The following is a 144,179-nucleotide window of genomic DNA, read 5'->3' as shown; positions in this document are numbered from 1 at the left end:
TATCCCCTGTGTATTCATGGAATGTTGATATTTACGGTTGCGGTACACATACTCTGTGGCTGATGGTGGACAGATTGCAACATGTGCCCCATCTATGGCACCTAGGACATGGGGGAACTGTGCTATCTGGTAGAAATCTATTTTTGTCTGCTGTATTTCCTGTGGGGTGTGGGGGAATCTGATGTACTGGTGTATTCTGCTCAGCATGGCGTTGATAAATACATTGAAAAATCTAGAGAGGGTACTCTGTGAGACCCCTCCAGCTGCTGCTATGACCCCTTGATAGCTCCCTGAGGCAAGTAGGTGGAGGGAGCATAATACCTGCACATGGGTGGGGATGCTATGAGTCCTATGTGTTGTGCGCTGCAGTATGGGTTGTAGCTCAGCTATCAGGTCGAGTATCATGGCAGAGCTCAACCTGTACCTCTCAAATATTTCCTCCTCTGTCTGGTCAAAAAGTGTAATGAACACTATGAAAATGCGCTCCTCTCTCCTCCTCCCTCTCCTCAAACCTGCCAAGATCCTCATCCTCCTCGCCATGACGTAGAGTGCAGCCATTGTGGAAAAGAGTCTGAGGCATTCTGGGCCTCTTTATATAGGTTGCACCTGGTTACCACCTGCTTTCACTTAGTGGTATTTTGCATGTGCAAAATGCCATTCTGCGAAAAATCACAATTTGCGATTTTTTGATGCATCAAATTGCGACTTGGTTTTGCGAGTCGCATTTTGCACCTCGCAATTTCCTACTCGGAATACCGAATCGCAAAACCAGGTCGCAACGCAAAAAATCGCAATTTTTGTGATTTCTTATTTTTGGTCTGCGAATGCCTTTCATGCATCGCAGACCACGTTTTTGCATTCGCAAACGGCCAAATTTTGCAATTCGCACCGTTTGCGAATGCAAAAACTTTTGATACATCTGGCCCAAAATTATTAAACAAACTACAACAGGGACTAAAACTAAAAAAGACAAGACACGACTTCACTCATACAAATGTACACAACAAGATTCAAAAGTCAAATAGACATGAATATATAATCAAGACTTCCTCAAAAATACAAAATAGCACACTTTCTACACAACAGACACTTAAATCTCCAAAAACACCTTAAACTCGCAATTGGACTAAAAAGAATGAAAAAGTAGCATGCCAAATTCTGAAGGAATGTGTTTTAACTATTGCGTGATTTCTGTCTGTCATGATGACATTTTGTGCATGTTAACCATGCCAGCCTTACTGCTCCATTTTTTAAATCTTGTTTTTATAGACCATAGGACTATGTGACCTTTATCACTGCTGACCAGTGCTAAAGTGTGTGTGCTCACCCCTTAAAAATTGAACATTAACTTATTGCCAATTGGCATGTTAAATTTACTTGTAAGTCATTTGTTGTGACTCCCACTTAAGAAACCTTGCAAACGTGTCTCAGAAGTCTGCCCTGCTGACCTGCTTTGCTGCCCAAGGACTGGTCTGCTTCCCAAGCACTGCTGTTGCTGCACCACAAGTTTTTTGCTCTGAGCTGCCCTGCCTGTGTCTCCCAGGACTCTAAGAACTCCAAGGGTCCTTCGGCTGACCTCCTGCTCTCAAGCCACAGGGATACAACAGGCTTATCTGTTTCACACATCCTTGATGCAGGACCAAGCATTGCCTTGACAGCTCTGCAAGCTTGATCATCTTGACACCAACAACCAACCCAGAGCCCCTCAGTTCTGATGTAGAATGTGGAATCTGTCAGCATAACCTGATGTGATGTTTCTCAACATGACAACCAGTGTAGCTCAATACAGCATGGCACATCGCAACGCAAGTCCTCATAAGCCCTGCCATCTTCACCAGCACTAGCCCAGTGTTACTCACCTTGAACTCATCACTGATGCATTGCTATGCAAATCTTCACAAGCCCCAGTGACTTCATTGACGATGTTGCAGGACCTCACATTGACAATGACTTAGCATCACTCCACAATCAGGATATGTGGTACTCTTGTTCAGCAGGCCTAACCGCATCCCTGTAGCCAGCCCACACTACAATGCAGATGGCCTGAAGTTGCGACTATGTCCAGGTACTGTGCAAACAGATAGCCATGGTTGGTTCTTTGCACTTTTTGGTGCTATTTTTAGTTAAATCTTTAAACTTGCATATCTCTGGTTATACTGATAGGATTTTTGTTGATTTGGTCTTGTTTTATTTATTAAACTTGCTCTATGTTTCTAATTTGATGCAGGATTCTTCTTGTATTGTGTTTTCATTTTAATACTGTTTGAAGTGCTGCATACATACTTTACACATTACCTCTAAGTTAAGCCTGACTGCTATGTGCCAAGCTACCAGGGAGTTGAGCACAGGTTAATTTGAGGTTGACTTGTTACTTTGCCCTGACAAGGATTGTGGTTGCTGCTTAAGTATGGTTTTACCACTCCTCAAACTGTAACTCAATTTCTAATAGCATAGTACGGTGTGATACTTCTTACAGAGTATAATGCAACCACTATACGCATCAGAGTATTTTGGAATAATAAAATACACATTTTCACACACATTATTAAAAAAAAATGCAAAGGTTTAAATACCATGACAAAATTTGTTTTGTACCAAAATTTATATTAGTAAATGTATAAAAGCATTATTTCAACTACTTTCACATCCAACATATTTGTTTATATAGTAACATTCTAATAATCACACAAATTACTTTAGCTATTCCTGTGAATCACGGAAAAATAATTATTTCAAATGATGTGACATGTATTGTAAGTGTAAACAAAATGCTGATAAAATCCATACAATGCTTAAGTAATAGCTAAAAAATACTTACAAATGTTTCTGTTGCTAGGTTTATTTAAAAAAATATTTTTTTTTCCTTACACTCCGAATATTTTACAAGTATATTGTGTATCACAAAGTATAGTTTTTAATAAAAATAAACAAATATATATTATTATATACCAACCTCGTCTGCGGCGTCCCCCAAAGCTCCTCACTAAGCCTAACGCTATTCAACGTCTACATGGCCCCCCTCGCACAACTGGCCCGCCAGCGCAACCTCAGCATCATCTCCTACGCCGACGACACCCAGCTCGTCCTCTCCCTGACCAATGATCCTCTCACCGCCAAAGCCAACCTTCACGAGGGACTGAAATCCATTGCCGAATGGATGAGCAACAGCCGCCTGAAACTTAACTCCGACAAGACGGAAGTCCTCATCCTCGGGCGCACCCCATCGGCCTGGAACGACTCGTGGTGGCCCACCGCCCTAGGCCCTCCACCCACGCACGAAATCTCGGCTTCATCCTCGACTCCGCCCTCACCATGTCCAAACAGGTCAACGCAGTCTCATCCTCCTGTTTTAACACCCTCCGTATGCTCCGCAGGATCTTCAAGTGGATTCCAACAGGAACCAGAAAGACGGTAACCCAAGCCCTCGTCAGTAGCAGACTCGACTACGGCAACGCACTCTACACAGGCATCCCAACAAAAGACATCAAGCGACTCCAACGCATCCAGAACGCATCCGCCTGCCTGATCCTCGACATACCCCGCCGATGTCACATCTCCCCTCACCTGAGGGACCTCCACTGGCTCCCCGTGGACAAGAGGATCACCTTTAAACTCCTCACCCACGCACACAAGGCTCTACACGACACCGAACCCACCTACCTGAACACCAGACTCAACTTCTACGTTCCCTCACGTCAACTACGCTCTGCCAACCTTGCCCTCGCCATCGTCCCCCGAATCCAGTGCAAGACCTCTGGCGGCAGATCCTTCTCCTACCTCCCCGCCAAGACCTGGAACGCACTCCCAACCTCACTACGCCAGACCCAGGACCTCCTCACCTTCAGAAGACTCCTCAAGACATGGCTCTTCGAACGATAGCAGCACCACCCCCCCCTAGCGCCTCGAAACCCTAACGGGTACATAGCGCGCTTTATAAATTATTGATTGATTGATTATATTCCTATAATATACGTTTGATATACCATACATGTGAATGGTAGAAATATCATTATGCAAATTTCCATTCATTGTAACTAGTTAACTTTGAAAGTATGAGTTAATTATAATTTTCCCTTACGTATTATTATCCATAATGAAAATCTGAGAAAAGTCCTGGAAAATGTAGCTTTTAGCAGACAAGGCGATAGGCTGTTCCTGAGAAGCAATCATTGTCACTGCAAAGCGCTAGACAAAGGGCCTGATTCTAACTTTGGAGGACGGTGTTAAACCGTCCCAAAAGTGGCGGATATACCACCTACCGTATTACGAGTCCATTATATCCTATGGAACTCGTAATACGGTAGGTGGTATATCCGCCACTTTTGGGACGGTTTAACACCGTCCTCCAAAGTTAGAATCAGGCCCAAAGTCTCAGTGAAGCTGCGACAATGGGAGAGAGTGAGATAAGCTGGATTTCTAGCGCAAGGAGGTTGTTGTCAACAATGTGGAGTGTTGGAAATGGCCTCCCTACTGGGTCACCCCCAAACTTTTTGCCTTCCTCCTCTTCTTTTTTTTACCTCATTTTTGCTGGCTTTACGACTCAGGACACTTTACCGCTGCCAACCAGTGCTAAAGTCAATGTGCTCTCTCCCTAAAAACGTGGTAACAGTGGCTCATACCCAATCGGCATATTTGATTTACTTGTAAGTCCCTAGTACCTTGCACTACATGTGCCCAGGACCTGTAAAGTGAATGCTACCAGTGGGTCTGCAGTACTGGTTGTGCCACCCACATAAGTAGCCCCTTAACCATGTCTCAGGCCTCCCATTGCAAGGCCTGTGTGTACAGTTCACTGTCACTTTGACTTGACATGTAAAAGTACTTGCACAAGCCCTACACTCCCCTTTTTCTACATATAAGTCACCCCTAAGATAGGCCCTTGATACCCCACAGGGCAGGGTGCCATGTAGTTAAAAGGCAAGACATGTACGTGTGTGGTTTATATATCCTGGTAGTGGAAAACTCCTAAATTGGTTTTCCACTACTGCAAGGCCTGCTCCTTTCATAGGATATCATTAGGGCTACCCTCATATACTGTTTGAGTGGTAGATTCTAATCTGAAAGGGGTAACCAGGTCATATTTAGTATGGTCAGAATGGTAATAGAAAATCCCCCTTAATGGTGAAGTTGGATTTAATATTACTATTCTAGAAATGCCACTTTTAGAAAGTGAGCATTTCTCTGCACTTAAAATCCATCTCTGCCTTACAGCCTGTCTCCAATCCACGCCTGGCTGGGCTGGTTGACAGCTCCCTTGTGCATGTCACCCAGCAAACCACAAACACAGGATACTCAGTCACACCTGCACTCATCTACATGCTGAATAGGTGTTCCTGGGCTGGGAGGGTGGAGGGGCCTGACACTTACATTTCAAAGGGTAGTTGCCTGCCCTCATGCAATGGACTGCCAAACCCCCTATTGGGACCCTGGCAGACAGGGTTGTACTGAAAAGGCACCATGTGCACTTCAAAACCACTCTTTGTAGTCTCCCCCAATTCAGAAGCATCTTTGGGTATATAAACTTGGTTTCTGACCCCACCAATTTAGACACTTCTGGACCTGAGTCTGTAACCTGTCAAGAGGAACTGCCTGGCTGCCCAAAGGACTCATCTGGACTGTTTTGCTGTGAAGGACTGCTTCCCTGCAGTTACCCTGCTTCCCTGCTGCCCTTCGGCTTTGCTGAGAGGTCCTCTCTAAGGGCTTGGGTTGAGCTTGTCTCCTGTTTTCTGAAGTCTCAAGACCAAAAAGACTTCATCTCTTCAAGAAACTCCTTGTGCGCCAAAAATCGATGCATAGCCTGTCGGAAACGATGCACAGCCCACCTTGTGATTAGAAAATCCCCCGTGCTCAGGATTTCCACGCTTCGTCCCTGGCCATCAATAGAATCCCGCATCACAGTGAGGACCCGAGACTGTGCGCCGAGAAAGGATGCAAAGCCCTCACAGCGTGGAAAGAAATGACGCATCATCTGTGCCGTGCCAGAAAATCCAACGCACACCTAATTTTTCAACACCTCTCCTCCTCTGCGGTCTCCGTGCATGTCAATCAATCAATCAACAACAAAACTTTATTCGGTCAACAGGCCATCAAAGCAACACAATAATAAATAATCATGATATATAAACATATGAAACATATACATTCCTAAGTTAAAACAATTAAATACCAAATCCACTTTAAGACACAATTGCCCAATTAGAACTCATAAATCAACCAGGTTGCTCCCTATTTGCAAAAACATGTTGCGTATATGCCATGCTGCTACTAAAAACTTACTAATGGTAATAATTAATGCGCTAGACCCATGACTTTTTAAAATCCTGAATGCTATCGCACATTTGTTCATCCCCATTTCCCGACAAATCTTACAAATCCATTTGGACCTTGGGATGAATAAGCAGGGCAAAAAAAAAAAAAAAATGTTCGACTGTTTCTGGGGCACCACCACACACAGGGCATATTTTGGAGGTAACAATTTGTCGCCAACCACTCGTCAGAGACTTCAGGGGCAAAGACCCAAACCGAAACCTAGCATATAATCCTTTGCCTAAAAGATCAGGTATCACATCTAGACAAGACTCAAACTGTAGGTATCATTTAAAATCAATAAAACAATTAGTTAATCGGCCAAGGGATTTACAGCAAATATAATCATTCCTCACATAAGTCCAATATACAGATTTCAGAACTTTTATATGGGATTTCTCTAAAATATGGGGATTCTCCCAGAAGTCTCTTAAGCCCAAAGTGCAGAACCAATTGGATACATGCTTTACCCAAGGGATAGAGGCCGAATTGGGCCTCCCTAGCAACTCAAGAAGTGAGGTCTTAAAAATATCTAGTTCTGGAACAATCCAAAGCCTTACCCAGTATAATAAGGGTCTTAGGACAATTATATCGGCTATTCGACTTAAACCCAGATCTAAAACTATTGGAATCAATGGAGTACTACGGGGGCACGTAACCAAAGCCCTCGCAAAGTTAATCTCACCCACAGTTAATCTATTACTTTTGGTGGGTCCCCATACCTCCGCACCATAGACAGCAGCACCCTGTGCCTTAGCCACATAAATCTTAAGCGCTGGGGATACAGTTTTAGAGGTCATACTCTTAAAAAAATGCAGAATAGAGGCCGCTCTATGTTGTAGAAGACCCACACTTTTATTAATCTGATCCTCCCAACACAATTTGCTGGATAACCTCACACCCAGATAATCAAATGTGCTGACCTTATTCAAAGGTACTCCATCCAGTATGATAGTACATTTCTTGCGTGGTCCAGGATGAAATACCATCAATTTGGTTTTATTAAAGTTCAACTCCAGACCATAATTCCGACAAAATAGATTAAATCTATCGACAAGGGTTTGAAGACCCATTGGGGTCTTTGATATAAGGAGTGAATCGTCAGCAAAGAGAAGAATGGGGATTTTCTGGGCATTTAGGGTGGGGGCATCATTCAGGCAGGAAAACATATCCTGTACCACCTCATTGATAAAAAGGGAAAACAAGAATGGGGCTTAGCGCAACCCTGGCGAACTCCCCTATGGATAGGGATTTTACCAGTCAGCTCACCTTGATTGCCCCATCTCACTTGTGCGTATGTGTCTTCGTGCAACCGTTTAAAAATTTGAATTATACTAACAGGGGTCCCTATTTTATACAACACTTCCCATAGTTTATCCCTAGGGACCAAATCAAAAGCAGATCTCAAATCAACGAAGACAACATACGAGGGTTGCTTTGCAAGAATTACATATTTCCATTTTAAAATGGCCAGCCTAAATACCTGATCCACTGTACTAATCTTGGGTCGAAACCCTGCCTGGAGGGGTGAAAGGATCTGATGATCAGTGGCAAGTTAGTCTTCCTAGAAGTTGATTTGCAATTTTTTTTTGTATAGTGTCAATTAGACTAAACGTCTATAATTAATTGGAAGGATAGCATTGCCCTTTTTATAAATAGGGATAATTTCTGCCCCCTTCCAAGTGGTCGGGATTAGGCCCCCTTTTACTATTTTGTTCAACAATAAATTTATGTACCAGGCCCAAAAACCAGGTTCAGATCTGTAAAGATCACCTGGTATCTTATCCGGTCTTGGAGCTTTACCTGGCTTAAGGGAATTGATTGCATCAAAAGTTTCCTCCAATAAAAAGTGGATATAATCCTCATGATCATGGAAACCCTCTTCTGAAGAATCAGAGGCAAGGTTCACATCTAATGTAGGCAAAAAGCCCTGTTTTGTATCATTAGTATTAGTTGCCAGCTGAGTGCCAGCCTCTTCATAAAGATGGGAAAAGTGGTCCACCCAACTTTCCGGATGAATATGGTTCTTGATTGTGTTCCTGCCCCCTCTTTGGCATCTGGACAACAATTCCCAAAATAATGTGTTATTGTTTGAATTTGAGACATCCACTATATCCTTCCAAATACAATCTTCCCAGGTTTTTTTCGCTCCTTGGGTAGTTTCCTTATAAACACGTCTAGCCTGTTGTACCTCCCCCAAAGATCCAGACAAGATAGCTTTTTTTAACCCAAACTTTGCCCTGGAACAAGCTTCATCAAACCATCCATTGCTTACCAGGTCAGCACCACGCTATCTAGCCCCAGTTTTTCTTATAAAAGAAGCTTTGCATTTTTGTAATCACAGTGTCATGCAGACCAAGAAGAGGGATATCATTTGGATTTGAATCTTCATAAACTGCCAGGTTATCAATAAACAGTTGGTAAATCCCACATAACAAATAGGGATTGGACATCACCTTTGGCCACCCTACCTTCTTAGAGCTACTGTTCAAATTAGGTGAAGGGACTATTGTGCATAAATTATTACAAATCCTCCTAAAAGCACCACCTAAGAAAGTAAGAAGCAAGGGAAAATGATCGCTTTCACATCACGAGTCCACCCTCATATCCCTCAAAAGGGGCCACAATCTCACATCCACCAGAAAATAGTTGATTACACTTGTCGACCTATCACGCTTAAATGTGTGGGCAGTATTCATGTCATAGGGCATACGACCATTACAGGCTCTGAGACCATACTTTAGACATAAAGACTGCACAGCCAATCGAGAAAGTGGACATGATCGATGACTAGTTATCTGGGGAATACCCCATATTTACTCCTCCTCGGCCGTTAACCCACTAAGCATATCAGAAGGTTCAAAGGTACAATTCAAATCACCCACTATAATCAGGGTAGACGAGGGTTGTAAGGTGTCTAAATAATCAGATAGTAATACTAAAATCTGAGACTCAGAACCTCGAGGAACTGATCTGGAATAAACATTAATAATAATAATATTAAAATTTTGTTGGAACGAGATTTGTATCCCCATTAAATCAAAACAGTCAATATCTAAAATCTTATAGTCACATTGCAGTTTCTTATTTAAAAGGATTAAAAGCCCTCCTTTTGCACGGCCTACCGCCTTCTCCGATAATTGAGCAGGAATATTAAATGTAAGGAAGCCATCGATATTAATAGGGTCCTCTGCCCATGTCTCCTGAAATAGGCAGATATCTTGAGTATTCATATATGCAATCCAATCTGGATCATCCAATTTCCTCACGAGGCCAGCTACATTCCAAGACATTAGTTATAAGCCAGAATTATCTGGCTCAAATCCATAAATCTGGGGGCTAACTTCAATCTTTGCGATCTCCTCCTTGATAATTCCAGTAGGTCCATCCATGTGAATAGCCGCGGAAAAGGCCCTATTTGATACTTCTTGTGCAGTGGTTAGTCATACATGATCAGGCCGCAAATTTCCCACTGCCACTGTGAGAGCCCTTCTTTGTCGATGGCCCATACATCCGTGGGTGGCAGATTGGAAGGCATCATTGGGTTTTAGTGCAAGAGTAATCCCTCCCCTATTCAGCCCCCTGGATTGGCGGGTAAGCAAATCAAAAGCTGTAAGTTGATCCACCAATACTTTGTCAAAAAACTGGATGGAAATTATATCGCAATTGGACCCCTGGGGACTGAATCTCTTTGCTTCGGAAATATCCGAGCGAATGACTGAAAGGCAATTCCGTTGAAAACATAACCATTAATGACCTTGTTAATCCAAGACTCCTGGTTTGCAACTAAACCTGATGACAACTTAGGAACATTGGTCATGAAGATAATATTATTGCCACCTAATTTTTTAATCAGAGGTGTTGGGCCACCTAAATCATTACCAAGGGGAGAGTTAATGATGGTAGTAGATTCTAATAGCCTATTTACAGAAGTATAAGTAGTGGAAGCATCAGCCCCCTTAACTACATGATCAACAATGGCTTTACACCCCCTTGCACTTTGCCTGTCCAGAGTGACATTAGACTGGATAGATTTACAGGCAGAACTCACCATAAGGTTCCTGTTAGATGTGGTATTAAGTCCCCATCTCTTATTTGTGGAAAAATTAGCAGGGTTTGTTTGATAATCCTCCGAACGAAACAGAGGCAAACCCACACTCTGGGAAAAATGTGCAGGTCCCCCAAGAATGGTATTAGTAGGAGTAGTTGACTTAATCATAACAGACTTGACGCCCCCTTTCCCACCACCTCATCCTGTAGGCTACTGCAGCCACACTGGTGTGCCATTTTACCCTTCACCAGTTTGGCTAATTGCAGTACCAGACACTTAACTTCATCGACCCTCTGTAAAATAAGGGCCAAATTTACTTCGCAAACAGGAGGAGGCTCTAAACCATTAGATAAGAGGGGACAATCCAGTATGGAATCATTAGACAAAATAGCATCTTCAGTAGCAGAATTGGTCGAAGGGTGTACCTGATCCATGGTAATATCACTGCCCTCAGCCAGGGGACCATACCGATTAGAACATATTATATTTGGAATCACCCTTATTTTGGGGCTAAGGGGTAGAGCTACAATTGTTACATCTTCTACATCTTCTGCAAGTATTACCCCCTGTCAGAGGGGGGAGTTGGGAGCACTATACAAGGTTCCTTGGTAGGGTAGTAGAATAATGGGGCTGGGATCACCATCACCCTTAATAACTGAGTCTACTTTTCTACCTCTCCTCTTCCTACAAAAAAACTCCGGTATCTTCCTTGCTTGGGTCGGGTCCCTCTTCGTAGGCAGACTTCCATTAGTATTTAGATCTGAATCGCCTTTCAAAAGGGCCTCGACTTCCTCGAGTAATATGTCAATCTCGTCTAATTCTTTAGGGTCACAATCCCTACCCATTGCTGGTATCCTGGGGCGAGTTTTCAGTTTTTTTTCATCATTCAATAGCACAGGTGGATCTGCAGCCTTTCTTTTCCCCATAATAAGAGGAAAAGTAATAATAGTTAACAGCCAAAATAGGAAGAGAAGAAAAGAAAATGCCACAGGCTCTTACTGGATGCTTGAACCTTCTTCCAAGAAAATAGCCCTGCCCGGCCTCGATCGGGAGATGACGGGCGAAGACGGGCCCGTCTTGGCCCGGTCTTTGCCCGGGCATGCGCCCGGGTGCGTTCCGCACATGTCCCGCGTCCCGCGAGGGAGCGCGTCAATTACAGTATCCAGCCGGGCCAGGGAAGCTGGGAAATAGAGTCCTCCTGGGCAGCAAGAGCAAGAGGTTTCCAGAGACGCTTCCCGCAAGGTAGCGCGTCAATTACAGTCTCCAGCCGGGCCCAGGGAAGCTGGGAAATGGAGTCCTCCCCGGGCAGCAAGAACAAGAGATTTCCAGAGACGCGTCCCGCGAGGGAGTGCGTCAATTACAGTCTCCAGCCGGGGCCAGGGAAGCCGGAAAATGGAGTCCTCCCCGGGCAGCAAGAGCAAGAGGTTTCCAGAGACGCGTCCCGCGGGGGAGCGTGTCAATTACAGTGTACAGCCAGGGCCAGGGAAGCCAGGAAATGGAGTCCTCCCCGGGCAGCAAGAGCAAGAGGTTTCCAGAGACGCGTCCCGCGAGGGAGCGCGTCAATTACAGTCTCCAGCCGGGGCCAGGGAAGCCGGGAAATTGGGTCCTCCACGCGTGTAATTTTTTACGCAAACCAGGTACTTTGTGAATCCAAGAAACAACTGTCGATTTCTAAGATTTAAGACACTTTTTGATCTTGCAAAAGTGATATTTCAAATTGTACTTATTGAATCTTTATCGTTTTGACCTTAATTTAACCAGATAAATATCTTGTATTTTTCTAATCCTGTGTGGTGTATTTTAGAGTGTTTTCACTCTGTTACTGTATGATTTATTGCACACATTCTTTACACATTACCTTTGAAGTTATGCCTGACTGCTCAGTGTCAAGCTACCAGAGGGTGGGCACAGGATCATTTGGATTGTGTGTGGCTTACCCTGACTAGGATTGCGGTACCTATTTGGACAAGGGTGTATACCTCTGCCATTTCTAACAGGGAGCCTGTCTCCATTGAGCCAGGTAAAAGTTATTACCTACAGACAGTCTACTTTTTGGAAGTTGGAATCCTCCAGCAGGACAAAGGTGCAAGCTATTGCTGAAGAGAGATCCATACGGCCAGATACCGTCGCTTGGAAGTCCTGCTGAACATTATTTAATGCTGTGGAAAAGAACGTAGCGGAAGCTAAGCCAAAGTCAAGCTGAACGGCAATGCATCTTGGGCAAATCGGCTACAGGTAGTTCTCGGTCTTCTGTGGGTTTGTCTGGCACTATTTTGTGTAAATAAATAGTAAATCCGGCACAACCGCGAAGCAAGAAAAAACGAAATGCAGCACAACCATTTTTCACATAATGCTATGCAGTGCAGCACTGCATGATAAATAGTAAATATACCCCTAAACCTCCTATGATGGTTGTTTTAGAATTTGGCAACCAAGACAGACCAATCACTTCAGCTATTACCTCATTAAAGGAAGCAATGATCCAGAGGGGAACTGCATGAAAGTATTTGTGCATGTATATATGCAAACAGCAAGGAACAAAATCATTGTGAAATGCAAGGGATTCAAAAGAGTGACAAAAGAGGTGTAGACAAAATAAATACAAAGTTAAATCTTTGAGGCAGAATAGTGTTTTATTTCTTTGATCCAAGAAGATGGTAGTACTTCAAAATAAAAAAGATTCCACTATGGAATTTGTGATTTTGGTAACATTTACAGTAACAAATGTGGTGAAAGAACACCATTTAAGAAAAAGCAGAAAGAGTAAACATTCTTGGAAATCAGCAGCAGTTTAACTTGATTTCAGCTTTAGCTGGCATAACTAATGGCGCTGAATGATTAAGGACAAATTGTGTGTCACTAGATATTTCAAAAGTTGAGACCATCCTCCTGAAAGACAATGGCTTGGCTCATGGCAGCAGAAAGGCATGAGTGAAGTTAACAGTGGCTACTTAGAAGGGATTGGCCACCTGGGATCATGAAAGGAAGAGTGGGCAACCAAAAGAACAACATTTGCAGCTTTTTACGAAGAGGAATTCCCAAACAGGGTTGTCAAGATTTGCAACCATTGATTCTTTTGATTTCTGTAACCCGGGTAATTTGCTGGAGTGAAATTATTGCACAATTATGCCAGATTACGTGGAATTAAATGAGGACTGTAACCCATTATCTAGTGTTATTTTCCTAGTCAATTTTGTGCTAAGAAAATATACCTGAATGTAACAGAATATGAACAGCAGCGTCCAGCAGTTTCTTGTGCTCACTATTGGCCAGATTTCGAAGTTGGGGATGAGTTACTTCATCACAACGGTGATGGATAAACCACCCGTCACAACCTAAATCCCATAGAATATAATAGGATTTAGATGTTGGCGGACGGGAAATCCGTCACCATTGTTATGGAGTAACCTGTCCCTCAAGTTCTAAATCAGTCCCCAAATTTGTTGTTCCTGTAGTGCTACACTAAGATTTATTTGCCAAATTACTCATAATATTCATGAAAACAGGTGTAATCACATACTTTGCAGTAATTTTGCATCAAAAGATTAACCTGAAAATACTCTGATTTCTCTGCATGATTCAAATTTCGCCTAGGTCTAGTTAGAACCAGTTCTAGAACTGGCAGATGGGAGAACGCCTCATTATCATAGGAGAATGGCTAGAAGATGGGACTTATTTCCAGCAGCTGGGAGAAGGCCATTTGGTAGAGGGATTCTGGGAAGGTTGCAGTGAACTGATAGCACAAGTGCCAAAAAAGGAGATTTTAATTCGGTAAGATGGTAGCCAGGTTTGACTGTCAAAAATTCTCCAATCACTGGCTAGTACACAAGACAAGATTGATTAACACCTCATCACACTTACTCAGAACAGTTCTGTCTCTGGGAAGAACAAAATCTTGAAGGAAGAAGATTCTGCCTGAATTCTATAAGAAAGAATACCCAAAGATTCCTGACTCTTGCTGGCACCTAGACCATGGGTTCAGTTTCCAAGGATGTCTAGGTCAGCCTTCTGTTACCTGGTACTAGAACATTAAAAACAGAGAGGCTCCTTACTTCCAGGACCTAGTTCACCACAGTGGACTTGTTTTATCTTGTGAGGGCCTGCAAGGTCCATGGCTGGATAGTGCCCTGGAGCTTACAAGTTTGTCCTGAGAAACTGAGGGTCCACGAGTGACCAGGGGGAACTTGCCCAGGAGCTTCTGAAATTTGGGACTGAATCATGTTTATACCTCCAGAGGACTGGAACAAGATACTGAGGTTTCTCCAGGAAGGGTGGACCCTCAAAGGCAAGAAATTCAGGTCTGTCATGCTGTGTTCTCCATGAGGCAATAAAAAAGGCCTCAGTTGAATCCTTTTAAGAAGGTATCTGGCTGCTGATACATTCTCAGAACCAAAAAAGGGTTTGAAGGTAAAACATTTTACCAAGTGAGCCTACACTAGTGATGAAGCTACATCTGCAGACACAGATTTCTGCTTTGGCCTCTTTGGAGCTTTTGGTAACAAAACTGATGATGCGTTAAACAGTCCTAGAGACCTTGGAATGTAAAGGAGTATCAGCATTGAGGTTTATTTCCAAAGCAGTGGGAAATAGAAATAAGATGATAATAGGCATTACAGATCACAGAAGTAATTGAGAGGCTCGGTCTAGCACCTTTGAGATAAAACTCCCCGAAATGTGACCTAAAAATATCACATTACACCCTGCAAGATCAGTATTTTTTAACAATGCTGGAAGCTGCAGAAATTCAATGTGGGTAGCTGCAGAACTTGGGCCCTTGCTTAGCCTCTACCCCGAAAATATTACCAAACCTATACATTTCTGAAAGGTAAACACCCAGGGGAGAGTAGCTGTTTCTTATGAAATGCATGTGTCAACTAGTTCACCAGTGACTCCATTGACCGTAACTAAAAAGGATTTTAACATTTGATTATCAGGATCAAAACTTAATTTTAGGGAGAACAAGAATTATACATAAACATTTAACTGTATCTGGCTTCTCAAAATTCAATTAATCATTTTTAAGCGTTTAAGTATGGAGGATGACCTGATGATGTCCTCTGCACTATCTTCATACTGCTGAGGATGTCAACGGGTTGTCCTCTGTACCTGAATAGAAAATTCATCTGGTGAAAATGCTGGAAGCATTTTCTTTAAAAAAATAAATTTCCAGACGTAGGAAACAAATACGCATAGTAATCTAATGTCACAACAAGAGTGAATGAAGACTGCACTAATGGAAAGGTCTACTTTCTCTATTGATCTGTGCCATGGGCCATACCTCTTCCCCCTAAGCATGGATCAACATGTGAGAATGTCCCATTTTCTATGATGTCTCTCTCTAGTGGATCTCTGCTTTGGTATCACCGTCTGAGGGCAATACCCAAGCAGGGATCCACCCCACTAGAAACAAGTGTCTAAATTTAAAGGGGAAGAACAGGCCTTTTGGCAAGGGCCAGTGCTCCCTCCACAGATGTCTTTCAGTCAGTCTTTCTGAGCCCCCAGAGGCAGAATGGGGGCTCACCCCAATCTGCCCCAATGTGTTAGAAAGCCCATGGACACCAGATAAATTGTTTTTGTGAAAAAAGAAAGAGGTGGAGGTGGCCCACCCTGACATAGGACCACACTCCTTTCCTGAAAGGGGGCACTACAACATTCTCTCCTGCTCAGTTGGCAGTATTCTAACACATGTCATGATCAAAATACTACCCCACTTGTGTGGCTGGGCCTAGAGCCCATGCCAGGAGTGTATCATGCTAGGGCCAATGAGAGATCTCACAGGGCTGCTATTGTCTGTGCTTTCATTTGTTAGGTAGGTTTGTCTGCGTGGTGTCCAAGCCCCGAACCCAAATACTGAAGCTACTGCAATTTTGATGGCTTCACTTAACATTTTGAGGCCTGTTGTGTGGCAGGCACAATGTGGAGGCACATAAGTGTGTGAGTGTTGTTTTATCAGTAGGATTGTGGTAATGCTGGATAGTAGGAAATGTGTGGATCCTCAAAGATTTTGGAACTTTGTCTCACTGAAATGTAAAGAAAATATGTGTTGGACCCAACATTTGAGGTTTGAAGGGCTGTTGGGGTAGTAAAATATTGTGGGATGCACACAAAACACACCACCCTAGACTCCATTGGCTCTCCCCAGGTTTGAGTTATTTAACTGGTTTTCCTGGGTGTTGGCCGAGCAAGTGTCTGAATAGTGCAGCCATTCAGCATGGCAAGTGAGAGGAAATTTAGATTTACCCCAACTCTGTCAGTATGTATATCAAAACTACACCCAAAAGAATCCACATTTCCTCTTGCTTTCCATGGCCATTGAGATGCTGTGCACCCTAGGCAGGCAGACAGATTGTTGGGGCTTAAAGGGTGAGAGATAGGCCCAATGTCAGGGCAACCTTAATGTCTTGTGGTCTTTTTGCCCTCTATATTGAAAAACTATGATAAACCCCCAGTAAACACCTGGTGGGGCAGATAGGTTTTTGGCCAGGGATGGGGGCACAGATCACTGTCTATACAAGCACCCTCTCACCCCTTCTTTTTTTGGACAATTTGTCCCCTGGTATCTAGTGAGCTTTCTACCCACAGAAAGACAGATTTGGGGCAAAACCCCAATCAGGACAAGCCTCCTATCTGCACATGGGTGACAGAAAGTTTCTATTGCTCCTTCTGGTTTGGAGGTACGACACATGCCAACGTGGGCTACCCTTGTCTGTTTTGGTTCCATTTTGAAATCCCTGATGTCTAGTAGTCTTTCTACCCCATTTGAGGGGCAAATCAGAGCAAACCCATTATTTTCCCCTGCAGGGATAGGGGCATGGCCTAATGCCAGGGCATGGCACCACAATTCCAGAAACGTCTATAACAGTAATGTGCCTAGTTTTCAGAAACGTCTGGATTTTGCAGGTTTTTCTGGGCCCTAATTCTGCTGCTACCCACATTGACTAACCAGATCAGTTATCTCACAGATTATTTGATATCTACACTTACTCTTTTGGGGTGCTTTGTGTTGTGGGTGCTTGGCCAAACCACACAGGTGGGATGCCATTTCTTTTTATTGGAAGAAGTGTGGGAGCGTTGAATGGTAAGCTTTTTATGGATCCTGCAGCTTCCAGATTTTTCTGTCACAGAAATGTGAGTAAACTGCATATGTTTCCCAACCTTTGAGGATTGCACGGCCACATTGGTAGGAAAACATAATGGAATCCACATGTCACACTACCCTGGACTCTTCTGGGTGTTTAGTTGACAGAAATATTCGGGGTTGGTGAAGGTTGACCTAGGGCACAAATTTCATAGCTGGCCAAAGTGTAAAAAACACATTGATTTTGCCAGTAGAAATGTGATAGTTTTAGGTTCATTTTGTCGTATTTTCTGTTATAGGAGCTGGACCCAGCCCCAAAAGTAGGGATATGGTTTTTATCTGGTGACTTGTGGGAATACAGAATAGCAGAATAGTTGTTATTATCATTTCTCTGTAATTTAGCTTTAAAATGTAAGCCAGTGGCTTGAAAGCACACATTTGTAAACATGCCCTATGAATCAAATTATAGTATGGATAACCCCAAATTCAATGGTGTACAAATAGCCATTGATCCTAAACTGATTCTCTTGCACACATTTCAGAAATACATAGGTTTTCTACATGCCCATTTTTATACACTACACTTTACCATATGAAGTGCTGTCTAGTAAGCACTCAAAGAAAAATCATTATAAACTACAGCTTAGTTGCTGGAGCTGGGTATCAAGTGTTTTTGGAAAAAACTAAAAATGCTATATATCTTTATGACCAAAAGGATCCGATGGACGTAACATTATATTGTTTTTGCAAACTGGCCATTGTGACCTAAAATCACAGATGACAACGTTTTCAGCAAGTGCAATTTTCTCTACTTATTTTCTTTATGTTTTATTTCAGCAATTAGGGGTCTATTTATGAGATAGTAGCTCATCACAGCACAGCAAGTCACCTTGCTGAAATGCACTACAGGTAAAGGGCAGGAATGCAGCGTATTTAAGGCAATACCTTAAATTCCTGCTGTTTTCCCAGTGATGGTGCACAATGGGCTGCATAGGGCCAATGCAGACACCCTTGCACCATGGTTGTTTTGTGCAGGAAGGGACACCTGAACAGAAAGAATTCTGACAGCCATATTTCTCTGTGTACTTGTGCTGCAGAGTGCAACACACACAGAAAGAAGAAGAAATAAAGATATTTCTCTTTGTTATGTAAATCAGCAAATACATCAAAAACCGTGAGAGTCATGTGGGAACACCCACGCAATGCTCCAGAAATGCCTCGTGTGGTTCAAGAGTGAAGCTAACCATAAAAAAGACCCGTAGTTTCTTTGTGAAAACATCCGGAGATCTAAATAAATGATCCCTTGCTAAATTCAAAAAATACTATTTTTTCCCATTTTTCCCGAAACACCCAAACAAGTTATATTTGTCTATTTTTCCAGTCGTCTCTAGGGAAAGACACACACCCTGGGTAGCTTTAGTATCCCCAGGAACTTTGCAAAAACTGGCTGCAAATATGGGCTTGATACGGTTTGTGGAAAAAAGGTTGTGCGGGCGACGCCTAGGGGTGGGGAATCGCATCAGCTAAGGGTTCAAAAATATGACCTAGTTAACGTATCAAGATAGCATGCATGCTATGTACTGTCTCGGGAACATTCACCAGTAGACCGAACATGTGTAGCACTTAAATGTTTTTCAGACCACGAATTGACAGCTATTGTAAGCGCTTTAATGATCTGCGTTTTTACCCAAAAAGAACACTGACAGATAACACTGCTAAGAACTGAATTTTGTAAGTAAGATATAAGTCTCACCTGTCTAGCAAGCAAAACTGAAATTCATGAAGCATGGCAATATTTCCTGAGCAATTGAAGTCGATTAGTTCCTTGGTTAACGGTCGTAAGAAAAATGTATGAGAACGTTTCCACAGAATTTATGGCAAATCCTTGTAGGAGAGTGTTAATACACCTTCTTTGCTCTTAGTTCTTTCGGAGAGAATCCATTTACCTGAGACAAAATCTATTGGGAGCCTAGCTATGTGAAGTTCAACACTAGTAGAGAGGTTGGAGCACACATCCCTTCTGCAGGCGGTTATCAGTACTTATTAGATGTGTTAATGAATCTGCCAATCCCTAATGGACGTTTGCCCAGATGTTAGAGTGAAGCGAGGTTGCCCGGCCCATTGGCAGGCCTGGTCGACTGAATCAAAGGCTTTGCACAACTTTACAAGTCTGACAAAGAGACTGCACTCTAAAGTGCACCTACCCGTGATATACCAGAGACCAACTACCTGGTGATCAAACCAGGGCAAAGCCCTGTCTGCTCCAGTAATATCGACTTTAATTCCTCAAAGGTCTCTTCAAGGCACCACAACAGGACACACATGTTCGCAGCTGAATCGAGCAGTTAAATAAAGGAACCGTGTTCGGGTTAGCTTTTTTGCACACATAATTCATTTTTAAATAAAGAGTAGAGGCCGGTTTATTTTAAAGTGAGTTTTTGCAAGGTTCTGTACACTAGCCTCCAATGACCAGTAAATGAATGAATTGATTAAATATGATGTATTAATTAACACATTCACAGCTGTGGTATTGTTAAATGAATCAAAGTTCTTAAACTGACGAAATGGGACATTTGTATGTGAAGCATTATTAATAATTGGACTCTTCACCTGCATCGATAAAAACGAATGGAAAGAGGATTGGCCAGAAAAGTATATATTCCATAAATGGGCACAGGTTTCGTTGGTACCTGTTTTTGGCAATTCATTCTGGAACTGTGACAGCTCTGTTATGTAAAACAATGGAAATCAAATGATGTATGAAAGGGACGATTTGCACAACCCTCAGGCTTTACAGTGATGCATCCTTACACCCAAACAAAGCAGTATAGCTAATGGAATTGTTAAAGTTCACTAATTTAATCATTTTTAGATCCTGTATTACCAGAATAATCAGATTCCTAAAATAAGCAGACGTCCCAAACGAAGGATAGTTAAGTATGATGGGAACATTTGACTTGTATGGAAGTAATTGCAACTGTTTATGGCTGCAAATTGTTTGTTGCTTTGTGTTCGGTTGTTTTAATTAATTTCATGTTTTTTGGAAAGCCTTCTTCCTACTCCTGGATAAATTCGTGAGATGTAAATAAGCTGTAGTAAGATATTTGATTAAAAACCTACTTGAACAGGAAAGATACGGTTTAGGTTTACGCCTAAATGTGGTCTAATTTTTGTTCCCTAAAAGTCCAAAGAAAACCATTTACAAGAGATTAGCTGCACCAAGTGAAAAGGAGCATTTCCTTATTTGGGTCATTTGATATTTGGGTATCTTAATGGCGTTTTCTCTACCAGTTAAAGTTGCCTCGTTCGTCTCTACATTCTGAGACTCTGTAACCATTAAATCGTTTTATGTCTGTGCCGTAGCAATGCTGCTCAATTCAAACAAGGAAATAGGCGCCTCTGGCCCTGTTTGGTAGTAAACGTAGGCATAATTGGGATGAAGTGGACCCTTTACATTCCTCGGCCCCTTGAGCGCTTGTAACTGTGGCATAACCGATGGGCATACCCCCGACTACGTCATCTATTGCACGCAACACTTTGCATTCTAAATAGCGATTCGAACTGGATGCGTTCCTCAACTGGGAGCCAGTGTAAGGCTATGGCTCGTTTGGCAGGTGAAAAATTATTATTCATTTTAAGCTGGACACACCAAAGCTATGTTTTGTGAATGTGGCAGCTTTTCAAGAAGATAGGTGTTCACCCAAAGACGAGCACTTTTTTGGTCTGGCTTGAGAGTGCAGCTGTCACTAGACATTATGGTCCTCATTTATTATTTGGCGGACGGAGGTTACTCAGTCAAGGCAATGGAGTAAATTACTCCGTTGCCCTAACGGAGTACCTGCTTGCCAAAATTAGAAATGACTGCCAAGCCCGCGGTAATTCCTGAAGCATTGGCAGGAACTGATGTCACGATGGTTTCAGTCAGTGCTTTTTTAAAGTTTGATTCATGACTCCGTCAACATGATGGAGTAGTCTATCAAACTTACATTTTTTTAATTAAAAAAACAACAACTTGAAGTGGGATTTTCTTTGTCAAAATAAAAAAAAATGACGTTCCTGGCCATGGAAGCTGTCTCACATGGGTAGAGGGCATTAGACTGATCTGTATGTCTGTCCATTTAAAATAGATTGGAGGAAATAAGGGTCAATGTCCGATGGCCTTTAGTCAGGCTGTCAATTGGGTGTAACCATGGCAGAGATGGAGCGGTCCCTCCAGTGTTTACAACTAAGGTCCACCAGCATTTAAATTGGGCAGTGGGCCATTATGTTAGCAGTAAGGATACTCTGCCGCCATTGTAATGGAGTATCCTTAAGGCCAACATAGGAATCATCTCCTATGTCATTCAACTAAAAATTATTTTAAGATGCGCTACCAGGGCAGGGGCTTTGGATTTCCCTATAAGTTTTCATTGGGTAGAAGTTAAAAAGGTGGATGCCCTCTACACAGCTGTGATCATTCTTTGGTTATTTAACAAGACACGGAGGGTAGCCTCAGTATGTCTGAAATTGACCTTTCAGAGACATGCCTTTGACATTGTAATGCTTTTTAAATTGTTAGATAAGTAGATAATTTACTGTGTTTATTGTAGTTGTTTTTCTGTGAAAGTAGCAAAGAAAACAGGAGCAAAGTAATTCACTATAGATTTCAGAGGGCAGCTTTGTACTCGAGAGCCTATGGCCACACTAATCTACATGGAGTTTAGGTATGTCTTGACAGTGCAACTGGTGCTTAACCTTATGTGATGAAAAGAAAAAAGCTTTTCCTCTAAGTACAGGATTTGATAGGGCCGAATTTGTGTGCTCCCACTAAGAACATTGCTTGTATTGTACTTTTTGGCTTGTGGCAAAGTTTATACGCAATACTGAAGGGGCGATTTGGTCATGATTGTAAGCCAATTATCATGGCTATTGACCTGATCTGTTTATTATAAAGTGTTATGACAAAGGCACTAAGCCTTATATATTTATTGTGAAAAGCATATTGTTAAAAATGAAGTCCCTAGATGGCAGAGATATGCCCTCTATCCAATTAGGGATCACAATCATAGTCAGGGTAAATCAGATACACATCCTAAATAAACATGTGCTCACCCTATTTTAGCTTGACAAAGATCAGTCAAGCTTAACTTAAAAGGCAATGTGTAAAGTATTTGTGCAACACTTACAGTAACACAATGAAAGACACCACACAAAGACTCCATATCACTTTAGAAAAATAGATAATATATCTGAGTAAAACAAAAACAAAATTACAAAAAAACAATATGTAGAAGTTGAGATATGAATGTTTAAAGATTAAAGGTGAAAACAGTGCTTAGAAGTCAATAGAGGTCAAAAGGTTACTTGAGGTCGCGGGGAACCAGTGCAATTAAAAAGTTCAGGCCAACCGCGATGGATGGTAAGTCAACTACACAACCCACTCACGGTCCGCTGAAACAGTACTGTTGATGGAGCAAAGTGTCAACGTTGAGGGAAAAATGCATTGGTTTTGCAGAAATCAGCTGCAGGACCCACTTCTGAGTCTGGAGTGGCACCTCAGGCAAGTGTAGGGCTCACAGGTGGCAGAGTCAAGCAGCACTAGGAGAGATGCAGGCAGTCTTTGATATCCCTGACCCTGCGAGGAACAGGGGGCAAGCCAACAAGCCTTTAGAGAATCTTGGGTTCAAGGATGTAGAAAACAGGTCCAGTCCTTCTCACTCCAGGCAAGAAGCAGCAGGCCAACACCTGTAAAGCAAGTAGCAAACTGGCAGTCCCTCTTATATCACAGCACACAGCAAGCAGTAGGCTAACACAGCAATGCAGGTGCAGAGTGGCAATCCCTCCTGGCAGCACAACAGTCCGTCCTTGGTTTCAATAGATTTCTGATATGGTGGGGTTTGTGATTCAGTACTTATACCCAAATGTGCCTTTGAAGTGGGGGGGACTTCAAAGAAGCGACTTGTAGTCAGAGACAGGCAGAGGCACAGAATAGTTAAAGTAAAATAAATCTAACTTTCTAAAAGTGGCATTTTCAGACTTACAATTTAAAATCCAACTTCACCATTAGTTGGGATTTTAAATTGTGAGTCCACAAATGCCAAGTTCCTTATTTCTATTGCTTCCTAATTGAAAGTTACACGTAAAGGATGCTTCAAGGTAACCCCAATTTTAATCTATGGGAGAAATAGGCCTTGGAGTAGTGAAAATGAATTTAGCAGTGTTTCACTACCAGGACATATCAAACATAAAAGTTAATGTCCAACTTTTAAAATATAGACTGCACCCTGCCCTTAGGCTAACTAGAGCCTACCTTAGGGGTGACATATATGTAATAAAAAGGAAGGGTTGGGCCTGGAAAATGGGTACCCTTGCCAGGTCAAACTGACATTTAAAAACTTCACATACAGGCTCTGCAGTGGCAGGCCTGAGAAATGTTTGAAGGTCTACTGTAGTGGGTGGCACAATCAGTGCTGCAGGCCCACTAGTAGCATTTATTATATAAGCCCTAGGCACATATAGTGCACTTTATTAGGGAATTACAAGTAAATTAAATATGCAATTTATGAAAAAGCCAATGTTAACATGTTTAGAGTACAGAGCATTGGCACTTTAGCGCTGGACAATAGTGGTAAAGTGCCCAGAGTCCAACAAAACAGGGTCAGAAAAAGAGGAGGAGGAAGGTAAGGTGTCTGGGGATGGCCCTGCAGAAAAGGCTATTTCCAACACATATCATAAAATCAATAGGGATTAAAGAGTGGAGTATTTTTAACCTACATTAAAGCCAACAAATAGGGTTTTGTTACATGGAATATAACAGATTACAATAGAAGGCAATGGATTTTGTGTTGGTTACCCAGTGTGACAAAACGTGGGTATAGAAGGTTTGTTTTGTGAGATTAGTTATTAGACTGCCTTAAGATGGATATTATTTTGCTTAGGCAACTGTAATTTTGTATGTGTCTGATGGTTGCCTTATGTAAAATGCTAACACTCAAAACTGTAGGCCTAAATTGGTTTTGGGGACAAACTATGTATCTGTTTGGTGAACTGGACACAGTATTACATGCCACAGGACTGGTCTGCTTATTATGAAACATTATGACTGACAGTTGGTCTAACTTAATCGTGAAAAGCATATGTTAAAGCCTTTAAATGTTGGTTGTTATCACATGTTGTTACAGACTATAAACAGGTATTTTGTTACATGTAAGCTTACAGACTACTGTGGTAGCCAAGAGTATTGGTGTTTACCCCACACTGATTATTTTTTAGGCCTTATTGAGAGGGGCTGTATATTATTTTGCAAGCTATGTTTTTTTACATATTTCAATTTTATAACTGTATGCGTGATGGCTGCCAGTTTATGGTACCTGGATAGGTTAGGTTTGGACAATGTCTAATGCCAATGTCAAAGGATATAGGCTTCATCAGTTCATTGGGAAAAGTCATGCCAGAGGTGTGATATGATTATTATGAAACGTAATGACATAGCCAGTATGCTTCACCTACTCATGGTGAAAATCATGTATTAAAAGCAGGAGTCTCCTACCAGTCAATCACGAGCTACCAGAAGCTTGAAGACACCTTCAGAGTAGCTCAAAGCCTTGAGTTTATTTTAAATAAGCACAAGCTCTCATTTTCCCTTTAAAGTTAAGGGAAGGCTGTGTTTAGGCTGCACATAGCACAGCCTGATATTGAGCAGTGCTCAGTCAGATTTCTGACTAAGGCTTGGGCACCGAGGTGACGATCTAAAGCACTGAGGTATTTAACTCTTAAACTAGAGTCTGAGAACAAAATTATGTTTCTGAATGCTTTCATACGGGAGAAATTAAAAATGAAAAGTTACCTTAATGATTAAGTTACCTCTTCATTTAATTTTCTCCCATTTCAAAGTGTTGCAGACAGCAGGCCTTTTGTTCCCAGTTGCCAGTAGACACTGTGCCATATTTATAACTGAAAAATCCAGTCTTTTATTTAAATTGGAGAAATTTAAAGTGAAGAAAATATTTCTATGAAACATTAAGGCTTAATGTTTTTCTCCACTTTCAGTTAAGCCAATTAAGACTTAGGGCCTCATTTAGATACTGAAGGAGAAGTTACTCTGTCACAACAGTGATGGATAACTCATCTGCAAGTATCTAAATCCCATAGGATATAATGAGATTTAGATATTGGCGGATGGGATATCCATCACCATTGCGACGGAGTAACTTGTCCAGCAATAGCTACATCAGGCACGTAATATGTTACTAAAAATGTTTCTCCACTTTAAATTCCTCACATTTAAACAAAAGGCTGCATTTTTCTATTAGAAACATTACATCATGTCTACAGGCCACTGAAGCAAGACACCTGCTGTTTGTAAATGTGACACTTGGAAAAGGGAGAAAATTGAAATTATGGCTTTTATGGAATTAATATAAACATAAAATGAACTTTTCAGTTTAATTTTTATTCTATTTCAAAGTGTTACTTTTATACATGGGGGCATCTTACTTCCATTAGTTGGTAGACATTGTGCCATATTAATAACTGAAAAATGCAAACATTATTTTAAATGGGAGAAATGTGAAGTGCTGAACAATGTTCCACAGTATGAACATTTTTGCAGAACATTTGTCTGCAATTTAAATGTCTTCCATTTAAGAAAATCGTTGTATGTTTGTGTTATACATGTATATAGTGAAAGGTTTGACCTGTGCCACAAGTATATTTCAACACAGGCTCTCAGACACCCATACACATATATCCCATTCATAAGCACAAATGTTCAAAGACCACAGTCTCACTTACACACATCGAAGCCCTACCATAGTGCCCCTAGTCATAGTATTCTGATCAAAGCATACAATCTGGATCTATGGAAATTATGCTCAAAGTCAATTAAGCTGGGTGTGGGAGTGTCTGGTAACAATAATCAAGTTGCCTAGCCTTTTGTATCTCATGATGATTTTCACTAGTCAGAAGTTGCTTTCAACACAGAAAAGGTTGGAGACCATTGTTAAAGACTAATAGCCTCATTACGATTTTGGTGGACGGTTTAAGCTGTCTGCTGGAATTTCGATGGACAGGTTGCCGCCAATGTGGCTACCTCCCCTCCTGGCCTATTATGAGTTTCCTACTAGCTCAGCAGGCGGAAACCTGCGTTTCCTCCTGCCGGCCTAGTGGGAAAAACCCTACAGCATTGTCTCCAGCTCGTAATCGAGCCGGGTGCAATGATACAGAGCGCAGGGTGCATCAGCACCCTTGCAATGTTCACTGTCTGCAAAGCATCCTTTGCAACGGTGCTGGCCATGTCTGCCAAGTGCATGGGCAGTGCAAGGGCCCCCTTGGGGCCCCCTGCACCCACTCTCTGCTAGCCGTTTCATGGCGGTGCTACCACGATGAAATCGCTGGTGGAGAGCGAAGTTGTAATCCCCAGAGCAGCCCTGCTTGCAGCCTTGCCCTGGAGGATTAAGACCGCCACAACTACCATACCACCGGGACGACTTACCCTAGCAGTGCTGGTGGTCCAACTGCAGCAGGGCTGCTGCCCTCATAATACGGCGATCAGACCACGGCATTGGTGATGGTCCGACTGCCATCTACGAACCTGGTAGTCATGAGACCGCCAGGTTCGTAATGAGGGCCAATATATAGGCTTTTAAAGAAGGATTGCAATTACACTGTGCTAATGCTAGAAGGCAGGCAATCTGTTTCATGAAATCTCACAGATTACAGTGGCAATAGGCTGGGTTTATTTGCAGTCTCTAACAGTAGATTGATATCACACCTTCATGATATAAGTCTTAGAAAGTTATTTGGTTACATGTGATTCTTAGATTTTCATTTAAGGCAAGGGTTTTGGTGTTGGTCACTCACTCTGACAAACCCTGGGAGAAGAATATCACTGTGATGAGACAGGTTGTATATTAGTTTGTCAACTGTAAATGAGCACATATTTGTAAGTTTATAAATGTACATAATGCATTCCAGCTTATACACACCTCAGTAGGCATTGGTTGTGTATATTGTTTTAAGTCATTGATTAAGACAAGAGCCCTTATTGATTCACAGGGAAAGGCTGTGTCAGATTCCTCAGAAATAATATGCTTATTGTTAGAAATGGAGACTCTAGTTGGCAGAGGTATACTCCCTTGTCCAAGTAGGGACCACAATCCTAGTCAGAGTATGTCACACACAGTCCAAATTGTCCAGTGCCCACCCTCTGGTAGCTTGGCACTGAGCAGTCAGGCTTAACTTAGAAGGCAATGTATAAAGTATTTGTGCAATAAATCATACAGTAACACAGTGAAAACACCACAAAAATACACCACACAGGATTACAAAGATAGATGATATTTATCTGAATAAAACAAGGCCAAAATGATAAAGGTTCAAAAAGCAGAAATTGAAATATCACTTTTGCAAGTTTAAAAAGTCTTAACTCTTAGAGATCAACAGTTGTCTCTTGATTACACAAAGTACCAGGCCTGTGTTAAAAATAACACACACAGAGACCGCAGAGGAAAAAGGTAAGGTGAAAGTAAGGTGTGTGGCAGATTTTCTGACGCGGCACAGAAGTTGCGCCGTTTCTTTCCACGTTACAAGGGACTTGCGTCATTTTTCAGTCTTTGTTTCTTACTTGACTGAACGTTTTTCAGTCTTGGTTCCTTACTGTGATGTGGGGATCTTTTTGATGCCCACGGACGATGCAGGGAAATCCTGGGCATGCTGGAAGAAGGCACAGGTGTTGCGTCAATCAGGTAGGGCGATGCATTGGTGTTGGAAAATGGGTTACTGGTAAGGGCAGGTAAGCACCTACACTTAGCAATAGGCCACTAACCTCCACTTAGGTCGGGTTAGGTCTCAGTAAATTAAACCTAGCTCAACCCTTGGTAGCTTGCCAATGAGCGTCAAGGCTTAACTTAGGAGACAAAGCGTAAAGCATTCAAATATCACAAAACAGTAATTGAATAAAACACAGGAAACAGTTTAAAAATCCAAAATCAATTTATAAAAATAGGAAATATTTTTAGCTTCAAAATGACACAAAAACAAATAAAATCGGATAAGGGGAACCGGAGATATGAAGTTTTAAAGAATTATTGCTTTGTAGCGCATAGAAACAAAAAGTGCCAATCTGGTCATCTGGTCGCACATTGACCGGGGCAAAGTCAAAGTTTGAGCTCGACCGCGATGGAGCCCGGCTCCACTACAGCCCGCGGGAGGCCTCGGTCAAAAGTTTACCTTCGGACGTAGTCATTTCTCTGAGGATTTTCTTCAGCAGGACGAACCTGCCAGTCCAATCTGATCTCCTAGAACTCTTCTTCAGATACGCATCGCGGGAACCCTTGGTGGAGATTTTTACCTTCGACTTAGTCGTTTTTTCGAGGTGAAAATCCTTAGACTGGGGCAAACCTGGATCTTGATCCGACGTCCTTGGAGCCCTCCTCGGATACGCTGGCTGGGAGGTTCCGGTCAACTTCCTACATTGGGACTTAGGGGGTCATTCTGACCCTGGCAGTCAAGGACCAGCCGGGGTCCTTGACCGCCGGGACAGCCAGCAAAAACAGTGTCTAAAAAGTGGAGGGAGGCAGGCAACACGTTGGGGGGTGACCATCCTAAGGCTGTCGGGTCTAACACTTAGAATGAAAAAGTATGATAGGCAGTACTTACTTATTGTGAAAAGCATGTGTTAAAGGCAACAAGCTTTTAAAGATGTTACACTGTGCTAAAGCCTTTAGACAGGCAATTTGTTAACACAGAATCTGAGATACTACTGTTATAAGCAAGGATTTTGGAGTTGGTAAACCACCTGAGCAAAACAAAGTTACCTATACTAATCATTACTAGACTCTGTTAGTAGGATTGTATGTTTTCTTGACTTTATTTTATACATATTTGTAATTTTATTATTGTATACCTCATGGTTGCTTTGTAGAAAGGCTTATGAACCAACATAGTAGAATATTTATTGTTTGTTATAGTGGCAAGCCAATTATATCTGTTATATGGCTGTCTGTTTATAAGTTACAATAAAGGCAGTAGGTCCTAGACATGGATAATGAAAGACATATGTTAAAGCCATTAAGAATTTATTGGTAGATTGTTATTTCTCTGTATTAAAGTCTTTAGATAGGTATTTAGTCACATGTAATTTCATAGATCACCAAAGTGACACAAAGAGCAGTTGGATTTAATGGAGGGTGAATATATGTGTTAAACTTGACAGTTTTAAATGAGTCCTATCTAATACTGGAGACCCATTGTATAATCAAGTTTCCAAAAACATATACAAAATAATCATCATTATTTACGGTATCCCAATATAACTTGTTCAGCTCAGGTTAGGAAATTGATCCATGAGTTAGCAGAATTTTGAAAGTGCTGTGAAACCCTTTTCTTGTGACAAAAGCCATTCCATCAAGCTTTTTCACACCAACACCGTGTTTTAGAAGAGTCATTCATATCAGTGAAAAATCTAATATTTTTAAATTGTTGGTTTGCAAACACTAATCTTAGTAACTTGAAAAGCATAATTTTGTGCATCAATTTTAGATGTATTAATACTTATTTATTACTTCAAATAAAAAATTTCACAGGTTTAATAAAATACAACCACCATATGCCATTAAAAAGATTAAGGTGGTTATTATGAACATGGCGGTAACTACCGCAACATGCTGGCCGTCCAGAACGCCAAATAATGAAGCCCATGAGAAACAAGTAGAGGTCCATCCACACACCGCCATCTTTGTAGTCCGGACGATGACGGAGGAGGCCGCTTACAGGCCAGCAGAAAGGTCCTTCCCGCCCACCAAATAATGAAACACAAGACCGCAATCAGTTCCGGGGCGGGAACCACCGCCAGGCAAAGCGTGGTAGAAACAAACAATATAAAAGGAAAGACTCACCGGAGGCACACACAACACGCCGATGCAGACATGGAGAGAGTTAAAAATAATGCCAGTGCTGCTCCTTGCAATATACTTCCACGACCGTGACCACCATCGAAGACGACAATGGTAAGTATACAACCTAGAACACATTGGAAGAAAGGGCACAGTTACACACCCACCCCACCCACACCACAACACACTCCCAACACCCCCCCAACATCCCAAGCCATACATACCATAACAAGATGTACATACCAGACACAACACAACAAAGACCTGCACCAAATTACACACATGTGCCCACCACACCCCACAGTGAAACGCTGAACAATGTAATTATATTGTGCCAAGAGCACTACTGGGCACTCAAATTTATTAATTAGAAAAAAAGTACCGTCCAAATAAGGCCATTGGCCAGTCCAATGTAAATACCCTGCCGGGCCCAAATAGGCTGAACTTGACTCCCACATGTGCAAAGGGTACTCCACTTGAAAGGGGCATCAATGGGGCAGACAGGCACCTCGGGGAACAGGGGCAGAGGGTGTCAGGGGTGTGGACTTATGTCTGGAAGGGGGGGCTTGGGCTTAGGTTTGGGAGGTGGAGGGGGTTTGGGCTTGCCCTTGGAAGGAGGGGGAGTGGGCTTGGACCGGGGGGGTGGCAGAGAGACCTGGGCCAACACGGGCTTCTTCCTCCCTGGGAAAGAGGCACGGGAATTGGAAGAGCGGACTGGGGCAGACTTGGATGTGGAAGGAGTGGACTGGGCAAGGAGATGGGCATGTTTAGGGACAATATGGGGTGGGCCAGTGGGTTCCAACAGGTCAATACGGGAGAGGAAAATCTTTTTAGGGGCAGTTGGAGGGGATTTAGAGGCAGCTCTGGGAGTGGAGGTTGAGGGAGTGCTTGTACCAGGTGTAGATGTGCCGGACATCGATGCAGGTGCCTGTAAAGTATGCTGATGTGTGGTGGATGTGTGTGGTGTGGATGTCTGTGAATGTTTGAGTGTTTTGGGAGGAGGGGGGTGGACACAGTAGGACATCAGGCTGCCAGTGTACATGGATGTTGTCTGGGTGTCTGCAGTTCTGATGACTGTGCTGCAAGTGTCTGTCAATGTAGTTGTGGTGAGTGCAGGTGTAGTGTCTGGGGTGCTTGTCTGGATGTCAGATGCTGTGGTGACAGCATGAATGGGGCAGCAGCAGTGACTGAGGGTGCAGTGCGTGTGGGTGTGCATGGTGAGGTGACTGACATGGTGGCGGGGGAGGATGGCACACTGGGGGAAGTGGATGTTGTTGTGTGTGTTTTGGTATGTTGGGTGTGTGCCTGCCTGTGGTGGGAAGTGTGGTGCTTGTGGTTCTCTGTGTGTTTCTTGTATGTTGATCTGTCGTGGCTGTCTGGACGTGTGCTTGGGATGGGTGAAGGAAGTGGGGTGCTGGAAGGGGTAGAGGTGGTGGGAGGGGGGGACGGAAAGACCAGGGACACTGGCTGCTGTCAAAGAAGAGGCCAGAGCCTAATAAGATCTCTGTAGGCCAGACATGGCACCTTGAATGCCTTCCAGGTATGCATTGCATTGCATCTGGGATTCTTGCCCCTGGATGGCATTCACAATGGTTGTCTGCCCTACAGAGATGGTTCTCAGGAGGTCAATAGCCTCCTCCGTGAGGGCAGGAGGGCTGATTGGGGCAAGGGATGAGGTACCTAGGGCGAAGGAGACGCCCACCCTCCTGGGTGAGTGGGCACGGGCAACTGGGTGGGGAGCGACGGGATGGGAGATCACGGCAACAGGGTGGGAGGGTGGTGATGGCATGGGGGTGGCTCAAGATTGTATAGAATGGGTGTGCCCAGTAGGGTCTGCCACTACCAGGGAGCGCCCATCGGAGGAGGTATCAGAGTCACTACCTCCAGTGGTAATTGCCTCCCCGTGGTACTCCCCTCTCCCTCCAAAGCACTGGCCACCTTGGCGTCCATCGACTCTGCCTTCTTGGGACCGTGGGCTGCTGCATCCTCACTCTCCGGTGCCACTGCTCCCTCATCGGATGATGCTGATGTACACAAATGACACAAGAGCACAGGGGTGGAGAGACAAAACATGGGAGAACTTTGTTAAAAACTGTATATGTGTAAATATCTGGCTCACACACCTTCCCATCCAGGTCACACACCGACACGCAGCACCTACTTAATATGTCATGACTGTGCCCCTGACTAGTGACAAGTCCATGAGGCCACAAAGCATATCAGATGACAGAAAGGGAACCCCCCCATGGGCCTATTGGGACTGCCCAAACTAGCCCTCACACCATTACAGGGACTTTAAGGGGGCAGAGCTGGAGGAACACACCTGTTTAGGTGCCTGGCACTAGAATTCATACATACTGCAGCACCAACATACATCCATCAAACCAGTATCAAAACAGTGTTGGTACTCACCCCCTTGTGGCTGTTGTGCTGCCTTCAAGCGCCCATCAAAATCCGGATTGGCCACTGCCAGAGTGCGGGCCAATAGGGGGGTCAGTGTCTGACGGGCACCCCTTCCTCGTTGGGAGGCCTTCCCCAGCTGGGCATCTCTGGTCTTCCTGGCCCAGCACCTCAGGTCCTCCCACAGCTTTCTGCAGTGGATGCTCTGCCAGTTGTAGACCCCCATGGTCCACACCTCCTTGGCGATGGCTTGCTACAGGCCTTTCTTTTGATGGGCACTGACCTGCATGAGACACACAGAGCAAAGAAACAGGTGTCAGTATGTGTGCACCGAATGCAGATGACATGTTGTTCCCTATTGAATGGCCATTGTTGAAAGCCAGGTTAGCAACTCACATACAGTACATGCCAGACAGTCTATGGCTGGGCAGTTACAAGTCGAACCCTCATGCATACAGGCATCCGCCACAATCACACACATCTAAGGATGACAGATGCCAACTCACCTGCTCCTCTGGTCACCCATACAACCTGGTATACAGGGTTAGGACCCCTTTCACCAGCTTCTCCAGCTCCTCTGCGGTGAAGGCCGGGGCCCGTTCCCCTGTGACCCGTGCCATCTCAGGGGCCAGAGTCAGGACACAGCAGCACATGCAGTGGAGTACTACCCTGCATGGAATCAGGAGTCAAGTGTCAAGGGTTTGACAAAATGGAGTAGGTACTGCGGCGGTGTGCTCCGTCACCGCTGGCGGTGATCATGATTGGCCCAGTTTCCCCATTGACAACAATGTTATCCAATGATCGGTGCAATGCGGTGAACACCGCCTTCCTCTATGATGACTAACGCCAACGGAATTAAGTCACTTCCACATACCTGGATGGGAGGAGGCTGTCATTTTGCTACCACCATGTCACCATACCCTGCCAGGGGCCTCATCCAGGGCCTCAAAATCTCGGACCATAGTCGCTTGCTGACATGAGTTTAGGATCCTGACATGCACCCATCTTTGGAATTGTGTCCACACTGGGATGCCATTATTACAGAGTTAACTCAGCACACATATGCCTGATGGTGTACTTCATTCTTTGCATCTGTGTGTGTTACCTACGTGTCACACTTACAAAGATAAAGTGACATCATGTGATGCAGGTGTATGTTTACACTCAATATGTGTTCTTTCCTCCCCCATAGGTACAGAGTCTTGTGGCGAGGGAGGGCCCCATCTGTTTACAGACCTCCGGTTGATTCGGAAACTAAGGAGGAACATCACATCATTGTCACCTACAGACTCCATGACCTCTGTGCATTAATGGATCCTGTACTGAAACCGGCTAATTGGAATCAGCATGCCATCCCTACAACTGTGCAAGTGCTATCTGTACTCCATTTTTTGGCTACAGGCTCATTTCAGGTGACCGTGGCATGGGTGCAGGGGTCTCACAGATAATGTTCAGCCTCATCCTGTCAAAGTTCCTGGATGCATTCGTCCAACACCTGCAAACATATGTCCATTTTCCCCAAAGGGCTGAACTTCCTGCCATCACATCTGGATTTTATGCCTTTGCTAACATCCCACATGTGATTGGTACCGTTGATGGAACCCACATAGCTCTCATATCCCCAAGAGTGAATGAACAGTTGTTCAGGAAACGGAAAAACTATCACTCCATGAATATGAAAATTGGTGTGTACTGCTGACCAGTACATTTCACATGTCAATGCCAGGTTCCCAGGCTCAGTCCATGATTCCTTTGTGCTGAGAAAGAGCGGTGTACCACACTCGATGGAACAACTACAAGGGGACAGAGGATGGCTCGTAGGTGAGTGTGTATGACACTGGATCTATACATCGCTGACAGACAGCCAATGTGCATGTAAAGTCAGTTTCTTAAGGTCCTGTTTCACCCACTTTTTCAGGTGATTCTGGCTACCCCAACTTGCAATGGCTCCTGACACCCATGAGGTATCCCAGAACAGATGCAGAGAGGAATTATAATGAGGCCATGGACGTATTAGGAGGGTAATTGAGCGCACTATAGGTCTCCTTCTGGCTAAATTGTGTTGCCTCCATCTCTTTGGGGCATCCCTGTGCTATGTCCCTGACAAGGTGTGTAAGATAGTGGTGGCCTGCTGCATGTTACACAACTTGGCTGTGAAGAAAGCTATCCCCCTTCTGGAAGAGGAGGGTGCTGTCCAACCAGCACAGCAACCTCAGAGAGGGAGATGTGATGAAAGAGGTGATGGTGAGAAAGAAGAGGGGGAAGATATCAACTCCAGGAACCAGCTCATCCGCCTACACTTCCAGTGACTAAGGTACTGTTCAATGATGCTGATGTCTTCACTGCATAGTTTCAGTCTGACTCTTGTAATTGGTAATATGGTGTCTATAGTCATTGACACTGTTGACTGATGACTGAAGTGGCATGTGCCAGGTAACTCAATATTAGGTACGGTGTGACATACTTCAGACACTACAGTGCGTTGTATCCCCTCCTGCAAGAAAAATATGATGATGAAATTGACTGGCTAATGCATACACACTCACAATTGATATCTCATATTGTCCAGCGACATTCAATTTGAGTGCATAGGTGTATTTAAAGAGTTACAAAATATACATAATTCGTGGGACAGTGATAGGGAGGGGGCACATGGTGCATATCCATACTCAGGTACATTTCCTCAGCTATTGGTAGCACTGGGTTTTGTTCTATGTGGCCATTGGTAGATGGCAAGTCAACAAGGGAGCACAGTGGCACACAAGGGAGACAGTTCAGGGCACAGTCACATCCTATAGGTGGGCTTGGTCTTGGCTGGTGTTTCAGTGGCATGTCTTTGTCTGAGGGCATGTTTGCGTGGCCAGAGCTGGGCTACAGGGGTAGGGGTGCTGGTTTCCTGGGTGTCCTCTGGCAGTGCCAGTAGATGCTGCAGATGTAGATGGCAGGGCTGTGTGCTGGCTAGTGGTAGGGGCTTGCAGGTGGGTGGAGGTCTCAGACTGGCTGTGGTCCTGATGCTGCAGCATCCCTGCAATGGTGGCCATGGTGGGATTGAGCTGTTTCCATTGCTCCATGACCTCCTGGTGGTGTGCTATCTGCAGCCTCTGATTCTGCTCCAAGGTGGCAGGTTCTGGCCCATCCTCTCCTGGGTCAGGTGGTATGCTCCCAGGACCTCAGATATCACCCCCTGGCTGCTGCATCCATCCTTTGGCTACACCCCGGGCCACTGATGTCCTCCCACTGACCCTACCCCCCCTGTGCCTGCGTCCCCTGGAGAGATCTGGCAGTCCCACTTGCACTGGGCCCTTCATCATCCTGCCTGATGGTGGGTGGAGACTGTGGCCTCTGTACATGTGGCTCGCCAGTCTGTGGCTGGGAGACACTGGTGTGGGGTCGCTTGGCCAGAGCTGATGATGGTGGCTGGGTGGTATGGCTGTCAGTGGTATCCTGGGTGGGGCTGCTGAAGGGTGACAGTCCAGGACTGTGTGAAGGGCCAGGGTATTCCTCAATTTCCATACATCCCTCTGCACTCTCCTGAGTGGGGCCTCTGTCTTTGTGTGGGGCACTGGCACTCCTTGGGGTTCCATCTGGGTGGCATAGGTGGTAGTGCTTGTGGGGGGAATGGACATGTGGGTGTCAGTTACTTTTTCAGCAATTGACGCACTGGTCTGCCCTATTATGTGCTTATATTCCCCTGTTGTGGCACGCAAGGTCCCTTCATGTACATATCTTTGCATTTTATGTGGGGGGTAGGGGTGCATTGTGGGTGCTGTAGTGCCACTGGGAATCCATGCAGGGGTAGGTGACTGTGCACAGGAGGCAGGATGGAGGTCTGTTTGTTGGATAGTGAACATGCAGGGTAGTTGGATGTGGGTGTTGTAGACTGGCTGGGGATGGTGTCTTGGTGGGAGTGAGAGGGGTGAGGTGATGCAGGTATTACAGGTAGGGTGACTGTTAAGGTATTGTAGTTGAATTACCTGAGTCCAGTCCTCCAGTGAGTCCGGTGTGGCCCTCTGGGTGCAGGATAGCCAGGACCTTCTCCTCCCAGTCGGGGTGTTCGGGGGGTGTAGGTGGGGGACCACCACCAGTCTTTTGTACGGCGATGTTGTGCCTGGATGCCATTGACCAAACCTTCCCGCGTAGGTCCTTCCATCTCTTCCGGATGTCATCCCTTGTGCGTGGATGGCTTCCTACTGCATTGACCTTGTTGACAATCATCTGCCATAGCTCCATCTACCTGGCCACTGGTGTCTGCTGCACCTATGCCCCGAATAGTTGTGGCTCGACCCTGAGTATTTCATCCACCATGGTCCTTAGCTCCCTATCTGTGAAGCAGGGGTACTTAGGGGGTGCCATGGTGTGTGTTGTGGGTGGTGTGTTGTGGGTGTATTGGTGAGGGTGCTGTTGTGTGGTTGTGTGTATGGCTTGTATAGGTGTTTGGGGTTTGTATGTGTTTTGGTGGTGTATCTGTACGTGTGACTTGTGTTATGTTGTGTTCAGTGTATGCATGTTGTGTTTTCAATCTCATTTGTGCTATTGGTGATGCAAAGGATTGTGGGATGTGTATGTGAGTGTTTTATAGTGTTGTGGATGTGTGTCAGGTGTGTGGGTTTCAAAGTTGCCAATGTGTGCACTTGATGGATCCCATTGCTGACCGTGGTGGTCCGAATCGCCAATGGTCATCCGGCATCCACTACGCTGATTTGTGCTTCATTATTTGGTGGGCAGAGGATTTGTCTGCATGGCGGTGGTGGGGTTTACTGCCTTTCCGCCGTTGTGGGCCCTGACGGTGGGTGGAGGTTGAAGGATTTTTAGAGGTTTGACTTTTTGGCATCATAATTCGGCCGTGTCCAGTCTTCCGCCATGGCGGTCTACTGTTCCCCATTGCCACGGTGGTCGGCGGTGATTGCTGCCAAGTTCCTAATGAGGGCCTAAGACTAGGCTGTAATATGACTAAGGGAAATTATTCATATCATTGTTATGATACTATTAGTGTGAGAAAATGGGTTGTTAGTTGAATCGGTGGTGATCCCTGTTCACACAAAATCAACAATCCCTGTCAGGATGAACAGAAGTCACTAAATTAACCTGTGCTTATCCCTGAGGTAGCTTGGCATAAAAGCAGTCAGGCTGTAGTTAGAGCCAATGTGTAAAGTAAACATCAGTAAAGTGAAAACACAACACATACAAAACACTCTGAAACACCAATTTAGAAACATATATTAAATTTTGATACATTATTTGACACAAAAACTACAAACTTCCATTCAGTAGAACCGGAGGTATGAATTTTGAAAGTTTAAAGTAAAAACTAGGGTTTAAAAGATCAAAGCACAGACATCTAGTCATGCAATACCATGTCAAAGTTTAAAAATATGGCGGACCATGAAAGAGCGTGAGTCAGATACAAGAAGTCTTTTGGGACCGGTCTGCACTTACCTTCAGACTTAGGAGAAATTTCACCAAAGATTTTCTGAGAAGGTAAGTGTTCAGCGGAGCAAGGCTACAGGCAGTGTCTGAGGAGGCACCAACGTCATTGGGAAGCCGTTGGATGAAGTTGATGTGCACATTTCTATGCTCGGGCTTAGTCTCTGTTTGAATGTCAAAAACATCAAGTGGGACAAGACAGGAGGCTGTAGACAATGAGAGTTCCATGAGGCAGAATACCCCTTTGGCAAAAGACTGCTGAACAGGATCTACTGCTACAGAGAAGAACATAACAGGAGCTACTGCGAAGTCAAGCTGACCCGCAATGCACCTCCGGTGGATAGATGCGCAGGTTGTTCCCGATCTTCCCTCAAAAGGCTACACCCAATCATGGACTAGCACAGCCTGTGGAGCATGAAAATTACAATTTTCTACAAGTGTCATTTTCACAATTGTAACTTTAAATCTGACTTTACCATTAAAAAGGATTTTTAATTACAAATTCTCAGGCACAAACATGAAATGTTTATCTGTTTCTGTTAGAAATGGGAATCCTGGTTGGCTTGGGTATGCACCAAAGTCAGGCAGAACCCACCCTCTCTAGTCAGGGTAAGGGAGTTACATGTCCAAGATAACCTCTGCTCACCCCCTTGGTAGCTTGGCACAAGCAGTTAAGCTTATCCCAGAGGCAATGTGTAAAGTGTTTGCACAACACACACAACACATGTGATGCACTATTCCCACCACAATGTAAATACAACACAAAGTTATATAAAAAATAAACTGTATTGTACACAACATTATTAGACCAAACACAGCATGTCAGTAATACCGTGCTACTCAAGCAGTTGTCAGAATGTTACACAATATGGTTACTCTGCAGAAATCAGCAGTAGTCACACAGAACACACAGGCTACTTATCATTCTGCAACATAAGCAGTAGTCAGGAACACATTACTATAAAAATGCACTTGTCATGAAAGTATCATAAATGCCCATACCAGGAACATTATAAAACATATGGCAAGTCATAAAAACGTATCAGCAATTCATGCGCATAAAGGCAACATCAGCACATATATGGCACATCATACAGAAAACAGGCTGCCTACAAGTCCCAGCATGCCCCTACTAGGTGTCAGGAATCCCCAAGGTGCCTCCTGCGTTATCTGTCAGCATCCCCAGGGATTACGGTTAAATCATATCTCTGTTCTTGGTTAAACCTTCATGTTTCTAGGTAAACATATTGTGCTGTGTTACACAATTGGTTTTATCAATGCTTATTTTACCAATGCTTGTTTGCTAATGTGAGCAGATGTAAACACGTGCTTCTAATTGGGTGTGGTGTAGACATGTGCTTCTTATTGGGTGTGGTGACTCATCCACATGTGGAAACTCAACTGCTTTCTTCATTGGCTATAAATAGCAGAGTGAAGCATGCCTCCCTGCTTGGCTTTGTTTTGCTTCCTGATCTCAGCATCTGATTTGGCAGTCCAGCCCCTGCTGTCATCCTCGTATTCAGCACTTTTGAGGCAATTCTTTTCTTCGTTCCTGTACCAGCTGACATCAGGCATTCCTCCAGCATTCTGGAAAAGACTGAAGCTAAGTGACTAGTATTCTCCAGGGAGTTTGTTCTTTGAGCACCACGGTTTCTTAGAACAGCTGGTATATTTCAGACCACGTATTTTGGCAGAGTGCTTATCTTGAAGAGACAAATGCATTTCTGAACATTCTACATTATTATTGTAGTTATTTGCCTAAATGTGCTTCAGGAAATCTTCTTGAGCTCAAGTACTACAAAAAGTGACAGTGCAATTTTAAAAGAGCATTTATGTGACTTTTCTTTCTCTAATAGCATAACTCTTGGATTTAAATTGTGTCATTCATGCCTGTGTTTCAGGTTTGAGGAATTTGCTTCTGAAGGGTTTTTCCCACATACAGTAAAACCAAACCAAACCCTGCCACCCTAACTGTTTAAACCCAGAGTGGACATTTGTATTTCTTGGATTGTTTTTGTTCCTTTTAGTTTAACCTATGCATGCAGGAAAGTTGTACGTGATATAATTAATGCTCTTGTTTGTCTTTGTTGTGCATGATATGTGCAACCACAGTTCTAATTGTAGTGTGCAACAGTGAATCTCTGTGAAGCCAGCCCTAGTGTTGCAGTAGTTATTGTTATGGTACTCAGTTTGGGTTTTTGCTAAAGCATTGTTAGTAATTGTGCCAACAGTTATTATTATCCAAGAAAACTGCGGGAGCATCCCAGTGTTCTTCTACCGCTCCCGTGCACATCTCAGAAAGAGAGATTCAGTTTCAAGGAAGCTGAGTGCGCTAACTCTACTATCACTCTGTCACTCTGTCAACAAGGACCTGCCCCCCCCAAAGATACAGGGTGCCTGGCTGGACCGGCAAGACGTGGCAGTGTTTTGTCTCTTTCTCTTCCACTCCAACTTTCCTTTTGGGACACCTGCTGGGCTTTCTGTGTCCACCAGAAAGTGCCGAGAGGTGTTCCAGGAGGTTGGGGGCATACCATCGCCCATGCAGACATCCTGCTTTTCAGGTGAGTGGCCCATCTCGACACTAGGAACATCTGAAAGTATTTTTCTATTGCCAGTACCTGTTATTATGATGAAAAGGCACCTCTAGTGCATTGACGTAAACAAAAGGGGCTCCGGCGATCCTCTGTGCCAAATGGGAGCCGCTCTGGTGGTTTGGGGGTAGGGAGGGCGGCACGCACCCCCTCCAGTTTTTCTATCGGGCCCCTCGTGTGACCTGTGAATACTCGGCACCCCGGACAACTATGGACCCTCAAAGAGGGGGGAGCAAAGCTCAAAAAATAACAAGGGGGCCCAGAGATGACTGGGGCCCCCTGTAGAGCTTCACGACCAGGAGGGAGGGGGAACACACCCTCACCTCCCCCGACATTCTGCTTGCTGTGCTGCCCTGTGGGTCCAGAGGGGCCTCCGATGAGGCTCCTCTCCCTCCTGGGACTGTCAGCTCCTCACTCGCCCGCACTCAAACTGGTGCGTAAGTGTACAGTCAGCTCCTGAGTTGCAGCTGAGATATGGGCCCAAGTGAGGGCCTTCTAGTGTCTTGTGGGAGCTCCTCGCAGTGTACCTCGCCCTGGGTGCACCGATAGGAGTGCGCTTGCTCTGCTCTCACTCTCTTCGTGCCCCTGGGGCACTGGAAGGAGCGCTCTTCAGACGCGCTCAGTAATCGGAAAATGCCCAGGTCACGGCTGTGTTTGCAGGGCTCACAAATGAAGCACTTTCAAGGGGCTTAGGAAATCAAAAAAGAAGCACTCTCAGGGGACTAGGGCATCAAGAAAAGCACTCTCCAGGTGCTACACCCATAAAAAGGAAAGCACTCCTCGTGCAATTTAAGAGTGGAATCCAAAAGGTTGCTGAAGACAGGGGCCACATCTCCCAGCCTCTGGGGACACACAAAGTGGAGAACAGGCGGCCGGGCCCAGCATAGGCCAGCACAAAGGCAGACAGTGACAGTTCCTCAAAGTGACCTAGCAGGTCACAGGTCAGCACAACAGCAGCAGTCCACGGCGGTTCCTGGTAAGTCCGTCCAGCCGCATTCTGTGTCCAGATTCAAGTCTGTTTAAGTCCAGAGTGTCTCCAAATTGTGGGGTAAAATCCCCTGTACTTGTACTCAGTTTTGCAGTTTGGTAACAAAGAAGGGGAGAGAAGTTTCCAACCAGTTACAACTGTTCTGGGAGTGTCCCCTCTCTTCTCCAGCACAGGCTCCAAACATCAGTTGGGGGTAAACAACACTTCTGAGTGAGTCCAGGTCACATCCTTTACAGCTGCATGTGTGCCCCACCTCCCCCTTCACTCAGACCAGGAAGACCATTCAAATTGCAGATGCACCTCTTTGACACCTCCACCCTACCTCTGTACAGGCTTTTTGAAAAGTATGCACACAGCCCAACACTCACTCTGCTCAGAGGTGGATTGGAGTCAAGCTGCAAAACACCAGAGGCATAAGCACAGAGAAATGCTCACTTTCCAGAAGTGGCATTTCTGTAACGATAATAAAAAATCAACCTACATCAGTAAGCAGCATTTGTCACTATCAGTACAACCATATCAAACATGCCTACGCTGCCCCTCATAAATCAGACAATACCTCCTAGACAAAAGGCAGGGCATTTCGAATGGAATCCTATGAGAAGGCAGCACTCAAAACAATGTGAAACCAAATAGGCTCTTTGTCCAACAGTTCCCAATCAAATGTTAGCACTTAATAAATGTAATAAGGCAACCACATTTTATCCTATGGTACAGGTAGGTCTCACAATATTGAAAAATGAATTTAGGAGTTTTGCACTACCAGGGCATGTAAAACCTAAATGTTTATGTCCCACCTTTTAATTACAATGCACCCTGTCCTTTGGCTACCTAGGGCCTGTCTTTGGGGTGAGCCATTTCTAAGAAAAGGGGACTTTTTAGCTTGGCAAGTCAAATTGGCTGTTTAAAATCATATTCAGGAAATAATGGCAGGCCAAGATATGTTTAAGAGACTACTTAAGTGGGTGGCACTATAAGTGTTGCAGGCCCACTAGTAGCATTTTTTTGTAGGCCCTGGGTATATGGTATACCACTTTATTAGGGATTTATATGTACAATTAATTATGCCAATCAGATTTAAGCCAACTTTGCAATGTTTAAATAATGAGCACAAGCACTTTAGCAAAAAGATGAGGGCAGGATCAGACTGGAACACAAGATAGTCCTGTGCACCAAAATAAATGTAGTCCCTATTATCAAAGCAGATAAATAAACAAAGTGGTGATAACAGTAAAAATCAGCCCACCTGGTTATTAAACCTGCTCACAGCTCCCGTTGGTTACTGCCTGATAGCCATGTAGGCCATTTTGACGCTAGTGGAGAGTGAAATCAAAATGTCTGGGGGAAGACCACTCTAAAGCTGACAGGTCTACCTATAAGAATTCAATAAATACTTGCTGTACACATTCATGGCCAAATCTACATATTTCTGAGTACCAGAATGGACCACATGTATGGGTAACTAGTTTTATCAGATCAGAAAAAATCAACTGATCTGATGGAAAATGGATACATACTGCCACTGAACATGTATTGTAACTATGTACAAGTAAATAGCTATTTATGCACTCTTGATATTAACAATGATTAGAGGTCACAAGATGACAATATGATTAGATATGGTAAAGCTGTAGCACTTGGATGCAATGACACAATATTTGAAACAATTGTCAAAATTAATAAATTGATCACATGCCACTTTTGATAATCTTTGGAAAAGGAGATGGGGCAAAACAGGACAAGCCCACCAAACTCAAGAGATCCATCAGACTGGCCAGTTGGTTCACTATAGAACTGAGAAACACCAAATGCAACTGCAAGTGATTAGAAAGGAAATGGCGCACCAGCAAGGAGCCCACAGACTGAGCCATCTTGAAGACATCCCTCAACCAATACCATTAACACCTGAAAAAGAAGGAACTGAGCTCCCTAACTAAACACATCTAAGCTATCATCAACCACAGCACAGAATTCTTCAACATAGTCTGAGAGTTCTCAAACCTTGCAGTCACCGAAAACATCATCACCCCTTCCCAGGAAATTTGTAACTCACTAGCGGACTTCTTCTACAACAAGATCTCCATCATCAAATATTTTGAACCACAACTCCTCTGCCTCTGAAACCATCAACCTCTTCGCTCACATGGAGGCTAAGTCTGACCACCTGCTCACCACCTCAGACCAGCTCACCACACAACACCTGACAGCCACCATGAACACCATTCACTCAAGAGAACCCACTGACCTCTGTCCCCACTACATTTTCAACCTCGGGTGCAAGATGATCAGCATCGAGCTCACCATCATCTTCAATGCTTCCATCATCACAGTTACCTTGCCCGAACAATAAAAACAAGGAGAAGTGAAAGCCCTTATTAAGAAGCCAGCTGCAGTGAACTCAAGAACTACCACCCCTTTCCTGTCAAAGTCCTCGAAAAGACCATCAACCACCAACTCACGAATCACCTGGATAAGAACAATCTGCTGGTCCCCTCTCAATCTGGATTCTGCACCTGCCACAGCACCGAAACTGCCCTGATCACTGCTACAGATGACATCAGAACGTTCCTGTGCAAGGGAGAAACAGCAGTCCTGATCCTGCTTGGCCTCTCAGCAGCTTACAACACCATTTACCATTACACCCTGATCAAGAGGCTTCATCACATTGGTATCCAAGGAAATGCCCTCAAATGGATTACCTTCTTCCTAACCGGAAGAACCCAGAGAGTCTGCCTACAACCCTTCACCTCAAATCCTAAAATACCATCGGCAGTGTTCTTCAAGGCTCCTCCCTCAGCTCTACACTGCTTAAAAACTGCATGCCCCCCCTGGCCAACATCATCAGAACCCATTAACTGAAAATCATGTCCTACACAGACAGTACCGAGCTCATTCTCTTGCTATCAGAAGACCGATCCACCAATATGGTCAACTTCCACAGGTGCTCGACAACCATTGCAGGCTGGATGAAGAACAACTTTCTAAAACTCAATACAGTAAATGTACAAGTACTGATCTCCAGGATCAACTCATCCTCATGGAACAACTCCTGGTGGCCTGCCGAACAATGGCTCTCAATTACTCCAATAGACCATGCCCACATTCACGGCATCATCATTGATAGCAAGCTCACCAAGATGAGCCTGATCAATGCAGTATCTTCTGCCTGCTTCCCCATCCTCTGTGTGCTCTGTAGGATCTTCAAGTGGCTCCCCTTCAACATCAAACAAATAGTCACCCAGGCCCTGGTCACCAGTCGGCTTGACTATAGTACTGCACTCGATGTAGGAATCACCACGCACCTCCTCAAGACACTACATGCTATACAAAATTCAGCAGCCACACTCATCCTCATCCTTCCCAAATGGAGGCGCATCACCCCCACCTCAAGAAGGTCCACTGGCTCCCCATCCAGAAAATATGTCAATTCAAGATGCTGACTCATACCAACAAGGCCCTGCACAATCAAGAACCTGCATACATAAACCACCCTGTACGATGTCAACTTCCACAAACCTTCCAGACACCTACGATCCACTCTAATTGCTCTCATGTATACCCTAGCATCTGCCATAACAACAGTGGAGGTCGCTTATTATTCTACATCACATCAAAGCCCTGGAACTACCTCCCCTTCACCTCAGGACCTTATCCTCTCGGCTTGATGTGGTGGCTGTGTCTGTGTGTTTTGGAGTGGTGTCTGGGGGTATGTGTCTGAGGTGTGTGGGTTGTGAGGTGTTGTCTGGGGTATGTGTCTGAGGTGTGTGGTTCTGTGGGTTGTGAGGTGTTGTCTAGGTGTATGATGGCTGTGGTGGATGTGTCACTGGGTGTTGTGGTGTCTGTGGGTATTGTGTTTGTTGTGTGTGGGTTGGTGGGAGTTTTGTGGTGTCTGTTGGAATGGTGATTGTTGTGCTGTTTGAGAGTGACTGTTGAGTGGTTGCATGCCAGTGTGACTTGTAGTGCTTGCGTTTATGTGTGCTGCTTGTGCATGTTGATGTGGGTGTGTCCGGATGTGTCTGTGTGCTTGTGACAGGTAGGGGAATAGGGAATTTGGATTGGGAAGAGGTAGGTGGTAGGGCAGGATTGTGCAGGAGGATATCTGCTGTCAGTTTGGAGGTCAGACCCTGAAAAGATCTCTGTAGGCCAGACATGGCACTATGAATGCCTTCCAGATACACAACTATCTGCTGGAGCTGGCTGCCCTGCTCCTGGATAGCATTCAGAATTTCAGTCTGACCAACAGAGATACTGCTCAGGAGGTAATAGCCCCCTCGTTCAGGGCAACAGGGGTAACAGGGGCAGGGGGTTTAGTGCCTGGGGTGAAGGAGACGTCAACCCTCTTGGGTGAGAGGGCACAGCCAACTGGGTGAGGAGGAACAGGAAGGGTGGCGATAGAACTGTGGGTGGCAAACAAGGATGGAAAAGGAGCAGGTCCTGATGGGTCAGCCACTACTAGGGGATTGCCACTGTAGGTAGAATCAGAAGATGACACGCTCGATCCTGTGTACCCTGTGGCACTCTTCTTACCATCTGGGCCACTGGGTCCCTCTGTGTAAATGACATAATGACTGGAGGTACCCTGTCCATATGCTTCCCCACTTGGTTCCACCCTGTTTTCTTCACTTGCCTGCGACGATGTGGAAATTACAAAGAGAAATAGGGTCACTTCATTTTCCTGATCCCAAATGAGCAACATCTATGAGTAGCAAACATCACCATGACGTACGTGAGCCCCCAGCAACAAGCTCCACCAAAGTGGCTCCTACATTTGCCACACTACATGAACTGTCAATAGTTGACCATAGGAAATTCAAAATCAAAGACATCTCCAATTGCATGGGTGAAGGTGTGCAATCACAGTACCCATTGACCAAGTAGTAGACCTTATCACCGTCAATGTTTTGCCTCATGCAGCATTCCTCAATTACATGTTGTCATACAATAGTAGGACAATGCCATGTTCATTTATACAGGTCCCACACAGGGTCATGCATCCAGCTAATCTCCACATACCCAATACCACATCATGAAGAAATGATGGCCAAAAATCCTACCATGTTGCTGACAGAAGTACAGTAGCCTGAAGAAGGTGACATGGAAATACCCATGTCGCACTGGAAACAAATCAACAGTGTTCACCTCACTATGTGGAAATTGTCCTAATGGAGACATGGAGTTTGTTCTAATCTTGCTCAGATAGATAACACATCTTGCATGGAAATATACACTGGAGACAAATTGTGCAAGACGTCAGGGAGGTAAGTCTACAAAATCCACATCACAATGAATCAGCTAGCCCCAATGATTACACCTCTCTCGATTAGTACCCTGATAGTAACACACTCTGATTGCATCAGTAGACCTTTGAGTTATGGAGAGGCCCAGGGATTTTCAGGTACTTGTAGAAGCCCTCAACTTGTGGCCTAACAGGAAGCCATATCACTTTCTCCATTTTTGTCATGCAAGCACAGATTCCCTTGGATGAATGGTTCTACACAACCAAGTATGATTCCCACATAACTACAAGTCACTACATGATGCTTCTCAACACTGAGGTAATGAACCTTCCGCATTTTCACATGTGCAAAGCACTTTGCTATGATTCCATATCAATGGCATTGAAATGCAAATTGTGTGTATAAACTGTAGTCCTACCTATCATGTCCTTCAATGCTACTGCAGTGATGGGTGAGGGTATGTGTCAGCCGCCAATCAATGGTGAAACACTCTTGTGTGTGGCACCACATGAAATGTAGTCCAATGACAAATTTATAATTTCATACACATGTCGGCATGCACACATATGTGAGGAAATACAGACATCATTCATTGAAATCGGGTAGGCCATGCATGAAGCAGTAGTGAAAGGAATTTGGCAAAAGTGAAAGGAACACATGCCAACATTCTCATTAAAGTTCTCATTATATCCTAATGAAGCTACTGGATTTGGGTGGCAGAACGGCATAGATTGTTGTGTACTAAGTACAGTTCCACACCATGAGATGCCTGTCAGCCTAATCCAGGTTTTCTGGCTAACTAACAGCACCTCATCCCAACCCAAGAGCACGGATGATTGCGGATGATTGTGGCAACCGGGCAGTGGACAAGAAAGACTCCTCAGGCGAATCGAGATCAATCAGATCTCATCTCTTTCTCTCAGTTACATTAATCTCACAAGGCAAAGACATAGAGAGGCAGAATAGAGTTCAGTAAGGGTTTATTGAGGTAACTGCATCTTAGATAAAATGGCATGTATTGCAATAGCTAGGATGATGAAACACAATAAAAGCAAACTTGTGACAAGGAGAGTGAAACACAAAAACAGTCCCACCATACTGTCACTAGGAGTTATATATAGTTCTCCTACCTAAACTATGTTAGAGCACAGCATAATAATCCTAATCCGCCCTTCACGTTTCCCCCTGGGAAAACATCATCCTTTATACCTGAGTAAGAAAGCCTGTAGTCTAGAGAGACACCGTCCCCATGTAGGCCATGGGTTTGGGTGTCTAAGGAAGCAGAAGCAGCTGTAGTGAGGCAATCAGCAATCAGCATGCAGTCGTGGTCATCTGGCTGGAATCTCCCTCTAACGTGTTTGAGACAAAGGAGTGTTTTTATACTAAAACAGTTGACATTCGAAGAAATAGTCCCCATGTTGGAATATGAGCGTTTCTGTGAATGTTGGAGACACAGCGTACCACTTTTGCTGGCGACCCTATCTGACTGCAGCCTTGAAGAAAGCACAAACTGAAATGAATGCCCTACTGAGAACATAATGCTTTCTTAGGTGAAAGAACAATTAGATAGAGAAAAATAAAACAACAACGCAATTGTGGCTATTGCTAGAATGCTGAATAAAATATAACTGGGGTAAAGTGCACAATGGCAGGCCTAGTTTGCTAAAATAACACATCTAAAATATGGCTAAAATAGCTATACAACAACATGTAGGCACAAGGAATAATAGCAACAGTGACATCATCGAAATCATGACAGTGGACATTCCCAACTTGCCAATGGAATGTATAGCTCTGTGACTGCACTGAAAGAGCAATGTATGCTCTATCACATGCATAATGGTCACCTTCACATGAGAGACAGTAGAGAGGCACCAGCACTAGTGACACACTGAAGAAACGTGGCCTCGGGAGGAACAGATGCCAATATACTCACTTGAGCAGACCCATGGCTGAGGGCAGTGATCTATTATTTTATGTTGTTTGGGCTGTCACACTAAAGAGTAGTGGACTGTTATATTTAAATTACACCCAAAACAACAAACAACATGAACTGATTGATCACTGTACTTAGCCATGAGTTGGTCTTGGAGAGTAATTTGGTTGTGGACTGTATCAGTTGTGTCCTATGTCACTGGGCTAATAGGTAGGCACCAACTTCAATATCTACACAAACTTTTACTCATCTTGTGTGTCATACATGTCCTTCCCCCGATCTTCAGGGGGAAATGGCCGAACCCAACAAATCAACTTGGCAATGGTACAAGCAGGAATATGCCCAGGACTCACCCCCTTGTAGCTGCTGTGCTCCCCTCAAATCCCCATCAAGCTCTGGGTAAGTCACTACCAGGATGCTAGCCATTAGGGGGGTCAGGCTCCAATGTTTGCTCCGCCCAGATTGGAAGGACAGTCCCAGCTGGACCTCAGTGATCTTCCTGGCTCAGCATCTCAGTTCCTCCCACCTCTTCTGACAGTGAGCGCTCCATCAGCTACAGAACCCCAGGTTCCGCACCTTCTGGTTGATGACTTTCCAAATCCCCTTTTTCTGATGGGCATTGACCTGTGTGGATGGAAAAGACAAATAAAAAGGTTACAAGCACAAGTTTTTGTCCAAATGGTTGTCTAACACACATGTCACAAATACCAAGCACAAAATGTTTAACTTCTCAACTTACCACAAGTGTAAACCACACTTGCTGATAAGTACAGGAAATTGCTACACACTTAGTCCCTACAAGCAACTACCATAGTACAAACTTCACCTGAAGACTTGAGTGACACTGAAGGGCATGCCTTGGTGGGCACGGAAAGTCTCTACCCTGTGCATGTGTGGACATGTAGCCTACACAATGTAGACTCATGACACTTCAGGGGCAGTTTCTGTGGTATGTACCTCTAGCACAGAACACACTTTTGAGCATATGTGGCAAACCTACAGAGAAGGCATCCAACATAGAAAGGTATGTTTGGTCTAATCTCTGCCATGTAACCAAGCTACTGAGTCACGTAATGGCTTCCGTGGAATCTATACATTATCTACACTGTGGGTTTGTCAATTGTGCAATACGCATGTACTAGACAAATATGACTTGTGCGAAGGTGACAACAGAGCTGTGGGAGTAAGGGACCTGTCATAAGCCGATAACACACATTGACAATGATGTGAAATGCACACATGTATTGGTTTATGATTTACCCTAGGACCAATTCCTAATCTAGTCAATGGACTGAGGCATTCAGGCCAGGTTTTGCCACCAGATCCTCATACTGGCCACATGCCAGCATCAGCAGCTCTACAGGGAGTGGACACAGTGCCACAGTTTCATAGTCACAGTAACTCTACAATGGCCTGGACTATGTCCCATCCAGGGAGATACAGTTGACAGGGCCTAGTCTCTGCAGGCTGAGCATATAAAACCTACATGACAATCACATTTCCATCACTTCCATGCATGACAGTACATTATATGCCTCTCATAGAACAGTTTGGCAAGGCCAGATGTGGGATGAATGATCCTATACACATTGCTTTCAAGATCCTCAAATGACTCAAACAGTATGCATACACAGCTCATGCTGTCATGCATATGTATATCATTTTACATATCTATCAACATGCAAGTTGTCTGTTGTTTGGATCTCTAGATCTCAAATGTATGTGCCTGTTTCCCTGGTTCAGCCCATGATTCCTTTATAATGTGAACAGCACCATACCCCACCTGATGTCACAACAGCAGCGAGAGAGGGCATGGCTGATTAATAAGTTACTTCTGTCCTGATTGTGTGTGAGCAATGTCAGGTGCTACAATCATGAAATGAGTGACTCATTGTTGCACTTATGTCTAATTCCTGACCAGGAAGCTCAGTATATCCAAACCATCCTCGGTTATTGACACCGCTGAGGAATGCAACTATGCAAGGGGAAGTCTGCTTCAATGAGGTCCCTCGAAGAACACTGCGGGCAGTGGAATGGACTTTTGGGTTCCTGAAGGCAAAATGTTGCAGTTTGGGTAATACTTGGGGAGCCATCCTCTACTCACCAGGGAAAGTGTGTCACATGACTGTGGTCTGCTGCATGATCCACAACATCGGCGTGCAGATGAATACCCCTTACATCTTAGAGGAGGGTGAGCCTGCAGTGCCACCTGGTGAGAATCCTGAAATGCCAAATGAAGACGACAGTGGTGAAGTCGAAGAAGCTGACTTGCAACAAGATCCCATCGACAGCTTCTTCTCATGAGTGTAATGATGTCATGTAATGTCATGACTTTGACTCTACTACGTACTTTTGTTAAATAATGTGTGTAGTAACTTTTTGGACATAGTTAGAGAGTTGATACTCAGCCAAAATCAGCCAAACGCTGTTTGATGAGATAGCTTTTTATACATCTGTCAAAACAGCTTGCACAGTGATAGGATGGATGTTTAGAAGACTCCATTGAACTTGTTTCTTGTTGTGTGGTGTCCCTGGTGCATCATGTTTGTCATCATATGGTCAGAAGTATGCAGTCATAGGCCAAAATCCTGTTGCTTCACTTTCACATTGGCTAAACACTCTTTTTGTATGGCTTGTATGTAGCTGTAGATGTGTTTCATCATTGTAGACCAAAGTGCCTGCGCCAAATCACTGACGTTTGTTTGTGTTATACCACCGGATGCATATGCACTGGATTGTAATGACCCTGTGATCAGAACCTTTTCTACTGCCATCTGCCTGAGTCTTGCATAATATGATATCGGACTACTTTAGCGTGGTAGGTGATATGGCTCCAACTGATGACATCAACCACTTTAATGTTTGCCTATTCTGCAGGAGAATGACTGACAGCTCCCTTTGTTCCAAGTTATGGAGGTCAGTACCTGAAATTTGTTTCTATATCCATCATAATTCAATCATGTATGATTTGCTATGTTTCAGACATATTGACAGCCAATTTTCTGAACAATGTAATAACATTCCTTCTTTGACACTTATATATATGTGTTTGTGTGGAATGGTTGTAATCTTGATCTAGGCACTGCACATGCAACATATCCATCTTGAACAAGTACCATGGATCATCATTGTATGGTTCACATGGTCAGACATATCTATGTGGCAAATGTGAAATTAAAAACAGCAGACAATAAGTTAGTGATGGGTGAGTTTATTGGGAAGCTACAACTAACAAAATATTTGTGACATAAATTAACAAAAATTTAAATGTGAAAGGGTCAGTCATGGTGAATGAAATTATTGGAGTATATGCCACATCACTAGAAGTCCAAAGTCCAGAGTACTCCTCATGTTGGGAATGGAAAGTGGTTTAGGATCAGTGAGTGTTAGATACACAAAAGAGACATTAAGGATGATTCCTGGCAGTGATGGGTGTCTTGCCATCCATATCCCCTGCATGGATGTCTCCACTTGCAAAGGGAGGGATCAGCTGCTGCAGATGCAGGGGTGTCTGTGGCTGTTTACTGCCTCTGGCAGGGCCTACCTTACTGTGTCTGCCACAGATGTAGTTTGGCATGATGTACTAGCCACACAGGAAGGGGAAGATGTTGGGGATAAAGCCCTGATCAGTCTGGTGTTTATTTCCTCTGCACCCCTGTTAGGGTGACCATTTAGTTATTATGGGCATCCATTTTGACTATCATGACCCTCTGCAGCTGTTTAATGTGTTGGAGTTCAGTCAACACCTGGCCCATCATGCCATGGGGCTCCTGATAGACCCCCAAGACATGGCTGATGGTGTCCTGGCCAACAGCAGCCCCAGTGGCGTCACTCTGCTGCCCCCCAGCATCCCTCCCACACACCCTACCCCCACAAGCCTGTGTCCTTGTTACAGGGTGCCCTCTCCAACTGGTTCCTGAACCCTCAGTGTGTGGAGTGTCAAGTTGCACCTCAGGATCCAGGACTGGAAGGCACAAGATGATGGAAATGGTGCTAGGTACACAGGTTGGGGGGCACATGGTTGCCTGTAATGTTGAAGCAACAGGGCTGGGAGGTGATATTTTGGCCACAAGGACACTCACTACTGCCATATGACCAGGTTGCCCGGATGGGCCAAGACCTTCCTCCACGTCCACAAGTCCAGGAATGTCGTCATCACTGAGTGCTTCATCCAGGGGGGTAGTGGTAGTTTGTTCAGAGGCCTCCAGGTGCCCAATGGCAGCTCGACCTATTGATGAAGGAAGTACATTATTACTGGTTGAAGTGTGACATCTACCTCCAAAGGTTTTGTGTTAGAGTAAGCGCAGAGACCTTAGACATTCTTAAGTTGTTGGTTAGCCTAGAGAGCCATGTTACCATGGTATTGGGGTATTTGACATGACACATGTGAAGCTTTCCTTAACTATTTGAGTTAGGCAGCTCATTTGATATGCCAATCAGTTGCACTTTGGATGATGGAATTAAAAAGGACATCTTACCAGCAGTGCAGCCAACACAGTGGAGAGGCAACATATGCCTTTGACCATTTAGATGCCTGGTTGAGTGAGATACAGGTAAACACAGGACTTTGTAATATATGTGACTGTAGTCATTATGTGTGCAGTGCTTTGTCAATATATTTGCTGCCAATACCAATGTGGTGATGGAGCTTCAGGCCTTAGGAATACTTGTCCTCAATAGTTTTGTCTTGTATTCGCAGGTCAAGATTAAGCAAGGTTGACAGACACGTCTCTGAGTTAAGTATGGTCTGTATGTTGTGCACTCCCAGGTGAGTATACATCATTTGAAAGTTAACAAACAGGGATATATAGATAAGTGAACACTGGGCTAGTGGTTGGAGTGAGAGAAACATGACCTATTGGCTTTTGCAGTCAGGTCACTCCCTCTACTTCTCAACACTTGACAAATGGTATCCTCGCAGGTGAGTAAACATTGTTTAGGACATTCCTTTAATGTAAGAATCCCTGACTAGAAGTGTGTGCCAAAAATTAATGTTTGTTAAAATGAGCTGGAGAAGTACACTAAAGGCTAGTTTTATCAACATATCATGAAACGGTGCACAGCAGCCAAAAATCTGGTCCTGCATTGAGTGACAGGGAGGGACCAGGAGAATGCCATATTTACAGAGATATGCAACTCTCCTCCCCTCTCCTTAGCAGTGGCACAGAATTTTGCTTTTGAGTGCCACACACACCTATGCAACATATGTGCAAGGGTGTGCACAAGTCTAGCAATGTTTTTGTGCTGAAAGGATTCCCTTCAAGTACAAAATACTGTGTCTAAACAACTTTTCCTTCTCTGAATTTGTGCTGTAAAGTGCAGCAAACATGCAATGGCAGTACAAAAAAGATAAATAAAAACATTTCTCTATCTAATGCCTGCTTTCAAATGGCATTCATTTCTGATGCAAAATCCTGTCTCTGGTTTATGGTTGATAGGGATTTGCTTAAAAAATCATGGGTGGTCACATGAGAATGCTCATGTAATGCCCCCTTACGCTAAGTAATGTAAAGCAGCACTTTGCTTTACCTTGTGTTACTTTTAGTCTATTTCCAGTGAGAAATAATTTTTACACTGGAAGGTAAATAATAAAAAAACATTTTGTGCTGATTTTCCATCTTTTGTTCGATGCCCTAAATGTTTAGAAGTGGTACTTGAAGTACTGTAGCTATCCATCTAATGTGGATGCAAAACAATTCCAAGCACGCATTTTGGCATATTCCACTGAGAGGTTACATTTTAGAACAAGTATCCCAACAATAGTCTATTTCTAACATAGCATATTTCTATACCACTTCAGCCTTTCTGGTAGGATGAGATGCTGTTCTTGCTGTGAGCCTGTTTCCAAGGTTTGATTATTTTTGGGTATGCTTACCACAAACACATTACATCTGCATTGGTTGGGTGCTTTACTTCAAGTACTCCTTTTTAAAAGTAAGCATGCTACTCCAGCCCATTTTATTTTATAACAAGTATTAATTGTTGCTGTAGTGTCTTGCATGATTTAGAACAGAACCTTTCAGCTCCCAGTGGGCTCCATATCAGTGTAATGTAATCGCTAGAATAGAATGTAATGAAAGTTTGGTTTAGAATGTTGAAGTTCATTGATACAATCAATAGAGACGTGTAATTTTCAGCTCTGTGTGTGGTCTTGTCATTGGAGGGTACCCAGGCTGGGGAAGATGCTACAACTTGTGATGAGATAAGGGATAAGTAATCCAAAGAAGAAAGCACTCTCCTGGGGCATGTGCCGTGTTTCAAGCAAACTGCTCATGGGTGCCATGTGTACCTTCGCTGGAGTGCAAAGTCAACAGTTGGCGTATGTGGAGTCAAATCTCAAGTCCAGCCGGTGTGAAGCATGTGAATTTTGCCATGCAAAAGAAAGTTATACATTGTATGGAGCATTAACCCTGAAGACGAATACAACCCGGCTTTTAAAATACAGTCAAAGACAATCATAATTTGCTATGTATTGTTAGAAACAATAGGGCTGGCTAACAGATCCAGTAAAAAGGAAATATACTGCTACTACTCTTACCAGAATCTTGATAGTACACTAAAGAAGGCAGTGCAGCATGCAACTCTTTAGAAGCTCAATTTCAAACAGTATTGAATTTTACTCTATGAGCTCATCGCTTGACACTCCCACTCAACCACAGGTGAAAGTCCTGTGGCCTTGATGTTTCAGAGAGCAGTGACACCCATGTTACCCCAATTGACCACCGAAAGAGAAAAAAATGAAAACCTGATTCGTACTAGGAACTTGGTTAACAAATAGAAAATAAAAATGTATACAGGTAAGAAGTGACATGCGAAAACATCTTGCTCAGAATAGGAGATTTCTTGATCACTCAACAGATATGTAAAAGGGAATCTGGTGCTCCTTTTGAAGCTGAACCTTTTGAAGCAATGTCTACCAAGGATAACATAACGTGTGACGACTGTGTTAATTATTTATAGAAAACTAGCTTTTTTAGTGCCCAACTAGACTACTATTTCCAGAAAACAAGACTTTTGTTCACTATTTATGAAGCGCTGCATGCCGGTTGTACCCAGATTTAGTGGTATAAGCAGCCCTTAATTTGTAAATAAAAACGTGCCGGTGCCCAAAGCCTCCTCTTAAACATGCGGCTGCTCCAATTTAATGTGCAAACATGGAATACTGGGGCAGCGTAATCCCTAAGCCATCTCTGGCCTCTTCAATCCATTTACTGACACTCCCTGCCCTTTCAGCTCCCTCTTGCAGCTTTCTGATTCATCTCATTGTGACGCTTTTTAATTTTTCTCATCTCCATCTTTCCCATATGTGTCTCATATAATGCTTGAGACAGAAAAATTAGCACCGGCCCACAAAAATACACGCCGGTGTTCTGCACTGGAACAACAAGCACAAATTAAGCATTGGAATACAAACCAACAATCTCACTAATAACAGTATCTCCAGGTCAATCACGATTGACCTTCCATAATAGTGCTACAAGTTCATTACGCCTGATTCCAGGATGATGAGTATGTGATATTATCCTGATTTCCACATCAAAAAACTGTGTATTACTTGTGTCTTGTTATTTATTGTTTGCTTGTATGTTTATGGTACTTTGTAGGTGCCAGAGAAAGAACCACAAGTCTTAGGTGACGAGAAAATGAAGAAAGTAAAAAAAAAAATAATGAGGCCTTCCAGTTGTTTGCTGGTAGACCACCTTTCTGTTTTAATGATAAACCCTAGAAGGCTGGGGGAAAAAGGACTTCAGATCAAGACCACATAATGAACACCCCCTGTTTATTTTAGGTCCAGAGCAGGAACAGAAGGCCAAGAAGAGCTTCATCTTGGAAGGTGCTCCTCCCCAAAACCTTTCTCTGAATTCTGGAGTGTACTCTAAAATCCAGAACAACAGGTAGGGTGTAAGGCTGTGGGTCCCTATTGTCCCTGCAATGTTGTGGTGCACACATGCAGGTAAGAGTGAGCTACAGCAACCTGGCTCCCAGGTTCATGATATGTAAACATAGGACATGTAAAGGTTTATGTTAAGTGCATCCTCACAGTGAGTAGCATCATACAGCTATTTCAATTGTAGCAGCATTTGCTGTTGCATGGAAAAGCACTGAGATACAATAATAGGTTTCAGACATGTTATTTCCACCTAGGATACAGCTAGAGAAATATTTCAAGGACTCCTGGTTAAGCTGTATTTTGTCTAACTATTACAGAAAAGGTACTTTAGAAAATGTACCTTTTGCCTGCCTAAATCCTCTGGAGTCCTTTCTATGAGTATTCAACTGTCACCTGGCATTTGATGGCTCCCCTGTGGTGAAGCGCGAACTGCTCTCTGGACAAGACCAATGGGAAATCAATGTGAGGAGAAGCCGTCTTCTCCTGGACAGAATGCCCACAGGCCTGTGCCCAGACCCTTGGTGACCTCCCTGTCACAAGCATATCTCAATCACACCTGGGCCTACCTCCCCTTGTATCTTTGTAGTCAGCCATTCACCAATCTCAGTGGGAGGGATAACTCTCAGAAAACTGATTGGAGTAACCAGAGGTGTGGGGCTGTGAGCATTCTCCTTTACATCTTAGTGTCAAATCCTGCTTGGATGTCACATCCTGCTTGATAGATCTGCTAAGCTTTTAAATGTATCAAGGCACAGTTCAAAAAAGTGAAACAGAATTCCAAAACACTTTGAATGTATCCTCTGTCTGGTTGCTGAAAGCTCAGCTCTGATTTCATCAGACATCTGTTTCTGATTTTTTTTGCAGGTATGGGGACTGACTAAAACTGATGTTTAGAGTTATAAGTAGGAGAACACAAAGATTACCATAGTAAGCTCTCCACAATGAACCCCCAGGCATCATAGTCCAAGTGTGGCTGAAGACTTCTAATATCTTGAAAATGTCTGAAGTAAGTACATTTAGTCCTTGGAAGCATTGACCTATTGATTAGAGCATCCCCATGGGTCAGTCCCACCCGCTAGTTTGGGCCAGACATGAATTTGCCACCTCCATGACCCAACTCAGAACACCCCTGGACATGTGGAATATCAGGAGGACTGAACCTGCTGTCTGAAGCCTGAAAAGAGCCTAGGGAACTGAACCTGCTGTCCCTCCTGTTTCTAGGGCAAATAAATGAACCCCAGGAGTCATGATACTGACCTCCTTTTAAAGTTAATACACACCACAAGTTACAAGATGCCTTTTCCTCCAACTGTCCAAGTGGTCAGTGGCATCTGGTCCTGGACTGGACCTGCTATTTGGCACCTTCTTGTGTGAGTCTGTAAGAGCCTACCCTGAGCTCGTGGAGGGCTTTAGAAGAGTACTCTTATAGTGGATAAGGACTTAAAGGACTTAGCCAGTAGGTTAAATATCTACTGATGACAAACCTGGTTGGTGTATCTGACCTGCACTGCCTCAGGGTAAGCGTCATATTGCGCCTAGGTCCTGTTCTAACGCAACTATTGACTACCATTGGTACTTTGTGTTTCATGGTGCTATTTCTACTTAAAAAATGAACAATATATATCCCTTTACCAGAGTTTTGTCATTGTGGTGTCATTTTGGTTTTAAACATTTACTCTATTTTTGCTGCTTTAGTGCTGCATAAATACTTTACATATTGCCCCTAATTTAAATTTGTCTGGTATGTGCCATAAATGTTATGAGGCTGCAACATCTCATAAGTCCCTATTGCTTTGGTAGATAATTGCGTTCTGCAATTCAAGGTTAATTTAATGTCCCCAAAAGCAACAAAGCCAGGAATGGAGAACGTTCATTCTCATATCTGGTCTCTAAACTATGAAACACTCTACCAGTAGAACTCACGAGGAACAAGGATGAACCGAGTTTCTGGAAACAGCTTAAGACATTTCTGTTCATCTAACATATATAGGGGGTCATTCTAAGTCTGGCGGGCGGCGGAGGCCGCCCGCCAGACTTCCCCCCTCCAAAATACCGCTCCGCGGTCGCAAGACCGCTGAGGGTATTTTGGCTTTTGCACTGGGCTGGCGGGCGACCGCCAAAAGGCCGCCCGCCAGCCCAGTGCAAAAACCCTTCCCACGAGGACACCGGCTCAGAATTGAGCCGGCGGAGTGGGAAGGTGCGACGGGTGCAGTTGCACCCGTCGCGAATTTCACTGTCTGCAATGCAGACAGTGAAATTCAAAGTGGGGCCCGCTTACGGGGGCCCCTGCAGTGCCCATGCCATTGGCATGGGCACTGCAGGGGCCCCCAGGGGCCCCACGACACCCCATACCGCCATCCTGTTCCTGGCGGGCGAACCGCCAGGAACAGGATGGCGGTATGGGGTGTCTGAATCCCCATGGCGGATTCAGAAGGGCAGCGGAAAACCGGCGGGAGACCGCCGGTTTTCCTCTTCTGACCGCAGCTGAACCGCCGCGGTCAGAATGCCCTGCGGGGCACCGCCAGCCTGTTGGCGGTGCTCCCGCCGACCCTGGCCCCGGCGGTCTAGTACCGCCGGGGTCAGAATCACCCCCATAGTGTTGATCCTGACGACCCAGAGCGCTGGGAGACCCGTTGGCTATAGAAGTGCTCAGAAAAGAAATAGGGTTGAGCTCAGGTTTATTTAGTAACTTCATTCTTTCACCCACAGAAGAATTGTGATTATTACTTGAGGTGGGTTCTCATCCCTCTCAAATATTTGCCAGATTCCGTACACCGTCATACACATATCAGAAGGGTCTGGAAGGTCCCATCCCAGGTCCTCCCAAGGGAAAAAACTGATGAGTAGGTCTACACTAGAGGGTATGGGCAGCTGTTACTGCCTTCTGCTTCCCTATCTAGGCCTTCATTCGTAATCTACTTTAGTGTCCTGGTAGGAGATAAGGAGCTGGGAGAGAGGGAAGGAGAAGCATCCCAGCCTCTTCCACCCTATCCAACAGAACTGAACGAAGAAATGGGCCATAGAAGTAGAGGGATTAGGACAGCTCCCTAGCCCTTTCCTTTCTAATCATGTTTTCCTGATTCAATTTCAAACTGTTCCTTCATTGCGCAATGTTACTCTGTCCAAGAGAAGCATTGTGAAATATTTGCGCCCTAGCAAGGAGCCAGACACTGGAGTTTTTTAAGCCTAAATAGGAACATAATCTGGCTAATTTCTGGGACAGAGACACATAATTCTGTACCCTACAAAGGGGTCAGACTTTTTGGGGGGATTATTTTAATAGCCGTATAAAAAATCTAAGCAGCATCAGGCACTTTGCTGGGGCACGGACTTGTAAAGCACACGTTCAATGCATGATAATCTTCTTTGTCTATGCAGAGGAATTTTTACTAGGTTTGTCTATTCATAAGAATTTGTACTGAAAGGTGTGCTTCCAGGGCAAGCCATATGCTAGACACACTCACAAAGCAAAGCAGCCTTGTTCGAGCGCCAGCAGAGAGGATGACAGCAACAACATGTCAATTTTAATAGGCATGGCTCTGTGTTTTGTTTCCCCTAACACAACATAGTGTAGCAAATGTTGATGCTGTGCTGCCTTGCATAGATTTTTTTTAAAATGTGCACCATCATATTTTAATTATATGTTGAACTTAAATCAGGCACACATATAGGGCATGTAAATCCATTAAACACCGTTAGCACTGGAACCATGAATCCTTTAAAGGTTATTTTTCGGTCAGAAAAAGGACACAATTGGATAAAAATAACTTTCGGTATTGGACCAGATGGTTTTAGGTGAGATTTTATTAATCTTCCAGAGTTATGTTCCCTAAGATGTGATAAACCTAGAAATATCATATAGTGGCTCAATTTCATAACTCTCAATTTTTCCCATGATAGCCTTGAATACCACAGCTTACGTAGCTAAATTTAACACTTCTTGGGGAGGTGAGTCTGCTAAGGTTGTGGAACCTGATGATACGTGTGTGACTCCTTCGAATGGTTACTGAACTCAATTGAATATGTCATAAATAATGTGCTCAGGCATGCAAAATACCGCACTGCAATCAGCATACATATTAAACAATCACCTTCAAATAACAGCTCGTTCTGAACCATATTTAGTTATAAATGGGCAGATTCACAAAGGTATAAAAATATTTGTTCAAACTATGGAATGCACAAGTTTTAGTTTAAAACCTCCTGATTATTCATGTGCATTGTTTGGCAAATCATGTGCAAATTATGCATACATAATGTATGTGTAGATGTATTGATTTCATATTTTATTTTATTTTATTTTATTTTATTTTACTTTAGGTTTTTGGAAACTGCTGCATGCTAATGTTACATTTTAGAATACCTGAATATGCTTTGTAGAAGCAGGGGGATGCAAGGTAGTTATGCAAATGCACAATGCCATTTAGGGCCTGATTACGATTATGGCGGTCCTAATACCACCAAACCTGCAGTGGCGGTCCGACCACTGTATCCTTGTCAGTCCAACTGCCAGATTGTGGTGCTGGTGGTTAGATTGCCACAAGACCGACACTACCGCCAGGATTGTGTGATCCTGATGCGTTGGCGGCAGTGAAAGCCATTGTCAAGCACAGCAGTGATGATGTCAGCTCCACTGTGTGTTACGACTCTGCCGTCCCATCCGTAGGGGGTGCTGTAAACAGTCTATCTGTAGCCTGGGAATCACCATTAACACTCACCCAGAGTCCCTTTCTGACTCCTGTTTGCTTCCCTCTTTGATATAGCATGCTATAGAAGAACTTCATTTGCTCCCATGGACGTCAGGTCCCATAATGCACTGCCTGGTAGTCGGTAAGACCTGTAATCTTCTGTCCATTGCTTCCTATGGGAAAAGTCTGGTTGTTCCTTCATACTGGATTCTCTCCTCTAGGACTTGTGAGAGACTGAAACTGCACACACCTGTGATCTATCTTGTGCATCCCAGCCGTGTGACTCCACCCTGGGTTCGCTGCTGCCTGGAACTGCTTGTAAGCTGCCATTTCCTGAAGCTCCTCGTCGTGCATTGGAGTTCGATTCCTTTGTGTACCAAAACCCTTGTTGGACTGTGTTCCAGTCCTGTTCCTGTTCTACTTCAGCCTGAACCTGCTCTCTGTTTCTCAGCCCTGTTCTTGCTTGTTTCAGCCAGAGTCTGCTCCCTGTTTCTTAGCTCTGTTCCTTCTTGTTTCAGCCAGAGCCTGCTCCCGGATTTCCAGTCCTGCTCCTGCCTTCCTTCAGCCTGAACCTGCTCTCTGTTTCCCAGTCTTGGTCCTGCTTGTTCCAGCTCCCTGTATTCCAGTTCTGTTCTTGCTCGTTCCAGCTAGAGCCTGTTCTCTGTTTCCCAGCCCTGTTGCAGCTTGTTCCAGCCAGAGCATGCTCCCTTTTTTTCCAGTCCTGTTCCTGCTTTTGCTTCGGCTGGAGCCTGTTCCCTGTTCCTGCCTTTCCCTCCTAGTTTGTTCCTTCTGTTTCCTCTTGGGTCACCATGTCTGGTAAGTGCACTATCAGTTCTCACCTGTGTATAAGTGTTTTCTTTTGTACTGGGTTTGGCTTGTGGTTTCTAGGATGCAATTCCAGACCCCATCTTTTGTCTAGTGTTGCATCCAGTCTTTAGTGTCTAACAGTGACAGTGTGCTATTGCTGTTTTCCAGGAATTGACACTGTGTTTCCAGCTGGACCACAAGGGCTAGTCTTGTGTATGTAAGTAAAATCCTTGTATGTGTCCTAAGGGTCCAGAGACAGAATCACTTCTGCTGCCACTTCTGGCTTGTGGGATGACTATCTGTAAGAGTAATCTGCACAGAGGCATTGACGTTCCCTGTTGCTGTGGCAAATTCTGAGCCCTACCCTGTGTACAACCTTGGTGATAACCCCAGAGGGTTTGTTCATTATTGATCTGTTCCTTATTTATTCACAGTAAGGTTGCTCTGCCTTCACTTTCCTGTTTTCTGTGCCTTACCATAGCTGTTCTTTCCCCTTGTATGCCTTTAGCTGCTCTTCTGCTTTGGTACACTACCTCCTTAGGAGATATTCTGTGAACTCAAGGGGTGCCCCTACCAAAGTCCTAACAGACCTGCCCGGAACTAGGACACCGTGCAGATCTTAACTTGCCTTTCTGCCAGCCTTTTCATGACTGGGATGCTGCCATGAAAAGGCTGGAGGAAAGGCAGAGACTGGGCCACAGAGGGGACCCTGCACCGCTCATGCCATGCCCATGTCATGGGCAGTGCAGAGGCCCCCTGTCATCACAGTCAGAATGCTCACTGTATGCAACAGCCAGCATACCGCCATCACAGCGTGTATATTTGCACTCAATCACAAATGCAATGTCAATAAACAAATTGATACTCCAGTAGTTCTATTTTCTCTAAACGTACACTGCACAGTCTTTTCGATTTGAGATCTGTTAATGGCAATGTATCCCAAGGTTGTGCATTCATTTAAGAATTAAATGAAGGCTACTCTCCTTGTTACTGAATTATACCACGCTGTGGTGGTGGTCTGTTGGCCCGAGGAATGTACAGGGAAACAACAGTCCGTCTTTGTTATTTATGACTCATTACCCAATGGGAGTGCTAAAAAATGTACTTAAATCCATTACGTGATGCTTTGTGCAATTCCAGCATTGAGAAAGGCAATTTGCTGCCGAAACAACACGTCTGCTGTTGGTATTTTAGGAATAGAATGGATGTTATGTTATCCTCAGAATGGTCAGGTTTCCCGTTTGAACTTTGAATTTATATATATATATATATATATATGTATATATATATATATATATATATGTATATACATATATATATATATATATATATATATATATATATATATATATATATATATATATATATCTATAGCTAGCTAGATAGGTTAATTTTTAACAACTACACAGTCCTGGGTCAAACTTTTACCATCCATTTTTTCACAAAATCCTAAAAAAATGATAGTACTCCTCAGTCTCCATAGTGGATATAGTGGAAACATAGAATTGCAAGAGCTTGGTCCCAAACATTGTTTCTCTGTGTTTCTTGAGCATGGAGGTAACAAGTGTGTATAGAATTTATATTGCGGTTAGAGTGCACATAGGTCATTACCTGGGAGCAGAGCATTTTGGAAATTCAAAAACAGTGAAATTCTGACTTAGGCTACCTTTTTAGGTCGAGCCTTAGCGTTCGGCCTGCTGTATACTAAAGTATACAATAGAGTGAGTTTCAGTGTTCTGATTTGTTAGTTGCAGTGTCCTTCAAAAATCCTTGCTTGCTAGTGGTCAGTTCTGCCTCTTTGTCCTACCTTTTTTCACTTTGGGAGCAGCACAAAGTACTGTGTAATTACGCTATGTCCTGCTTATCTCTTCTGTAAGGGACTTTTTTTTGGCATTTGCCTGTTTCACCTCAACAGTGTGGGTGCTTGTTCAGTCCCTCCTCCCCAACAGCTCCCTCTGTAAACATAAACCACAGCAGAGGGGGGCTTTTCCAGGGCCAGCTCACCCTCGCTCTCTTCCTTTTGTTATTTTCAGGCTGTCTGGCAATAAAAGTCCAGTCATTCATTTACAACACTATGAGCTCTAACTCGAGCAAACACAAGACTATTGCATTCCAAATGCTTGTTTTAATTTGATTGCCGATCCCAGCTCATGGCATTATTTATTTACAAATACACCGTACGCTGTGTAACCCGGGGATCGTACCTGAGTTTGTGTGGTTGTTGCAGTGCCAGCACCAGCACCAGCATGGCCCCTGCTTCACCCATATGTAGGTCAAGATCCTACTGGAAAGGAGAGCTGAGATCTGTCCAAGAGCACGCTACAAACAAATCTTTTATGCCGCTGTTAGAAACAATGAACAATATCCGGCCACACGAACATATGGTTTAAAGTGAGCAAGGGTCCCAGTGGGCAGCCTTGCCTCTGTGCCTCTCTGCCAGTACTAGGCGGGCGCAGATCTGTAGTTGTCTCGTGCCAGGGTGAATAACTTATTCTCCATCTTATGTTTTTTTAAATCTAATTTATGACAATGGTAGTTTTGATTTGTAATCCTCTAAAAACCTAGGACTTCAAGTACCAGGATGCAGTGCAACACTAACGACAGGCAGAACTTCTCTTACAGTGAAGCTGCAAGAGTCAAAGCAGCCTGCCAATGCTGCTTTTTTACAGTCTGTGCTCTTCTGAAGGCGGATTTACTCCCCGCAGCCCATGTGGTGCAGCACGGCGTGCGTTCTTTACACAAAGCATTGGTGCTGTCCGAAGAAAGGATCGCCGGGGTTTATGAATCGAGTGCATTGTGCGATTCTTGTGTTTATTTGCAGTTACTGCAGCATAGGGTTTCAAGGCTTAGTGGATCCCATTACAGGATGTAGAGCGTGCACAGTGGAATGGTTTGCCTCATGCAGTGTATGGTTTTGGGCACCTCGCCCGTGCACGCTTTAAGTGTCTCCTATAAACATCCGAATCCTGCCGTGGCATCCAAGGCTTTGTGAAGTTTTGCTTAACTCACTGAATGTCGCACATGTAGCTTTAATGAGAGACTACGTTCAGACCGAGCTCTTTACTCCCTCCCCTAGTTTCATTTAAATTTGACACCCAGGTGACTTCTAGTATGGCCTTGGGAGCAATTTGTGATGCAGCTGTGCCGATGGGGGTCGCTAGGACAGTTTTATGTAACTATGATGTCAGGAATCAGGGGCGTAGGTATTCATCGTGCAGCAGGTGCAGTGACACCGAGGTCCATCCTTCCCAGTTATGATTCTCTTTCATTACCAGATCATTCACGGGAGTGGAGAGGGGACATTAACTCTCGTTGCATTAGGGCCGGTGGTTCCCTTGCCAGTGACAGGCCTCGGATGATAGAAGCAGGCGGAAGTTGATAAAAAAATTTGTGGAGACTTGCTGTATCTCAGCTGTACTGCCAGCATGTCCCCTTAACACTTAGTCCTGTGTGGAATTGAGGTTCATGACCTCTCACACATGTGTGAAGCGCCCTAGCACTTCCCTTGAACATTTGTCTGCAGCAACCGCCCAGGTGCATTTGTAACCTTGGCACTGCCCATGTTTACATTAAGAGCTGCATACACTCAGACGTATGTCCCACTTCTCTCTGATCGGAGGTGCTTTCTTCTTTGGTTAAACTTTGTCTAGACATTTTCTCTGTACTGCTGTGGTATTCAGGAATCTTCATTTCCAGCCGACCAGTTTGTCACTGATGTATATTTTGAGAAGTTTCCCCTCTTTGTTCAACCACGATTCCAGGCACACACACCGAAAGTGTAAACCACCCGATTATGAAGCATTGTGGCAATGAGTGTGGGTGACCAAAAACAAAAGTTAGCACCTTTAGCCTCTGCACCACACAAGCTTACTGGGGAATCTCACAATAGTTAAATCTTTAATGGACTGGATATGAAAAAGATGTCACCCAGGGGGTCATTCTGACCGCCAGGGCCAGGGTTGGCGGGAGCACCGCCAACAGGCTGGCGGTGCCCCGCAGGGCATTCTGACCGCAGCGGTTTGGCCGCGGTCAGATGCGGAAAACCGGCGGTCTCCCGCCAGTTTTCCGCTGCCCAAATGAATCCTCCATGGCGGCGCAGCTCGCTGCGCCGCCATGGAGGATTCTGACACCGCATACCGCCATCCTGTTTCTGGCGGTTCGCCCGCCAGGAACAGGATGGTGGTATGGGGTGTTGTGGGGCCCCTGGGGGCCCCTTCAGTGCCCATGCCAATGGCATGGGCACTGCAGGGGCCCCCGTAAGAGGGCCCCACTTTGTATTTCAGTGTCTGCTTTGCAGACACTGAAATACGCGACGGGTGCCACTGCACCCGTCGCACCTTCCTACTCCGCCGGCTCAATTCTGAGCCGGCGTCCTCGTGGGAAGGGTGTTTTGCACTGGTCTGGCGGACGGCCTTTTGGCGGTCGCCCGCCAGCCCAGTGCAAAACCCAAAATACCCTCAGCGGTCTTTTGACCGCGGAGCGGTATTTTGGAGGGGGAAACTCTGGCGGACGGCCTCTGCCGCCCGCCAGGGTGAGAATCACCCCCCCAATAACTAGTCAACTGTGAAATAAATAAACACAGCTTCTTATCCTCTCTTCCAAGTTTTGCCATGCCATGTGATCCTGGGCGTATCAAATAATGCACTTATGCCAAAGTTGCTTTATCTGCCAAAAACATGGCAACATTCATCAAATGCTATAAAGGGCAGTATGTGGGGAGGGATATTGTCACTCACTCTTCTGCAAACTCAGGCAGCAGTTGTGCATGTCAAAGCTCCTAATTAGTCCAGTGTATGTCACAGATACCTAAATGTGAACCTGTCCATTTTACACTTTTCGCAGCATGTGGCTGATCCTCCAGTGATCACACCTCTATTAACTGTCCACAGTACAGCACACATGTCTCTCTTGTGGCACTCACCAGTTACCTCACTTCAGTATTACCTTTCTTATTCACAGCCATGGCCATTGGTCAGCTAGCACCTGGGGCAACCTACCAATCCCAGAGGTTTCTGAAAACTAAAGACAGACAGAAATCCACACTAATGTGACTCACATGAATGCCAACATGCTTTTATTACCCACAACCCCCTGAAAATGTAAAATGACGGGTTAGAAAATAACAATTCCTTCAATTCTTGTGACAGATAACTTCAGCCTAATGGCAAAAGTCCTCCCATCCAAAGTTTCAACTTCTGTCAACAAAAATGTACCCTCGCAAATGTGGGTTGGCCTATTCTATGGGAATGGGCTGTGCCTTGTTGGCACCTGCTTCGAGTAAGTGGTACTTGCGTCAAAACCTATGGGTGTTTCTGTTGATCTACCACAGTAACACCTCTGTAATGACATTTTGAAGCAGTGACTGCTTTGTGTCACTTTGTGCTAGCACAAACCTGAGTAACTGTGTGCAGTGCATTCATAATCACAGCACAATCTTTAGTGTGCATTAGATACTAGCATTGTTTTTGTATAAAGTCAAATTCCTTTATTTTATCAGAAGATATTGCTTGCTTCTGATTTATTCAGTTGTACACCATCGGAATTATTGAGTAGAGAATAACCAAAAAAGTCCATGGTCCTCATTATGATATTGGCGGTAAATCCTGCTTACCGCCACAGTGACGGCCGCCAACATTCCGCCACGGTGGCGAATATCTGTTCTCCATATTATGACACACACACACTAATCCGACAGAATACTGGCACATACACAAATCCGCCAGTCCAAAGGTCAGTGCTAAAGTGGCGTTACCAACACCCATACCGTTACGTCAACAAAACAACGCCCACTACATCATGACCAACTAATCACCATGGCGGTACACTCCGGCACGCTTAGAATGGACACCCAAATACTAAACTGCACAACATTGGCCAATACCAAAAACACACACCTGACACTCATACACACACCACACCACCCACCCACAGCACTATAAAATACACACCCACATTACCCACAACCCTTTACGAATACAAATCATTGCCACCAGCTGACACCAAGACCACTGCGACACTAGACACACACACCACATATACCCATACATCCCTCACACAAACCACTACACACACCCAACCACACTACCCAACACCCACACACTTATACACAACACACAAACCCGTGTCCCCACAAAGGCACCCCCATTTCACAGATGAGGAGTTGAGGGTCATGGTGGAAGAAATAGTCAGGGTAGAGCCACAGCTGTTTGGAGCACAGGTACAGCAGATATCCATTGCCAGGAAGATGGAGTTATGGTGGAGAATCGTTGACAGGGTGAACGCCATGGGACAGCATTCCAACAACAAGGGACGACATCAGGAAGAGGTTCAATGACCTACAGGGGAAGGTACGTTCCATAGCAGCAAGGCACCAGCTCAATATACAGAGGACTGGTGGTCGACCCCCCCTTCCTCCCCAACAGCTCACAGCAAGGGAGGAGCAATTCTTGGCATTACTGCATCCAGAGGAGCACACTGGAGTTGCCAGAGGACTGGACACTGGTGAGTCAACATTTACTGCTTATCAACCCACATACCTGCATGCCATCACACCCCCTCACTCTCACTCCCATCATTCCACTCCATCTCACACACTGCACCTACACATCTGACTAACCACAATGCCCAGCCCTGCGTTCAATACCAATGTATGGACAGCCCTACCAGCCCTGCATGGACACCCATCACAAAAGCATGCACAGCATAGGGAAACTAACAATCTCACAATACATCAGTAAACACAAACCAAGGTGGCATGGAAACAACAACGATAGAGAGGAAGCTAGGGATGTACAATATGTCACAGGCATGAAGCATAATACATCACTTACATCCCTGCAGGTGCCCCAGCCAATGTCAGCGGAGAGGAGGTGCCACGACAAGCCAGTCCGGCAACAGACGATGCCCCCAGTGATGACAGTAACTCTGGACTTCAGGATCTGGATCAACAACCTGGCCCATTAGGGACCACTGAACAGTTGGTCACCCCAGCCCACTCACAGTCCACCACAAAGCCTCCCCATCAGTATCCAACACCACAGCACTCACCCAGTGTCCCCACACCTCTGTCCCCAGGACACGTTAATCAGCAGTGTCCTTACCTTTACAGGGACTCCGGTCCCCACCTCACACCAAAGACAATCAGGGAGCTGGGGTCAGTGGCAGTGGGCACACCGTTCAGGGGGCAGAGGCACAGGGGAACAGGGACACTGGGAGGATCATTGTGTACCCAGGGTGGGGACAGGCCCAGGGAACCAACTATCCAGGAGGCACTCACCAAGATCCTGGGTGCCTACCAACAATCCCAGGACACAATGGGCCAGATCCTTGACAAAATGCAGGAGAACAAGCGGTTGCAGGAGGAACACCATCAGGAGATCAGGGAGGACTTTCAGGCTCTCAACACCACCATGATCTCCCTAGCAGGGGTGCTGGCAGACATGGCTAACATCATGAGTGAGTGAATGGACAGCACACCAGCGGGCCCCTACCACTAGCCAGTCTATTGACCAGCCCACCACCTCTGCTGCAGTTAGTGGGCCGGAGTTCCCACCACAGGACCCACAGGCCACCAGCACCCCTCCCCCTGCAAAAGGTGAACAACCCCGCAAACATTCCCTGTGACCCAGACAGAAGCCAGAGACACTTGCCAAGACCACTGCCAGGAAATTAGACTCTCTTGATTGTCCCCCTTGTGTCCCACCCTGTCACCTTGTCCACTTTGAAATGCCTTTGCTCCCCTTCCTATGGACCCTGGGATACTGCACCTGTGCTACAAACAGACTGGAACAATAACCTGGACTTTCCTCTACCATCACCCCATTCCATTGCACTTTACTCTCAATGTTATATCACCACAATAAACACCCTTGAACACAACTTGACTGATAGTATTTTATGTGTTGAAAATGTGCATTTAGGGGAACAGTCTCATCTGGTGCAAATGATATGGACTCTGTGATAACATACAATTAATGACCTGTATCTGTCTGTAGTAATCACATCAGGACACTGTTATATCACCAACATCTGTAAGATGACAAGCCATAGGTAACAGTAAGTGTATATGCAAAGGAAGCGAATGCCATCATGCCACAGTCACACAGATGAAATCAATATTCAGAGCAATGATCAGTTCCACTGTCTCACCTGTGTGTCATCGGAAGTATTGACGTACAACTGATGATCTGTCGTCCACATCCTCTTCCTCTGCCTCCTCATCCTCACTATCCTCAAGGTCCACTGCATCTCCAGTCTCCTCCTCCTGCAAAAAAGCCACATGCCATCTGAGGGCCAGGTTGTGCAACATGCAGCATGCCACTACAGTCTGGCAGACCTTCCTGGGTTTGTAGCACAGGGATCCACCTGTCAGATGGAGGCATCTGAACCTGGCCTCCAGAAGGCCGAAGGTCATGTCAATTATACTTCTGGTCCGCCCTTTTGCCTCATTATAATGGTTCTCAGCCGCTGTCCTATCATTCCGCACAGGGCTCGGGAGCCACGAAAGTTTGAGTAGCCAGAGTCACCTACAAATCGTGAAGGACAAACTTTAGCCTCACACAATCCTATAGGGATAACACCTCAAGGCATACATTAACATACAGTGGGTGGGGACTCTGGCCCACACTCTGTGCCTCTGTAGTTGGCCCATCACATTTGGTATGCTGCTTTTCCTCAGGACAAGGTGTCATGCACCGACCCAGGATACTTGGCAGTGACGTGAGAGATTTACTGGTCAGCCAGGCACACCATTTATACATTCAGTGAGTGGAAACTCTTCCAATTCCTGAACACCTGGTCATTCTGGAGTGGAGGGGGACTAACGCAATATGTGTACAGTCAATTGCCCCAATAATATTGGAGATATGACCGATTGCAAATAATTCTGCCCTAACAGTGGCCAAATCGTCTATCTGGCGGTAAAGTAGCTGCACATGTGCTTCACAAGGGCAGGCAGAACACTTTCCAGCATGATTGAGAACATTGGCTGTGACATTCCTGCTGCCAAGCCTACTATCACTTGGAAAGAACCAGTTGCCAGGAAATGGAGGACTGATAGCACTTGCACAAGAGGGGGGATCCCAGTGGGATGACAGATGGCTGATGTCAAGTCAGGTTCCAATTGGGCACACAGCTCTGTGATTGTGGATTGTGGCCCTGTCCAGTATAGAGGTGAGTATAATGTGCCTGTCCTCAGGCATAGCCAAGTCCACAAGGGGTCTGTACACGGGGGTTTGTCTCCTCCTCTTATTCATCCGCAGCAATAGGTATCTAAGGGGCAAAAGAGTGAGTAGGCTGTCACAATTTGAACAATAGAACCACCACCTCAGTGTACAAATGGCATCAATGTGATGGGACAGTGAAAATGGCAATGTATGTGCCATTTTAGGCAATGACGCAGTTATGGTTTATCTGATCGTTGTCCACCACCATGAAATGGCGACCGCATGTCCTGTATCTTGGTACAGGTGGAAGTGAGGTAACTCCGTTGACGTTAGGTGTCAAGGTGGAAGGCGGTCTTCCAACGCCGTGCAATTCCTCATTGGCTAATATGGAGCTCTATGGAGTACAGTGGCCAATGGGGATCTGCGCAAGTGGTGATGGTATACACCACCGGGACGTGGCTGTCATTCTATTTCCAAATCCTCACTTGTTTCCTCACTGCGTGTGCAGCTGTGACCTGTGTCTGGAAACTACCATGGCCCATGTGACCGAAGAAAGGGCCCCTGCCTTCACTTTGGAGGAGTTGGAGCAGCTGGTGGATGGGATCTTACCCCAGCATGGACTGCTTTATGGGCCTCCTGGCCAACAGGTGAGTACACCATGGGCACGATGCATGTGGGAAGGATGCATGGGGATGTGTGTGCAAGCATGATGTCATTGAGGGGGATGTCTGGTGGTAGTGTACATGGTGGGCGCCAGACAATGTGTGTGCCAATGGTGATGGAAACAGGATTGCTGGGCCATATGTGTGACAGGCTGTATTGTATGGGTAATGGTGTTCGCCTGTCTGTGTTTCGTCTGAAAGTCAGCGCCCATCAGAAGAAGGGATTGTGGTGTGCCATCACCAAGGACGTGCAGAGCCTGGTGGTCTACAGCAGGTGGAGCACCAACTGCAGGAAACGGTGGGAGTACCTGAGACGCTGGGCACGGAAGTCCGTGGAGGCCCAGCTGGGGATGGCCTCCCAATGAGGAAGGGGTGTCCATCGGAACCTGAACTCCCTGATGGCCCACATACTGGCGGTGGCCTATCCAGAGCTGGATGGGCACTCGAGGGCATCACAGCAGCCACAAGGAGGTGAGTACAGTGGGCATTACTACAATAATTGGTAGGTGGCATGGGATCCGGGTGCTGCGTGTGAGTCAGTGTGTGCCCCTTAATGCCAGGCCAGACATTGCAGCGTGATCCACCTCAAGGGTAATGGGTGTATGGTAAATGCAGGTAACGTAGCTTGTTTGATTTCCATGTCAGTCAGGGCTTTGTGGGTCCCAGGATGGGTGCAGTTGGCGGTGTTTGGCTCTCATCTTGCTGTGGCATCTACCCAAATCAATGGCAGTGCAATGCATAGTGCTCAAACCTGATCCCTGTGTGTGATAGTACTATGTACGCCAACTGTGGTGTTGGTACTATAATTGACAAAGTGTTCCCTTTCTCTCTCTCCCCCCTTTTTTCTTCTGTCATCCTGTCCATGTGTGCATTAGCATCATCTGGTGGAGGAGCAGGGGCACCGGTGACAGAGGGAGCTGCATCCCACAGGACCCAGGAGGCAAAGTCCACTGATGCCGAGGGAACCAGTGGGACGGAGGGCGAGGGAGCACCACGACAGAGACAGGAGGTGACAACACAGACTCAGATACCTCCTCTGATGGAGGCTCCCTGGTGGTGTCAGACACCTATGTGACCATCCAAGCTGCAGGTACAGCTGCCACCCTCATATCAGCACCTCCCTCACAGTAGCCCCTCAACGATTTGCCCGTGTCCGCTCACCCAGGAGGATGGGCATCTCCTTCAGCCCAGGCACCTCAGGCCCTGCCCAAGCGAGCCTTGCTGCCCTGAGTGAGGAGGCTATTGACCTCCTGAGATCCATCTCTGTAGGGCATCCACGGTGGATTGGCAACTCAACAGAGATCGATTCAGGTTCTGGCCTCCTCTCTGATGGCAGCCATTGTCCCTGTTCCTACCGTCCCCCTCCAACTACCACTTCCAAAGTCCCAGACCCCTCAACCCCAACCCATCCCATGCACGTATGCAGACAAGCATGCACTCAAGACATCACACAAGGGTGACACAGTCAAACACCAGCACCACACTTCAGCCCATAAGTACTCACACAAACACTAGACAGTTGCACACACAACCACATCCACTGCCTCCACTGTCTCCCCCTCCTCCTCCACTCTCTCACAGGCATGTCCACACTCACACCTTCATGCACTGCTTCAACATCCATCACCAACAACACCACACCAATCAGCAAACACATCTCACTAGCAGACAACTCCACAACATCCATACATGCGTCCCCTGTATCCTCTCCCACCCTGTCTGCCACCCCTAAAGGACACAAATGCAGTCACTCAGACACCCAACAGCCATCCACCTCACATCAGCACACTGCCCATGCACCTGCACCCAAGTACAGCAGACGTACTCCTCCAACAACCATTTGTTCATCCTCCACTCCCATCCCTCCTCCTTCATCCCACCCCACTGTCCATAAGAAGCTTTTCCTTGCCCAACTTGACCTCTTCTCTCCCCCTCTCTCCCCCCGTCCTGCCCGTAAGAGCACGGTCCCAATGACCCAGCCCAACATGTTAGCCAAACAGTCCACGGGGACAGTGGAGGCACCTCCTAGTCATGGAGGCAAGGCAGTGAAGGATCTCACTCCACCAGCCAGGAAGGGTAAGGATCCCACTCCACCAGCCAGGATGGGTAAGGATCCCACTCCACCAGCCAGGAAGGGGAAGAATCCCACTCCAACAGCCAAGAAGGGGAAGGATCCCACACCAACAGCCAGGAAGGGGAAGGATCCTACTTCAACAGCCAGGACAACAAAGAAGCACTCACCTCCTGCCATGAAAGTGAAGAAGCCCTCACCTCCAGCTGCCACACAGCAGCCCTCACCTCCAGCAGAGGCTGCACAGGGGACACCCTCCACAGCTGAAACACAGCAACCCTTGCCTCCAACGGAGGCACCTTCCAGAGCTGAGACACAGCAGCCCTCACATCCAGCAGAGGCTGGCAGGGTACCACCACCATCACCACCAGTGGTCATGGAGCTTTCACCTCCAGCTGAGACGGTGCAGCCCTCACCTCCAGCAGTGGCAATGTAGGCCATCCTCCAGAGACTGCTGTGCAAGGAGCCCCCTCCAGAACCTGTGGGGGAGTTCCCCACCTCAGAGAATGTGACCTTGCACTCCCCAGCAAAGGGAAATGGAGCCCCCTCCAGAACAAGTGGGCGAGTTCCCCACCACAAAGACTGTGACCTTGCACTCCCCAGCAAAGGGCAATGGCCATTGAGCCCCCTACAGAACCAGTGGGAGAGTTCCCCACCTCAGAGACTGTGACCTTGCATGACCCAGCAAAGGGAAATGGACATGGAGCCCCCTCCAGAACCAGTGGGCAAGTTCCCCACCTCAGAGACTGTGACCTTGCACTCCCCATCAAAGGGAAATGGGCATGGAGCCACCTCCAGAACCAGTGGACGAGTTCCCTACCACATACACTGTGACCTAGCACTCCCCAGCAAAAGGAAATGAGCATGGAGCCCCCTCCAGAAGCAGTGAGCGAGTTCCCCACCACAAAGACTGTGACCTTGCACTCCCCAGCAAAGGGGAATGGATATGAAGCCCCCTCCAGAAGCAGTGGGTGAGTTCCCTACCACAAAGACTGTGACCTTGCACTCCCCAGCAAAAGGAAATGGGCATGGAGCCCCCTCCAGAAGCAGTGTGCTAGTTCCCCAACAACAAACGCTGTGACCTTGCACTCTCCAGCAAAAGGGAATGGCATGGAGCCCCCTCTAGAAGCAGTGGGTGAGTTCCCCACCACAAAGACTGTGACCTTGCACTTCCCAGAAAAGGGGAATGGGCTCATAGCCCTCTCCAGAAGCAGTGAGCAGGTTTCCCACCACAAAGACTGTGGCCCTCATTACAACCCTGGTGGTAAATCCCGCTTTCCGCCGTGCAGAAGACCGCCAACATACCGCTGCGCCTGTGGAATTCCACTACAGGTATTACGGCCCACAGCTCGGAATCTGCCACAATACAGACACCCACACAAGTCCGCCACACCAAAGGTCAGTGATAAACTGGCAATACCAAAACCGACACCGTCACGCCAACAGGAATACGCCCACACTATCACGACCCACAAATCAACGCGAGGGTCATTCAACTGCGGTAATCCATTGGCGGTTACACACCACCGCGCTCAAAATACACACACACTTACAAAACACAACCACATTGGAGAAATCGAAATACACACACCTGACACACATACACACACCACACCCACACACCCAATCCAATATAAAGCACACACCCACATCACCCACAAACCCTTACTACCAAAATTTTGAGAGAAGGCCAGAGAGAGAGACTACCTAAAACAACACCAGCCTCCACAGACACACAACACCATCACTTTCACAACATCCACGCACCACAAACAACACACACCAACACATCCCCTCACATCACAACAGACTCCACCTCACATATCACCCACACCACATCATGGCACCCCAAAGACACCCCAGGTTCTCTGAGGAGGAGCTCAGGGTCATGGTGGAGGAAATCATCCGGGTAGAGCCACAGCTGTTCGGATCACAGGTGCAGCAAACATCCATTGCAAGGAAGATGGAGCTATGGTGCAGAATTGTCGACAGGGTTAACGCAGTGGGACAGCATCCAAGAACACGGGATGACTTCAGAAAGAGGTGGAACGACCTACGCAGGAAGGTGCGTTCTGTGGTATCCAGACACCAGATTGCTGTACAGAGGACTGGCAGTGGACCCCCAGCTCCTCCCCCACAACTAAAAACATGGGAGGAGCAAGTCTTGGCAATAATGCATCCTGAGGGTCTCGCAGGAGAAGCAGGCGGACTGAACTCTGATAAGACATATCTTCACTACTTTATCCCCCACACCCCACCTGCATGCCATCACATACCGCCACCTTTACCCTCACACCCATCACCCCAACAACCCACAGATACCCCACTAACACAACCCACACATCCCAAAACCAAGCCCTGCATGTAACACCAATGCATGGACACCCATCACCAAAGCATGTCCAGTACAGAGACTCACTCATACCCCAAAATCACCAATCACACAAGGACCAAACCAATAATGCAAGCACAGGAGTACAGGGTCACTCATCCATTGCTCAAGATGGCACACACAGATACAATAACTATACATTTACACCCTAACAGGACCCCTACCCAACGTCACCGGACAGGAGGTGCCAGACATATCCAGTCCCCCCACAGAGGAGACCCACAGTGATGGCAGCAGCTCTGCACGCCGGGATCAAGATGACCATCCCGGCCCATCAGCGACCTCGGGACAGTCGGTTCCCCTGACACAGTCACAAACCCCCACAGAGCCTCCCCCCTCAGAAAACACCAGCACAGCACCCACTCAGCAGGCCCATCCCTCTGTCCCCAGGACACGTCAATCAGCAGTGTGTCCACCACTACACGGAACCCAGGCAACCCCACTAACACAGGACGATCAGGGACCTGGGGGCAGTGGCAGTGGGCACACAGTTCAGGGGACAGAGGCACACGATGAGAGGGAAGCTGGGAGGACTGCTGTGCGACAGGGGGAGGACAGGCCCAGGGAACCCACTCTCCACGAGGCACTCTCCAACATCATGGGAGCTTACCACCATTCCCAGGAGACCATGGGAATGGTACTGGCCAAGTTTCAGGAGACCCAGCGGCTGCAGGAGGAACACTGCCTGGGGATCAGGGAGGACTTGAAGTCTATCAACACCACCCTGGTAACCATTGCAGGGGTGCTGGCAGACCTTGTCAACACCATGAGGGTCACTGTGGCACAACAACAGGCCCCTGACACTAGCCTGGACGATGAACAGCCCTCCACCTCCGCCGGCGCTAGTGGACAGGAGGCACCGCCACAGGAACAACAGGCCACCAACACCCCCCCCTGCAGATGGAGAACCACCCCGCAAACAGTCCATGAGATCCAGGAACAAGACAGAGAACATTGTCAAGACCCCCGCCAGGAAATAAGACCCCCTGAATGTCACCCTTCTGTCCCACTATGTCACCCTGTCCATCCTTAAACTGCCCTTGCTCCACTTCCTGTGCCCCTTTGGACAATGCACCTGTGAAACAAATAGACTGGACTTTGCCATGGACATACCTCCACTATCAACCCAGCCCATTTTACAACCCCCTCCACTTATTTGCACAGGAATAAACACACTTCAATCACAAAACAATCTGGAGTCAGTCTGTGCTTTCACAAATGTGTAATTGCAACATCTATGGAATATAGCAATGTCAATTTACTTGTTCACATACCAATGTAATACAGCTGTAGGCCAGGAGTAAACATAGCAGAGGGCACAAAGTGAGACCCAGATCTGTGAAATGGAAAGTCAAAGTGACAAGTCAGGGTCCATACACTGAGTGAAAATGACAGACTTATGCTAGCTCCAACAATAGTATGAGATGTGGGAAGCAGTATCATCATCTTACCTGTGTCTCACTGGAAGTATTGCATGATGATGTTGTTTCGGTTGTCGATATCCTCTTCTTCTGCCTCCTTTTCTTCACTGTCCACAGGCTCCATAGCTGCCACAAGACCACCATCTGGCCCATCCTCCTGCAGAAAAGGCACCTGGCGTGGCAAAGCCAGGTTGTGCAGCATACAGCAGGCCACGATTATCTGGCACACCTTCTTTGGTGAGTAGTATAGGGAACCACCTGTCAGATGGAGGCACTGGAATCTGGCCTTCAGGAGGCCGAAGGTGCGTTCTATTATCCTCCTAGTTCGCCCATGTGCCTCATTGTTGCGTTCCTCTGCCCTTGTCCTGGGATTCCTCACTGGGGTCAGTAGCCATGACAGGTTGGGGTAATCAGAGTCACCTGCAAATATTGAGGGACAACTGTTAGACATCCTCCAAACATTAGGGAATCTCCCATACCCAGACACCAAATGGAACTGTGCGGGGACTTTAGGCTCACCTATTAGCCACACACTGTGCCTCTGGAGTTGCCCCATCACATAAGGGATACTGCTATTTCTCAAAATGTAAGCGTCATGCACTGAGCCAGGATACTTGGCATTCACATTGGAGATGTACTGGTCTGCCAAACACACCATCTGCACATTCATCGAATGGTAGCTTTTCCGGTTTCTGTACGCCTGTTCATTCCTGAGGGGGGGTACAAATGCCACATGTGTACCATCAATGGCACCAATGATGTTGGGGATATGTCCCAGGGCATAGAAGTCACCTTTCACTGTGGGCAAATCCTCCACTTGAGGGAAAACGATGTAGCTGCACATGTTTCAGCAGGGCAGACAACACTCTGGGCAACATGTTAGAGAACATTGGCTGGGACATCCCTGATGCCATGGCCACTGTTGTTTGAAAATACCCTCTGGCCAGGAAATGGAGTACAGACAGGACTGCACGAGAGGGGGAATCCCTGTGGGATGGCGGATAGCTGACGTCAGGTCTGGCTCCAACTGGGCACACAGTTCCTGGATTGTTGCACGATCAAGTCTGTATGTGATTATGATGTGTCTCTCTTCCATTGTTGACAGGTCCACCACGGGTCTGTACACCAGAGGATGCCGCCATCTCATCACCTGCCCCAGCAGACGTGCCCTATGGAGGAGAACAGCGAGCAGAGAGTCATCCAACACTGAGGTATCACAATGGATTATTTGCAGAAACGTTATTAATCCGCAATGTGCCAGTACCTGTCTGTATTCCCGGCCTACATAGGTGTGACGCAGTTTTTATCCATCCCATGTGGCCCCCTGAAATGGTGGCTGCCTGACCTGTAAGTTGGGACAAGGGAATATGAGGTAACTGCGCTGGCGTTGTACACCATCGCGGTGGGCGATCGAAGACTGCGGCGTAATTCTGTATTGGTTAACATTGGGCCCTATGGGTCCCAGGAGCCAATGACGATGTACGCCGGCGGTGACGGTACGCACCACCGTGGACGTGACCGCCATTTTCTGTCTGTTTACTCACTTGATACTTGACCTTCAACAGGAGAGGACCTACACTGCAAGAGCTTCTGTGACCTGTGTCTGGAAGCGACAATGGCTACAGTGTCCGGGGAAAGGGCCCCTGCCTTCACTTTGGAGAAGTTGGAAAAACTAGTGGATGGGGTCCTCCCCAAGTACACGCAACTGTGCGGTCCTCCAGACAAACAGGTGAGTACACTGTGAGCATGCTGCATGGGCAATGCCTGCTTTGAGTGGTGTGGATGGAAGATACATGGGGGTGCTGAGGCCTGCATGTGCGGATGGTGAGTGTATGTGCGTCAGGGCATGGGTGGGAACTGGTGGGCAATGAGTATGACGGTCCGGACGGGTGAGTAATTTCCTTTTCCCTGTACCATTCCTCTAGGTCAGCGCCCACCAGAAGAAGGGTATTTGGCATGCCATCGCCAAGGACGTCTGGACCCTTGGTGTCTACCACAGAAGGAGCACACACTGCCGTAAAAGATGGGAGGACCTGTGCCGCTGGAGCAAGAAGACGGCGGAGGCCCAGCTGGGGATGGCCTCCCAATGTGGAAGGGGTGCCCGTCGCACCATGACCCCCCTGATGTCCCGGATCTGGCGGTGGCCTATCTAGAGTTGGATGGGCGCTTGAGGGCATCACAGCAGCCACAAGGGGGTGAGTACACTCTCATTCAGCTGACTCTGCACGCATTACGAGGTGTCTGTGTGGGGGAGGTGATCCGTGGGTTCCCCTAGGCCAAGGCGAACTTGGTAGGCAAAGTACCTTGTGAGGCAGGCTCTGTGGCACCCCAACCCTACTCGTGGTAATAGCCATCTACACCTAGTCAGGCTCCTGTGACTTCCAGGTGTGCAGCAATTGGGCTGAGGCCTCGTACCCCATGGTCATGTGAATTTTCTAGGAACTGTTAGTGCATGGCGTAGTGCTGAGGGCTGCTCCCTGTGTGTTGTGTCCGCCAACGGTAGTGGTGTTGCATGCACTGAACATGTTTTTCTTCTGTCTTTCCCCCCCTTTTCGTGGTCTCCCTGTTCTTGTGTGCAATAGCATCATCAGGCGGAGGAGCATTGGCACCAGAGCAGGAGGGAGCTGCAACCCACTTGGCCCTGGAGGGTGAAGCAACGGAGTCTGAAGCCACCAGTGGGACAGAGGGCGAGGGGAGCTCCACGGCGGGGAAAGGAGCAGACACCAGTGACAGTGACTCCTCCTCTGATGGGAGGTCCCTTGCGCATCAACAGGTACAGCTGCCAAGCCTCATACCAGCATCACCCTCCCAGCAGCCCCTCAGCGTGTGTCCCGTGCCAGCTCACCCAGGAGGGTGGGCATCTCCTTCACCCCAGGCACCTCAGGCCCTGCCCCAGTCAGCCCTGCTGCCCTCAGTGAGGATATTGACCTCCTGAGATCCCTCACTGTTGGGCAATCTATCATTTTGAATGCCATCCAGGGTGTTGAGAGGCATTTGCAACAAACAAATGCATACCTGGAGGGCATTCATTCTGGGCAGGCAGCCCAACAGAGAGCATTTCAGGCTCTGGCCTCAGCACTGATGGCAGCCATTGTCCCTGTGTCCAGCCTCCCCCCTCCAACTTCCTCCACCCAGACCCAATCCCCTGTGCCTCAGCCTATCCCAAGCATACCATAAGACCAGCATGCACACACATCAACACACAAGAGTGGACATAGCAAACATAAGCACCACACATCCCACAGGCACTCACACAAGCACCATCCCCATGCAGACACAGCAACATCCACTGCCTCCACTGTGTCCCCCTCCTCCACCTACTCCTCCTCCCTCCCTGTCTCGTCTCCACTCACACCTGTATGCACTACATCCTCAGCCACTACCTCCATCACCAGCACGCCCATCACCACACACCGCTCACGTGCAATCACCACCCCCACTACCATTCACACATCCTCTGTGTCCTCTCCCAGTGTGTCTGTGAGCCCTCCTCCCAAAGTACACAAACACAGGCACACACGTACCCAACAGCCATCCACCTCACAACAGCCTCCAGCCCATGCACCTTCACCTAAATTCAGCAGACGTACACCTCCTACATCTACTACCTCTTCCTCCACTCCCAAACCCCCTCCATCTTCCCATCCCAGTGTGTCTAAAAAACTTTTCCTGGCAACCCTTGACCTCTTCCCTTCACCTCCACCCCGTCCTTCCCCTAGGGCCAGGCTTTCCAGGTCCCAGCCCAGCACTCAGCCACCAACTCCCCAGGCACAGTGGTGCCAGCAACTGCAGGGTCATCGAGTGCACCACCCATCAGGGCTGCCAGTGTGCCACGTAGCAAGGGCAATGACATTCTGCCACCTGCCAAGGTGAGAAAGGTGCCCACATCCCAGAGGGAGAAGCCGAAACTACCAGCCACCAAGGGCTAAGCAAAAACAAAAGGGGATAGTGGCAAGACAACTGCGGCACCATCAAAGGTGGGGAAGGGACAAAAGCAGAAGAGCAGGTCAGGAGAGGGCATGGTGGCACCGACTGAGAGACCAGTGTCACACCTTCTGTCCACGACCACACCAACCTGTACGGCAGCGAACACCGCTAGCTGCTCCGCCACCACAACCGCCACCTGCACCGCCACCTGCACCACCAACTGCACCGCCACCTGCACCACCAACTGCACCGCCACCTGCACAGCCACCGGCACGTCTACAGCCTCAGCGACAGTTCCCAGCCTCTTCGCCAGTGGGCAGCCATCCGAGGCTGTAGGAGACGTCCTGCTGTGTCCCTCAGCAGGTGCTGACCCATGCACCACCGCCAGCACCGCCGCCACAGACACGATGCAAGCACCGCCACCGGCCCCGCGACGTGCTCAGACAGTGGCACCACCGCTAACATGGCTACCATCCCCAGTGGTCAGTCGTCCGAGGCTGGAGGAGAGTTCCTGGACCCTGGGCAGCTTCCTTGAGGCATGACTTCCATCACTGTTTGCACCTGCAGGTGGAAGGCGAAGCCGCAGCAGTGTGGGGTATGTCGCTGCCTCCATGGCGTATCATGCTACCTGTACCTCAGCAATCTCGTGGCACACACACCCAGGTGAGGGAATTGTACCGGCCACACTGCACGTGCCCCCTTCCCCCTCCCCCTGTGGTGCATGTATATTTTCAACCTGATGCCCCAGCAGTGTTCTCTCCGTTTCCAGTCAGGTATCTAGTGTGGGCTTCGTCCATGCATTTTGGGAACAGTTGTCCATGGACAATGATTGGTACACTATCCAGACTTGTGTAGTTGGTGTACATATTTGTATATACTGATTTTTGAACTTTCACTATCTGATTATTCATGATTACAATTGTTACAATCATTTCCTTTGGTCACTGCGTTCTTCCAGGGGGTGTATATGTAATGTTGCTGCATGTATTTGTGTGTATGGTGTTGTGGGTGAGGGTGGCAGGGGGGGTATTGCATGTTGCATGTGTGTGTCACTCTCTTTTCCCTCCTGTGTTGTGGGTGCAGTACTCAACGTGGTTATTCACGGTGTCTGTCCTGCTCCTGATACAGAAGGAGGAAGAGCAGCATTGGTAACACCTGTAGTTCGGGCTCCATGGTGTCCTGGTTCCTCGTTGGATGTCGAGAGGTGAGTGTTTTCCCTTCTGTGTACTGGTTCCGCCATGCTTTTGATAGCGTTGGTTCCGCCCCGGAAAAGGTGGCGGATAGGCATGTTGAAATACAGTGGGCGGTACTTTGTCTTCCGCCTGTCTGTTTGTTTCTACCGCCGAAGCGGTCAGTGTGTTAAAGTGGCTGTCTGTGTTGGCGGTTTCCGCCATAGTCATGATTCCATTTTTTTTTTGCCAGCCTGTTGGCAGTATTACCGCCGCTTTAACATCGACCGCCAGGGTTGTAATGAGGGCCTGTGATCTTGCACTCCCCAGAAAAGGCAAATGGGCATGGAGCCCCCTCCAGAACCAGTTGACTAGTTCTCTACCACATACACTGTGACCTTGCACTCCCCAGCAAAGGGAAATGGGCATGGAGCCCCCTCCAGAACCAGTGGGTGAGTTCCCCCGACAGAGACTGTGACCTTGCACTCCTCAGCAAAGGGAAATGGAACCCCCTCCAGAACCAGTGAGCAAGTTCCCCACAACAAAGAGTGTGACCTTGCACTCCCCAGAAAAGGGGAATGGGCATGGAGCCCCCTCCAGAAGCAGTGAGTGAGTTCCACTCCACAAAGACTCTGACGCTGCACTCCCCATCAAAGGGGAATGGGCATGGAGCCCCCTCCAGAAGCAGTGGGTGAGTTCCCCACCACAAAGACTGTGACCTTGCACTCCTCAGCAAAAGGAAATGGGCATGGAGCCTCCTCCAGAACCAGTGGAAAAGCTCCCCACCTCAGAGACTGTGACCTTGTACTCCCCAGCAAAGGCAAATGGGCATGGAGCCCCCTCCAGAACCAGTGGATGAGTTCCCTACCACATACACTGTGACCTTGCACTCCCCAGCTAAGGGAAATGGGCATGGAGCCCCCCCCAGAACCAGTGGGTGAGTTCCCCCGACAGAGACTGTGACCTTGCACTCCTCAGCAAAGGGAAATGGGCATGGAGCCCCCTCCAGAACCAGTGGGTGAGTTCCCCCAACAGAGACTGTGACCTTGCACTCCTCAGCAAAGGGAAATGGAGCCCCCTCCAGAACCAGTGAGCGAGTTCCCCGCAACAAAGAGTGTGACCTTGCACTCCCCAACAAAGGGCAATGGGCATTGAGCCCCCTCCAGAACCAGTGGGTGGGTTCCCAACCTCAGAGACTGTGACCTTGAACTCCCCAGCAAAGGGAAATTGGCATGGAGCCCCCTACAGAACCAGTGGGCAAGTTCCCCACCTCAGAGACTGTGACCTTGCACTCCCCAGCAGAGGAAAATGGGCATGGAGCCCCCTCCAGAACCAAGTAGACGAGTTCCCTACCACATACACTGTGACCTTCCACTCCCCAGCCAAAGGAAATGGAAATGGAGCCCCCTCCAGAAGCAGTGGGAGAGTTCCCCAACCACAAAGACTGTGACCTTGCCCTTCCCAGGAAAAGGGAATGGGCATGGAGACCCCTCCAGAAGCAGTGGTCGAGATCCCCACCACAAAGACTGTGACCTTGCACTCCCCAGATAAGGGGAATGGGCATGGAGCCCCCTCCAGAAGCAGTGAGCGAGTACCCCTCCACAATGATTCTGACGCTGCACTCCCCATCAAAGGGGAATGGGCATGGAGCCCCCTCCAGAAGCAGTGGGTGAGTTCCCCACCACAAAGACTGTGACCTTGCACTCCTCAGCAAAGGGGAATGGGCATGAAGCCCCCTTCAGAACCAGTGGACGATTTCCCCACCACAAAACCTGTGATCTTGCACTCACCTGCATCGTGAAATGGGCATGGAGCCCCCTCCAGTACCAGTGGGCAAGTTCCCGACTTCGGCTGAGGTATCCCACAGCCCCCTTTTCCCTGAAGTGCCTTCCCACTTCAAGAATGATGCCCCTGCACACCTCTGTGAGGATGTCGTCAGAAAACGAGCTACGCCTGGACTGTGTCCTGTGGCTATGTGAGCCCTTAGTACATTGGACTGGGCACTGGCAATTTGTGGACAATTGTACATATCTGGTTCATGTGGTGGCTTTTGCCTTGCTAAGATATTTTCAGTGCTTCCGTAATCTAGTCCTTGTTTTATTATGCTGTGTGTTATGTGCCATTGGTTTACGTCTGCAGCTGGTTGTTTTGACCCGGACAACTTCCTCAACTGAGAAGGGTTCTTCAAGGTATTTTCTGTGACCATCCTCTAACCACACCAACTGTATAGAGGCGAAATAGGCATTGAGATCGGGGAGGTGTTCTGAGTGGTCTGATAGAGTGAACACAAAAATTCAATCATCCCCCTTTGGATAGCCTCAGTACCTACACACTCATTGGAATGTCCATCCTGCTATGTAGCCGTTTTCCCAGGGCTTGCGTAACATGTGGGTAAAGGTTTTGCCCACTTTAGCCTCTTCCCCATACCGCTGAGTACAGGCCTCCCTGCCAAAGCAATTATTCTCCTTCTACGCTACCTCCTCACACTCTGCCAGTTTGCTCCAGATGAACACTAGCGTAGTTGCCCTGCAGTCTGCAAAGTACCAGAGTTCCAACTCTCATATCTCTTTTTCCAAGCAAGGAAGCTCACTGCGCAGGGCTTCTCTATGCATGCACCACTTAATAGAACCTTAACGTCCTCCCAGAGAGATGAACATGACAATTCAGGACTGTCATTATGCTCAAAGTATTCCACAACTGTGGATCTAATTTCCTCTCTGAACGCTTGGTCATGTAAAGCATTGACCAGAAGCCTCCACATGAATGCACGTGAGGAGCTATCTGGGTGGTCTAGTTCAAGCAGGACCAGGGCATGATTGGACATCTTTCGTGGCAAATGGGAAACTCCCAGGGTCAAAACATCCATATCATGTGATGTTAGCCAATAGTCTATACGTGACCATGTGGCGTGCACCTCCGCTATGCAGGTTCCTTTAGTGTCATTTAGTCATTTAATTGTCTGGTGCACCATATATCAATGAGATCAAAATATTCCATAAGCAGGTGCAGCTGGGCTTCGGACCGTGGATACGGATACCTGGAGTAGTTGGATCTGTCTGCCTCAGGATTTATAACAACATTGAAATCACCTTCCAACAGAGCCACTTTGGGCCCAGCATGCTGACCACCATCCACACCTCCATGAAAAACTGGGGGTCATCGACATTTGGTCCATGTACAGCAACAAGCGTGATCGGGTGGCCATGCAGTACTCCAGAGAGCAGGACATATTGACTTTGCAGGTTGCAAAATGCATGCAGCAGGCACCATGCCACCCCTTACAAATAAATATAGCCAGGCTATGGGCATAACTTGAATAATATGCTGCGTATCATTCTCCCACTCATCCCTCCCACAGATGCACCTGAGTCCTCTCCAGGAGATGCAGTTCCTGCAGGAAGGAGAAATCCACCGAACGTTTCTGCAGGTAAGCGAGAACATGTCGCACCTTGCACTGATCATTAAGACCCCGGACATTCCAGGTGAAGAACTTAACTGACTGCATGGGTTGTGAGAAATTGAGTAGGGGGTCTCAGTTGAGCAAGGAACATTTGCCAAGCCTTGCAGTCTGTGTCTATGCACTGAGTGGTCCGAAGAGAAAGGTCAGGGAAAATAAAGGGAAGCTGAGGGGCTGAGAACAGTGCCAAACATATATTCCCCCACCTCCCACTATGGCCCCCCTAGTTGGGAGAAATTCCACTAACCCCCCTCTTTGCAACACCCAACAAAAAGCAAAAATAACTCTACAAGGACACGACCCGTGGGGTCAATCTAGAAGTCTGGCAACCACTGTATAGCCAGGTGGCCGGAGGGAACAATGTTATAAGGGCTCAGGTGCACCAGGTAGGTGCATCAAGAGCCCCAGTTGACTATTACCTCCAGTCACCTCACCGCCACATTGTAAGATACAAATGGCAAATCCAACACTTGCCCCAGGTATTCTCCCTCTTATCGGAATCTGCAGGGCCAAGAGTGTGATCCACAAATGTGTGATCAATAGTCAGCTCATCTGCATGAGACAGAACCACATCAGGGGTGAGACCAATGTCCACACAGCCAGCAAGACTTCTCTTGCAGAAGAATCTTGGGGCTAATCATTGTCACTGAGGTTCTCCGAGCCAGCTCCACCGGCAGCCGGCTTCAAACTCTCGGCCTTTGTCAGGATGGTCTTGGTAAACTTGGCCGTGGTTTTGGGATCAGTGAAGTAGTGGGTCTTTCCTTGGTGTAATATCCGCAATTTAGTGGGATACAGCAGAAAGTAATTAGCATCCGTATGCTGAAGGGTGCGCTTGTTGAGCAGGAAATGTTTTCTCTCGGCCAGTACCACCATTGTGAATGCCGGGAATATGGGCGCTTCATTCCCTTGGTAGTGTAGCGGTCACCTCTCACTCTCCAGTTGAAAGGTCACATCGCAGTTCCTATAATTCAATAGGTGAGCTATTGTGGAGGTTCTGTCCAAGGGACCTGTGTGTTCGCTCCACAGAAATCATAGCAGAGAGTGCCTCACCAAAGAGTACTTGAAAGCATCACTTAAACATAATCCTCTATTCTGCACATGCCCATGGACTCAGGCACTCCCAGCATCTGAAGGTTGTTCCTCCTCAAGTTTGCCTCTAGATTCTCATTCTCTAGCACTTTCTCCATGCGCAGTAGTTTTTCTTTGTCCACAGACTGCCCATCTTCTACATCCGAGGTGCTGTGTTCCAGCTGCTCAATCCGGTCATTGGGCTTGCCCACTTCTTCTTTAAGGCAGTCAAACCAGTCCGCAAGGTGGTCGATTTTCAGTTTAAAAACATGTATCTCATATCTGGCTCTGGGACTGTGGTATCCTCTCCTCCGTGGACATGCAGCAGATCTTCAACAGGAGAATCTATCATGAGCATTTGCAGTCGCAAAGTTTTTGAAAGAGAACTTAGCTTATTTTTTGACAGCTTTACCCATCTTCCATTTAGCAAAGCTCTGCAGGTGACACCTGCCTCTACCAGCTTGATGTCTGTCGTGAGCAACTGTCAGGCCTCAGCTTCCACTAAGGTCCTGCCTCTCCCCAATTTGCAGTCAACAAGGGGCACGAACAGATCGCTATCATTGTAACTCAGTATGGTTAAAGTGGAGCTGAGCCTCCCATGATCATATTGGGAACCACATCTGCAATGTCTGTAACAAGAGTCGTCTTCCCAGCGACTCATCCCCACCTCAACCCGTCTTTCTGCGGGACATGAGCAGGCCAAGGCTCCCAATAATATTCATAGCAATCATCCAGAGTACTGGGTGGGACCCAAGCTTTATGCACTCTAATGTCTCCAGATCATGCATATGAACCAGATAGGATTAAGTGTCAGAGGCTATGTGTAAAGATGCAATACTAGGACTGCTACAGGATACAGGCAGGCTCCAGGTATCAAATGCCCCAATAGGCGGGCAGCAGAGAAAAACAGTTAAGGGTAAAGGAGACATGGACCCCTGTGATGTACCAGAGTTGTGCCGTACACCACTCTGTCAGCTGGTGAGCTATGGTTTAGGAAGTCCATCAACATGGCACTACAGCTGGCCAGGGCACTGCGAGCCCAGCGCTGCTGCTAAGTTGCTCCACCTCCACACAAGCCTGTTTAATTCACAAGCCGTGGAACGTCTCTTTAATTCGTAGGGTGGCTCCTCCCTTTCGGCCCACGACAAAAATTCAATGCAACAGCTTGCATGGTCAAGTTGGCTGAACAAAGAGGACGCCCACTCCCCAAGGGTACTCACCACGTGGGCTTCTCAAAGGTCACACCAGGGGATAGCCGGCCCTAGTCCTGGGAGTTGACGCAACCACTTATGGCTGCCACATCACTAACCATGCTGCTCTCAGGCCCACATGAAAAATCACAGCCACAGGCAGATGCCGCGGCCCCTATCATCCCGACTGCCTCTGTGAGCAGCTAGAGTGTATGGTGCCCTGGTGGCAGGAGGATAAATGCACCTCTTACACTTCCAGTCTTCACCAAGCCCCAGGGTGTTCTCTGCCAGCCCGCTCACAGTGCAGCACAGCAACACGTTTTGCCATAAGGCCCCAAGTCTGCAGGTTGCCTGCTCACCAAGACTCACTCACTGCCAGGGTCTAGGCACTAGCATTTCATTTATGGTCAAATGGGAGGGGAACAGGGATGATCCTTCACACCAGATGCTGGTATTCTGGTCTCCAGAGCACCTCTGATGTCACCCGGTGCTGCAATTGTCACCCTTACCTTGCTGATTCTGGAGCAAACTAGGTTGTTTTGAGCTGCAGGGTGTCAGGTGCACAGTTCCAGTCTTTTGCCCCTTGATGCCCCTATTTATTTAGGATAAAGAATGGATTAATCACTCCTGCCTGCAGAGCCTCATGATTTGGCGACCATCTTGTGACCAGGCTTTCTACTGTCCCCATTGCAACACATTTGTTCCCTCATTTTTAATTATCCACTTGATACTATTTTTGTCCCTCATTATCTTCCAGTTGGTAGCATGATTAAATAGTTAAGACGTAAGGCTCATTATTCCGGAATTACTAATAATGGTTGCTCAGGATATATTGTTTGAGGTCAAGGACAAGTGGTTTTATGTTTATTTTGTACATTTAACAAGTAGGCCCAACTCCCTGTAGTACAAAATGCTTAGCGGATCATTTAAAGTACTGAGTTGGATTTCTGGAAGGGGATACCCTACTACTAAGGCAAGGTTTGTAACCATATATATATGTGGTTCAAAGTTGTATACAAGATTCGCTAAAGCACAGCCTTTACAGTTAGGTCAAGTGCTCTAAAGTAAAGCAGTGAGCTCAGCTTGAATTATCAACAATGATACTTGTATACAAACATACACACATTTACAAAATGTAGCAATTTGAGGCTTTTCATAGGATCACAGACTGTGCTCATTGAATGTATGCATTTACAAGCATATGTATGAGAACAAGCTTGGTGATTGTTGGGTTTCCAAATAAAGAGTATTCAAAAACAATTGCATGAAACGTGAAATCGTAGACCTAGCAAACTTTTATGAAATCTATTTTCACATGACCAAATATGACACCTATTTTTTTCTCAAATGAAAATCTGCTGACTGATTGCTAATAAAGCTTCCCTACACCTCCATTTTTCTACTATGAGAAATGGTTTAACTCATGCCCATGTTAGGAGTACATTTCTAACCTTTTTCAGTGGGAGAAGAGATTGACAAGGAGATGGTGAATACCTAAAAAAATTTCACTTTTAGGTGTGCAAAGATCACTGAGCATACTAACAATAAAAGTAGCGCACCCTGCCCACTTCCAGCCCCTGTATGTAGATTTGCAGGCAAGTGGCAAAATCAGAGAAGTACTATAATAAGAATCCTGATACTTTTTTATCTTTAGTTTAAACTGAGATGCTATTATCACATCTCTGATATATGAGCGCAGCCCTGATTTGTCATCTCACTACATAGAACCAAATGGGACAAGTGGTTTTTTTTTAAACAGGGCCCACAGATTCCTGAAGAATTCAATCTTATGAATAAAATCCATGTTGTTAGTATGGTTTGGAATGCTACAAACTGTTAATACATAAGTAACATACAAAGCTTCTATTGTTAATTTAGTGTATTATTGTTTGTAAAGAAATGACGGCTGGATGTTTCAAAGTTTAAGCACTAGCAAAGCTTAAAGTATGCATAACTACAGACTTTGATCCATGATTACAGTCTACATAAAAGAATTTGCCAAGTCCCAAATGGTTTTGTGACTCACGATGTCCACATTGCAAGTCCTTTTATATCGGTAGGAAATAGCAAATGCCCCCTTCCTTGTGACTTTCAATGATAAGCAGTCAGTGTTTTTTAACTGCAGAAAGAGGAGCAGACCATTGATAGGAAACTGACACCTTACTTTCGCTTACTGAAATGGGCTATCCACATCATTGCAGTTATAATGGCTGCATTTTATCTATTGTCTGATTGGACTGGAGAATTAGTTGAGGGGGTGAGAACCCACCTCAAATAATAATCATAATCCTTGTCAGGGTGAACCACATATTTCAAACTAAACCTGTGCCTAATCCACTGGTAGCTTGGCACAAAGCAGTCAGGCTTCACTTAGAGGCAATGTGTAAAGTATTTATGTAGTAACCAAGCAGTAATCAACTGAAAACACTGCACAAGAAAAATTCTAAACCAATTCAGAAAAAGTTAGTAAATCTTAAAAACTAAAATGATAGCAAAATGTCAAAAATCCAATAGGTAGAACCAGAGTTTTGAATTGTTCAAGTTTAAAGTTCAGAATAGCGCCAAAAGATATTTAACATATATCACGGCTCTTTTGTTTTGCATGGCCAGGAGAATCTTAAAGTTTAAGGCCAGCTACAATGGAGAATGGTTTGGATACAGGGACAAGGTATGTCCCAGTTAAAAGTTTTACCATTGGACTTAGGGCCTGATTAAGAGTTTGGCAGATGGGATACTCCATCACAAAAGTGACAGAAATCCTGTTTGCCGTTCACAAGTGCATTATATCTAGTGGCACATGTCCTATGGGGGAAGGATCAAGAACCAAATTCTAAATCAGGTCCTTGGTCTCCAAATTAGAATAAGAAAATACTCAACTGGGCAAAGTAGCTAGGTGAAGAGTACTCCACACCAGCGGATAACCCCCAGACAATGTCTCTGTTAAGCCATTGACTTTTGGCCTGAAAACTTTGAGTGGAGGAAATTCAATTTTCGTATCCAGAGAAGGTCCCTCACTGGATGCTTTCTTTAAAAGCTTTTGCCTGGTGAAGATTTCAACCTTTGGATGTACTCAATTTTTTGGAGCTTGGATTCTTCCAGCAGGGCAAGGCTTCAGGCTGTAACAGAAAAGGGTTCAATGGTGCCGGACACCTTATCTGCAAGATACCCCTGGATAGTTTTTGTGGCAGCAGAGAAGAACATAGTGGAAGCAACCTGAATCTTTGGTCCTCCAACGATGCAGCTATATGGATCAGCTTGGAAGGATGGTCTTGCTCCCATGTTGGTTCTCAGAGCAAAAAATTGGCAAAATATTTCTACGTTTCACGAAATGTCAGAAGGAATATACTTTGACACTAGTCAAGGATCCAGGACATTGGGGACATTACTTGGGGTCAAGATTCACTACAGCAGAGACCAGCATCATGGTTCTGGCCCAGCCCAGTTGAAAATGGTCAACTGGGAATGCAGAAATGGGGGCTCTTAGAGATCATTGTGTGCCTGTAGCCCAACTAATGGGTCGGCCTTATGACCCTTGAAGTCCACCTCCTTTTCTTTGCTAGGAGAAGGAGGGCAGATTCAGTGTTCAAGGTTCTTGTCAGATGGGACAGCTGATCTGGTTCTCATATCTTTCCACAGGTACAGAAGTGACCTGAGGATGGCACATTTATGCCCCTTGCCAGACAGTGGGCGGAAATAACTCCTGGCAACTCCTTTACCAATGTGGTAAAAGTTCACAAGGTTTGACCCTACCTACATTTGCAATACGGTTTGTATGTCTTAATGAAAACTATCCCTCAGTGCTCCTGTCTACCTAAATCCAACATAATACAATCCTTCTTCCACTGGTCAGAGCTACCTGTGACCACCTAGAGGTGTGGCTATGATAATGGGTAAACCCTCCCATATGGCCACTCCAAACTAGTTTTAGAGGTGCTACACCCTTCCACTGGGTTTGGAGCCAAGCCAACTAGCATGACAACGGGGAGGTAGGCCTAGGGGCTAGCTAAATCTGTAAGTGACAAAGTAGGCACTCTTTTCTCAGAAAGGCGTGGGGCATAGCTACACAGGCCATACGGCTCAAGGAAGAAAAACAGCTCTCCATGCCCAATCCCTTTGTCCACTGTCTGGGAGTCTTCCACATCTTACCACATCCAAGCCATTAGCAGCCACATGCCACTAGACACGGGCAGAAAGCCCCTTTAGGAAGGAAATTAACAACTTTCTAAAAGTGCCATTTCCAAACTAGTAATATAAAATCACACTTTAGGTTGGATTTTAAAATGATCAAAATTTCTAAATGTTCCCAAAATGAAATTAAGCATTATGGGCCCGGTTAAAAAAGGTAAACGTAGACTTTTGCCCTAATTGTAGACCAAGGGCCAGATGTATGAAAACTGAGGTCTGGGAATCGCAAAATGCGATTATTAAGAAATCGCTATTTCCGAGTCGCAATTGGCCATGTAACAAAATTGGGATTCGGAATTAGCAATTTCTTAATAATCGCTATTTGTGGTTTGCGAGGCCCATATACGGAATCACAATTTGCATTTTCGCAAATTGCGATTTTTTAGCGATTCGGTAAAAAATCGCAAAATGCGAGAAAGTTCAAGAATGCACACCTGGAGGAGCATGATGACATCACCAGCAGGAAATGAGTCATCCCAGGCAGTTTCAGGTGCCACACCCAAACTGATGTGAGAGCAGCCCAGCCACATTGAGCAGAACTCTGAAGGAGCAGCATCACCTGAGCCACAATGGAGCCCCAAGGTACATCACAGGAGAAGCAGGAGAGGAAGTGCAAACTCAAGTTCAGTGAACAGGAGCTGGAGGTACTAACAGAAGAGGTTGTGAGGAGCCATGACCGCCTGTTTGGTAAATCATCACTCCAGGTTCCTGAGAGCGAGAAGAGAAGGATATGGCTTGAGATACAGGGTAAAATCTGCACCATTGGAGTGGCACAGCGCTCCATTGATGAGATTAAGAAACGCTGGTACGACCTGCGGTCCCGGGCAAAGGAGAGGGTGGCAAGGAGACTTGCAGAAGCCAGGGGCACAGGTGGAGGACCACCAACCGAGCCACCTGCCACACCACTGGAGGACCTGGTGGAATCGACACTCCTCCCAGAAGCAGTGACAGGGGTCACAGATATAGACACCTCCGCTCAACCGAGTACCAGCCAAGGTAAGTGCAATGTTGTCGTGTGAACCCAATATGTGCATGCATAAAAGCCCCTTAGGAATTAGCATGTAATGTGAAGTAGTGTGTGAAGTAGTCCAGTCCACATCGTAGAAGCATCACAACAATGCATTATGGGAGTTGTGGTCCACAAACTAGTACAGACAGTAGCATGACAATGTAAGCAAGCATAGTGACACCCAAGGTAACACAACACACACTACACCATGTAGAGCATTACCTGTAGCTTTATTGCCATTTTTGGATAGAGAATGTAACATACAGAACTGACATGCTGGGTATTGTTTTTGCAGGTGGGCCTGGCCCAGCAGCCACAGAAATTCCATGTGTAGGGGAGACGGACACACAGCAGCCCTCTGACACCAACACCAGTGGGTCCGTCAACATCTCCACTGTGCGCCGCAGGCCCAGGCCATTACCACTGTCAGACCTCAGTGGCGACTCCGATGTGCAGCAGGAGGGGGCAAGCACACCGTCTGCACCAGATAGGCGCAGCCAGATACCGGAGGACAGGGGTCATGCAGCACACTGCAGAAGTGCCACAGTGTCCCAGCAGCAACCGCAGGAGGCAGGTGAGGGTCCGTCCTTGTTCGGGGGACTTGAGGCTGCTATGTTGCAGCAACAGCGCCTGCAAAACAGGAGAATATTGAGTCTGGACAGGAAACTGAGAGTCCACAATAGACATATGATGGGCCTGCATCGGCGACTTGAAGCCCTGAACAGCAATATCACCCAGCTGCATGAGGGACAGGTGTAGGCCTCTAAGGACACTAGGGAGCTTACCAGTGCAGTGCATGACCTGTGTGAGGAGCTGCGCCACGAAAGGGTGAGCCGACGCAGACATGAACACTGCTTCAGAACCATGTTTGCAAACTACTGCAGGTCCTCAAACAGGATGGCAAACTCCACAGCACTCATCGCCCGTCGTGCTGTGGCGGCCCAAGTGGAGGCTGCACACACCAGCAGGGATGTGGTCCAGAGCCTTGTCCAAATCACTAATGTGATTGAACTAGTCATGGGACAGAGATCGGCCACTCCCAGTGAGGTAGCCTTGGGGGACACTGAGGACAGTTCGAGCCTCAGTAGTGTGGCAGTACCTGCATCAGACATCAGACGGCGCAGTGCCAGGTGCAGCACTGCCACTGAGGGTGACATTCAGGGTGCCAGTGAGTCAACAGGGCACTCCAGTGGTGTGCTTGGGAGGAGGAAGTGACTCTTGCCGCAGTGACAATGGTGTTTCCACTATGATGTAATAGTGTGGGACACAGTACTTTTGTTATTTTTAGTATTTGAATTTACTTGTTTACTTCAATTTTCACCATTCATTACCTGACGTAAGGTAATAAATTTCTATCACTACAGGTACTGTTGTCAGTGGAGTTTTGTCATTCATACTCACGTCTGAAATGGTTGTGTGTGATGTCAGCACGCCTTTGCCTTCCCTCTGAGGCACTGGTCCTGTCTGCTGGCTGTAGAGGTGGTATGGGATCGTCATCCTCATCTGATTCAGTGTGACTGATTTCTATAGGTATGCCCCTGGTTGTTGCCATATTGTGCAAGATTTCACAAGTAGCCACTATTCTACATGTCGTCTCTGGACTGTACTGTAGTGCCCCTCCACTCTTTTGGAGGCAACGGAAGCGACTCTTCAGGAGGCCAAATGTGCGCTCCACCACGTTGCGGGTTGCTCTGTGTGCTGCATTGAATCTCCGTTCTGCTGGTGTTGTGGGATTGAGGTAGGGCGTCATCATGTAGGTGCGCACTGCGTAGGCACTGTCTCCTGGAAGGGACAGAAGGTGTGATGAATACCTCAGCCATCTGACATGGGTTTGTTATCTATGCGCCAGTGTAAAGAGTGACATTACCTAGTAGATATCCTTCACCAAACTCCCCAGCTAGCAGTCTTGTCTGAATGCCGCTGTGACGAAAGATGTATGAATCATGTGTGCTCCCTGGGTACCTGGCCACGAGATCAGTTATGATATAGGAGGCATTGCATATCACCTGTATATTAATGGAATGTTGGTGTTTACGGTTGCGGTACACATACTCTGTGACTGATGGTGGACATATTGCCACATGTGTGCCATCTATGGCACCTAGGACGTGGGGGAACTGTGCTATCTGATAAAACTCTATTTTTGTCTGCCGTATTTCCTGTGGGGTGTGGGGGAATCTGATGTACTGTTGGAGTTTGCTTAGCATGGCGTTGATAAATGCATTGAAAAATATGGAGAGGGTGCTCTGTGACACCCCCCCAGCCGCTGCTATGACCCCTTGATAGCTCCCTGAGGCTAGTAGGTGTAAGGAGCATAATATCTGCACATGGGTGGGTATGCTGTGACTCCTTAGTGTTCTGCGCTGCAGTATGGGTTGTAGCTCAGCTATCAGATCAAGAATCATGGCTGAGTTCAACCTATACCTCTCATATATTTCCTCCTCTGTCAGGTCAAAAAGTGTAGTGCGCACTCTGAAAATGCGCTCCTGTCTCCTCCTCCCTCTCCTCAAACCTGCCAGGATCCTCATCCTCCTCGCCATGACGTAGAGTGCAGCCATTGTGGGACAGAGTGTGAGGCATTCTGGGCCTCTTTATATAGTTTGCACCTGGTTACCACCTGCTTTCACTTAGTGGTATTTTGCATGTGCAAAATGCCATTCTGCGAATAATCGCTAATTGCGATTTTTTGATGCATCTATTTGCGAATGGGATTTTGCGCTACTGTCCTCTCTGGTCACCGGCCATATGATTTTCAAATTGACCTTATACCTTTGGCTCAAATACCTTGTAGTAGAATATATGCCTTAACAGAGAAAGAGAATCTCCATCTCCGTGAATTATTTGGTGAAATGCTTCAGGCCTTCCCGCTCTCATACCTTTTCCCCTTTATTTTGTGTACTCAAGAAGGATGGAGGGCTTGGTGTTACATTGATTACATAACCCTGAACAACATAACCATACAAAACCATTAACCTCTACTATTGTGTAGCCATTATAGCTATAGTTTTAGACATGTTATTTTAGCCAACTAGGCCCGCCGCTGTGCACTTTAACGTAGGTATGTTTTATTCTAGCTTCATTATATTATTTTTAACAATAGCCACATTTGCGGTCTTGTGTTATTTCTCTCTATCTAGCTGTTCTTTGCCTAGGTCAGCACTGCGTTCTTAAACAAGACATTTCTTTCACTCTGTACTTTCTCAAGGATGTAGTAAGATAGGTTGCCAGCAAAAGTGGTATGCTTTGTCCCCAATGTTCACAGAAACATATATACTCTTACGTGTGGATAATTTCTTGGAACATCAGATGTTTTATTATAAAAACACTACTTTGACCCTTGTAAGTTAGAGGGAGATTCCAGCCAGATGACCCCAACTGTATGCTGATTGCTGAGTGCTTTGCTGCAGCTGCTTATGTAGACTACAGGCCTTTTGCTCAGGTATGAGGGATGATGTCTTCCCAGGGGGAACCTGAATGAAAGAATTAAAGCTTTAAATGCTGTGCTCTAACATAGCCTAGGTAGGAACTACTCCTAACGATCTTAGTGACAATATGGTAGCGTCATTGTTATGCTTCAGTCTCTTTGTCACAATTTTAAATCTTGTTGAGCTTCATCATACTAGTTAATGCAATACATGCTTTGTTATCTAAGATGCAGTTACTTCAATAAACCTTAATGAACTATACTCTGTATCTGAATATCCTTGTATATGTGAGACTAATTTAACTGAGAGAAACGGATGAGATCTGAGTGACCACAACCTCTCTGAGGCTGAGGAGTCACTTATTTCATGCACCCGGTTGGCCAATCATCCCTGCTCTTGGGTAGAGATGAGGCACTGCTAGTTAGCTGTAACAAAAGCCAGATTAGGCGGACAGGTGTCAACTGGTGTGGCTTCAGACTCAGTGCCCTGCAGTACAGGTGATTTTGCTGTCCAAATCCAGTAGTCTCTTTAGGATAATGAGAACCTACGCGACACTACCAATGGTACAGTCATTACTAGATCAGGTTAATAATGCAAAAATCTTCACTAAACTGTACTTAAGGGACACATACCATTTGGTACATGTGGGAAAGGGAGACCAGTGGAAAACTGCCTTTTCTATAAAAACTTGTCTTGTACAAATATTTGGTGATGCCCTTTGACCTCTGTAATGCTCCAAGCCACATTCCAGTTATTCATTGATGAAAGCTTGTGCTACTACTTACCTTGATGACAATTGTATCTACTCCTCCTCAGCACAAGAACATGAAAAGCATGTCAGAGTCATTTTACAAAGACTGAGGAAACACAATGTGTTTGTTAAATTGGAGAAATGTGAATTTCATGTATCCTTGGTCTCTTTTTTGGGTTACATTTTGTCAGCACGAAGAATTGCCATGGGTCCCCAGAAGGTATCAGCTATCACACAGTGGAAATCTGCTCAGTTAAATAAGTTCAGAGTTTTCAGCGGTTTTTCAAATTTTAATCACAGATTTAGGGCCATATTTACAAGAAATGGCACATCGTTGCATTGCAGCAGTTATGCGCAAAAATTATTAACGATGAGAAAGAGTCCGTTACAATGCCAGGGATATGCTATATTTATAATATGTGGCACCATGGTGCAAGAACGCATCTGTGGGTACTTTACCTTAACAATTCTGCCCAAAATGTGGTGCATCGTTGAAGTTGGCCTCAGAACTGACACAACTTCAGCGATGCATCAGTTTGAAATGAGGTAAGTAGCCTATTGTTTTAGGACCAATGTAAAAGACTATAAAATGTTAAGATATATCACCATCTACACTTTTACATTGGTCCTGGATGTCAGAGGTTATGCCTACAGTATGTCTATGTGTCACATTACAGTGGACACAGTGCATTTATGTGTATGTAGGGACCTGAGTATGTGTGACATAGTGAGTGAGAGTGTAATGTAAGTGAATACAAATATATGTTGAAATGTGAAGTGAAAATACATGTGTTAACCTAGCTTATGTGTGTATTTACCTGTTGTCCTTTCAGAGTATGCAGACCTGGACTTGGTGACCCCTCTTCCATGGAGAAGTGACAATCTTGGACTGTCCCTTGCAAACAATATACAACGTCACATAGCCTTGCTGCAATGGATGACGAAATCATAGATGTCATGGCCCTAACTTGGTGACGGAGTCCTTAAACATGATTGGCATATGTGTAGACCCATCACTAGTAGTGAAGAAGTCAAATTCAGATATATTTCAGTGTGTATAGTAACTTCAACTGGTCTGAATGCTATTGAAAAGCCACTGTGTCATTTTTACACCTGGGTTAAGCAGTCATAGGAAATGTTGATACATTTTGGACATTTGCCAATGAAGCGTCATTTTGCTAAAACTTGGAAAGATGGATACGTCAGTTCTGAGGGAGATTTTGAAAGGGAACACCCACCTTGCATACAATTAACTTAACCCGATGCAGCTGGTTGTAGCACAAGGAATAAATGATGAATGGGAGAGAAAAGTGATATATTTTGGCAAATAAATCACTTTGTACATATGGAGCACTGAATGCGCCACTGCTACATCAAAAACAAATGCTGCAGCGTGGCGCAAGTTCCTTTTCCATTTTAGTCTCTATTGTTACACAAGGGTATAAAGTTGCAGTGGACTAAGAAAGCAGAGTAGCCATTCCAACAAATAAAGATAACATTTACCAGTGCTCTCATCCTACATCACCCAGACCCCTCCCAACCATTCATTGTTGAAACAGATGCATTATTTTCCCACAAGTCACACTGAAATCAATTTTGTAGTGGTATTACTTTACTTTAGTTGTATGTACCACATCATACCACAGAGCATTTAATGTTAGTGCCTTCACTAGTGGTAGTTAATCAAGGAGTGACACCAGGGAGTCCACCTTGGTCCTGAAGAGGAGTCTAGGGGTAGACTCCAAAACATGCAGACCATTTAGGAGGCAAGGTACATAATATACCCATCTCCACCACCCCTCTTTTAACCATACCACCCCTGTGAGACATATTAAATTAGTAATACCATCTATAGGTAACTCACCTTAGACCCCACCACTCCTATTCTTCTTAGTATTCACATTGATAAAACTACAACAATGCTCCCACATATTCCATTGGTCGTTGCACACCTCGTTCTGCAGCAGAACGGGAGGAAACCCAATGATGAAGCATGCCATCAAGAGGTAACATTGATGGGTGAGGGTTTTTCACACAAAAGAATCCCTTTTTTTCCACACTGTGGAAGTTCCTTTGGGCTGGGCCTTTTTGTAAAGTTATGTAGCCAGTTCATGCCAGAGGTTATTCCCTGACTCCTGGATAGAACCTAGAAATTAACTCCTTAATTCTGGACTCCTAATTCTCTGTATAAAAGGGGTGAATGCCATATGTGAACTGGTAGGAGAAAACAGGGCTGATTGCAGAGGCCCCCTAACATTTTGCCCCCATTTTTCATATTGTGCTGGTGTTTTCCTGACTTTGATGGTGCCCTGCGTACTGCTAACCAGTCCCAGGGCCTGTGCTCTGTGTAAAATGAGTATTCAAATTAGGCTAACTATAATTGGCTATGTCAACCTACCTATAAGTCCCTAGTATATGGTAGGGCATGTAGGTTTAGGGACCCAAGCATAGGTAGTGCACCCATAGTTTCACTGCTGAGGTGACCCGTGTCATTTTAAAGGCAGGCCTGCCTTGCTGGGGGCTTTTAAATTAAAGTTAAATACAAATTCGACTTTGGAATTAAAAGTACTTTCAAAGTCTTAAACTACCTTATTGGTATGTATAAGCCACCCCTAAGGTGTGCCCTATGTGCCTCCAGGGTGGGTGCCATGTAACTAAAAGGAGGGACCTTATAAAAATAGTTTATAAGCACTGGTGAGGTAACACAGACAAATTCGTTTTTCCCTTACTCTAGTAAATGGCCTCCATACGCTAAATTGGAGACACTTTACTTTAATTAACAAAGCTCCCTTAAGTGTCAGATATCTCAAGTTTGTTGTTTTAAACTCTAAATGAAGCGTTGCCAACTTCAGCTCCGTAGTGCCTTTCTCTGATTGGCTAGCCGCTGGCAGCCTGGCCAGGCTGCCTTGATGAGGTGTGACGTGGCCTATGCTGAACACAAAGGATGTGCCTGGGAGAGGAGAACTACCTCAGCAGATGGGGAAACTGGAAGGGGGAAGGGCTGCCAAACTGGTCTTCAAAGGCAGGGAAAAACATTTGGAGCAACCCAGCACCTCCCTTACATCCTGTAACCCCAGACAATGAGGTGCCCTCGTGATTAGATTAGGAGAGGGTAGGAGAGGTGTGAGTTTAGGATTTTTAGCAAAACCAGTGGGTGGGCTCAGCTAGATGTAACCTCCAAAAATCAGTTACAGGCATGATGGATTATTGAAGAATGTTGCTCCCTGGGATTGATTTTTGCCACACTTCCGAGGAAGTGGTCATCACTGGGGGAAGGACCCTACATCTGATTGGAGAACTAGGACCCTCCTGTTTTTCACCCAGGAGCAAGGATAAATATGACAGAGCTGCACCTACACCCCAGATTCCTACCAGATTCCTACAAGGAAGAACATCAGGAGAAGAAGGACTGCCCTGCTGGACCCCCAACCTGCCCCTGGACACTGCACCCTGAATGACTGCACCAGCTGCACACTTGGGCTCCACCACAGGAAGGACTTTGCCTGGCTTCAACTGGTTCAAGGAGGGACAGCCTGTTTGCTACAGGTAAAAATTTGCTAACCAGAGTGCCCTGCATGAAATCCTGAAGAAACTGGCCACTGTCCAGTGGTCAATTTGGTGTTTGAGGCAGGTGCATTCTGGGAGTTGTAATACGCACCCTCAGGAGCAACCCAGAGCTTCTGGATCCTTGGGGTGAGCTGTGGACTCCAAAAGAACCTTAAAGGACCTTCTGGAAGAAGATCCAGAAGACTGGAGAACTTTTTAAAAAAAGCTTCATAGAGGGACCGACCCACCTCAGCAGATCCAGCCAGCTTGACTCAACCGTGATCTGACCTGACTAGCAGGTTCGTCCCGCTGAAGAAAATCTTCAAGAAAACGACTAAGTCCAAAGGTAAACTTTTGACCAAGCCCTCCTACTTGCTGTAGCCGAGCGGGGCTCCATCGCAGTCGCCCTTAAACTTTGACTTTGCCCCGGCCGAGGTGTGACCAGATGACCAGATTGGTGCTATTCATTTCTATGCGCTAAAACATCAATTCTTTAAAAATTCAGATCTCTGGTTCCCCTTATATGATTTTATTCATTTTGGTGTCATTTTAAAGATGAAAATATAGTCTATTGTTATAAATTGTTGTTGGATTTTTATTTTGTTTTGTGTTTTACTTATTTACTGTTTTTGTGATTTTTAAATGCTTTAGACACCACTCTCCTAAGTTAAGCCTTGTCGCTCGTTGCCAAGCTACCAAAGGTTGAGCGGGGTTTAATTTATTGAGACCTAACTGGTCCTACGTGGAGGTTAATGGCCTTTTGCTAAGTGTCGGTACTTACCTGCCCTTACCAATAATCCACTTTCCAACAACTAGTCAATATTCCATAGACTCAACTTGTCTCTTCTCATATTTGGTTGTCTCCTTTTTATTTTAAATCCTTCTTGTGGGACTGCACATGTAATGCTGGCATCACTACACTGGTTTCTTGTAAGCAGTGCATGCCTGGGTATTCTGCAACCCTCATCTCCCCAATCTTGTGAATATTATCCATGGCTGGTTGTATACAATGCTCCCCTGTTACTCTCTGGAGGATTCAATAGCAATCCTTCAAGCAGTCACAACAATAAATGTAGGTATGTCCATGTATTCTACCTCTCACTCCTTTTCCCCAACGTTAAATGCCTAGATGCAATGACCTAAGACGAACTTGCCACTCTTATCCTTCATGCTTTACACTAAAACACTTACAATGTAGCAAACTAAACAAACACGTCCCAACTCTGTAGAGTGCTATCTGTCCAATAATACACTTCTTTGCCCATGAAAGGTATGAAGCACCGTATAAATGTAATTATAATAATATACATTACAATACTGTTAGACCTGACAGCCTTAGGGTGGTCACCCCTAACTTTTTTTCTGCCTCCCTCCACTTTTGAGATAGTGTTTTTGCTGGTCTTTAGACTCTGTGCACTTTACCACTGCTAACCAGTGCTAAGGTGCATATGCTCTCTCCCTTTAAACATGGTAACATTGGATCACACCCAATTGGGCTATTTAATTTACTCATAAGTCCCTAGTAAAGGGCACTATATGTGCCCAGGGCCTGTAGATTAAAAGCTACTAGTGGGCCTGCAGCACTGATTGTGCCACCCACTTAAGTAGCCCCTTAACCTTGTCTCAGACCGACCATTACAAGGCCTGTGTGTGCAGTTTCACTGCCAATGCGACTTGGTATTTAAAAGTACTTGCCAAGCCTAAAACTCCCCTTTTTCTACATATACGTCACCCCAAAGGTGTGCCCTAGGTAAACCCTAGAGCAGGGTGCTGGGTAGGTAAAAGGCAGGACAGGTACCTGTGTGCTTTATATGTCCTGGTAGTGTAAAACTCCTAAATTCGTTTTTACACTACTGTGAGGCCTTCTCCCTTCATAGGCTAACATTGGGGCTGCCCTCATACATTGTTTGAGTGGTAGCTGCTGATCTGATAGGAGTAGGAAGGTCATATTTAGTATGGCCGGAATGGTGATACAAAATCCTGCTGACTGGTGAAGTTGGATTTAATATTACTATTTTAGAAATGCCACTTTTAGAAAGTGAGCATTTTTCTGCACCTAAATCTTTCTGTGCCTTACAATCCACGTCTGGCTGGGTTTAGTTAACAGCTCCTTGTGCATTCACTCAGACACACCCCAAATACAGGATACTCAGCCTCACTTGCATACATCTGCATTTTGAATGGGTCTTCCGGGGCTGGGTGGGTGGAGGGCCTGCTCTCACACGAAGAACTGCCACACCCCCTACTGGGACCCTGGCAGACAGGATTGAACTGAAATGGCCCCTAGTGCACTTCTAAGCCACTCTTTGAAGTCTCCCCCACTTCAAAGGCACATTTGGGTATAAAAACAGGGCCTCTGCCCTACCACCTTAGACACTTCCTGGAGAAGATACCTGAACCAGAACCTGCACCCTGACAAGAAGAACTGCCTGGCTGCCCAAAGGACTCACCTGACTGCTTTCTGAAGAGGACTGCTGCCTTGCTGTTGCCCTGCTGTCTTAGTGCTCTTTCTGTGCTGCAGAAGTGCTCTCCAAGGGCTTGGATAGAGCTTGCCTCCTGTTCCCTGAAGTCTCAGGTCCAAAAAGACTTCTCTCCTGCTGCTGAAATCCCTGTGCGGGGAAAATTCAACGCACCGCCTGCAAAGAAGGACGCACAGCCTGCTCGCAGTGAAAAATTCACTGCATGCCGAGGTTGGAATGACGCAGCCCAACTTTGCGACAGAAGATCGACGCAACGCCAGTGACGTGACCCGCACTTCGACGCAAGGCCCTACTGGATCGATGCAAGCCGACTCAGAACAATGCAGCCCGACTTCCTGAGAGGAATCGACGCAGCGCCTGCTGTGCGGAAGAAGATTCTACGCATCGCCCACCAGAATCAACGCAGCACCTGTAACTTCGCTCCACAAGCCCAGGATTCCACACATCATCCCCGGGGTGTCCTAAAACCCTGCAACCGAAGAGGATCTAAGTCTGCGTGCTGGATATCGACACAACGTCTTCCCCGCGTGGAAAATAATGACGCAAGTCAGTGTGCGAAGGGGCGAAACCAACGCAAACCTACTGTTTTCCACGCACCTCCTCCTCTGCGGTCCCTTGCAAGGATATTCCAATGCAAACCAGGTACTTTTTCCCGCAAGAGACACTTGTTGTTTCTAGGAGAAATTAAGATACTTTTTATTGCTTTTACAGTAATATTTCAACCCTAAGACATTTGATATCACTTTCAGTGATATCCCTACATTTGCTTATTTCATCTTTAATCATTGTGACCTGCATTTATCCAGATAAATATTATATATTTTTCTAAACACTGTCTGGTGTATTTTTGTGGTGTTATATTGCGGTGTAGTATGATTTATTGCAAAAATACTTTACACATTGCCTTCTAAGTTAAGCCTGACTGCTCAGTGTCAAGCTTCCAGAGGGTGGGCACAGGATAATTTGGTTTGTGTGTGACTTACCCTGACTAGAGTGAGGGTTCTTGCTTGGACCGGGGGATACCTGACTGCCAACCAAAGACCCCATTTCTAACAAATACAATAAGGGATGCCTAGGAAAACGGGGGTGTATCTAAAAATATTTATTCTGTGATTATTATAAGTATCATTCTTCTCCATCGTGGCGATATCACACCAATTAAAAAGAGCTATTTGGTCTGCTTTCCATAAATAGAATCAACAATACCATTGCCCAGGAGTGCGATCCTATAAAGTGGCTTCTAACTCAGTGAATGTAAAAAATGTGTATAATAATGGTTTGTAGAACATATTTCCCTACGGTGCACTTTGGAGGACTGGCCAGTGGTACAGCTTTTTCAAATCAATCACTGAGAATGCATGAACATGCAAAAATGTTTTTTTAATTGGGGCCTGTACCAGTGCTGTACATGCTCACCATATTAGTGGGCAAGAAATGTGTCAGGTGTACTATTCCAACTGCTCTTGAGTACTTTAAGTCTGAACATATTCATTAAACTAAAATAAGTGAAGTACGATATTATGCAAAGATTCCCTTTCATAGCAATTGAGCACTTGGTGCTGCTCCCCCTATGGCTTGGCAAAGGCTTTTTATAGGAATTACATGCTAAAACATCAAAATGAAGTACGTTTGATTGAAACTGAAACAGATAGGACCACAGGTACATGGCTTTCTCGTGTGAAGAAGGCAGAGGACCTTGAAAAAGCATACTTGTACTGAGTTTTAGACACTGAGTTAGGAAAATCAAAATTCTTGCTTAGACTTGCCTTTTATAAGAGTGAAGCTTAATATGTCACAGGCAGCCGACTCTGAATCACTTTCTCCTCCTAATCAGTGGTGAATGTGCATGTCCACAGAAGTAATGAGGATTGAACAGGTGAAGTAGAAGGTGGAAGGGAGGAGTAGTTTACACTACAACATCGTTCAATGATGCAATGTGCAAGTCAGGGTCAGATTGGGATCACAACTAGGCCCAGGGACGCCCAGAAATTCCCAAATCATCCCTTTTGTTGATCGCCATTTGCTTAGTCTCATTGGACTAATTTTTAGGGAAATGTTGGTAATTAAGCATTTGAAAGCTTATGGAGCCAGTAAAATTGGTGAAAACTAGAAGCACAGCAGTTTGGCCAGTCTGGCGAGGTTAAATAAAAAGGCCACAACCACATATTTGACAAAGGTTCCCTCTTGGCTGTTTTTTTACCCACATGACTGGTATTTTAATGTCTGAGCAGGTAAGAAAATGAAGAAAATCACCCAAAGCACTATGGTCTTTGCATTCTTTAAAAGCAAACCTAATGCAAAAGCACATTAAAATGTTTTCTTACAAGTGAGCTAATCCTAGACAAAGGCATAACAGCCATTTTAAAAAGGAATATGGATGTTTTTATGTAAAGAGTCCTCATCATTTATCATGACTCGGGCCTTTGCAGAATCTGTCCATTTATATTTTGTTTGTGTAGGTTTATACAGTGTGAAATTGGCCCAAAGGCATTTGAGCCATTTACATGAGCACTAGTTACATTCCACAAAATCAAATTCATTTTTATTTAGGCCTTGGAAAATTAATTGATTTGCCCACAATTACATGATGCTGAGCCAATGCTGGGAATTGTAAGTACTTTACAGCCTATCTATTTTTTGCCTCTGGGAAAGGTGGCCACCCAGTGAGACCTATTCAATCACAAACCCTCCACCATTATTCTACATCACATCAAAGCCCTGGAACTACCTCCCCTTCACCTCAGGACCTTATCCTCTCGGCTTGATGTGGTGGCTGTGTCTGTGTGTTTTGGAGTGGTGTCTGGGGGTATGTGTCTGAGGTGTGTGGGTTGTGAGGTGTTGTCTGGGGTATGTGTCTGAGGTGTGTGGTTCTGTGGGTTGTGAGGTGTTGTCTAGGTGTATGATGGCTGTGGTGGATGTGTCACTGGGTGTTGTGGTGTCTGTGGGTATTGTGTTTGTTGTGTGTGGGTTGGTGGGGGTTTTGTGGTGTCTGTTGGAATGGTGATTGTTGTGCTGTTTGAGAGTGACTGTTGAGTGGTTGCATGCCAGTGTGACTTGTAGTGCTTGCGTTTATGTGTGCTGCTTGTGCATGTTGATGTGGATGTGTCCGGATGTGTCTGTGTGCTTGTGACAGGTAGGGGAATAGGGAATTTGGATTGGGAAGAGGTAGGTGGTAGGGGAGGATTGTGCAGGAGGATATCTGCTGTCAGTTTGGAGGTCAGACCCTGAAAAGATCTCTGTAGGCCAGACATGGCACTATGAATGCCTTCCAGATACACAACTATCTGCTGGAGCTGGCTGCCCTGCTCCTGGATAGCATTCAGAATGGCAGTCTGACCCACAGAGATACTGCTCAGGAGGTAATAGCCCCCTCGTTCAGGGCAACAGGGTAACAGGGGCAGGGGGTTTAGTGCCTGGGGTGAAGGAGACGTCAACCCTCTTGGGTGAGAGGGCACAGCCAACTGGGTGAGGAGGAACAGGAAGGGTGGCGATAGAACTGTGGGTGGCAAACAAGGATGGGAAAGGAGCAGGTCCTGATGGGTCAGCCACTACTAGGGGATTGCCACTGTAGGTAGAATCAGAAGATGACACGTTCGATTCTGTGTACCCTGTGGCACTCTTCTTACCATCTGGGCCACTGGGTCCCTCTGTGTAAATGACATAATGACTGGAGGTACCCTGTCCAGATGCTTCCCCACTTGGTTCCACCCTGTTTTCTTCACTTGCCTGCGACGATGTGGAAATTACAAAGAGAAATAGGGTCACTTCATTTTCCTGATCCCAAATGAGCAACATCTATGAGTAGCAAATATCACCATGACGTACGTGAGCCCCCAGCAACAAGCTCCACCAAAGTGGCTCCTACATTTGCCACACTACATGAACTGTCAATAGTTGACCATAGGAAATTCAAAATCAAAGACATCTCCAATTGCATGGGTGAAGGTGTGCAATCACAGTACCCATTGACAAAGTAGTAGACCTTATCACCTTCAATGTTTTGCCTCATGCAGCATTCCTCAATTACATGTTGTCATACAATAGTAGGATAATGCCATGTTCATTTACAAGTCCCACACAGGGTCATGCATCCAGCTAATCTCCACATACCCAATACCACATCATGAAGAAATGATGGCCAAAAATCCTACCATGTTGCTGACAGAAGTACAGTAGCCTGAAGAAGGTGACATGGAAATACCCATGTCGCACTGGAAACAAATCAACAGTGTTCACCTCACTATGTGGAAATTGTCCTAATGGAGACATGGAGTTTGTTCTAATCTTGCTCAGATAGATAACACATCTTGCATGGAAATATACACTGGAGACAAATTGTGCAAGACGTCAGGGAGGTAAGTCTACAAAATCCACATCACAATGAATCAGCTAGCCCCAATGATTACACCTCTCTCGATTAGTACCCTGATAGTAACACACTCTGATTGCATCAGTAGACCTTTGAGTTATGGAGAGGCCCAGGGATTTTCAGGTACTTGTAGAAGCCCTCAACTTGTGGCCTAACAGGAAGCCATATCACTTTCTCCATTTTTGTCATGCAAGCACAGATTCCCTTGGATGAATGGTTCTACACAACCAAGTATGATTCCCACATAACTACAAGTCACTACATGATGCTTCTCAACACTGAGGTAATGAACCTTCCGCATTTTCACATGTGCAAAGCACTTTGCTATGATTCCATATCAATGGCATTGAAATGCAAATTGTGTGTATAAACTGTAGTCCTACCTATCATGTCCTTCAATGCTACTGCAGTGATGGGTGAGGGTATGTGTCAGCCGCCAATCAATGGTGAAACACTCTTGTGTGTGGCACCACATAAAATGTAGTCCAATGACAAATGTATAATTTCATACACATGTCGGCATGCACACATATGTGAGGAAATACAGACATCATTCATTGAAATCGGGTAGGCCATGCATGAAGCAGTAGTGAAAGGAATTTGGCAAAAGTGAAAGGAACACATGCCAACATTCTCATTAAAGTTCTCATTATATCCTAATGAAGCTACTGGATTTGGGTGGCAGAACGGCATAGATTGTTGTGTACTAAGTACAGTTCTACACCATGAGATGCCTGTCAGCCTAATCCAGGTTTTCTGGCTAACTAACAGCACCTCATCCCTACCCAAGAGCACGGATGATTGCGGATGATTGTGGCAACCGGGCAGTGGACAAGAAAGACTCCTCAGGCGAATCGAGATCAATCAGATCTCATCTCTTTCTCTCAGTTACATTAATCTCACAAGGCAAAGACATAGAGAGGCAGAATAGAGTTCAGTAAGGGTTTATTGAGGTAACTGCATCGTAGATAAAATGGCATGTATTGCAATAGCTAGGATGATGAAACACAATAAAAGCAAACTTGTGACAAGGAGAGTGAAACACAAAAACAGTCCCACCATACTGTCACTAGGAGTTATATATAGTTCTCCTACCTAAACTATGTTAGAGCACAGCATAATAATCCTAATCCGCCCTTCACGTTTCCCCTGGGAAAACATCATCCTTTATACCTGAGTAAGAAAGCCTGTAGTCTAGAGAGACACCGTCCCCATGTAGGCCATGGGTTTGGGTGTCTAAGGAAGCAGAAGCAGCTGTAGTGAGGCAATCAGCAATCAGCATGCAGTCGTGGTCATCTGGCTGGAATCTCCCTCTAACGTGTTTGAGACAAAGGAGTGTTTTTATACTAAAACAGTTGACATTCGAAGAAATAGTCCCCATGTTGGAATATGAGCGTTTCTGTAAATGTTGGAGACACAGCGTACCACTTTTGCTGGCGACCCTATCTGACTGCAGCCTTGAAGAAAGCACAAACTGAAATGAATGCCCTACTGAGAACATAATGCTTTCTTAGGTGAAAGAACAATTAGATAGAGAAAAATAAAACAACAACGCAAATGTGGCTATTGCTAGAATGCTGAATAAAATATAACTGGGGTAAAGTGCACAATGGCAGGCCTAGTTTGCTAAAATAACACATCTAAAATATGGCTAAAATAGCTATACAACAACATGTAGGCACAAGGAATAATAGCAACAGTGACATCATCGAAATCATGACAGTGGACATTCCCAACTTGCCAATGGAATGTATAGCTCTGTGACTGCACTGAAAGAGCAATGTATGCTCTATCACATGCATAATGGTCACCTTCACATGAGAGACAGTAGAGAGGCACCAGCACTAGTGACACACTGAAGAAACGTGGCCTCTGGAGGAACAGATGCCAATATACTCACTTGAGCAGACCCATGGCTGAGGGCAGTGATCTATTATTTTATGTTGTTTGGGCTGTCACACTAAAGAGTAGTGGACTGTTATATTTAAATTACACCCAAAACAACAAACAACATGAACTGATTGATCACTGTACTTAGCCATGAGTTGGTCTTGGAGAGTAATTTGGTTGTGGACTGTATCAGTTGTGTCCTATGTCACTGGGCTAATAGGTAGGCACCAACTTCAAACTTTTACTCATCTTGTGTGTCATACATGTCCTTCCCCCGATCTTCAGGGGGAAATGGCCGAACCCAACAAATCAACTTGGCAATGGTACAAGCAGGAATATGCCCAGGACTCACCCCCTTGTAGCTGCTGTGCTCCCCTCAAATCCCCATCAAGCTCTGGGTAGGTCACTACCAGGATGCTGGCCATTAGGGGGGTCAGGCTCCAATGTTTGCTCCGCCCAGATTGGAAGGACAGTCCCAGCTGGACCTCAGTGATCTTCCTGGCTCAGCATCTCAGTTCCTCCCACCTCTTCTGACAGTGAGCGCTCCATCAGCTACAGAACCCCAGGTTCCGCACCTTCTGGTTGATGACTTTCCAAATCCCCTTTTTCTGATGGGCATTGACCTGTGTGGATGGAAAAGACAAATCAAAAGGTTACAAGCACAAGTTTTTGTCCAAATGGTTGTCTAACACACATGTCACAAATACCAAGCACAAAATGTTTAACTTCTCAACTTACCACAAGTGTAAACCACACTTGCTGATAAGTACAGGAAATTGCTACACACTTTTGGAGTCATCTTCAGACTAACACACTAACCTGCTCATGGACTACACTGACTAAGCAAGCCTACTGGCATCAGGTAGCCCAGGCTCAAGCAACATGTACTGTGATGCGAACCACAATGAAATGCTATGCACCATTGTGGCTTCTGAAGGGTAAACTCCTTGGGCCTGACTGGAAAGACACATTTACACTCTGCAATATTGACTCACTGCATACAGTCCCTACAAGCAACTACCATAGTACAAACTTCACCTGAAGACTTGAGTGACACTGAAGGGCCTGCCTTGGTTGGCACGGAAAGTCTCTACCCTGTGCATGTGTGGACATGTAGCCTACACAATGTAGACTCATGACACTTCAGGGGCAGTTTCTGTGGTATGTACCTCTAGCACAGAACACACTTTTGAGCATATGTGGCAAACCTACAGAGAAGGCATCCAACATAGAAAGGTATGTTTGGTCTAATCTCTGCCATGTAACCAAGCTACTGAGTCACGTAATGGCTTCCGTGGAATCTATACATTATCTACACTGTGGGGTTGTCAATTGTGCAATACGCATGTACTAGACAAATATGACTTGTGTGAAGGTGACAACAGAGCTGTGGGAGTAAGGGACCTGTCATAAGCCAATAACACACATTGACAATGATGTGAAATGCACACATGTATTGGTTTATGATTTACCCTAGTACCAATTCCTAATCTAGTCAATGGACTGAGGCATTCAGGCCAGGTTTTGCCACCAGAGCCTCATACTGGCCACATGCCAGCATCAGCAGCTCTACAGGGAGTGGACACAGTGCCACAGTTTCATAGTCACAGTAACTCTACAATGGCCTGGACTATGTCCCATCCAGGGAGATACAGTTGACAGGGCCTAGTCTCTGCAGGCTGAGCATATAAAACCTACATGACAATCACATTTCCATCACTTCCATGCATGACAGTACATTATATGCCTCTGATAGAACAGTTTGGCAAGGCCAGATGTGGGATGAATGATCCTATACACATTGCTTTCAAGATCCTCAAATGACTCAAACAGTATGCATACACAGCTCATGCTGTCATGCATATATATATCATTTTACATATCTATCAACATGCAAGTTGTCTGTTGTTTGGATCTCTAGATCTCAAATGTATGTGCCTGTTTCCCTGGTTCAGCCCATGATTCCTTTATAATGTGAACAGCACCATACCCCACCTGATGTCACAACAGCAGCGAGAGAGGGCATGGCTGATTAATAAGTCACTTCTGTCCTGATTGTGTGTGAGCAATGTCAGGTGCTACAATCATGAAATGAGTGACTCATTGTTGCACTTATGTCTAATTCCTGAACAGGAAGCTCAGTATATCCAAACCATCCTCAGTTATTGACACCGCTGAGGAATGCAACTATGCAAGGGGAAGTCTTCTTCAATGAGGTCCCTGGAAGAACACTGCGGGCAGTGGAATGGACTTTTGGGTTCCTGAAGGCAAAATGTTGCAGTTTGGGTAATACTTGGGGAGCCATCCTCTACTCACCAGGGAAAGTGTGTCACATGACTGTGGTCTGCTGCATGATCCACAACATCGGCGTGCAGATGAATACCCCTTACATCTTAGAGGAGGGTGAGCCTGCAGTGCCACCTGGTGAGAATCCTGAAATGCCAAATGAAGACGACAGTGGTGAAGTCGAAGAAGCTGACTTGCAACAAGATCCCATCGACAGCTTCTTCTCATGAGTGTAATGATGTCATGTGATGTCATGACTTTGACTCTACTACGTACTTTTGTTAAATAATGTGTGTAGTAACTTTTTGGACATAGTTAGAGAGTTGATACTCAGACAAAATCAGCCAAACGCTGTTTGATGAGATAGCTTTTTATACATCTGTCAAAACAGCTTGCACAGTGATAGGATGGATGTTTAGAAGACTCCATTGAACTTGTTTCTTGTTGTGTGGTGTCCCTGGTGCATCATGTTTGTCATCATATGGTCAGAAGTATGCAGTCATAGGCCAAAATCCTGTTGCTTCACTTTCACATTGGCTAAACACTCTTTTTGTATGGCTTGTATGTAGCTGTAGATATGTTTCATCATTGTAGACCAAAGTGCCTGCGCCAAATCACTGACGTTTGTTTGTGTTATACCACCGGATGCATATGCACTGGATTGTAATGACCCTGTGATCAGAACCTTTTCTACTGCCATCTGCCTGAGTCTTGAATAATATGATGTCGGACTACTTTAGCGTGGTAGGTGATATGGCTCCAACTGATGACATCAACCACTTTAATGTTTGCCTATTCTGCAGGAGAATGACTGACAGATCCCTTTGTTCCAAGTTATGGAGGTCAGTACCTGAAATTTGTTTCTATATCCATCATAATTCAATCATGTATGATTTGCTATGTTTCAGACATATTGACAGCCAATTTTCTGAACAATGTAATAACATTTCTTCTTTGACACTTATATATGTGTTTGTGTGGAATGGTTGTAATCTTGATCTGGGCACTGCACATGCAACATATCCATCTTGAACAAGTACCATGGATCATCATTGTATGGTTCACATGGTCAGACATATCTATGTGGCAAATGTGAAATTAAAAACAGCAGACAATAAGTTAGTGATGGGTGAGTTTATTGGGAAGCTACAACTAACAAAATATTTGTGACATAAATTAACAAAAATTTAAATGTGAAAGGGTCAGTCATGGTGAATGAAATTATTGGAGTATATGCCACATCACTAGAAGTCCAAAGTCCAGAGTACTCCTCATGTTGGGAATGGAAAGTGGTTTAGGATCAGTGAGTGTTAGATACACAAAGGAGACATTAAGGATGATTCCTGGCAGTGATGGGTGTCTTGTCATCCATATCCCCTGCATGGATCTCTCCATTTGCAAAGGGAGGGATCAGCTGCTGCAGATGCAGGGGTGTCTGTGGCTGTTTACTGCCTCTGGCAGAGCCTACCTTACTGTGTCTGCCACAGATGTAGTTTGGCATGATGTACTACCCACACAGGAAGGGGAAGATGTTGGGGGTAAAGCCCTGATCAGTCTGGTGTTTATTTCCTCTGCACCCTTGTTAGGGTGACCATTTAGTTATTATGGGTATCCATTTTGACTATCATGACCCTCTGCAGCTGTTTAATGTGTTGGAGTTCAGTCAACACCTGGCCCATCATGCCATGGGGCTCCTGATAGACCCCCAAGACATGGCTGATGGTGTCCTGGCCAACAGCAGCCCCGGTGGCGTCACTCTGCTGCCCCCCAGCATCCCTCCCACACACCCTACCCCCACAAGCCTGTGTCCTTGTTACAGGGTGCCCTCTCCAACTGGTTCCTGAACCCTCAGTGTGTGGAGTGTCAAGTTGCACCTCAGGATCCAGGACTGGAAGGCACAAGATGATGGAAATGGTGCTAGGTACACAGGTTGGGGGGCACATGGTTGCCTGTGATGTTGAAGCAACAGGGCTGGGAGGTGATATTTTGGCCACAAGGACACTCACTACTGCCATATGACCAGGTTGCCCGGATGGGCCAAGACCTTCCTCCACGTCCACAAATCCAGGAATGTCGTCATCACTGAGTGCTTCATCCAGGGGGGTAGTGGTAGTTTGTTCAGAGGCCTCCAGGTGCCCAATGGCAGCTCGACCTATTGATGAAGGAAGTACATTGTTACTGGTTGAAGTGTGACATCTACCTCCAAAGGTTTTGTGTTAGAGTAAGCGCAGAGACCTTAGACATTCTTAAGTTGTTGGTTAGCCTAGAGAGCCATGTTACCATGGTATTGGGGTATTTGACATGACACATGTGAAGCTTTCCTAAACTATTTGAATTAGGCAGCTCATTTGATATGCCAATCAGTTGCACTTTGGATGATGGAATTAAAAAGGACATCTTACCAGCAGTGCAGCCAACACAGTGGAGAGGCAACATATGCCTTTGACCATTTAGATGCCTGGTTGAGTGAGATACAGGTAAACACAGGACTTTGTAATATATGTGACTGTAGTCATTATGTGTGCAGTGCTGTGTCAATATATTTGCTGCCAATACCAATGTGGTGATGGAGCTTCAGGCCTTAGGAATACTTGTCCTCAATAGTTTTGTCTTGTATTCGCAGGTCAAGATTAAGCAAGGTTGACAGACACGTCTCTGAGTTAAGTATGGTCTGTATGTTGTGCACTCCCAGGTGAGTATACATCATTTGAAAGTTAACAAACAGGGATATATAGATAAGTGAACACTGGGCTAGTGGTTGGAGTGAGAGAAACATGACCTATTGGCTTTTGCAGTCAGGTCACTCCCTCTACTTCTCAACACTTGACAAATGGTATCCTCGCAGGTGAGTAAACATTGTTTAGGACATTCCTTTAATGTAAGAATCCCTGACTAGAAGTGTGTGCCAAAAATTAATGTTTGTTAAAATGAGCTGGAGAAGTACTCTAAAGGCTAGTTTTATCAACATATCATGAAACGGTGCACAGCAGCCAAAAATCGGGTCCTGCATTGAGTGACAGGGAGGGACCAGGAGAATGCCATATTTACAGAGATATGCAACTCTCCTCCCCTCTCCTTAGCAGTGGCACAGAATTTTGCTTTTGAGTGCCACACACACCTATGCAACATATGTGCAAGGGTGTGCACAAGTCTAGCAATGTTTTTGTGCTGAAAGGATTCCCTTCAAGTACAAAATACTGTGTCTAAACAACTTTTCCTTCTCTGAATTTGTGCTGTAAAGTGCAGCAAACATGCAATGGCAGTACAAAAAAGATAAATAAAAACATTTCTCTATCTAATGCCTGCTTTCAAATGGCATTCATTTCTGATGCAAAATCCTGTCTCTGGTTTATGGTTGATAGGGATTTGCTTAAAAAATCATGGGTGGTCACATGAGAATGCTCATGTAATGCCCCCTTACGCTAAGTAATGTAAAGCAGCACTTTGCTTTACCTTGTGTTACTTTTAGTCTATTTCCAGTGAGAAATAATTTTTACACTGGAAGGTAAATAATAAAAAAACATTTTGTGCTGATTTTCCATCTTTTGTTCGATGCCCTAAATGTTTAGAAGTGGTACTTGAAGTACTGTAGCTATCCATCTAATGTGGATGCAAAACAATTCCAAGCACGCATTTTGGCATATTCCACTGAGAGGTTACATTTTAGAACAAGTATCCCAACAATAGTCTATTTCTTACATAGCATATTTCTATACCACTTCAGCCTTTCTGGTAGGATGAGATGCTGTTCTTGCTGTGAGCCTGTTTCCAAGGTTTGATTATTTTTGGGTATGCTTACCACAAACACATTACATCTGCATTGGTTGGGTGCTTTACTTCAAGTACTCCTTTTTAAAAGTAAGCATGCTACTCCAGCCCATTTTATTTTATAACAAGTATTAATTGTTGCTGTAGTGTCTTGCATGATTTAGAACAGAACCTTTCAGCTCCCAGTGGGCTCCATATCAGTGTAATGTAATCGCTAGAATAGAATGTAATGAAAGTTTGGTTTAGAATGTTGAAGTTCATTGATACAATCAATAGAGACGTGTGATTTTCAGCTCTGTGTGTGGTCTTGTCATTGGAGGGTACCCAGGCTGGGGAAGATGCTACAACTTGTGATGAGATAAGGGATAAGTAATCCAAAGAAGAAAGCACTCTCCTGGGGCATGTGCCGTGTTTCAAGCAAACTGCTCATGGGTGCCATGTGTACCTTCGCTGGAGTGCAAAGTCAACAGTTGGCGTATGTGGAGTAAAATCTCAAGTCCAGCCGGTGTGAAGCATGTGAATTTTGCCATGCAAAAGAAAGTTATACATTGTATGGAGCATTAACCCTGAAGACGGATACAACCAGGCTTTTAAAATACAGTCAAAGACAATCATAATTTGCTATGTATTGTTAGAAACAATAGGGCTGGCTAACAGATCCAGTAAAAAGGAAATATACTGCTACTACTCTTACCAGAATCTTGATAGTACACTAAAGAAGGCAGTGCAGCATGCAACTCTTTAGAAGCTCAATTTCAAACAGTATTGAATTTTACTCTATGAGCTCATCTCTTGACACTCCCACTCAACCACAGGTGAAAGTCCTGTGGCCTTGATGTTTCAGAGAGCAGTGACACCCATGTTACCCCAATTGACCACCGAAAGAGAAAAAAATGAAAACCTGATTCGTACTAGGAACTTGGTTAACAAATAGAAAATAAAAATGTATACAGGTAAGAAGTGACATGCGAAAACATCTTGCTCAGAATAGGAGATTTCTTGACCACTCAACAGATATGTAAAAGGGAATCTGGTGCTCCTTTTGAAGCTGAACCTTTTGAAGCAGTGTCTACCAAGGATAACATAACGTGTGACGACTGTGTTAATTATTTATAGAAAACTAGCTTTTTTAGTGCCCAACTAGACTACTATTTCCAGAAAACAAGACTTTTGTTCACTATTTATGAAGCGCTGCATGCCGGTTGTACCCAGATTTAGTGGTATAAGCAGCCCTTAATTTGTAAATAAAAACGTGCCGGTGCCCAAAGCCTCCTCTTAAACATGCGGCTGCTCCAATTTAATGTGCAAACATGGAATACTGGGGCAGCGTAATCCCTAAGCCATCTCTGGCCTCTTCAATCCATTTACTGACACTCCCTGCCCTTTCAGCTCCCTCTTGCAGCTTTCTGATTCATCTCATTGTGACGCTTTTTCATTTTTCTCATCTCCATCTTTCCCATATGTGTCTCATATAATGCTTGAGACAGAAAAATTAGCACCGGCCCACAAAAATACACGCCGGTGTTCTGCACTGGAACAACAAGCACAAATTAAGCATTGGAATACAAACCAACAATCTCACTAATAACAGTATCTCCAGGTCAATCACGATTGACCTTCCATAGTAGTGCTACAAGTTCATTACGCCTGATTCCAGGATGATGAGTATGTGATATTATCCTGATTTCCACATCAAAAAACTGTGTATTACTTGTGTCTTGTTATTTATTGTTTGCTTGTATGTTTATGGTACTTTGTAGGTGCAAGAGAAAGAACCACAAGTCTTAGGTGACGAGAAAATGAAGAAAGTAAAAAAAAAAATAATGAGGCCTTCCAGTTGTTTGCTGGTAGACCACCTTTCTGTTTTAATGATAAACCCTAGAAGGCTGGGGGAAAAAGGACTTCAGATCAAGACCACATAATGAACACCCCCTGTTTATTTTAGGTCCAGAGCAGGAACAGAAGGCCAAGAAGAGCTTCATCTTGGAAGGTGCTCCTCCCAAAACCTTTCTCTGAATTCTGGAGTGTACTCTAAAATCCAGAACAACAGGTAGGGTGTAAGGCTGTGGGTCCCTATTGTCCCTGCAATGTTGTGGTGCACACATGCAGGTAAGAGTGAGCTACAGCACCCTGGCTCCCAGGTTCATGATATGTAAACATAGGACATGTAAAGGTTTATGTTAAGTGCATCCTCACAGTGAGTAGCATCATACAGCTATTTCCATTGTAGCAGCATTTGCTGTTTCATGGAAAAGCACTGAGATACAATAATAGGTTTCGGACATGTTATTTCCACCTAGGATACAGCTAGAGAAATATTTCAAGGACTCCTGGTTAAGCTGTATTTTGTCTAACTATTACAGAAAAGGTACTTTAGAAAATGTACCTTTTGCCTGCCTAAATCCTCTGGAGTCCTTTCTATGAGTATTCAACTGTCACCTGGCATTTGATGGCTCCCCTGTGGTGAAGCGTGAACTGCTCTCTGGACAAGACCAATGGGAAATCAATGTGAGGAGAAGCTGTCTTCTCCTGGACAGAATGCCCACAGGCCTGTTCCCAGACCCTTGGTGACCTCCCTGTCACAAGCATATCTCAATCACACCTGGGCCTGCCTCCCCTTGTATCTTTGTAGTCAGCCATTCACCAATCTCAGTGGGAGGGATAACTCTCAGAAAACTGATTGGAGTAACCAGAGGTGTGGGGCTGTGAGCATTCTCCTTTACATCTTAGTGTCAAATCCTGCTTGGATGTCACATCCTGCTTGATAGATCTGCTAAGCTTTTACATGTATCAAGGCACAGTTCAAAAAAGGGAAACAGAATTCCAAAACACTTTGAATGTATCCTCTGTCTGGTTGCTGAAAGCTCAGCTCTGATTTCATCAGACATTTGTTTCTGATTTTTTTTGCAGGTATGGGGACTGACTAAAACTGATGTTTAGAGTTATAAGTAGGAGAACACAAAGATTACCATAGTAAGCTCTCCACAATTAACCCCCAGGCATCATAGTCCAAGTGTGGCTGAAGACTTCTAATATCTTGAAAATGTCTGAAGTAAGTACATTTAGTCCTTGGAAGCATTGACCTATTGATTAGAGCATCCCCATGGGTCAGTCCCACCCGCTAGTTTGGGCCAGACATGAATTTGCCACCTCCATGACCCAACTCAGAACACCCCTGGACATGTGGAATATCAGGAGGACTGAACCTGCTGTCTGAAGCCTGAAAAGAGCCTAGGGAACTGAACCTGCTGTCCCTCCTGTTTCTAGGGCAAATAAATGAACTCCAGGAGTCATGATACTGACCTCCTTTTAAAGTTATAGACACACCACAAGTTACAAGATGCCTTTTCCTCCAACTGTCCAGGTGGTCAGTGGCATCTGGTCCTGGACTGGACCTGCTATTTGGCACCTTCTTGTGTGAGTCTCTAAGTGCCTACCCTGAGGTCGTGGAGGGCTTTAGAAGAGTACTCTTATAGTGGATAAGGACTTAAAGGACTTAGCCAGTAGGTTAAATATCTACTGATGACAAACCTGGTTGGTGTATCTGACCTGCACTGCCTCAGGGTAAGCGTCATATTGCGCCTAGGTCCTGTTCTAATGCAACTATTGACTACCATTGGTACTTTGTGTTTCATGGTGCTATTTCTACTTAAAAAATGAACAATATATATCCCTTTACCAGAGTTTTGTCATTGTGGTGTCATTTTGGTTTTAAACATTTACTCTATTTTTGCTGCTTTAGTGCTGCATAAATACTTTACATATTGCCTCTAATTTAAATTTGTCTGGTATGTGCCATAAATGTTATGAGGCTGCAACATCTCATAAGTCCCTATTGCTTTGGTAGATAATTGCGTTCTGCAATTCAAGGTTAATTTAATGTCCCCAAAAGCAACAAAGCCAGGAATGGAGAACGTTCATTCTCATATCTGGTCTCTAAACTATGAAACACTCTACCAGTAGAACTCACGAGGAACAAGGATGAACCGAGTTTCTGGAAACAGCTTAAGACATTTCTGTTCATCTAACATATATAGGGGGTCATTCTAAGTCTGGCGGGCGGCGGAGGCCGCCCGCCAGACTTCCCCCCTCCAAAATACCGCTCCGCGGTCGCAAGACCGCTGAGGGTATTTTGGCTTTTGCACTGGGCTGGCGGGCGACCGCCAAAAGGCCGCCCGCCAGCCCAGTGCAAAAACCCTTCCCACGAGGACGCCGGCTCAGAATTGAGCCGGCTGAGTGGGAAGGTGCGACGGGTGCAGTTGCACCCGTCGCGAATTTCACTGTCTGCAATGCAGACAGTGAAATTCAAAGTGGGGCCCGCTTACGGGGGCCCCTGCAGTGCCCATGCCATTGGCATGGGCACTGCAGGGGCCCCCAGGGGCCCCACGACACCCCATACCGCCATCCTGTTCCTGGCGGGCGAACCGCCAGGAACAGGATGGTGGTATGGGGTGTCTGAATCCCCATGGCGGCGCAGCGAGCTGCGCCGCCATGGAGGATTCAGAAGGGCAGCGGAAAACCGGCGGGAGACCGCCGGTTTTCCTCTTCTGACCGCGGCTGAACCGCCGCGGTCAGAATGCCCTGCGGGGCACCGCCAGCCTGTTGGCGGTGCTCCCGCCGACCCTGGTCAGAATCACCCCCATAGTGTTGATCCTGACGACCCAGAGCGCTGGGAGACCCGTTGGCTATAGAAGTGCTCAGAATAGAAATAGGGTTGAGCTCAGGTTTATTTAGTAACTTCATTCTTTCACCCACACAAGAATTGTGATTATTACTTGAGGTGGGTTCTCATCCCTCTCAAATATTTGCCAGATTCCGTACACCGTCATACACATATCAGAAGGGTCTGGAAGGTCCCATCCCAGGTCCTCCCAAGGGAAGAAACTGATGAGTAGGTCTACACTAGAGGGTATGGGCAGCTGTTACTGCCTTCTGCTTCCCTATCTAGGCCTTCATTCGTAATCTACTTTAGTGTCCTGGTAGGAGATAAGGAGCTGGGAGAGAGGGAAGGAGAAGCATCCCAGCCTCTCCCACCCTATCCAACAGAACTGAACGAAGAAATGGGCCATAGAAGTAGAGGGATAAGGACAGCTCCCTAGCCCTTTCCTTTCTAATCATGTTTTCCTGATTCAATTTCAAACTGTTCCTTCATTGCGCAATGTTACTCTGTCCAAGAGAAGCATTGTGAAATATTTGCGCCCTAGCAAGGAGCCAGACACTGGAGTTTTTTAAGCCTAAATAGGAACATAATCTGGCTAATTTCTGGGACAGAGACACATAATTCTGTACCCTACAAAGGGGTCAGACTTTTTGGGGGGATTATTTTAATAGCCGTATAAAAAATCTAAGCAGCATCAGGCACTTTGCTGGGGCACGGACTTGTAAAGCACACGTTCAATGCATGATAATCTTCTTTGTCTATGCAGAGGAATTTTTACTAGGTTTGTCTATTCATAAGAATTTGTACTGAAAGGTGTGCTTCCAGGGCAAGCCATATGCTAGACACACTCACAAAGCAAAGCAGCCTTGTTCGAGCGCCAGCAGAGAGGATGACAGCAACAACATGTCAATTTTAATAGGCATGGCTCTGTGATTTGTTTCCCCCTAACACAACATAGTGTAGCAAATGTTGATGCTGTGCTGCCTTGCATAGACTTTTTTAAAAATGTGCACCATCATATTTTAATTATATTTTGAACTTAAATCAGGCACACATATAGGGCATGTAAATCAATTAAACACCGTTAGCACTGGAACCATGAATCCTTTAAAGGTTATTTTTCGGTCAGGAAAAGGACACAATTGGATAAAAATAACTTTCGGTATTGGACCAGATGGTTTTAGGTGAGATTTTATTAATCTTCCAGAGTTATGTTCCCTAAGATGTGATAAACCTAGAAATATCATATAGTGGCTCAATTTCATAACTCTAAATTTTTCCCATGATAGCCTTGAATACCACAGCTTACGTAGCTAAATTTAACACTTCTTGGGGAGGTGAGTCTGCTAAGGTTGTGGAACCTGATGATACGTGTGTGACTCCTTCGAATGGTTACTGAACTCAATTGAATATGTCATAAATAATGTGCTCAGGCATGCAAAATACCGCACTGCAATCAGCATACATATTAAACAATCACCTTCAAATAACAGCTCGTTCTGAACCATATTTAGTTATAAATGGGCAGATTCACAAAGGTATAAAAATATTTGTTCAAACTATGGAATGCACAAGTTTTAGTTTAAAACCTCCTGATTATTCATGTGCATTGTTTGGCAAATCATGTGCAAATTATGCATACATAATGTATGTGTAGATGTATTGATTTCATATTTTATTTTATTTTATTTTACTTTAGGTTTTTGGAAACTGCTGCATGCTAATGTTACATTTTAGAATACCTGAATATGCTTTGTAGAAGCAGGGGGATGCAAGGTAGTTATGCAAATGCACAATGCCATTTAGGGCCTGATTACGATTATGGCGGTCCTAATACCACCAAACCTGCGGTGGCGGTCCGACCACTGTATCCTTGTCAGTCCAACTGCCAGATTGTGGTGCTGGTGGTTAGATTGCCACAAGACCGACACTACCGCCAGGATTGTGTGATCCTGATGCGTTGGCGGCAGTGAAAGCAATTGTCAAGCACAGCAGTGATGATGTCAGCTCCACTGTGTGTTACGACTCTGCCGTCCCATCCGTAGGGGGTGCTGTAAACAGACTATCTGTAGCCTGGGAATCACCATTAACACTCACCCAGAGTCCCTTTCTGACTCCTGTTTGCTTCCCTCTTTGATATAGCATGCTATAGAAGAACTTCATTTGCTCCCATGGACGTCAGGTCCCATAATGCACTGCCTGGTAGTCGGTAAGACCTGTAATCTTCTGTCCATTGCTTCCTATGGGAAAAGTCTGGTTGTTCCTTCATACTGGATTCTCTCCTCTAGGACTTGTGAGAGACTGAAACTGCACACACCTGTCATCTATCTTGTGCATCCCAGCCGTGTGACTCCACCCTGGGTTCGCTGCTGCCTGGAACTGCTTGTAAGCTGCCATTTCCTGAAGCTCCTCATCGTGCATTGGAGTTCGATTCCTTTGTGTACCAAAACCCTTGTTGGACTGTGTTCCATTCCTGTTCCTGTTCTGCTTCAGCCTGAACCTGCTCTCTGTTTCTCAGCCCTGTTCTTGCTTGTTTCAGCCAGAGTCTGCTCCCTGTTTCTTAGCTCTGTTCCTTCTTGTTTCAGCCAGAGCCTGCTCCCGGATTTCCAGTCCTGCTCCTGCTTCCTTCAGCCTGAACCTGCTCTCTGTTTCCCAGTCTTGGTCCTGCTTGTTCCAGCTCCCTGTATTCCAGTTCTGTTCTTGCTCGTTCCAGCTAGAGCCTGTTCTCTGTTTCCCAGCCCTGTTGCAGCTTGTTCCAGCCAGAGCATGCTCCCTTATTTTCCAGTCCTGTTCCTGCTTTTGCTTCGGCTGGAGCCTGTTCCCTGTTCCTGCCTTTCCCTTCTAGTTTGTTCCTTCTGTTTCCTCTTGGGTCACCATGTCTGGTAAGTGCACTATCAGTTCTCACCTGTGTATAAGTGTTTTCTTTTGTACTGGGTTTGGCTTGTGGTTTCTAGGATGCAATTCCAGACCCCATCTTTTGTCTAGTGTTGCATCCAGTCTTTAGTGTCTAACAGTGACAGTGTGCTATTGCTGTTTTCCAGGAATTGACACTGTGTTTCCAGCTGGACCACAAGGGCTAGTCTCGTGTATGTAAGTAAAATCCTTGTATGTGTCCTAAGGGTCCAGAGACAGAATCACTTCTGCTGCCACTTCTGGCTTGTGGGATGACTATCTGTAAGAGTAATCTGCACAGAGGCATTGACGTTCCCTGTTGCTGTGGGAAATTCTGAGCCCTACCCTGTGTACAACCTTGGTGATAACCCCAGAGTGTTTGTTCATTATTGATCTGTTCCTTATTTATTCACAGTAAGGTTGCTCTGCCTTCACTTTCCTGTTTTCTGTGCCTTACCATAGCTGTTCTTTCCCCTTGTATGCCTTTAGCTGCTCTTCTGCTTTGGTACACTACCTCCTTAGGAGATATTCTGTGAACTCAAGGGGTGCCCCTTCCAAAGTCCTAACAGACCTGCCCGGAACTAGGACACCGTGCAGATCTTAACTTGCCTTTCTGCCAGCCTTTTCATGACTGGGATGCTGCCATGAAAAGGCTGGAGGAAAGGCAGAGACTGGGCCACAGAGGGGACCCTGCACCGCTCATGCCATGCCCATGTCATTGGCAGTGCAGAGGCCCCCTGTCATCACAGTCAGAATGCTCACTGTATGCAACAGCCAGCATACCGCCATCACAGCGTGTATATTTGCACTCAATCACAAATGCAATGTCAATAAACAAATTGATACTCCAGTAGTTCTATTTTCTCTAAACGTACACTGCACAGTCTTTTTGATTTGAGATCTGTTAATGGCAATGTATCCCAAGGTTGTGCATTAATTTAAGAATTAAATGAAGGCTACTCTCCTTGTTACTGAATTATACCACGCTGTGGTGGTGGTCTGTTGGCCCAAGGAATGTACAGGGAAACAACAGTCCGTCTTTTTTTATTTATGACTCATTACCCAATGGGAATGCTAAAAAATTTACTTAAATCCATTACGTGATGCTTTGTGCAATTCCAGCATTGAGAAAGGCAATTTGCTGCCGAAACAACACGTCTGCTGTTGGTATTGTAGGAATAGAATGGATGTTATGTTATCCTCAGAATGGTCAGGTTTCCCGTTTGAACTTTGAATTTATATATTTATATATATATATATATATATATATATATATATATATATATATATATATATGTATATACATATATATTTATATTTTTATATATATATATATATATATATATATATATATATATATATATATATATATATATAGCTAGCTAGATAGGTTAATTTTTAACAACTACACAGTCCTGGGTCAAACTTTTACCATCCATTTTTTCACAAAATCCTAAAAAAATGATAGTACTCCTCAGTCTCCATAGTGGATATAGTGGAAACATAGAATTGCAAGAGCTTGGTCCCAAACATTGTTTCTCTGTGTTTCTTGAGCATGGAGGTAACAAGTGTGTATAGAATTTATATTGCGGTTAGAGTGCACATAGGTCATTACCTGGGAGCAGAGCATTTTGGAAATTCAAAAACAGTGAAATTCTGACTTAGGCTACCTTTTTAGGTCGAGCCTTAGCATTCGGCCTGCTGTATACTAAAGTATACAATAGAGTGAGTTTCAGTGTTCTGATTTGTTAGTTGCAGTGTCCTTCAAAAATCCTTGCTTGCTAGTGGTCAGTTCTGCCTCTTTGTCCTACCTTTTTTCACTTTGGGAGCAGCACAAAGTACTGTGTAATTACGCTATGTCCTGCTTATCTCTTCTGTAAGGGACTTTTTTTTGGCATTTGCCTGTTTCACCTCAACAGTGTGGGTGCTTGTTCAGTCCCTCCTCCCCAACAGCTCCCTCTGTAAACATAAACCACAGCAGAGGGGGGCTTTTCCAGGGCCAGCTCACCCTCGCTCTCTTCCTTTTGTTATTTTCAGGCTGTCTGGCAATAAAAGTCCAGTCATTCATTTACAACACTATGAGCTCTAACTCGAGCAAACACAAGACTATTGCATTCCAAATGCTTGTTTTAATTTGATTGCCGATCCCAGCTGATGGCATTATTTATTTACAAATACACCGTACGCTGTGTAACCCGGGGATCGTACCTGAGTTTGTGTGGTTGTTGCAGTGCCAGCACCAGCACCAGCATGGCCCCTGCTTCACCCATATGTAGGTCAAGATCCTACTGGAAAGGAGAGCTGAGATCTGTCCAAGAGCACGCTACAAACAAATCTTTTATGCCGCTGTTAGAAACAATGAACAATATCCGGCCACACGAACATATGGTTTAAAGTGAGCAAGGGTCCCAGTGGGCAGCCTTGCCTCTGTGCCTCTCTGCCAGTACTAGGCGGGCGCAGATCTGTAGTTGTCTCGTGCCAGGGTGAATAACTTATTCACCATCTTATGTTTTTTTAATCTAATTTATGACAATGGTAGTTTTGATTTGTAATCCTCTAAAAACCTAGGACTTCAAGTACCAGGATGCAGTGCAACACTAACGACAGGCAGAACTTCTCTTACAGTGAAGCTGCAAGAGTCAAAGCAGCCTGCCAATGCTGCTTTTTTACAGTCTGTGCTCTTCTGAAGGCGGATTTACTCCACGCAGCCCATGTGGTGCAGCGCGGAGTGCGTTCTTTACACAAAGCATTGGTGCTATCCGAAGAAAGGATCGCCGGGGTTTATGAATCGAGTGCATTGTGCGATTCTTGTGTTTATTTGCAGTTACTGCAGCATAGGGTTTCAAGGCTTAGTGGATCCCATTACAGGATGTAGAGCGTGCACAGTGGAATGGTTTGCCTCATGCAGTGTATGGTTTTGGGCACCTCGCCCGTGCACGCTTTAAGTGTCTCCTATAAACATCCGAATCCTGCCGTGGCATCCAAGGCTTTGTGAAGTTTTGCTTAACTCACTGAATGTCGCACATGTAGCTTTAATGAGAGACTACGTTCAGACCGAGCTCTTTACTCCCTCCCCTAGTTTCATTTAAATTTGACACCCAGGTGACTTCTAGTATGGCCTTGGGAGCAATTTGTGATGCAGCTGTGCCGATGGGGGTCGCTAGGACAGTTTTATGTAACTCTGATGTCAGGAATCAGGGGCGTAGGTATTCATCGTGCAGCAGGTGCAGTGACACCGAGGTCCATCCTTCCGAGTTATGATTCTCTTTCATTACCAGATCATTCACGGGAGTGGAGAGGGGACATTAACTCTCGTTGCATTAGGGCCGGTGGTTCCCTTGCCAGTGACAGGCCTCGGATGATAGAAGCAGGCGGAAGTTGATAAAAAAATTTGTGGAGACTTGCTGTATCTCAGCTGTACTGCCAGCATGTCCCCTTAACACTTAGTCCTGTGTGGAATTGAGGTTCATGACCTCTCACACACGTGTGAAGCGCCCTAGCACTTCCATTGAACATTTGTCTGCAGCAACCGCCCAGGTGCATTTGTAACCTTGGCACTGCCCATGTTTACATTAAGAGCTGCATGCACTCAGACGTATGTCCCACTTCTCTCTGATCGGAGGTGCTTTCTTCTTTGGTTAAACTTAGTCTAGACATTTTCTCTGTACTGCTGTGGTATTCAGGAATCTTCATTTCCAGCCGACCAGTTTGTCACTGATGTATATTTTGAGAAGTTTCCCCTCTTTGTTCAACCACGATTCCAGGCACACACACCGAAAGTGTAAACCACCCGATTATGAAGCATTGTGGCAATGAGTGTGGGTGACCAAAAACAAAAGTTAGCACCTTTAGCCTCTGCACCACACAAGCTTACTGGGGAATCTCACAATAGTTAAATCTTTAATGGACTGGATATGAAAAAGATGTCACCCAAGGGGTCATTCTGACCGCCGGGGCCAGGGTTGGCGGGAGCACCGCCAACAGGCTGGCGGTGCCCCGCAGGGCATTCTGACCGCAGCGGTTTGGCCGCAGTCAGATGTGGAAAACCGGCGGTCTCCCGCCAGTTTTCCGCTGCCCAAATGAATCCTCCATGGCGGCGCAGCTCGCTGCGCCGCCATGGAGGATTCTGACACCCCATACCGCCATCCTGTTCCTGGCGGTTCGCCCGCCAGGAACAGGATGGCGGTATGGGGTGTCGTGGGGCACTGCAGGGGCCCCCGTAAGAGGGCCCCACTTTGTATTTCAGTGTCTGCTTTGCAGACACTGAAATACGCGACGGGTGCCACTGCACCCGTCGCACCTTCCCACTCCGCCGGCTCAATTCTAAGCCGGCGTCCTCGTGGGAAGGGTGTTTTGCACTGGGCTGGCGGGCGGCCTTTTGGCGGTCGCCCGCCAGCCCAGTGCAAAACCCAAAATATCCTCAGCGGTCTTTCGACCGCGGAGCGGTATTTTGGAGGGGGGAACTCTGGCGGGCGGCCTCCGCCGCCCGCCAGGGTGAGAATCACCCCCCCAATAACTAGTCAACTGTGAAATAAATAAACACAGCTTCTTATCCTCTCTTCCAAGTTTTGCCATGCCATGTGATCCTGGGCGTATCAAATAATGCACTTATGCCAAAGTTGCTTTATCTGCCAAAAACATGGCAACATTCATCAAATGCTATAAAGGGCAGTATGTGGGGAGGGATATTGTCACTCACTCTTCTGCAAACTCAGGCAGCAGTTGTGCATGTCAAAGCTCCTAATTAGTCCAGTGTATGTCACAGATACCTAAATGTGAACCTGTCCATTTTACACTTTTCGCAGCATATGGCTGATCCTCCAGTGATCACACCTCTATTAACTGTCCACAGTACAGCACACATGTCTCTCTCGTGGCACTCACCAGTTACCTCACTTCAGTATTACCTTTCTTATTCACAGCACCACAAAGCCAAGAAAATGCACTAATGGACTCCATAAATACAAGTTTCTTTACAAAAAGTCAGTGGGGCCCCTATGCACATAAAGGACAACTAACTGTGCCCATTATCTCAATTATTTGTCCTACCTCTAGGCTGCAAAGGGCATGGAATATGCTTTCTCAACTCTTTAAAGCGCTGCACAGGCTGCTTCTGTGTGCTATAGATGTTCTGGCAATGCTTGGAAATCCAACAGGCGAGTAATTGGTGTTAAATGGATATATGTCTGTGCCTGCCATGCATTGTGAGATTGTGTGAACACTGAAGCAAATCTGCACATAATTATCACCTGGTATGAGGCTTTCTAGTACTTAAGCAAGATATCTATCAATTTATGACAAAACAATAATTATTACTAATGGCCTTACATATTTATTTCAACAGCATATTACTTATGTCTCCCACAATTAATTTACCACAAACCTTTATGTATTTAATGGCTTATGTAATGGATAATGTGTTGCATGGCTAAACACTTATAAGGTCCCAAAGGCAAGACCTATTGGCTATGCCAATGCTTGTTTGTATATGGTATTACCCAGGGATAGTAGGAAAGCATGACACAACCTTTTTTTTAAATCTGCACATCCTATGGTTTATTTTGCTGGGTGTAAGAGTGCCTTCTATTTGATTGGCTTACCAGAACAGTGTGACAAGTAAGATACGTATCCGATTTTCATTAATTTCCCTAAAACATAGTAGTTTTATTCAGTCATCCACAGGAGTATATCCCTGCCACTGCATGGACCAAATTTGTGTTACACAGGGGTTTCTTTGCTTAGAATTGTGGGATACGGGTGGATTTTTCATGAGTTTGTGCAATGATCCATGCATTAGATACTGGGGATGTTTTTAATGGGGGATCTTCCATTTGTGATGTCTACAGTATTTAGGCTTGGTCAGCTAGCACCCGGGGCAACCTACCAATCCCAGAGGTTTCTGAAAACTAAAGACAGACAGAAATCCACACTAATGTGACTCACATGAATGCCAACATGCTTTTATTACCCACAACCCCCTGAAAATGTAAAATGACGGGTTAGAAAATAACAATTCCTTCAATTCTTGTGACAGATAACTTCAGCCCAATGGCAAAAGTCCTCCCATCCAAAGTTTCAACTTCTGTCAACAAAAATGTACCCTCGCAAATGTGGGTTGGCCTATTCTATGGGAATGGGCTGTGCCTTGTTGGCACCTGCTTCGAGTAAGTGGTACTTGCGTCAAAACCTATGGGTGTTTCTGTTGATCTACCACAGTAACACCTCTGTAATGACCTTTTGAAGCAGTGACTGCTTTGTGTCACTTTCTGCTAGCACAAACCTGAGTAACTGTGTGCAGTGCATTCATAATCACAGCACAATCTTTAGTGTGCATTAGATACTAGCATTGTTTTTGTATAAAGTCAAATTCCTTTATTTTATCAGAAGATATTGCTTGCTTCTGATTTATTCAGTTGTACACCATCGAAATTATTGAGTAGAGAATAACCAAAAAAGTCCATGGTCCTCATTATGATATTGGCGGTAAATCCTGCTTACCGCCACAGTGACGGCCGCCAACATACCGCCACGGTGGCGAATATCTGTTCTCCATATTATGACACACACACACTAATCCGACAGAATACTGGCACATACACAAATCCGCCAGTCCAAAGGTCAGTGCTAAAGTGGCGTTACCAACACCCATACCGTTACGTCAACAAAACAACGCCCACTTCATCATGACCAACTAATCACCATGGCGGTACACTCCGGCACGCTTAGAATGGACACCCAAATACTAAACTGCACAACATTGGCCAATACCAAAAACACACACCTGACACTCATTCACACACCACACCACCCACCCACAGCACTATAAAATACACACCCACATTACCCACAACCCTTTACGAATACAAATCATTGCCACCAGACTGACACCAAGACCACTGCGACACTAGACACACACACCACATATACCCATACATCCCTCACACAAACCACTACACACACCCAAACACACTACCCAACACCCACACACTTATACACAACACACAAACCCATGTCCCCACAAAGACACCCCCATTTCACAGATGAGGAGTTGAGGGTCATGGTGGAAGAAATAGTCAGGGTAGAGCCACAGCTGTTTGGAGCACAGGTACAGCAGATATTCATTGCCAGGAAGATGGAGTTGTGGTGGAGAATCGTTGACAGGGTGAACGCCATGGGACAGCATTCCAACAACAAGGGACGACATCAGGAAGAGGTTCAATGACCTACAGGGGAAGGTACGTTCCATAGCAGCAAGGCACCAGCTCACTATACAGAGGACTGGTGGTCGACCCCCCCTTCCTCCCCAACAGCTCACAGCAAGGGAGGAGCAATTCTTGGCATTACTGCATCCAGAGGAGCACACTGGAGTTGCCAGAGGACTGGACACTGGTGAGTCAACATTTACTGCTTATCAACCCACATACCTGCATGCCATCACACCCCCTCACTCTCACTCCCATCATTCCACTCCATCTCACACACTGCACCTACACATCTGACTAACCACAATGCCCAGCCCTGCGTTCAATACCAATGTATGGACAGCCCTACCAGCCCTGCATGGACACCCATCACAAAAGCATGCACAGCATAGGGAAACTAACAATCTCACAATACATCAATAAACACAAACCAAGGTGGCAGGGAAACAGCAACGATAGAGGGGAAGCTAGGGATGTACAATATGTCACAGGCATGAAGCATAATACATCACTTACATCCCTGCAGGTGCCCCAGCCAATGTCAGCGGAGAGGAGGTGCCACGACAAACCAGTCCCGCAACAGACGATGCCCCCATGATGACAGTAACTCTGGACTTCAGGATCTGGATCAACAACCTGGCCCATCAGGGACCACTGAACAGTTGGTCACCCTAGCCCACTCACAGTCCACCACAAAGCCTCCCCATCAGTATCCAACACCACAGCACTCACCCAGTGTCCCCACACCTCTGTCCCCAGGACACGTTAATCAGCAGTGTCCTTACCTTTACAGGGACTCCGGTCCCCACCTCACACCAAAGACAATCAGGGAGCTGGGGTCAGTGGCAGTGGGCACACCGTTCAGGGGACAGAGGCACAGGGGAACAGGGACACTGGGAGGATCATTGTGTACCCGGGGTGGGGACAGGCCCAGGGAACCAACTATCCAGGAGGCACTCACCAAGATCCTGGGTGCCTACCAACAATCCCAGGACACAATGGGCCAGATCCTTGACAAAATGCAGGAGAACAAGCGGTTGCAGGAGGAACACCATCAGGAGATCAGGGAGGACTTTCAGGCTCTCAACACCACCATGATCTCCCTAGCAGGGGTGCTGGCAGACATGGCTAACATCATGAGTGAGTGAATGGACAGCACACCAGCGGGCCCCTACCACTAGCCAGTCTATTGACCAGCCCACCACCTCTGCTGCAGTTAGTGGGCCGGAGTTCCCACCACAGGACCCACAGGCCACCAGCACCCCTCCCCCTGCAAAAGGTGAACCACCCCGCAAACATTCCCTGTGACCCAGACAGAAGCCAGAGACACTTGCCAAGACCACTGCCAGGAAATTAGACTCTCTTGATTGTCCCCCTTGTGTCCCACCCTGTCACCTTGTCCACTTTGAAATGCCTTTGCTCCCCTTCCTATGGACCCTGGGATACTGCACCTGTGCTACAAACAGACTGGAACAATAACCTGGACTTTCCTCTACCATCACCCCATTCCATTGCACTTTACTCTCAATGTTATATCACCACAATAAACACCCTTGAACACAACTTGACTGATAGTATTTTATGTGTTGAAAATGTGCATTTAGGGGAACAGTCACATCTGGTGCAAATGATATGGACTCTGTGATAACATACAATTAATAACCTGTATCTGTCTGTAGCAATCACATCAGGACACTGTTATATCACCAACATCTGTAAGATGACAAGCCATAGGTAACAGTAAGTGTATATGCAAAGGAAGCGAATGCCATCATGCCACAGTCACACAGATGAAATCAATATTCAGAGCAATGATCAGTTCCACTGTCTCACCTGTGTGTCATCGGAAGTATTGACGTACAACTGATGATCTGTCGTCCACATCCTCTTCCTCTGCCTCCTCATCCTCACTATCCTCAAGGTCCACTGCATCTCCAGTCTCCTCCTCCTGCAAAAAAGCCACATGCCATCTGAGGGCCAGGTTGTGCAACATGCAGCATGCCACTACAGTCTGGCAGACCTTCCTGGGTTTGTAGCACAGGGATCCACCTGTCAGATGGAGGCATCTGAACCTGGCCTCCAGAAGGCCGAAGGTCATGTCAATTATTCTTCTGGTCCGCCCTTTTGCCTCATTATAATGGTTCTCAGCCGCTGTCCTGTCATTCCGCACAGGGCTCGGGAGCCACGAAAGTTTGAGTAGCCAGAGTCACCTACAAATCGTGAAGGACAAACTTTAGCCTCACACAATCCTATAGGGATAACACCTCAAGGCATACATTAACATACAGTGGGTGGGGACTCTGGCCCACACTCTGTGCCTCTGTAGTTGGCCCATCACATTTGGTATGCTGCTTTTCCTCAGGACAAGGTGTCATGCACCGACCCAGGATACTTGGCAGTGACGTGAGAGATTTACTGGTCAGCCAGGCACACCATTTATACATTCAGTGAGTGGAAACTCTTCCAATTCCTGAACACCTGGTCATTCTGGAGTGGAGGGGGACTAACGCAATATGTGTACAGTCAATTGCCCCAATAATATTGGAGATATGACCGATTGCAAATAATTCTGCCCTAACAGTGGCCAAATCGTCTATCTGGGGGTAAAGTAGCTGCACATGTGCTTCACAAGGGCAGGCAGAACATTTTCCAGCATGATTGAGAACATTGGCTGTGACATTCCTGCTGCCAAGCCTACTATCACTTGGAAAGAACCAGTTGCCAGGAAATGGAGGACTGATAGCACTTGCACAAGAGGGGGGATCCCAGTGGGATGACAGATGGCTGATGTCAAGTCAGGTTCCAATTGGGCACACAGCTCTGTGATTGTGGATTGTGGCCCTGTCCAGTATAGAGGTGAGTATAATGTGCCTGTCCTCAGGCATAGCCAAGTCCACAAGGGGTCTGTACACGGGGGTTTGTCTCCTCCTCTTATTCATCCGCAGCAATAGGTATCTAAGGGGCAAAAGAGTGAGTATGCTGTCACAATTTGAACAATAGAACCACCACCTCAGTGTACAAATGGCATCAATGTGATGGGACAGTGAAAATGGCAATGTATGTGCCATTTTAGGCAATGACGCAGTTATGGTTTATCTGATCGTTGTCCACCACCATGAAATGGCGACCGCATGTCCTGTATCTTGGTACAGGTGGAAGTGAGGTAACTCCGTCGACGTTAGTGTCAAGGTGGAAGGCGGTCTTCCAACGCCGTGCAATTCCTCATTGGCTAATATGGAGCTCTACGGAGTACAGTGGCCAATGGGGATCTGCGCAAGTGGTGATGGTATACACCACCGGGACGTGGCTGTCATTCTATATCCAAATCCTCACTTGTTTCCTCACTGCGTGTGCAGCTGTGACCTGTGTCTGGAAACTACCATGGCCCATGTGACCGAAGAAAGGGCCCCTGCCTTCACTTTGGAGGAGTTGGAGCAGCTGGTGGATGGGATCTTACCCCAGCATGGACTGCTTTATGGGCCTCCTGGCCAACAGGTGAGTACACCATGGGCACGATGCATGTGGGAAGGATGCATGGGGATGTGTGTGCAAGCATGATGTCATTGAGGGGGATGTCTGGTGGTAGTGTACATGGTGGGCGCCAGACAATGTGTGTGCCAATGGTGATGGAAACAGGATTGCTGGGCCATATGTGTGACAGGCTGTATTGTATGGGTAATGGTGTTCGCCTGTCTGTGTTTCGTCTGAAAGTCAGCGCCCATCAGAAGAAGGGATTGTGGTGTGCCATCACCAAGGACGTGCAGAGCCTGGTGGTCTACAGCAGGTGAAGCACCAACTGCAGGAAATGGTGGGAGTACCTGAGACGCTGGGCACGGAAGTCCGTGGAGGCCCAGCTGGGGATGGCCTCCCAACGAGGAAGGGGTGTCCATCGGAACCTGAACTCCCTGATGGCCCACATACTGGCGGTGGCCTACCCAGAGCTGGATGGGCACTCGAGGGCATCACAGCAGCCACAAGGAGGTGAGTAGAGTGGGCATTACTACAATAATTGGTAGGTGGCATGGGATCCGGGTGCTGCGTGTGAGTCAGTGTGTGCCCCTTAATGCCAGGCCAGACATTGCAGCGTGATCCACCTCAAGGGTAATGGGTGTATGGTAAATGCAGGTAACGTAGCTTGTTTGATTTCCATGTCAGTCAGGGCTTTGTGGGTCCCAGGATGGGTGCAGTTGGCGGTGTTTGGCTCTCATCTTGCTGTGGCATCTACCCAAATCAATGGCAGTGCAATGCATAGTGCTCAAACCTGATCCCTGTGTGTGATAGTACTATGTACGCCAACTGTGGTGTTGGTACTATAATTGACAAAGTGTTCCCTTTCTCTCTCTCCCCCCTTTTTTCTTCTGTCATCCTGTCCATGTGTGCATTAGCATCATCTGGTGGAGGAACAGGGGCACCGGTGACAGAGGGAGCTACATCCCACAGGACCCAGGAGGCAAAGTCCACAGATGCTGAGGGAACCAGTGGGACGGAGGGCGAGGGAGCACCACGACAGAGACAGGAGGTGACAACACAGACTCAGATACCTCCTCTGATGGAGGCTCCCTGGTGGTGTGAGACACCTATGTGACCATCCAAGCTGCAGGTACAGCTGCCACCCTCATATCAGCACCTCCCTCACAGTAGCCCCTCAACGATTTGCCCGTGTCCGCTCACCCAGGAGGATGGGCATCTCCATCAGCCCAGGCACCTCAGGCCCTGCCCAAGTGAGCCTTGCTGCCCTGAGTGAGGAGGCTATTGACCTCCTGAGATCCATCTCTGTAGGGCATCCACAGTGGATTGGCAACTCAACAGAGATCGATTCAGGTTCTGGCCTCCTCTCTGATGGCAGCCATTGTCCCTGTTCCTACCGTCCCCCTCCAACTACCACTTCCAAAGTCCCAGACCCCTCAACCCCAACCCATCCCATGCACGTATGCAGACAAGCATGCACTCAAGACATCACACAAGGGTGACACAGTCAAACACCAGCACCACACTTCAGCCCATAAGCACTCACACAAACACTAGAGAGTTGCACACACAGCCACATCCACTGCCTCCACTGTCTCCCCCTCCTCCTCCACTCTCTCACAGGCATGTCCACACTCACACCTTCATGCACTGCTTCAACATCCATCACCAGCAACACCACACCAATCAGCAAACACATCTCACTAGCAGACAACTCCACAACATCCATACATGCGTCCCCTGTATCCTCTCCCACCCTGTCTGCCACCCCTAAAGGACACAAATGCAGTCACTCAGACACCCAACAGCCATCCACCTCACATCAGCACACTGCCCATGCACCTGCACCCAAGTACAGGAGACGTACTCCTCCAACAACCATTTGTTCATCCTCCACTCCCATCCCTCCTCCTTCATCCCACCCCACTGTCCATAAGAAGCTTTTCCTTGCCCAACTTGACCTCTTTTCTCCCCCTCTCTCCCCCCGTCCTGCCCGTAAGAGCACGGTCCCAATGACCCAGCCCAACATGTTAGCCAAACAGTCCACAGGGACAGTGGAGGCACCTCCTAGTCATGGAGGCAAGGCAGTGAAGGATCTCACTCCACCAGCCAGGAAGGGTAAGGATCCCACTCCACCAGCCAGGATGGGTAAGGATCCCACTCCACCAGCCAGGAAGGGGAAGAATCCCACTCCAACAGCCAAGAAGGGGAAGGATCCCACACCAACAGCCAGGAAGTGGAAGGATCCTACTTCAACAGCCAGGACAACAAAGAAGCACTCACCTCCTGCCATGAAAGTGAAGAAGCCCTCACCTCCAGCTGCCACACAGCAGCCCTCACCTCCAGCAGAGGCTGCACAGGGGACACCCTCCACAGCTGAAACACAGCAACCTTTGCCTCCAACGGAGGCACCTTCCAGAGCTGAGACACAGCAGCCCTCACATCCAGCAGAGGATGGCAGGGTACCCCCACCATCACCACCAGTGGTCATGGAGCTTTCACCTCCAGCTGAGACGGTGCAGCCCTCACCTCCAGCAGTGGCAATGTAGGCCATCCTCCAGAGACTGCTGTGCAAGGAGCCCCCTCCAAAAGCAGTGGGCGAGTTCCCCACCTCTGAGACTATGAGCTTGCACTCCCCAGCAATGGAAAATGGGCATTGAGCCCCCTCCAGAACCTGAGGGGGAGTTCCCCACCTCAGAGAATGTGACCTTGCACTCCCCAGCAAAGGGAAATGGAGCCCCCTCCAGAACCAGTGGGCGAGTTCCACACCACAAAGACTGTGACCTTGCACTCCCCAGCAAAGGGCAATGGCCATTGAGCCCCCTCCAGAACCAGTGGGAGAGTTCCCCACCTCAGAGACTGTGACCTTGCATGACCCAGCAAAGGGAAATGGACATGGAGCCCCCTTCCAGAACCAGTGGGCAAGTTCCCCACCTCAGAGACTGTGACCTTGTACTCCCCATCAAAGGGAAATGGGCATGGAGCCACCTCCAGAACCAGTGGACGAGTTCCCTACCACATACACTGTGACCTAGCACTCCCCAGCAAAAGGAAATGGGCATGGAGCCCCCTCCAGAAGCAGTGAGCGAGTTCCCCACCACAAAGACTGTGACCTTGCACTCCCCAGCAAAGGGGAATGGATATGAAGCCCCCTCCAGAAGCAGTGGGTGATTTCTCTACCACAAAGACTGTGACCTTGCACTCCCCAGCAAAAGGAAATGGGCATGGAGCCCCCTCCAGAAGCAGTGTGCTAGTTCCCCAACAACAAACGCTGTGACCTTGCACTCTCCAGCAAAAGGGAATGGCATGGAGCCCCCTCCAGAAGCAGTGGGTGAGTTCCCCACCACAAAGACTGTGACCTTGCACTTCCCAGAAAAGGGGAATGGGCACATAGCCCTCTCCAGAAGCAGTGAGCAGGTTTCCCACCACAAAGACTGTGGCCCTCATTACAACCCTGGTGGTAAATCCTGCTTTCCGCCGTGCAGAAGACCGCCAACATACCGCTGCGCCTGTGGAATTCCGCTACAGGTATTACGGCCCACAGCTCGGAATCTGCCACAATACAGACACCCACACAAGTCCGCCACACCAAAGGTCAGTGATAAACTGGCAATACCAAAACCGACACCGTCACGCCAACAGGAATACGCCCACACTATCACGACCCACAAATCAACGCGAGGGTCATTCAACTGCGGTAATCCATTGGCGGTTACACACCGCCGCGCTCAAAATACACACACACTTACAAAACACAACCACATTGGAGAAATCGAAATACACACACCTGACACACATACACACCACACCCACACACCCAATCCAATATAAAGCACACACCCACATCACCCACAAACCCTTACTACCAAAATTTTGAGAGAAGGCCAGAGAGAGAGACTACCTAAAACAACACCAGCATCCACAGACACACAACACCATCACTTACACAACATCTACGCACCACAAACAACACACACCAACACATCCCCTCACATCACAACAGACTCCACCTCACATATCACCCACACCACATCATGGCACCCCAAAGACACCCCAGGTTCTCTGAGGAGGAGCTCAGGGTCATGGTGGAGGAAATCATCCGGGTAGAGCCACAGCTGTTCGGATCACAGGTGCAGCAAACATCCATTGCAAGGAAGATGGAGCTATGGTGCAGAATTGTCGACAGGGTTAACGCAGTGGGACAGCATCCAAGAACACGGGATGACTTCAGGAAGAGGTGGAACGACCTACGCGGGAAGGTGCGTTCTGTGGTATCCAGACACCAGATTGCTGTACAGAGGACTGGCAGTGGACCCCCAGCTCCTCCCCCACAACTAAAAACATGGGAGGAGCAAGTCTTGGCAATAATGCATCCTGAGGGCCTCGCAGGAGAAGCAGGCGGACTGAACTCTGATAAGACATATCTTCACTACTTTATCCCCCACACCCCACCTGCATGCCATCACATACCGCCACCTTTACCCTCACACCCATCACCCCAACAACCCACAGATACCCCACTAACACAACCCACACATCCCAAAACCAAGCCCTGCATGTAACACCAATGCATGGACACCCATCACCAAAGCATGTCCAGTACAGAGACTCACTCATACCCCAAAATCACCAATCACACAAGGACCAAGCCAATAATGCAAGCACAGGAGTACAGGGTCACTCATCCATTGCTCAAGATGGCACACACAGATACAATAACTATACATTTACACCCTAACAGGACCCCTACCCAACGTCACCGGACAGGAGGTGCCAGACATATCCAGTCCCCCCACAGAGGAGACCCACAGTGATGGCAGCAGCTCTGCACGCCTGGATCAAGATGACCATCCCGGCCCATCAGGGACCTCGGGACAGTCGGTTCCCCTGACACAGTCAAAAACCCCCACAGAGCCTCCCCCCTCAGAAAACACCAACACAGCACCCACTCAGCAGGCCCATCCCTCTGTCCCCAGGACACGTCAATCAGCAGTGTGTCCACCACTACACGGAACCCAGGCAACCCCACTAACACAGGACGACCAGGGACCTGGGGGCAGTGGCAGTGGGCACACGGTTCAGGGGACAGAGGCACACGATGATTGGGAAGCTGGGAGGACTGCTGTGCGACAGGGGGAGGACAGGCCCAGGGAACCCACTCTCCACGAGGCACTCTCCAACATCATGGGAGCTTACCACCATTCCCAGGAGACCATGGGAATGGTACTGGCCAAGTTTCAGGAGACCCAGCGGATGCAGGAGGAACACTGCCTGGGGATCAGGGAGGACTTGAAGTCTATCAACACCACCCTGGTAACCATTGCAGGGGTGCTGGCAGACCTTGTCAACACCATGAGGGTCACTGTGACACAACAACAGGCCCCTGACATTAGCCTGGACGATGAACAGCCCTCTACCTCCGCCGGCGCTAGTGGACAGGAGGACCGCCACAGGAACAACAGGCCACCAACACCCCCCCCTGCAGATGGAGAACCACCCCGCAAACAGTCCATGAGATCCAGGAACAAGACAGAGAACATTGTCAAGACCCCCGCCAGGAAATAAGACCCCTGAATGTCACCCTTCTGTCCCACTATGTCACCCTGTCCATCCTTAAACTGCCCTTGCTCCACTTCCTGTGCCCCTTTGGACAATGCACCTGTGAAACAAATAGACTGGACTTTGCCATGGACATACCTCCACTATCAACCCAGCCCATTTTACAACCCCCTCCACTTATTTGCACAGGAATAAACACACTTCAATCACAAAACAATCTGGAGTCAGTCTGTGCTTTCACAAATGTGTAATTGCAACATCTATGGAATATAGCAATGTCAATTTACTTGTTCACATACCAATGTAATACAGCTGTAGGCCAGGAGTAAACATAGCAGAGGGCACAAAGTGAGACCCAGATCTGTGAAATGGAAAGTCAAAGTGACAAGTCAGGGTCCATACACTGAGTGAAAATGACAGACTTATGCTAGCTCCAACAATAGTATGAGATGTGGGAAGCAGTATCATCATCTTACCTGTGTCTCACTGGAAGTATTGCATGATGATGTTGTTTCGGTTGTCGATATCCTCTTCTTCTGCCTCCTTTTCTTCACTGTCCACAGGCTCCATAGCTGCCACAAGACCACCATCTGGCCCATCCTCCTGCAGAAAAGGCACCTGGCGTGGCAAAGCCAGGTTGTGCAGCATACAGCAGGCCACGATTATCTGGCACACCTTCTTTGGTGAGTAGTATAGGGAACCACCTGTCAGATGGAGGCACTGGAATCTGGCCTTCAGGAGGCCGAAGGTGCGTTCTATTATCCTCCTAGTTCGCCCATGTGCCTCATTGTTGCGTTCCTCTGCCCTTGTCCTGGGATTCCTCACTGGGGTCAGTAGCCATGACAGGTTGGGGTAATCAGAGTCACCTGCAAATATTGAGGGACAACTGTTAGACATCCTCCAAACATTAGGGAATCTCCCATACCCAGACACCAAATGGAACTGTGTGGGGACTTTAGGCTCACCTATTAGCCACACACTGTGCCTCTGGAGTTGCCCCATCACATAAGGGATACTGCTATTTCTCAAAATGTAAGCGTCATGCACTGAGCCAGGATACTTGGCATTCACATTGGAGATGTACTGGTCTGCCAAACACACCATCTGCACATTCATCGAATGGTAGCTTTTCCGGTTTCTGTACACCTGTTCATTCCTGAGGGGGGGTACAAATGCCACATGTGTACCATCAATGGCACCAATGATGTTGGGGATATGTCCCAGGGCATAGAAGTCACCTTTCACTGTGGGCAAATCCTCCACTTGAGGGAAAACGATGTAGCTGCACATGTTTCAGCAGGGCAGACAACACTCTGGGCAACACGTTAGAGAACATTGGCTGGGACATCCCTGATGCCATGGCCACTGTTGTTTGAAAATACCCTCTGGCCAGGAAATGGAGTACAGACAGGACTGCACGAGAGGGGGAATCCCTGTGGGATGGCAGATAGCTGACGTCAGGTCTGGCTCCAACTGGGCACACAGTTCCTGGATTGTTGCACGATCAAGTCTGTATGTGATTATGATGTGTCTCTCTTCCATTGTTGACAGGTCCACCAGGGGTCTGTACACCAGAGGATGCCACCATCTCATCACCTGCCCCAGCAGACGTGCCCTATGGAGGAGAACAGCGAGCAGAGAGTCATCCAACACTGAGGTATCACAATGGATTATTTGCAGAAACGTTATTAATCCGCAATGTGCCAGTACCTGTCTGTATTCCCGGCCTACATAGGTGTGACGCAGTTTTTATCCATCCCATGTGGCCCCCTGAAATGGTGGCTGCCTGACCTGTAAGTTGGGACAAGGGAATATGAGGTAACTGCGCTGGCGTTGTACACCATCGCGGTGGGCGATCGAAGACTGCGGCGTAATTCTGTATTGGTTAACGTTGGGCCCTATGGGTCCCAGGAGCCAATGACGATGTACGCCGGCGGTGACGGTACGCACCACCGTGGACGTGACCGCCATTTTCTGTCTGTTTACTCACTTGATACTTGACCTTCAACAGGAGAGGACCTACACTGCAAGAGCTTCTGTGACCTGTGTCTGGAAGCGACAATGGCTACACTGTCCGGGGAAAGGGCCCCTGCCTTCACTTTGGAGAAGTTGGAAAAACTAGTGGATGGGGTCCTCCCCAAGTACACGCAACTGTGCGGTCCTCCAGACAAACAGGTGAGTACACTGTGAGCATGCTGCATGGGCAATTCCTGCTTTGAGTGGTGTGGATGGAAGATACATGGGGGTGCTGAGGCCTGCATGTGCGGATGGTGAGTGTATGTGCGTCAGGGCATGGGTGGGAACTGGTGGGCAATGAGTATGACGGTCCGGACGGGTGAGTAATTTCCTTTTCCCTGTACCATTCCTCTAGGTCAGCGCCCACCAGAAGAAGGGTATTTGGCATGCCATCGCCAAGGACGTCTGGACCCTTGGTGTCTACCACAGAAGGAGCACACACTGCCGTAAAAGATGGGAGGACCTGTGCCGCTGGAGCAAGAAGACGGCGGAGGCCCAGCTGGGGATGGCCTCCCAATGTGGAAGGGGTGCCCGTCGCACCATGACCCCCCTGATGTCCCGGATCTGGCGGTGGCCTATCTAGAGTTGGATGGGCGCTTGAGGGCATCACAGCAGCCACAAGGGGGTGAGTACACTCTCATTCAGCTGACTCTGCACGCATTACGAGGTGTCTGGGTGGGGGAGGTGGTCCGTGGGTTCCCCTAGGCCAAGGCGAACTTGGTAGGCAAAGTACCTTGTGAGGCAGGCTCTGTGGCACCCCAACCCTACTCGTGGTAATAGCCATCTACACCTAGTCAGGCTCCTGTGACTTCCAGGTGTGCAGCAATTGGGCTGAGGCCTCGTACCCCATGGTCATGTGAATTTTCTAGGAACTGTTAGTGCATGGCGTAGTGCTGAGGGCTGCTCCCTGTGTGTTGTGTCCGCCAACGGTAGTGGTGTTGCATGCACTGAACATGTTTTTCTTCTGTCTTTCCCCCCCTTTTCGTGGTCTCCCTGTTCTTGTGTGCAATAGCATCATCAGGCGGAGGAGCATTGGCACCAGAGCAGGAGGGAGCTGCAACCCACTTGGCCCTGGAGGGTGAAGCAACGGAGTCTGAAGCCACCAGTGGGACAGAGGGCGAGGGGAGCTCCACGGCGGGGAAAGGAGCAGACACCAGTGACAGTGACTCCTCCTCTGATGAGAGGTCCCTTGCGCATCAACAGGTACAGCTGCCACCCCCCATACCAGCATCACCCTCCCAGTAGCCCCTCAGCGTGTGTCCCGTGCCAGCTCACCCAGGAGGGTGGGCATCTCCTTCGCCCCAGGCACCTCAGGCCCTGCCCCAGTCAGCCCTGCTGCCCTCAGTGAGGATATTGACCTCCTGAGATCCCTCACTGTTGGGCAATCTACCATTTTGAATGCCATCCAGGATGTTGAGAGGCATTTGCAACAAACAAATGCATACCTGGAGGGCATTCATTCTGGGCAGGCAGCCCAACAGAGAGCATTTCAGTCTCTGGCCTCAGCACTGATGGCAGCCATTGTCCCTGTGTCCAGCCTTCCCCCTCCAACTTCCTCCACCCAGACCCAATCCCCTGTGCCTCAGCCTATCCCAAGCATACCATAAGACCAGCATGCACACACATCAACACACAAGAGTGGACATAGCAAACATAAGCACCACACATCCCACAGGCACTCACACAAGCACCATCCCCATGCAGACCCTGCAACATCCACTGCCTCCACTGTGTCCCCCTCCTCCACCTACTCCTCCTCCCTCCCTGTCTCGTCTCCACTCACACCTGTATGCACTACATCCTCAGCCACTACCTCCATCACCAGCACGCCGATCACCACACACCGCTCACGTGCAATCACCACCCCCACTACCATTCACACA

The sequence above is a fragment of the Pleurodeles waltl genome, chromosome 2_1 (assembly GCF_031143425.1).
Source record: "Pleurodeles waltl isolate 20211129_DDA chromosome 2_1, aPleWal1.hap1.20221129, whole genome shotgun sequence".
Taxonomy (NCBI): Eukaryota; Metazoa; Chordata; class Amphibia; order Caudata; family Salamandridae; genus Pleurodeles; species Pleurodeles waltl.
Note: the sequence above shows the minus strand (reverse complement) of the source record.